At 40.7% G+C, this 130,909-nt stretch overlaps 4 protein-coding genes across 5 annotated transcripts; all 4 read left to right on the top strand.

Moving 5' to 3' along the window:
- The first annotated feature begins 15,536 nt into the window (after positions 1 to 15,536).
- On the top strand, positions 15,537 to 18,833 carry LOC306977709 (uncharacterized protein). The gene is made up of 2 exons (XM_079576137.1): positions 15,537 to 15,623; positions 17,745 to 18,833. The coding sequence occupies exons 1-2, from the start codon at positions 15,621 to 15,623 to the stop codon at positions 18,828 to 18,830; spliced, it is 1,089 nt and encodes a 362-aa protein (XP_079432263.1). The 5' UTR covers positions 15,537 to 15,620; the 3' UTR covers positions 18,831 to 18,833.
- Positions 18,834 to 20,642: 1,809 nt separating this feature from the next.
- LOC306977865 (uncharacterized protein) lies at positions 20,643 to 25,270 on the top strand (the record flags this gene model as incomplete). Its single annotated transcript, XM_079576304.1, has 3 exons — positions 20,643 to 20,832; positions 22,095 to 22,144; positions 24,134 to 25,270. Exons 2-3 carry the CDS (start codon positions 22,142 to 22,144, stop codon positions 25,268 to 25,270), a joined length of 1,140 nt encoding a protein of 379 aa, XP_079432430.1. The 5' UTR covers positions 20,643 to 20,832; positions 22,095 to 22,141.
- A 22,331-nt stretch (positions 25,271 to 47,601) lies between these two features.
- xylb (xylulokinase homolog (H. influenzae)) lies at positions 47,602 to 70,444 on the top strand. 2 transcript variants are annotated; one of them, XM_079576123.1, is made up of 18 exons: positions 47,602 to 47,672; positions 49,699 to 49,781; positions 51,278 to 51,347; positions 52,541 to 52,621; positions 54,731 to 54,835; positions 54,911 to 55,039; positions 55,106 to 55,171; positions 56,412 to 56,484; positions 56,549 to 56,667; positions 56,829 to 56,910; positions 58,944 to 58,984; positions 61,026 to 61,141; positions 62,617 to 62,732; positions 65,003 to 65,076; positions 66,568 to 66,664; positions 66,740 to 66,886; positions 68,739 to 68,833; positions 70,260 to 70,444. In XM_079576123.1, exons 1-18 carry the CDS (start codon positions 47,616 to 47,618, stop codon positions 70,332 to 70,334), a joined length of 1,626 nt encoding a protein of 541 aa, XP_079432249.1. In that variant the 5' UTR covers positions 47,602 to 47,615; the 3' UTR covers positions 70,335 to 70,444. The 2 variants fall into 2 exon arrangements, with proteins under 2 accessions (XP_079432249.1, XP_079432250.1); XM_079576124.1 differs by lacking the exon at positions 51,278 to 51,347 and having other exon boundaries at positions 47,630 to 47,672.
- Positions 70,445 to 81,937: 11,493 nt separating this feature from the next.
- On the top strand, positions 81,938 to 117,608 carry LOC306977701 (activin receptor type-2B-like). The gene is made up of 11 exons (XM_079576126.1): positions 81,938 to 82,356; positions 103,809 to 104,016; positions 106,480 to 106,586; positions 106,652 to 106,800; positions 109,805 to 109,945; positions 110,058 to 110,201; positions 111,926 to 112,071; positions 113,716 to 113,830; positions 113,895 to 114,033; positions 116,606 to 116,736; positions 116,846 to 117,608. The coding sequence occupies exons 1-11, from the start codon at positions 82,278 to 82,280 to the stop codon at positions 117,029 to 117,031; spliced, it is 1,545 nt and encodes a 514-aa protein (XP_079432252.1). The 5' UTR covers positions 81,938 to 82,277; the 3' UTR covers positions 117,032 to 117,608.
- Positions 117,609 to 130,909: the final 13,301 nt, after the last annotated feature.

Below are 130,909 nucleotides of genomic sequence, written 5' to 3'. Positions count from 1 at the left end.
CCGGGGCTTATTTTAGAAACTATAGCAGTAGAAATATTCCCCATGTTAGGAATTTGTCTCATACTGGTGTAAATGAAAACTCACGTGCAGGAAGTAACAAACGGGAACCCGGGCCGAGGGGGACGCTGCGGAGGAGCTGATCCCAGCGTAACTTTGACACAGATTTAGACACTTTTCAAACCTCCTGTGACGATATTTGGAAACAGGGCAACAAATGTTGTGTGACCCTCCAGGGTTTTAATAAAGTCTCCATCGCGTCTTCAAAGCACGTCCAGCTGCTCCGTGTGCAGGTCAGTCCCACGCCTCAAAATAACTCCTCCCATCAGCGCGAGCGTCTCGTCTTCTCTCGGGTCAGTCTCATGATCGATCACAAACACAAACGCTCCGTCTAAACTCGCCTTTTACACGAGATAACAACAAATAATCCGGTCTGCGGTAAAAACGAAACAGAAACCTGCAGTGACACTGATGTCAAAGCTCCGCTAACAGCAACGAAACACTTCCTGTTGTCCCGACAAAATAAAAGGCGTCAATGTTCCAGCCGCTGGGAGAGGGTTTGAAATGTTCATTAATAAATGAACCTAATATTTTAGGTGCAAATGGAACAAATCTCGTTGTTTTTCTTCGTTTCCCTGGTCGTCCGTTTTGTCCAAATAGAAATAAAGGCCTGTCTCTAACTGTGGCCTGGTTCCAATAAAGGCCTGGTCCTAGATGCCCTTGAGTAAATAAAGGCCCGGGTCTATATTAGAGCATTTACGGTATATTCAAAAGTCACTCCTACCTTAAGACAACTTTACATTAATGGTATTGATTTTCAGAATTACAAATGTAACAACAAACATATAAGAAACTGTTTACTTAACTGTCAAACGAGCTCTCTCAAAAGAGATGATATTCTTAAAGACTTTGGAAAGGAGATTGTAAAAACGATTAGATGTAAATACTTAAAATTCCCAGTCCCGCCAAAGATGAAAGAAATTCAGTTTAAAATAATCAATAGGATCGATCCAACTAGTAGTTTAAAACAGAGATTTAAAATGGATGTAGGAAACTGTAGCTTTTGTGAAAGTGAACCAGAAGATCTTTTTTGTTTGTGTGAAGTCGTCCAAAGGTTTTGGCTGGACCTTCAACAATGGATCGTCTCCAAAGGAACTCAGATTATCAATATAACAATGAATGATATAAAATATGGTATTTTTCGCAATAATTATAATGACTTTGGTCTTAACAATATTATTTTGTTAAGCAAACATTGTATACATAAATGTCGTTTTTTAACATTACTCATTGGAGGAATGAGCTGAAATTTTTTATAAATCTTTATTATTGATCAACACCCAAAATGTAGAAAAACTGGCTTCTTTTATAGACAATCTTCTAGAATGAAATGCCCCTTTACTTTATTCTTTTTTTTTTATAATGTGAATTTATACAATATATAACCTGCCCCATGTTCTTTTTTTAAATTCTTTTCTGTCATGGTTCTGTCTATTTGTGTTCTGTCCCCTGTTTTAGTTTGGTTCTGTGTCTAGTCTTTTTTTTTTGTTGTCATGTCTGTTCTGTCCTTGTGGTTTTGCTTTGCTTCCCTTGTGTTGATTACCTGTCCCGCCCTAATGTGTTTCACCTGTTCCCTGTTCCTTCTGTATTTAGACCCCTGTGTTTTCCCTTGTCCTTGTCGGTTCATTTGTATTCTCATGGTGCGTTGTGTGTGTGTCCTGTTCCGTGTTCCTGCTAAGTGAGTTTTGCATTGTTTGTTTGTTCTTGGCCTTTGCCATTAAATTTCCTTTGAACCTGTTTTTGGCTGTTTTTGCTTTTGGGTCGAATCCCCACCTCACACTCGTAACATTTTCTTTAACATGTGCACTGAACATAGTGAGGTCTTTACGCTGTACCTTTTTGTTTGTATTTGAATAATGATTAAAAAAAAAGTCTAAACTGGGACTAAACCAGCTCATCGTAAAGAGGTCACTTTGAAAATGAAATACTTTTAACAAGCTGTAGTGGAGCAGAAAGTACAGATACAGCTCTAACATGTAGTGAAGTAAAAGTGAATAGTTTCCATCATAAAATGTAAAGTAAAAGTGTCAATAATTTAGGACTGTTCAATTAATCGAAATTCGATTACGATTTCGATTACTATACTAAACGATTACTATTACTAATATGATTTTTTTAAATCTTCTTTTTTCACATTTTTTCTTCTATTTATTTTTTTTATTTTTATTGCAAAGCAGACTTGCTTTTCAGGCCGCTGGGATTATTTTCCCTTCTCATTCCACGTGCCATGGCTCATGCTTTTGCCTGACAGAAAAACAAACGGCGCTGTGTGATGATGTCATCAGGCCGCGCTGCTCAGATTACTTGCGCAGGTGTGAGGGCTGGCCAGCAGGGGGCAGGTGTGAGGGCTGGGCAGCAGGGGGCAGTGGTGAGGGCTGGCCAGCAGGGGGCAGGTGTGAGGGCTGGCCAGCAGGGGGCAGGTGTGAGGGCCGGCCAGCAGGGGGCAGGTGTGAGGGCCGGCCAGCAGGGGGCAGGTGTGAGGGCTGACCAGCAGGGGGCAGGTGTGAGGGCTGACCAGCAGGGGGCAGGTGTGAGGGCTGACCAGCAGGGGGCAGGTGTGAGGGCTGACCAGCAGGGGGCAGGTGTGAGGGCCGGCCAGCAGGGGGCAGGTGTGAGGGCAGGTGTGAGGGCTGGCCAGCAGGGGGCAGGTGTGAGGGCAGGTGTGAGGGCTGGCCAGCAGGGGGCAGGTGTGAGGGCAGGTGTGAGGGCTGGCCAGCAGGGGGCAGGTGTGAGGGCTGGCCAGCAGGGGGCAGGTGTGAGGGCCGGCCAGCAGGGGGCAGGTGTGAGGGCCGACCAGCAGGGGGCAGTGGTGAGGGCTGGCCAGCAGGGGGCAGGTGTGAGGGCTGGCCAGCAGGGGGCAGGTGTGAGGGCTGGCCAGCAGGGGGCAGGTGTGAGGGCTGGCCAGCAGGGGGCAGGTGTGAGGGCCGGCCAGCAGGGGGCAGGTGTGAGGGCTGACCAGCAGGGGGCAGGTGTGAGGGCTGGCCAGCAGGGGGCAGGTGTGAGGGCTGACCAGCAGGGGGCAGGTGTGAGGGCTGGCCAGCAGGGGGCAGGTGTGAGGGCTGACCAGCAGGGGGCAGGTGTGAGGGCTGGCCAGCAGGGGGCAGGTGTGAGGGCCGGCCAGCAGGGGGCAGGTGTGAGGGCTGGCCAGCAGGGGGCAGGTGTGAGGGCCGGCCAGCAGGGGGCAGGTGTGAGGGCCGGTCAGCAGGGGGCAGGTGTGAGGGCCGGTCAGCAGGGGGCAGGTGTGAAACAGAGATCTGTCTTTAATCAAGGCAAACATGAAATCATTTGTACTTTTATGACTGTTCAGAAAACAGAAAACATCAGCATTGCTTTTTGATTCACAAATAAATAAAATAAAGATATAATAAAAAAGAAATAATCGTTTGAATAATCGTGATTTCAATTATGACTAAAATAATCATGATTATTATTTTTTTCAATAATCGAGCAGCCCTACTATATTTGTACTTTTTACTTTGTACTTTTTACTTTGTTACTTTCCATAAATCCTTAAATACTCTTGTAACTCAAGTTAATTGAAATGTAATATATTAGTTGCTGAAAAAAGTGATATATTTTTGTAACTGTCGTCCTGCAGCAGCTGGAGAGTAACTTTCTCATTTGGATTTTACTGTTCGTTTGTATTTTATATTTTCTATGAGAGAGAAGCTTCTGCAGCCCTGGCAGTACTGGCTTTTTGGACAGAATTTAGTTTTTTGTGTTTTTTAACTGTGGGGGGCAGCGTTGCGCATTCCCGCGTGTAGCCTGCCGGAAATAACAAGAAGAAGAAGAAGAAGATTCATCAACCGGAAGTTAGAGTTGTAGCTCGCCGTGATGCTTCGTCCTGCGACTAGAGTCTGTTTTCAACTTGTGCGAGTTTAAAGCGTGTTTTTAAAGAGTTTAATTGACTCGTGGCGATGTCTGTCCTGATTCTGTGGCTCCTTTTGTTTAAGACTCTCCACATTCGGGTCCAAACCTGTGACTGAAGTGTAGAAAGTTGTGGAGATAAAAGTGACCGTGTGGCTCATTGTTGTGAACGTGAGGCGCCTTCAGCAGAAACAACACGAGCCTCACTCCTGTTTCCTTCTGTTGTTCCACAGGACACACTTTACTTCAGACGAGGACCACGGGACACACAGGCAGCACAATGGTAAGAACTTTATTATCACCTCAGTCATGTCTTATAGAGATCACTGGAGAACTCAGATAAAGATAATACTCTGTTACATATTTAGACACGAGAGGGATCAACAAAATACTTCGAAATTGTATTATTAGTTGTTTCGTAATAAAGTTGTGCGATTATGGAGCTAAAATCTAATGACTGAGAACTGGAATATTCCCTTGATATTTGGAAACTGTCTTGTAAATACTCTCAAAGTGTAACTTTACGATACAATACGAGATACTTGATCAGCTGCACAATCCAGTCTGAGGAGTCTGCACGGCTTATTCCAACTTCCACCTGCAGCCCAAGGTCTTTACAGGAGGTCACCACCTCGATCTCCTGTCTCAGGCGGAGGAGAGGGGCGGCGCCTCCTAGGCTCAATCCGAAACCATCAAATTGTAGCCTCTAAGCACTAACACTAGCAACAAACTCCTGAACCTTTCATGGGGTCGACTGTTAGACCTCTATGCAGTTAGGGAACTAGAGCTTCAGCTGCATTTGAACAATCCGTCCGTCCTTAAACAGGGGAAAGGGAAGTGACATCACCAACAGCTGCTTTTCTTCTTCTTTAAAGTTATTGGTGGAGTGAAAGCCAAACAAAAGTGCATGTCGCCCCCTAGTGTCCAACAACAACATAGTGTCCAAACAAAGACATTTAAGGAGAAAAATAAATCCAAATGATCCAAACATTTCCCTTTAGTCTTATTTTATTTCAACAGCTGTTTCTTAAAGCTACAGCAGCAAATGATCCATGTGGTTTAAGTTTCTACTAAATGAAAACAAAAGCATTTAATCCGTTTACTGAGTTTCCTCTTTAACACTGACATGTGACTGAGCTGTGGGGACGACAACATGGATTTATCACTTTTATAAAGTTTGGCTTGTGCAGAATCTTAATTTTTAATCTTTTTTTTTTTTATTATTATTAAATGTGCTCCTGTCAATCAACAGTGGTTGCGCATGAATCACTCGAGGGTGGGGGCGAGGGGGGTGGGGGGATTTGGCGCAGTGGCTTATGGGATGGCACATAGCTCCTAATCACTGGTTAGTTAGCATCAGAGGTCCCTATGCTAAAGTGGCTATGCTAGTTAGCATCAGAGGTCCCTATGCTAAAGTGGCTATGATAGTTAGCATCGAGGCTCCTTTTCCTAACTACTTCCTAACTGACTTACCAATTCGGAGGCAACTTGCCATGGCGGACGCTGACGCACATCCGGTTTGGCGTAAGAGCTCTTAGCAATCTGCCCGTTTCGGAAGCAGCCATAGAGTCCAGGACCAACTCCTTTGTCTTTACTAGAACACAGGTGCTCAAAATGAGTGTTGTAAATGATGTATTCAGTTACTCCCCAACACTGTAGCACTAAAACACTCACTCGTTATGCCCGTCCCACATACAGACAGAATGTACAGCGACTGAGAGCCTGTGCCCGTCAGTGACCCAGGATCCTCATCATGAGGCAGTTGAAGTGTCGAATGTTTCGCTTCTCATCCAAAAGGCTTTGTCAGCTAAAGTTCTAATGCTGGGCGTTATAACCCAGGGCTCTGTCATGTTAATGAGGCTGAAACTCAGCCCAGGACAGATCAACAGGCAGGTCATTAGCAGTGATCAGCTGAGATGAGGACCGTTCAGACTCAAACGCAGGTGTGAGGGAGGACTTATTTATTTGTTTATTTTTTTTAGGACTTTTTCAAGCTTTCCATCATGTTATTTTGTCATTCCCTCATTAAAAACATGCCTGAAGTGCTGTCTTGGCACATTCACGTGTTTTTGAGTAATCTGTAAAAACTCTGATGGCGGCCATTTTAGGGATAGGTTTGCCTGAGTCCTCCTAGGAACGCCCCCACCTCCTGGAGACGCCTCCGAGCTTTCGTCACCAGCCGAGTAACCAACCACTGCTCCTCAGCAGAACCCCCTCCCCACTGATGCCACAGACAGCGTGTGGAGGGGGCGTGTCTAAAGGCTCAGAGGTTCTTAAAGAGACAGAGGCCTATTTCAAGACATTCACTACAGCCATTTTGAGAGAGACATTTTATACAAGGCAGTTATTCTAATTTACTGCATTTACAGACCAACAGAAGGTTTGTCATCATTGTAGTGTGATATAGACGGTGCTATGAGACTGAAGAAAGCAGAATACCCCCTCTTTAATGAACATACATGGGTCTCATGCATGTAAACAAGCCACACCGGATTGTAGCCTTGAGCTAAATTCCATCCGTCGTCCCCCATGCGCACTCTCTAACACACTCACATTCATCCTGGCCTATTGTACATGTTTTTAGTGGTAGGGGAAACCGGAGTACCCGGAGGAAACCTACGCAGACACGGAGAGAACATGCTCCACACAGAAAGGCCCCGTCCAGGTGGGAATCGAACCCGGGACCTTCTAGCTGTGAAGCACGAGCGCTAACCTCTGTGCCACCGTGCCTTAGAACTACAAAGACTCTTAAACTACAAACATGTCTACCTCCAAGTGAGAGTAGCGTCAATAGAGGGGCGGGACTTAGCCAAGCGAAACTCCTCCCCCTGGTCTTTATCTGGACTGTGGGCTTTAGTGTCGCCGACGAAGCCTTTTGGATGAAGAGGCGAAACGTTCGACACTTTAACTACAGAGAAGAAAGAGGAAACTTCACTGAAGATCAGCCGATAGAAATGATTTACACAGTTCTAAAAGAAACTAAAAGTCAGACCGTGAGTGTAAACATTACTCACTGGTGTAACTGGATTGTTGTTGTTTACATTTTTGCGGCTGCCGTTGTTGATTTTGTTCTTTTTTTGTTGTTGTTGCCATAATATAGAGTTCATGCGCTGGAAGAGAGGACTCTAAACTCTGTGAACGTGTTTGTTTCATGTGAATCACAAAGAAATAAGCAACAAACTAAGACGAGCGTCCACATGTGTGAATGAAGTGGCCACAGAGTTCATCATTCACTCTTTGGAAATGCAGCAAGTTGACTCTAAATGTAGCTCTTCTTTACTTTAAAAAGATCCAAAACTGAGACACTCAAAGAGAAGTGTTGGTCAAAGGCCTTTATTGCCTCATGGCCTTTAGATTAAAACATTACCTCCGTGTTTCAGCCGTATTAGGCCTCGGTCAGGGCAGTGCTCGAGTATGTGTAAAAACGCAGCTTTTATCACCAGTCGTATCCACTACTGTAATGTCCTGCTCTCTGCTCTTCCTAAAAAGAGGATCTCAGGTTTACAACAGCTCGAGTCCTGAAGACCAGGAGGCGGGACCACATTACACCGGGCTCCCCGTGTGTTTCAGGATCGATTTTAAAGTTCTTTTAGTGGTTTTAAATGTCTTCATGGTCTTGGTCCTTCTAATCTTTCAGAACTGCTTTTACCTTATGAACCTTCACGGCCCCTTCACTCCTCCTCAGGGGCCTCCTAGTTACTCCTAAAGTCAACAAAAAGACTCAATATTACGGCCCTCGCCTCTGGAACCACCTGAGGAGGAGCTCAGGCTGAGGAGGAGCTCAGACCTGAGGAGGAGCTCAGACCTGAGGAGGAGCTCAGGCCTGAGGAGGAGCTCAGACCTGAGGAGGAGCTCAGGGCTGAGGAGGAGCTCGGACCTGAGGTGGAGCTCGGGCCTGAGGAGGAGCTCAGACCTGAGGAGGAGCTCAGGGCTGAGGAGGAGCTCAGGCCTGAGGAGGAGCTCAGGCCTGAGGAGGAGCTCAGGCCTGAGGAGGAGCTCAGGCCTGAGGAGGAGCTCAGGCCTGAGGAGGAGCTCAGGCCTGAGGAGGAGCTCAGGCCTGAGGAGGAGCTCAGGGCTGAGCAGGAGCTCAAGGCTGAGGAGGAGCTCAGACCTGAGGAGGAGCTCAGACCTGAGGAGGAGCTCAGACCTGAGGAGGAGCTCAGACCTGAGGAGGAGCTCAGGGCTGAGGAGGAGCTCAGGGCTGAGGAGGAGCTCAGGGCTGAGGAGGAGCTCAGGGCTGAGGAGGAGCTCAGGACCTGAGGAGGAGCTCAGGCCTGAGGAGGAGCTCAGGGCTGAGCAGGAGCTCAAGGCTGAGGAGGAGCTCAGACCTGAGGAGGAGCTCAGACCTGAGGAGGAGCTCAGGGCTGAGGAGGAGCTCAGGGCTGAGGAGGAGCTCAGGACCTGAGGAGGAGCTCAGACCTGAGGAGGAGCTCAGGGCTGAGGAGGAGCTCAGGGCTGAGGAGGAGCTCAGGGCTGAGGAGGAGCTCAGACCTGAGGAGGAGCTCAGGCCTGAGGAGGAGCTCAGACCTGAGGAGGAGCTCAGACCTGAGGAGGAGCTCAGGACCTGAGGAGGAGCTCAGACCTGAGGAGGAGCTCAGACCTGAGGAGGAGCTCAGACCTGAGGAGGAGCTCAGGACCTGAGGAGGAGCTCAGACCTGAGGAGGAGCTCAGGACCTGAGGAGGAGCTCAGACCTGAGGAGGAGCTCAGGACCTGAGGAGGAGCTCAGGCCTGAGGAGGAGCTCAGGGCTAAGGAGCAGCTCAGGACCTGAGGAGGAGCTCGGGGCTGCATTGAACCACAATGTTTATAAGACTCACCTTTTTAGCTCAGCTTTTAACTGACATCTATTTATTTAATCCTAATATATAAAATATATATATGGGAGGTTGTGCAGGCGTTTGGTTTTAAATGTTCTGTAAAGCACTTTGTGATGCCTTTCAGTATGAAAAGCGCTTTATAAATAAAGTTTGATTGAATGCAGCTTTTAAACTGTATTAAATGGTCACGTCCACCATCAGTCAGCTGATGCTGTACATCCTGTGAGCAGGATTTCAAAATACAAGAACAATATATACAAACATCTTCTATAAACAGAAGCATTAAAGAAAAGGGGCTAAAGTCCAGTCCCCCATTGTTCCCCTGGATGCTCTGTTGCTTTAAGAGTGTAGATCCAGAAGGGCTCCCTCTGCTGGAGACTTTCAGTCTGTCGCCTCCTCTTAAGGACGATGTGATCGATACCAAACGCTTTGAAGGTGTTCAGTCCATGGTCAGAATGTTTAAAATGCAGCGCCATAGAGGATTCTCTGTCCCCATGGCCTGTTTATGTTCTGCCAGTTCTGTTCCAGCCCCTATGGCACATGTGACCACTTACTTTACTTCCAGTTTAAAAGCTGCGTTTTTACACATACTCGAGCACTGCCCTGACCAAGGCCTAATACGGCTGAAACACGGAGGCAATGTTTTCATCTAATGGCCATGAGGCAATAAAGGCCTTTTACCAATACTTCTCTTTGAGTGCCTCAGTTTTGGATCTTTTTAAAGTCAAATGCTGATCCCTGCACTGAAGAGCACCAAAGTTAGATTTTTTGAAAGAACCAGGATATCCACGCAGCGCTCCTGAATGTTTTAGATGCTCTTCTTTACGTTAGTAAAGTATTTAGTATTTCTAAGTCTTTTATTGATGAGATTGTGCATGAATCCCAGCTTCAGATCCACAGCCTGTTCTTTCTGCCCCTCCCTCTGGGCTCCGCGGCGGTAAAACCCTCTCATTATTGCCTCTTGTTTCGAGCAGGAGCTGTGGAGGCGGAGCTTCTGTCCTGGACGAGTCTGACATTTACTCACATGAATAACTTTGTTTTGACAGGAAGACGCCGTCCCCAAAGATGAAGACACTTGTGAAGAGAAACGGCATCGCTGTGAGCAGTGTGGGAAGTCATTCAAACACAAACAAACACTAGCTCTGCACCAGAGGCTCCACACCGGGAGGAACCTGCACCGCTGCCCCCTGTGTGACAGGACGTTTACCACAAAACCGAACCTCACTGTCCACATGAGAATCCACAGTGGAGAGAGGCCGTTTAAATGTGGCCAGTGTGGGGCATCATTTAAACGGATTAATGCACTTAAACAACACTCAGTCATTCACACAGGAAAACGAGACTTCAGCTGCGACGAGTGTGGGAGAAGTTTCACAAGATCGACACAGTTACAAACTCATCAGTTCATTCACACGGGAAGACGAGAAAAGAAGCATCGATGTGACCAGTGTGGAAAAACCTTTGCGCAACAATCTTACCTAAAGCAACACAAACTCAGTCACACTATCAGGAGCTTCCCTTGTGATGAGTGTGGGAAAGTCCTCTCCAATAAATCACGCTTAGAACGTCATACACGGATGCACATCGGGCAGGACGTTTACTGCTGTGAAACATGTGGAAAAGCGTGTTCCTCACTGAGTGTTTTAGAATCGCATGAAGCTTCTCACTCCACAGATCGACGTCACATCTGTGGCCAGTGTGGGAGAGGATTCAAAAGTAAAGGTTCTCTCGTGAGACATGAGCAAGCGTCCCATGAGAACAAAACATTCCAGTGTGAGCAGTGTGAGAAGTCTTTTGCCACTCAGACTTATCTGAAGACTCATCAAAACCGTCATAAAAGGACAGCGGTTTCCTGTGACCAGTGTGGGAAAGAGGTTCTCAACCTGAAGCTTCACCAGCGCACCCACACTGGAGAGAAGCCCTTCACCTGTGACGTCTGTGGAACATCTTTCACTCAGTCAGGAAGTTTGAAAAGACACCAACAGGTGCACACTGGAGAGAAGACACACGTCTGTGATGAGTGTGGGAAAACCTTTGTTCTGTTGGGATATTTGAAACGACATAAACGAACTCATGTGAAGAAGCCTCATAGACTTGCGGTCCAGCTTCGAAACATCACAGAGCTGAGTGTTTTTAAATCACAGTTGAAGACACATTTTTTCAGGAAAGCCTTCGATACATAGCCACCGACTCGACTGCTGTTTTTATGTGTTTTTGTATTTATTGTTGTCTACTGTGATTCTTGTTTTTATCCTGGAAAGCGCTCTGGGCACCTTCTGGTTGTTGTTGGGCGCTATACAAATAAAATGTGATTGATTGATTGATTGAGATGTGGCCAGTGCACCTTCAAACTCACTCTGAAACAAACTCGCTCTGAAACGGAGGGAAAACAAGCCCAGGGTTTTGTGGGGCCAGTGTGGGAGGGGCTTATAATGTACAAGACTTCAGCGAGTCCAAATGTGTAAACTTCGTAACGTTCATTGTGTCTACTTGTGTTCTAGTATCACTTTTTAGGTTCGTTTTGTCAGACACTAAGGTTAGAGATGTTAAAGATCTTTTACCTTTACATGTTTCAGCGCCATCTGCAGGCCGTCATCAGAAGTATCACCGGCGTGCGGTGACGTGTCACTTATCAGCTGTTCTTCCGAGGCGTGACCAGTCTGACGGTCCCAACAGGAACAGCTGCATAGGGACCTCTGGTGCTAACTATCATAGCCCCTTTAGCATAGCGACCTCTGGTGCTAACTATCATAGCCACTTTAGCATAGCGACCTCTGGTGCTAAGCCACTGCGCCAAACCCCCCCCCACCCCCCTCGCCCCCACCCTCCAGCGCAACCACTGTTGATTGACAGGAGCACATGTAATAATAAAAATAATAATAATAATTAAAAAATAAGATTGTGCACAAGCCAAACTTTATAAAGTGATAAATCCATGTTGTCGTCCCCACAGCTCAGTCACATGTCAGTGTTAAAGAGGAAACTCAGGAAACGGATTAAATGCTTTTGTTTTCATTTAGTAGAAACTTAAGCCACATGGATCATTTGCTGCTGTAGCTTTAAGAAACAGCTGTTGAAATAAAATAACACTAAAGGGAAATGTTTGGATCATTTGGATTTATTTTTCTCCTTAAATGTCTTTGTTTGGACACTATGTTGTTGTTGGACACTAGGGGGCGACATGCACTTTTGTTTGGCCTGCACTCCACCAATAACTTTAAAGAAGAAGAAAAACAGCTGTTGGTGATGTCACTTCCCTTTCCCCTGTTTAAGGACGGACGGATTGTTCAAATGCAGCTGAAGCTCTAGTTCCCGAACTGCACAGATCTAACAGTCGACCCCATGAAAGGTTAAGGAGTTAGATGCTGGTGTTAGTGCTTAGAGGCTACAATTTGATGGTTTCGGATTGAGCCCCAGTCTCACAGTGGCTTAGTGGTTAGTGGTTCTCACACACGGGGGCGGGGCCTGAATTAAGGTCATTATGTTCCCCTGCTGCACAGTGGAACTGTTTTTGACCATTAATGGATTCTCTCTTCATCGAATAGCCGCGGGACGCTACTGTAGGGCCCCCGTGTGGATTTTTGCTTAGGGCCCCAGAAGGGCCAGCACTGGCTCTGTGTATATCCTTAACCTCTTACCACCCGCCCAAACCAAATCCATTCTCTCCTCTGTGCCATTGTCCTCACTTTTTATTTCCCTTTTGTGTTTTTTGTCACTTTTTTATTACTTTTTTTGCCGCTCTTTTGTCACTATTTTGCTGGATTTGTGTCTTTTTTGTCGCTTTTTTTGGTCACTTTTTAGCTTTTTTGTTGCGTTTACATCTTCATTTCTTCTTCTCGTTTTTTGCCTCTGTTTTGAAGAAGATTTGGAGAATTTGGAGAAAACATGTTCAGGTGGGAGTTAAGAGGTTAAACATGCCTCGGTGGCGATGAAACAAACCAACGGCACAGACATATTTTCCGTGTCACAACCACAGTTTATATTCTGGCTACAGCACCGAGATTACAAAGATAAGGCACTAATAAAAGTCAATCAAGAAATGATAAACATAAATGTCATATATCAATAAAGATCAAAAATGAAGTGCTACGATGGATAAATAGGTTGATAAATAAATAAAGAATTGGATAGATTTGTAAAAAGGTGAGTCTTGAGCCTTAAAACAGCGGCCGAACCCTCAGACCAGGTTGGACTGGGAAGTCTCTTTTTTCATTTCATTTTGTTATTTCATTAGAGCAGTGTTTTTCAACCTTTTTTGAGCCAAGGCACATATTATTCATTGAAAAAAAATCACAAGGCAAACCACCACCAGCAGCAGAAAATGTAAAAACAAATGTAACTGTAGCCTATATTCAGTCATTCTCATCAAAGTGTCTTGAATAGTAACACCGTGTAGTCTCGCTCGCCACAATGCCATAGATCCTGGGGAGACAGAGCCTTCTCCATCGCCGCCCCCACACTCTGGAACTCACTGCCCCCACCGCTCCGTGCCTGTTCTGACCCCCCCACCTACAAGAGAGAACTCAAAACCCACCTCTTTAAAAAAGCTTTTAATATTGAATAACTGCCCTCTATTTTAATGTGCTCATTTTATGTGTGATTTTATTCTGTTGTTTTCTGTAAAGCGTCTTTGAGTGTCTTGAAAAGCGCTATACAAATAAAATGTATTAGTATTAGTATTAGTATTGGTATTATTAGTATTATTATTATTATTATTATCATCACAAATAAGCTCCCTGCAGCCACTTACTGATGTGGAAGAGTATTACATGGTTACTCGATCACTAGAGGGCACAGACATTTGAAAACTGTAAATTATTTGCGGATAATAATGAACAATAACGAATGGGAAGTTATGCAATTTCATAACTAAGTGAAATTGCATAACTTCCCAAGGCACATCAGAAAATATCTCACGGCATTAGAGGAACTATATTTAGCATTTTCTAATCACGTGAGCATTTAAAACGTCCTTCTGTTTTCGGTCACGTGGCAACAGTCCCGCCTCCTCCCCTGCCTCACGAACAGGGAGGGGACCAGTGTTCATTTCGTCGACTAAATTATTTAGTCTTAATTTTAGTCAAAGTGATATTTTTGTGACTAAAATTGGACTAAAACTAAATTAAAAGTTTCTCATGAGACTAAAACTGTGACTAAAATGTCCAGATGTTTTAGTCGACTAAAATAAGACTAAATAAAAATGAAAGGGAGAGACTAAAATCATCCAAACGTCTATTGAGCGTCTGAAAGAGCCTCAGATCATGTTTAAAGGAGCAGCTCTGAGCTTTGTTCATGTGGAGCAGAAACATGAAGCAGAGGAACAAGATTAAATATGATTAAAATGAAGATTTTCAATGCAAAGTCCACAAAATTAGTCTTAAATTTAGTCGACTAAATTTAAGACATTTTTTGTCGACTAAAACTAGACTAAAATTTAAAGTTTTTTTTTTTTAACTAAATCTCGACAAAAATGAAATTACATTTTAGTCAAAAGACTAAGACTAAAATAAAATATGGTGGGGACATGATTAGGGATATTTCTTTCTTTTTCTTTTTTTCTTTTTTTTTACATCGTACTCTCGTTGTTTGGGTTCTTTGTGCGCGATGCCGCTCCAGTCCGACAGATGGCGCAGTATCGAACATTCATCAACAGGAAGCTGCAGCTGTGGCTCGCGGTGGCTGCTCCGCGCTGCTACTGACCGTTTATCAACAAACACTGGATTAAAGCTGATTATTGTGACTTTATTCAAACCAGGGGAGACTCGTGCGTCACGGGTGAGTTTAAACAGAACTGCTTTTACCTTACGAACCTTCACGGCCCCGTCGCTCCTCCGGCAGGGCCTCCGAGTTACTCCTAAAGTCAAGGAGGAGCTCAGGGCTGAGGAGAACCACAATGTTTATAAGACCCACCTTTTTAGCTCAGCTTTTAGCCTAATATATAAAAGGTATGGGAGGTTGTGCCAGGCGTATTGTTTTAACCTCTTAACTCCCGCCTGAACCGAGAGGATCTTTTTCCTCACGTCATCAGATTTTTTTCCCATCATTTTTTTGTTGGGTATTCAACTCATTTTTGTCACATTTTTGTCATTTTTTCTTCCATTTTTTGTCATTTTTGGTGACATTTTTGTAACTTTTTTGTCACATTTTGTCGTATTTTGGTCATTTTTTTCCTCATTTTTCACATTTTTTTCACATTTTTGTCAAATTTGTGTCAATTTTTTGTCTTTTTTTTTTCATTTGACAAATTTGTCACTTTTCGTCAATTTTTTATCAAATTTTTGTCACATTTTGTTGAATTTTTGTCGTTTTTGTTTTGTTTACATTTTTTGTCAATTTTATGTAATTTGTCAAATTTTTATCACATTTTTCAATTTTTTGTACATTTTTTTGTCATTTTTTTGCCACTTTTTCATCAATTTTTCGTCACTTTTTTGTCAATTTTTTCTCACTTTTTTGTCACATTTCCATCATTGTTTTCGTCTCAGTTTTGTTGCTTTTTTCACAGCTTTTTTCCAGAAGCTTTTGGATTGGGGTAAAGCCAAACTGGAGAAAATGCTCTCGGTTCAGGTGGGAGTTAAGGGGTTAAATGTTGTGATCTGTAAAGGACTTTGTGATGTCTTTCTGTATGAAAAGCGCTTTATAAATAAAGTTTGACTGATTGAGACTTGCGGCCGCTTTATCGATGTGTCCTTAATGTGAGTGTTTAACGACAGTCAGGCTCCATCAAAGTCATGTGTTTGAAAGTCTTAAAAAAGGGTCATGGGGCAAAAGGTTTTACTCGCCCTCCGTCAACAACACGAGCCTCACTCCTGTTTCCTTCTGTTGTTCCACAGGACACACTTTACTTCAGACGAGGACCACGGGACACACAGGCAGCACAATGGTAAGGACTTTATTATCACTGCTGGACACGAGCGCTTTCACAGCAGTCATGTCTGATAGAGATCACATCACATTTCTCATGGTTGGATCTTAACCCCTTAACTTCCACCTGAACTGAGCACATTTTCTCCAGTTTGGTTTTACCCCAATCCAAAAGCTTCTGGAAAAAAGGTGTGAAAATAGCAACAAAACTGAGACGAAAACAATGATGGAAATGTGACAAAAAAATGACAAAATGTGACAAAAAAATGACCAAAAAAAGTACAAAAAATTGAAAAATGGGACAAAAATGTGATAAAAATTTGACAAATTACATAAAATTGACAAAAAATGTAAAAAAAAAAGACAAAAAACGACAAAAATTCAACAAAATGTGACAAAAATTTGATAAAAAATTGACGAAAAATGACAATAATGTGACAAAAAAAATCATAAATTTGACATAAAATGACAAAAAATTGACAAAAAGTGACAAATTTGTCAAATGAAAAAAAAAGACAAAAAATTGACACAAATTTGAAAAAAATTTGAAAAAAATTTGAAAAATGAGAAAAAAAATGACCAAAATACGACAAAATGTGACAAAAAAGTTACAAAAATGTCACCAAAAATGACAAAAATTGGACAAAAAATTTATAAAAAATGACAGAAATTTGACAAAAAATTACATAAAATTGACAAAAAATGTCAACAACAAAAAATGACCAAAAAACGACAAAAATTTGACTAAATGTGACAAAAAAAATTTTGACCAAGTTACAAAAATGAGTTGAATACCCAACAAAAAAATGCTGGAAACAAAATCTGATGACGTGAGGAAAAAGATCCTCTCGGTGGATCAAATGTTTTGAGTAAAGCTTTTACTGAAAACAAAAACCAGTGCAGAGGTGGGACGCAGAGTGAGACAGTCATTTAGATTTTGAGTCATCGTCTGTACTCTGTAGTTGCACTAGGAGAGCATGAATGAGTGACTGATTCCTTTCTGTAAAGCGCTATATAAGTGGAGTCCATTTACCATTTACAGGAAGTGGGTCCATATCTCAATAGCAGCTTAAAAAAAAGATTATTTTACACCTTGTGGCAGTTTGATCTCACGAGATTCCAACCCGTCTCTTCTCTGTTTGTTCTGACAGGAAGACGCTGACGCCGTCCTCATTCAGTCGATAATTGAGTAATTATTCAATCTCAATATTCTTATTATGGGATAAGGTTGTTCACCCCTTAACTCCCACCTGAACCGAGCACATTTTCTCCAGTTTGGCTTTACCCCAATCCAAAAGCTTCTGGAAAAAAGCTGTGAAAATGGCAACAAAACTGAGACGAAAACATTGATGAAAAAGTCACGAAAAACTGACAAAAATTTGACAAAATGTGACAAAAAAATGATAAAAATTTGACGGAGAAAAAAAAGGGGAAAAAAAAGACCGAAAAAATTACAAAAAATTGTCAAAAAATTACAAAAACGTTACAAAAACTAGACAAACATTTGATAAAAAATGTGACAAAAATGCGACAAAAAAAGGACAAAAAATTGATAAAAAAGGACAAAAAAGTGACAGAAATTTGCCAAAAAAATACTAAAAATTTACAAAAAAAATGACAAAATGTGACAAAAAATGGACGAAAAAATGACAGAAATTTGACAAAAAACTTACAAAAAATTGACAAAAAATTACAAAAAAATTACAAAAAAAATTACAAAAATGAGTTGAATACCCAACAAAAAAATGCTGGAAACAAAATCTGATGACGTGAGGAAAAAGATCCTCTGTTCAGGCGGGAGTTAAGAGGTTAATTAGTTTTCAAATAAGCAACAAGAAGAACAATGAGTGAGACGACCAAATGTTTTGAGTAAAGCTTTCACTGAAAACAAAAGCCAGTGCTGAGGTGGGAGCAGAGTGGGACAGTCATTTAGATCTTGAGTCATCGTCTGTACTCTGTAGTTGCACTAGGAGAGCATGAATGGGTGACTGATTCCTTTCTGTAAAGCGCTATATAAGTGGAGTCCATTCACCATTTACAGGAAGTCCATATCTCAATAGCAGTTTATAAAAAAGATTATTTTACACCTTGACAACCTGGTGGCCGTTTGATCTCATCCCTTCTCTGTTTGTTCTGACAGGAAGACGCTGACCCTGCCCCCAAAGATAAAGACACTTGTGGAAAGAAACGGCACCGCTGTGAGCAGTGTGGGAAGTCCTTCAGCCTCAAGATAACACTAACGCAGCACCAGAGACTCCACACGGGGAAGAACCTGCTCTCCTGCCCCTTCTGTGACAAGAAGCTGACGACAAAGCAGCAGCTCACTCTCCACATCAGAGTCCACACCGAAGAGAAGCCCTTTAAGTGTGACCAGTGCGGGACATCCTTTAAACACAGGAGCACACTGATACAGCACTCCGTCATTCACACGGGAAAACGAGACTTCAGGTGCGACGAGTGCGGGAGGAGCTTTGGACAATTATCAAATCTACGAGAACATCAACTCACGCACGCGGGAGAAAAGAAGCATCGCTGTGAGCAGTGCGGGAAGGCCTTTCTGACTCAGAGTAACTTAAAGCGACACAAAGTAACTCACAGTAAAAGGAGCTTCCCGTGTGATGAGTGCGGGAAAGAACTCTCCAGTAAATCGGGCTTAAACCTTCACAGGCGGATGCACATCGGGCAGGACGTGTACTGCTGCGAGACGTGCGGGAAAGCGTGTCCCAAACTGAGTCTTTTAGAGCGACACGAAGCCTCTCACTCCACAGAGCGGCGTCACGTCTGCGGCCAGTGTGGGAAAACGTTCAAGTGGAAGCACGCTCTCAGTAAACATGAGCAAGTGTCTCACGGGAATCAGAGGTTCCAGTGTGAGCAGTGTGACAAGTCTTTCACCTGCAAGATGTATCTGAAAGCTCATCAGAACCTTCACACGGGGACAGTGTTCTCCTGTGACCGGTGTGAGAAGGAGTATTTTGATCAGAAGAACCTGAGGCTTCACCAGCGCGTCCACACGGGAGAGAAGCCCTTCGCCTGCGACCTCTGTGGGAAGTCTTTCTCTCAGTCCGGACATTTGAGGACTCACCGCCTGGTTCACACGGGAGAGAAGAAGCACGTGTGTGACGTGTGCGGGAAAGCCTTCAGTCAACTGGGAACCATGAAAAGACATAAACAAACTCACGTGGAGAAGCCTCACGGGTGTGATCAGTCAACTTCAAACTCGCTTTGAGACGGTGACGGTAAAAACAATGTCATTCTGTGGGAGTGGCTTAGAAAGTACAAGGCACAACGAGCAGAAGCACCAGAGCGTTCGGAATCAATCACAGCATTTATTATGTTCTGGTAAAATGTTCAAGTGTGAAATGTTAAACTGTTCAGGTTGTGAATGAAGCTAACTGTGGATATAATACTGTATATTAATCGCTGTGTATTGTTGTGTACCTGCTGTGCTCCCAGGGGGCGCTGTGAGCGTGTGGGAGAGTGTGCTCTGAGAGAAGGAGGTCACTGTTCTTGATGTTCCATTTTGAGCTTGAACTGTTGTAACCATAAATAAAAGATCTTGAAGTTCCACAGGCGCTGGTTTCTTACGTTACAATATAAACACGAGCCAATCTTTCACTGATGAAGTTGTTTTAACATGAGCTGATTTGGATGAATGTTCGAGGATCGTGTGAATCGGGAACTTTACATCGTTCTTCACCTCGTGCCATCCGCCAAAACCAAATGCATTCTCTTCTCTTTGCCATTGTCGTCACTTTTTATTTCCCTTATGTGTTTTTGTCACTTTTTTATGGCACTTTTGTAATTTTTAGCTGGATTTTTGTCTTTTTTTTTTTTGCTGGATTTTTGTCTTTTTTTTACTGGATTTTTGTCACTTTTTTCTGGATTTTTGAAATTTTTCTGCTGGATTTTTGTCATTTTTCTGCTGGATTTTTGTCACTTTTTTGCTGGATTTTTGTCACTTTTTTTGCTGGATTTTTGTCACTTTTTTGCTGAATTTTTGTCATTTTCTGCTGGATTTTTGTCATTTTTTTGCTGGATTTTTGTCATTTTTTGCTGGATTTTTGTCATTTTTTTGCTGGATTTTGGTAATTTTTTTGCTGGATTTTTGTTACTTTTTTTGCTGGATTTTTGTCACTTTTGCTGGATTTTTGTCACTTTTTGCTGGATTTTTGCCATTTTTTTTGCTGAACTTTTGTCACTTTTTTGCTGGATTTTTGTCACTTTTTTGCTGGATTTTTGCCTTTTTTTGCTGGATTTTTGTTACTTTTTTAGCTGGATTTTTGTCACTTTTTCCCTGTATTTTTGTCACTTTTTTGCTGGATTTTTGTCACTTTTTGCTGGATTTTTGCCATTTTTTTTGCTGAACTTTTGTCACTTTTTTGCTGGATTTTTGTCATTTTTTTGCTGGATTTTTGCCTTTTTTTGCTGGATTTTTGTCATTTTTTTGCTGGATTTTTGTCTTTTTTTGCTGGATTTTTGCCTTTTTTTTGCTGGATTTTGTTTTGGTTTTTTTGCTGGATTTTTGCCTTTTTTTGCTGGATTTTTGCCTTTTTTGCTGGATTTTTGCCTTTTTTTTTGCTGGATTTTTGTCAATTTTTGCTGGATTTTTGTCTTTTTTTTGCTGGATTTTTGCCTTTTTTTGCTGGATTTTTGTCTTTTTTTGCTGGATTTTTGTCTTTTTTTGCTGGATTTTTGTCTTTTTTTGCTGGATTTTTGCCTTTTTTTTGCTGGATTTTGTTTTGGTTTTTTTGCTGGATTTTTGCCTTTTTTTGCTGGATTTTTGCCTTTTTTGCTGGATTTTTGCCTTTTTTTTTGCTGGATTTTTGTCAATTTTTGCTGGATTTTTGTCTTTTTTTTAATGTATTTTTGTCATTTTTTTGCTGTTTTTTTGTCATTTTTTTGCTGGATTTTTGTCTTTTTTGTCAATTTACATCCTCATTTTCTCTCGTTTTTTGTCACCATTTTGAAGAAGCTTTTAGATTTGGAGAATTTGGAGAAAACATGTTCAGGTGGGAGTTAAGAGGTTATGGTTCTTTCCGCGCGATACCGCTCCAGTCCGACAGATGGCGCAGTATCAAACTTTCATCAACCGGAAGCTAAAGTTGCAGCTAGCATTGGCTGCTTCGTGCAGCTACAGACCGTTTTTCTGGAGTCTGTTTTCAACAAACACTGGATTAAAGGCGATTATTGTGTTTTTATTCAAACCAGAGGAGACTTGTGCGTCACGGGTGAGTTTAAAGCTCGTTTTTAAAGAGTTTAAAGCAGAACTACGTCGCTTGTTTACCTTAGTACATCCTTTTCGTCGTCCCTCTGGGGGTAAAACAAGTGTTATGGGATGATTGGGGGGGTTTTCATCTCCCCCTGGTGTCTCTGGATAGAAAACCATAATTAAAACTTGTCTGTCACCGGACCAGAGCAACAAATACACACTCATGGAATTAAGAAGAAGAAGCTAACAGGCTAACGGGCAAAGCTAACTGAGCTAGCACCGCTTTAAACAGTATTTACAGCCAAGTTTGAGTGAAAAAATGATCTCTATTGTGTAACTGGATGAACAATATCCCTTTGTCTTTTCTGTCAGTGAAGTATTGACTCTCACGGACAATTAATAAGTTAAAAAAATCGCAACTCGCTACGACACCTGCAGTGGCGCTTATGGCCTCTAGGGGGAAGAGTTACTCAGTACTGCTTTAACCTCTTAACTCCCGCCTGAACCGAGAGGATCTTTTTCCTCACGTCATCAGATTTGTTTCCATCATTCTTTTGTTGGGTATTCAACTCATTTATGTAACTTTTTGTCATTTTTTGTCAATTTTTTGTTATTTTTTTTGTCAAATTTTTATCACATTTTGTCACATTTTTGTCATTTTTTTGTAATTTTTTTTGTAGCATTTTTTGTCAATTTTTTGTCACATTTTTGTCAATTTTTTGTCACATTTTTGTCATTTTTTTGTAATATTTTTGTCATTTTTCTGTCAATTTTTTGTCACATTTTTGGTCAATTTTTTGTCACATTTTTGTCAATTTTTTTGTCACATTTTTGTCATTTTTTGGTCGATTTTTTGTCACATTTTTGTCATTTTTTTGTCACATTTTTGTCATTTTTTTGTCAATTTTTTATTACATTTTTGTCATTTTTTCATCAATATTTCGTCACTTTTTTGTCACATTTCCATCATTGTTTTCGTCTCAGTTTTGTTGCTATTTTCACAGCTTTTTCCCCGAAGCTTTTGGATTGGGGTAAAGCCAAACTGGAGAAAATGCTCTCGGTTCAGGCGGGAGTTAAGGGGTGAATTGACTCGTGGCGATGTCTGTTCTGATTCTGTGGCTCCTTTTGTTTAAGACTCTCCACATTCGGGTCCAAACCTGTGACTGAAGTGTAGAAAGTTGTGGAGATAAAAGTGACCGTGTGGCTCATTGTTGTGAACGTGAGGCGCCTTCAGCAGAAACAACACGAGCCTCACTCCTGTTTCCTTCTGTTGTTCCACAGGACACACTTTACTGCAGACGAGGACCACGGGACACACAGGCAGCACAATGGTAAGGACTTTATTATCACTGCTAAAAACATGTACAATAGGCCAGGATGAATGAGAGTGCGCATGGGGGACAAAGGATGGAAATGGCAAAAAGTGTAAACAGTGAATAATAAAGTAAACAGAAGTATAGTCAGTGTTAGCAGTGCAGGTTTACATCACGGTTAGCCTGGCCTGAGCCGTCCATAAACTCCGCTCATCATTTCCCTACATGCACGTCTGGGTCTGATCTCCGTGGCCGCGTTACATCGGTTGGATTTCAACCTGCCAATCAGCGAGCGGGGGAGGCGGGGCTTGTAGGTGACGTCGAGCATTTGCGCCGCATTTGCTGGTTGTAGTTTGGCAATGGCGGCGGATACGAAAGTAAAGGAAGCTCTTCAATCTGTTCTGGCTCGGCTCCAGATATCCAGAAATTAAAACTGAAGCCTTGGAATGTGCAAGGTGTCCCCAAGAGTTATGATAGAGTCATGATGTAAGGCCCTGAAGGTGCTTATTTTCCTGATAATGACCAGCGTTCTATAGAGTTCGGGAATGTCCACAGTTACCATGGAGATCCGCCATCTTTGCAGCTGTTAGCATACATTTCCATTAGCTAACATTAGCTAAAAACAGCATAAAAAGTGGAGAAAAAAAACAGTGGAACGACTCCGTTAGCTGCTGAGTTTCTGATGGTAAAAACATCTAACTCACTGTGGTCTCCAAGTGTTTTAATGTGAACAATAACTCCAGTATTTTAACTTTTAAAATCTCCATTAGTTTACAATGGCTGCTAATCCCATAATGCTTAGCGATATGATGTCACATTCACAAACTCTATACATTATCGCGCTTATTACACGGCCATTTGCCAACTAAACACACACAACATAAACTTCGTACACTTTTATGAAGGCTGAAAGGTTTATTTAATGACTTCTGCGACAAATAGTTTGGCTAGGCTAGAAGCAGCGAGGCTAGCAGTTAGCCTAGCTACTTAGCTGAAGGCGCAGTTGGAGGAATGTGGTGAATCTCTGGGTAAGTTGAAAGTCAGACTCACGCTAACTTCACGAGTGATTCCCCGACTTCTCTCTCAGTGACGGGACAGATAGTGTCGCTACTACGTACGCGCGGAGTGATATGAAGGCACCAACTCATTATTTTTTTCAGAGGTGCTTTATCAGAAAATAATGACCGGTAGAACGTTGGGAAATCCCATTCAAATCAACGGAGCTTCTACTTACGTTGTGAAGAGCCGTATAATAAAGAGTTATAATATCTGCCTCACTCACTGAAAATCACAACGAAAATCAGAACGCTTCAAAGGAGTTCACCTCCCACCTGATAACGGAGCTCAATAGGTAGCGTTCACGTGACGTCACAACTTTCTAAAGAGCCATAGTTTAACATTGAGGTGGAGGTCAACTGACGGTAACTATGGTAACGGTGGTAACTGACAAAATGCATATTTTTATGTCTTTGTTTTTTGGCTCATATCTCAGTCATGACTGGAGGAATCCACATGAAACACAAACTGTCACAAAGTTCATCGTCTCCTCTGTCACATATGAACTAATGTACAACTATTATCTCTAAAAAATGTCAAAAAGTGGTGACAATACGCAAAAACATGACCATAATGTTGTCCAATAGAAAAGACTTTCAGACATAAAAACAATATCACAGGTTTCTTCCAAAAACTGCATTTCTCCCATAGAGTTGTATTGGCCCTGCCCTCCATCTGACATCATCACATTCTAAATCGTGAACGCTACTTATTGTGAAGGTCCAGACCTTTGTACGAAACACAATGAGTCCGAGGGCCTGTAAAACACCCGGCTTTAGACCCAAACAGAACTTTCTCTCACCTGCTGTGATGAGCTTTTTGCTGGTCTTCTTTCCATCGATGCTGCCAATGTGGAGGCTCCTGTAAATGTGTGATCGTCATGTTGCTGCTGCTGTTATGTTTTATTTCTTCTTCTTACATTTACTCACATGAATCACTCTGTTTTGACAGGAAGACGCTGACGCCGTCCCTAAACACGGAGACACTTGTGGAGAGAAACGGCACCGCTGTGAGCAGTGTGGGAAGTCTTTCAAACAGAAACACACACTAACACAGCATCAGAGACTCCACACGGGTATAAACCTGCTCTGCTGCCCCTTCTGTGACAAGACCTTTATCACAAACTCCAGGCTCACTGAGCACATGCGAGTCCACACTGGAGAGAAGCCGTTCACGTGTGACCAGTGCGGGGCGTCGTTCAGAGACAAGACGACAGTGAGACGGCACTCAGTCGTTCACACAAGAAAACGGGACTTCAGCTGCGACGAGTGCGGGAGGAGTTTTGGACGATTATCAACTTTACAAACGCATCAGCTCATTCACACGGGGGAGAAGAAGCATCCCTGTGAGCAGTGTGGGAAGGCCTTTCTCAGACTGGATCAGTTAAAAGAACACCAGCTCACACACAGTAACAGTAAGAGGAGCTTCTCTTGTGAGGAGTGTGGGAAAACCTTCTCTAAGCATTACGTGTTAGAATGTCACAAGCGGATGCACATCGGGGAGGACGTGTACTGCTGTGAGACGTGTGGGAAAGTCTGGCCCACGCTGAGTCTTCTAGAAAAACACGAGATCTCCCACTCCACAGATCGACGACACATCTGTGGCCAGTGCGGGAAACGATTCAAAACGAGCGGCGCTCTCAGGAGACACGAGCAAGTCTCACACGAGCACAGAAGGTTCCAGTGTGAGCAGTGTGACAAGTCCTTCATCTGTCACACTTACCTGAAAGCTCATCAGAGCCTTCACACGGGGGCGGCGCTCTCCTGTGACCAGTGCGAGAAGGTGTTTATCGATCAGAAACAGCTGACGAGTCACCGGCGCGTCCACACCGGAGAGAAGCCCTTCGCCTGCGACCTGTGTGGGAGGTCGTTTTCTCAGTCAGGGACTATGAAGAGACACCGCCTGGTGCACACGGGGAAGAAGAAGAAGCACGTGTGTGAGGAGTGCGGGAAAGGCTTCGGGCAGTTGGAGAAATTGAAACGACATAAACAAAGTCATGTGGTCAGTGCTCGTCCTGAGGAGATAAAAAGTGAACAATTCCCGATCCATTCTCCACAGGCAGCATCTACTCATCTGCTCAACTGCTGAACCGGATCCTTATTTAAACGGATTTGGTTTGAACAATTAAAGTTAAATTCCTGTAAAATGATGTTTTTTATCTTGAATAAAGTTTTAAGTTTTTTCTATGTGATATTTCATGCACATGGTCAATGTTTGCTTAACCTCTTACCACCCGCCTAAACCAAATGCCTTCTGTCCTCTTTGGCTATAGGCCTGTGTAACACCTCATTTGAAAGACCCACAAAACTGATCTTTTTCCTCGTCTTGTTGCTGTGTTGTGTCACCTTTTTATGTTTTTTTTTTTCTTTTGTTGAATTTTTGTCACATTTTTGTTGAATTTTTGTTGAATTTTTTGTTGAATTTTTGTCACATTTTTTTTGAATTTTTGTCACATTTTGTTGAATTTTTGTAACCTGGCTAACACCAGGCTGCTGTGTGCGCTCGAATTATTTCGAACTGCACAACAGCCTGGGGACCATGGCCGAAATCTCCGGTGGATTTGGGAACCAATCACAGAGCGAGGAGGGACGGCTATTCGATATACGGGAGCTTGTAGTTTATTTACGGATAATAAAAAAAAAGTTTATTTACGGATCCAACGTGACAGCAGCAGACACGATGGTATTTTTTTATCAAGCTTTAGACCTTGTTCTTAATAATTTAGCTCAAAAGTTTACAGCGGATGCGTCATACGTCATCTCATACGATGATACGATTGGCTGTGGCTACGTGCAGACGCATGAGACTTTTTTTTTTTTTTTTTCGTGTCGCCCAATTAACGAGTATGGACGATCGTAAACCACACCTCTCCTACGAGAAAATGAATTGGTGGTCCCCAGACTAAATATCACTTGTGATTTTAGTCTGGTGTTAGCCAGGCTAGAATTTTTGTTGAATTTTTGTTGAATTTTTGTTGAATTTTTTTGTCACATTTTTGTTGAATTTTTTTGTCACTTTTTTTTTGAATTTTTGTCAATTTTTTGTTGAATTTTTGTCAATTTTTTGTTGAATTTTTGTCACATTTTTGTTGAATTTTTGTCACATTTGTTGCGTTTACATCCTTGTTTTCTTCTCATTTTTTGTGGCTGTTTTGGTGTTTTTTCCCAAGAAGCTTTTTGATTTGGGTAAAGCCAAACTGGAGAAAATGGGATCCGTTCAGGTGGGAGTTAAGAGGTTAACCCCCGAACCACGGCCCTAACATGGCGGGTTTCTATGGTAACTATTCGGGACTGTATCGACGGACTAATATTGGGGATTACAGGACTGCATTAGGATTTTGGAATTCTTCATCCGCTCAACACATCGAATCCGGACACAAAAACAGTTCAGGAATTTAATGATGTTTCGATCTTTCTCCAGCTTAACCAGGACAAAACTGAAATGTTAATCATCGGCCCTGAGAGAGAGACTTTTACCCAAACTACAGTCACTGTCGGTTAATCCTTCCTCACAGGTGAAGAACCTGGGTGTGATCTTTGACTCTGAGCTGGCGTTTATTCCACACATTAAGAACATCACAAAGACAGGTTTTTATCATCTAAAGAACATAGCCAGAGTCGCCCCATTCTCTCTCGGGCCAACACGGAGACGCTAATGCATGCTTTTATCACCAGTCGTATCCACTACTGTAATGCCCTGCTTTCTGCTCTTCCTAAAAAGAGGATCTCAGGTTTACAGCAGCTCGAGTCCTGACCAAGACCAGGAGGCGGGACCACATTACACCGGTTTGAGAATCGCTGCATTGGCCCCGTGTGTTTCAGGATCGATTTTAAAGTTCTTTTAGTGGTTTTTAAATGTCTTAATGGTCTTGGTCCTTCTTATCTTTCAGAACTGCTTTTACCTTATGAACCTTCGCGGCCCCTTCGCTCCTCCGGCAGGGGCCTCCTAGTTATTCCTAAAGTCAACAAAAAGACTCATGGTGAGGCGTCTTTCCAATATTACAGCCCTCGCCTTAGGAACCACCTGAGGAGGAGCTCAGGGCTGAGGAGGAGCTCAGACCTGAGGAGGAGCTCAGGCCTGAGGAGGAGCTCAGGCCTGAGGAGGAGCTCAGACCTGAGGAGGAGCTCAGGGCTGAGGAGGAGCTCAGACCTGAGGAGGAGCTCAGACCTGAGGAGGAGCTCAGGGCTGAGGAGAACGTTCATGTTTTTAAGAGCAGCTCAAGACCCACCTTTTTAGCTTAGCTTTTAACTGACTAATCTATTTATTTAATCCTAATATATAAAGTATATATTTTGGAGGGTTATGCGAGGCGTATTGTCTTAAATGTTGTAATCTGTAAAGCACTTTGTGATGCCTTTCGGTGTGAAAATCGCTCTATAAATAAAGTTTGATTGAAGTTTGATTGAACATTAATATTGGTAAGAATGAGTCTTATAGAAAACTCTTTTAAAAGAATGGATTCCTGACCTTGAGTTTCCAGAATGGTGGTTTAAGGAAATGAACAAAAGTAAAGCTGAGGAAAAAATGACCAGAAACTTAGACTTATATAGTTCGTATTCTTTGTATTAAAGTAAATAAGGTCGGGGACTTTACTCGACACATTCACAGAGTGACATAAACTATGCAACATTTTCATGAAATAAAAACTGCTTTAAGTGATAAACAACTGATGTTTTTTTATTTGACCTTTATTTAACCAGAAGAATCTCTTTTTCAGGGAAGTCCTGGCCCCAGATGGGAAAACCTGTTGTACATCCGTCCATTTTCTTCAATCGTGAATCACAAGATCATTAATGTCCCGCCTCTAAATGACGGATGTTTGGTTTCATGTTGTTGATATATTAGTAGATACGAGATAGTTTTCAGGAGAGGAGAGGGAGGACTGAAGGAGAGAGGAGAGGACAGAGAGAAGAGGATGTAGGAGAGAGAGAGGAGGAAGAGGGAGAGAGAGAGAGGGGAGAGAAGAGAGAAAGAGTAGGGAAACCAAGAGTAGATAGAAAAGAGAGATAGATCCATCCTCCTCAGACCTCGTGAGAGATCTGTTCACTCAGACCTCGTGAGAGAGATCTGTCCTCCTCAGACCTCGAGAGAGAGATCTGTTCCCTCAGACCTCGTGAGAGATCTGTTCCCTCAGACCTCGTGATAGAGATCTGTTCCCTCAGACCTCGAGAGAGATCTGTTCTCTCAGACCTCGAGAGAGAGATCTGTTCCCTCAGACCTCGTGAGAGAGATCTGTTCCCTCAGACCTCGTGAGAGAGATCTGTTCCCTCAGACCTCGTGAGATCTGTTCCCTCAGACCTCGAGAGAGATCTGTTCCCTCAGACCTCGTGAGAGATCTGTTCCCTCAGACCTCGAGAGAGATCTGTTCCCTCAGACCTCGTGAGAGAGATCTGTTCCCTCAGACCTCGTGAGATCTGTTCCCTCAGACCTCGAGAGAGATCTGTTCCCTCAGACCTCGTGAGAGATCTGTTCCCTCAGACCTCGAGAGAGATCTGTTCCCTCAGACCTCGTGAGAGAGATCTGTTCCCTCAGACCTCGTGAGATCTGTTCCCTCAGACCTCGAGAGAGATCTGTTCCCTCAGACCTCGAGAGAGAGATCTGTCCTCCTCAGACCTCGAGAGAGAGATCTGTTCCCTCAGGCCCAGTGACCGTTTCTCCTCTGACCCTGCTCCTCCTAGCGTCTCCTGTTGAAGCCATTTTGCCTCCACCGGCCTTGAGCGTTGGGCGTGTTCTGGTCTGAATCGTTCCTCTGCTCGTTCTGTCTCCGGTTCCTGATGTCTTGTGAGGCGTAGTTGTTGGTTGCCCGTGTGTCCTGAGGTTCTGAGCTCCTCTCTGGCTCCACGGTTTTCAGCAGATCTGGTGGTTTCTCGTCCGTCTCCTGCTGTGCGGCTGCTGCCTTCGCTGCCTTCTCATAAGCGATGTTTTGGCGTAAAAGGCTAATGTTGTCTTTCCGAAGTGCCTCTATGTCGTCCTTCATTTCCACATAGACGTTGGCGGCGTGTTCCAGATTCGCATAAATGACCTTGTTATTTATCTGGAGAACCCGAGCTTCTTCCCTCAACTTGTCCGCCTCTTCCACGGCCTTATCACGGTCCGCCTTCATTTCTAATTTCTCCTCTTCGAGTTTCTTAAGGATCAGGTCGGTTTCCATATTCGGCTGCAGCTGCTGTTGGAAGTTCTTTGCTTTATCCAGCTCCGTCTTGGCCTCCTGGAGCTGGGTTTCCAGCTGTAATATGGTCCCAGATGTTTGTGCTTTCGACGTCTTTAGCTCTTCTGAGAGGACGCATTTTTCAGACACAAGCGACTTGTTTATTTCTTCAAAGTGACTGATTATTTTATCTTTGTCCTGAATATCTAACTGTAGTCGTTCTCTGGCAGCTGCAGAAGAGTTCAAATTCTCGTGCAGTTTCTCCACTTGTCCACGGAGAACGCTTGCTTCTTGCCTAAACCTGTCTGTTTCTTGGTTAGCCTTGTCACAGTCCGTCTTCATGGCTAATTTCTCTTGTTGAAATGTCTCGAACAGACGATGAGACTCTTGGAGAGCGTGGAGTCTGTCTCTCACACTCTCCTCCAGGTTGTCGTATTGTTTAGTGACTTCATCTTGGAGCACAAGGTTCTTTTGTTGCTCCTCCATCAGTTTTTGACTTGTCTGATGGACCTGGTCTTGTATCTTCTTGCAGGAGACCGTTTTTTTGTCCAGGGTCAGCTGCAGAGTCTGGTTCGCTCTCTGCTGTGAGTCCAGATCTTTATTGAGGACTTCAACCTCTTTCCTCAAGGCAGAAATGGTCTCCTTGGCTTCCTCTGCTGAGGTTTTATGGGCCTCCTTCATGGACAGCTGCTCCTGTTGAAGTGTCTTCATTTCCTCCTCCATCTGGTGGACGTCCTGGTTCAGGGCGGCGTGTTTCATCTCAAGCAGCATAAACTGTTCAAGCTTGAGACGATTCTCCGCCAGCTCCTCGTCCTGCCGCTGTAGCAAAAGCGATTTGTGTCCGACCTGGTTCTCCAGGTCTTTAATCTTCTGACGAAGACTCGCGTCTGCTACTTTTAACTGTCCGTAGTTTGTCTTCAGGGCGTTGATAACCAGCTTCATACTGTCTGTCTGGTTATCATTTTCCTGTTGAAGGAGGAGGATTTGAGCGTCCCGGTCCGACACGGAGGCTCGAAGCCGGTCGTTCTCCTCGTTCAGACCCTGGTTTTGGGCGTTTAGAGCCTGGACGTCGGCTCTAATCGCCGTCAGAGTCTCAGTGTTGACGTTCAGCGCGTCTTGGAGACTCTGTGAGAACAGAGTTTTCTCGTGGAGAGCCTTCGCTAACGCGGCTTTATCCAGACGCTCGCTTTGCAGCTGCTGTTCGGCCGAACAGAGCGCGAGGCGGAGCTCCTGGACGACCGCGGCGTCGGACCAACGCTTCTTTCCAAACAGCTTCATGGCTTTTTTCACAAATGCGTCAGTGAAAAAAGCGAGAAAATGCGTTAAAACACGACAAACTGTGTGGGAGAATGTGGCAGATGAGCTGAAATGCTACAAAATGCAGTTCAATGCGTCGAAAACCGTCAAAATGCGTGGAGATACGTCAAAGTGTGTCTAAAGGCTCGTGGGGGTGTGAAGGAATGACTGTCTGAGGTATGAGGTCATACGGAGGTGATGACATCATCACATTTAGAACAGCTGTCATAGAACTCTAGGGGCGTTGCCATGGTAATCCATTGGAGCCCATATAGATACAGTAATACAGTATCCACCTTATTCCGGACGTTCGCGTGGGCGCCGCCATGAATTGTGCCCGCCCCTTTTCTCCTATGTGTTAACATGGGGCTGGAGAAATCCACATAAAATCAGTCACTACACGAAAACAAAGCCGTTTTCAGGCCGCACAGAGAAACGCTGCAGTGTCGACATGTCGGTGCAAATGAACATCGGACATTTTACACAAATCAATCGACTAAACATCAGATTTGAGCGGAGAATATTTTCCCTCGTTCTCCGTTAAAATGAACGGGCTTCGCGCCCGACCGGAAGTGTCAGGAAAAAGAGGCGCCGAGACAACGCAAAAAGTGGCAAAAGTGGGCGGGGCGGAATAAGGTGAATAGACACAGACGGCATCTCTGGAATCGCCCATATATGGTCATGTTTGAAAACTGTTAAGGGGGAAAATCTAAACTTTCTCTAATTATTCACAAAATATATAGTTTTCTACTAAAGAAAGAAACAAAGACCTGGGGAGGAGCAAAGTGGTTCAACAGCCCATAAAACGGAGAATGCTAACTTGATGCTACATGTTAGCATCGGGCTAATGCTAACGGTTAGCTAGCGCTAGCTACAACTGACGTTTTTTCACTTCTACTGAACAATCTGCTGTGAGAAAATATCCATATGGGCCTGATTTACACCTGACTTTATGTATGTCAGGGGTGGCCAACCAGTCAGAGACCAAGAGCCGAAATTTTCAACCTTGATCCTGTGAAGAGCCACAAAGGCACCGACCATTAGCGAGATCCCGGGGCGGTACTTTATTGTGATTAAATAGAATGTGACCGTTATATTTAATCACAATAAACTATAACTTTATGCCTTTTTCTTTCTTTTTTTTTTTAAATAATTGTGTTAGATTGAATGGTTTTACTCCTCAACAAGATTGAAATACATGTATATTAAATGACATTTTGTGCTTTCAGCTCTGACTGAGACAGAATTAGATTATTATTATTATTTATTTATTTTTAATGCTGGGGTGTGTTTGTATGTGGGGCCCTGCCCACTGAGCCCCCTTCTCTGATTCGCCCCTGGCCTGTGCGCTCAGTGCCTGCAGCTTCGTCCTGACTGGACTGTGCAGAGAACGCACTCTAGGCTGCACAAAGTTCATGAACTTTAACCAGGAGCCTCTGGAGGATATGAGAGTCTGTTTTAAGTTGCATTTATTACAGTTTCAGTAACATGTGAAAGAAAAGTCATGACTTTGCGTATTTCCGCGTTACGATGTCGCGCTTCGCATCATACGCTTAATAAGAGCTCCGCTTTTTTCCATTTCCTAATTTTGATCTTTTTCTGTGAATATGTGGCCAAATTACATCAAATAAAGAGTAGCTGATCAGAAATCTGAAAAGCACAGAAGCTGATCCCAGAGCCACGATCTGCCTGCCTGTTGTTCAACCTACATCCCGCTGTGAGTGAGGCTGCACGGGCTCCTTTTACACACCGCCTCGAAAAGGAGAGAGATACAGACTCTCATTCATGTAGAGATGGAAACAGGGTCTGTAGGACTATGGTTGGATCTTTGGTTAAAGACAGTTACAGTTTATGGGAAATATTTAACAATTATTTTGCAAAGAGCCGCATTGTATTAAACATCTCCAATCATGCAAAGAGCCGCACTCTGATTGGCCAAGAGCCGCATGCGGCTCGAGAGCCGCGGGTTGGCCACCCCTGATGTATGTGATAAATAAGTTCATATTCCACCAGAAAATGGCTAAAAAGAGTGAAAAATTGTGTTTCTCTAAAGATTCTATTTTCCCCCTCGGTCAATTTTTTGTAATTTTTTAGTCAAATTTGTGTTTTGGGTTTTTTTTCAAATTTTTGTCATTTTATCGTCAATTTTTGATACAAATTTTGTAATATTTTTGTCAAATTTTTTATCACATTATTGTCACATTTTTGTCATTTTTTGGTCAATTCTTGGTAAATTTCTTGTGAATTTTTGCCACTTTTTCGTAAATTTTTCGTCAATTTTTATCACATTTTTTTCTCATTTTTTGTCATTTTTTTGATCATTTTTTTAATCACTTTTTTGTCACATTTCCATCATTGTTTTCGTCTCAGTTTTCTTGTATTTTCACAGCTTTTTTCCAGAAGCTTTTGGATTGGGGTAAAGCCAAACTGGAGAAAACGTGCTCGGTTCAGGTGGGAGTTAAGGGGTTAAACATGTGAATATGTGTCTACATGTACACACGTGCCTCTGCAGTGCTTTTATTTTGTAATCACATCTCTGTTAAATGAAAAAAAAAAAAAAGAAAAAACACGCCCAGTCTGTGACGTCATCTGCAGACGGAGCTTCTTCCTCTCGCTGGGACCGAACAGGACGGACGCTTCTGCAAAATGGTGAGATTCTTTTTCGGTCATTTATCCGTATTATTCTCGGTTTCACAGTCAGATTCGTCCTCAGATATTTGACGTTAGTTTAAATGAAGTGAAGAGACAGAAGCGCGTGCAGGTCGTGTCTGTCGAGATCAGGAAAAACCGAACTGTTTGATGGTTATCAGATATTCCACATTAGCTGCTTCCTTCTTCCCACGTGCAGAGACACGAACAAGCCCTATGAGCAGTGTGGGCCGGGATTTCAAAAGGATGTGGGAAAAACAGAGTGTAAAGAAAACCCAGCTCAGGGTTTGTGAAATACATGCAAGAAAACAAAACATTTCACACAAAAATGACTAAAAAGCTGGGGATGAATGTAAGAAAATGTAAAAGTAAGTCTAATACTAAAGGCTGTGAATGAATTGTCAACACATTTAATGAATTATCTGTAGATCTTGGCCTGAATCTGAACTATAATTGTGGGATAAAAGAAACAAAGCAGTTGTTTCTCAAACCTGATGAGGTCATGAGATAAAAGGAGACTTTGTTCAAGAGTTTAATAATAAAACAGATTATTATGACGCAGATGAAGACTTTATAAAGTGTGATTGTAAGTGTCTCTAAACCGTTCACACGTCTGCGTTGGAGCCGTTTCCTGTTAATGTGAAAGAACCTAAAGTTCAGGGCAGGAGATAAACATCTCTTCAGTTTCCTTTTACCACAATTCTCTGCAAACTGAGACAAGGTTTTACACTCTAGACTCGACCTGAGCAAAGCATTCGACACAATGAATTATAATGTGTTCATTAATAATAATAATAATAAATGTTATTTATATTGCACTTTACATTTCAGCGAAACCTCAAAGTGCTCATTAACCTCTTCACTCCCGCCTGAACCGAGAGAAGCTTTTTCCTCACGGCATCACATTTTTTTTCCATCCTTTTTTTGTTGGATATTCAACTCATTTTTGTAACTTTTTTGTCTTTTTTTTTAGTCAATTTTTTGTCATTTTTTTAATCAATTTTTTTTTAATCAAATTGTTGTCACATTTTTTCACATTTTTGTCATTTTTTGTCATTTTTTGTCATATTTTTGTCATATTTTTGTCAAATGTTGATCAAATTGTTGTCCTTAATTTTGTCAATTTTTATCACATTTTTGTCTTTTTTTTGGTCATTTTTGGTCATTTTTTCTTTATTTTTTAATCAAATTTTTATCAAATTTGTATCACATTTTTGTCATTTTTTGTCACATTTTTGTATTTTTTTTTGTCAAATTTTGATCAAATTGTCTTTAATTTCGTCAATTTTTTATCACATTTTTTCACATTTTTGTCATTTTTTTTGTCATTTTTTTCTTAATTTTTTTAATCACATCTTTGTCACATTTTTGTCTTTTTTTTAATCAATTTTTTGTCATTTTTTGGTCAAATTTTTGTTTGTTTTTTGTCAAATTTTGATCAAATTGTCCTTAATTTTGTCAATTTTTATCACATTTTTGTCACATTTTATCAAATTTTTTATCACATTTTTGTCATTTTTTCGTCCATTTTTCGTCACTTTTTTGTCAATGTTTTCTCACTTTTTTCTCACATTTCCATCATTGTTTTCGTCTCAGTTTTGTTGCTATTTTCCCACCTTTTTTCCAGAAGCTTTTGGATTGGGGTAAAGCTGGAGAAAATGTGCTCGGTTCAGGCGGGAGTTAAGGGGTTAAAGAGATAACGCAGCTCTGCAGTCGTTTAGATAATAGAGATAATAGAAAACAATGTGCGATCGGGGGATTTCCAGTCGTGTAGATTCGGTTTGTGGTTTTTACCTCAGCTCCTTCTGCAGCTCTGCCGTTTCTGCTGCTTCTTTGTTTCTTTGTTCTTTGCTTTGTTCCTTTTTTTACATTGTGCTTTTGTGAAATGAAAATGTTTCTTATATAGAGTTTAGGGCTGTTAGAGTTTCATGAGCCTCTTTCATCGGCCCCTCCTCCTGAGCAGAACATTAAACTGATCAAATTAAACTGATCAAATAAACTGATCAAATAAAGTGACTCTGAAGCTTTAAGAGAAAACTGAGCGGCGGAAACGACAGAGGAAGTGAAGGGGAGGGGAGTGGGGGGGAGTGGGGAGGGGAGTGAGGGGGAGTGAAGTGTTATTAACTGCATATAGGGCAGGGGTAGGCAACGTCAGGCTCGTGGGCCAAATCCGGCCCTCCAGCACAGAACCTCTGGCCCCCAAGATGATTATGTGAAACGTTATTGTGCAAACAAGAGATAAAACACCTGTTTAAGGACTGTCCTGTCAGAACGTCCCGCCTGGTCATATATATAATGATAATCAGTGATTGTCGACTGGTGGGTCGAGACCCTAAAGTGGGTCGCGAGTCTACAGGGAACTTTTATTCAATATTTTCCTTCTGAAACTGCACGGAAACATTAACTGTGTCCGTTAAAATGAATGTTTTTGGGTTGTTTTGATCATAGTTCAGTCTCAAAGGGAAATCTACAGCTTGTTCAAAAACTTGTGTGGAAAATACAATATTTTATACGATGTATGACTGAAGTACAGTTTTATTTGGGTCCTCGGCTCGTCATCCGAGGGTAATGGTGAGTCCCAAAGCCCTGACACTTCAGAACCGCTGATGAAAACATTGGCATTTGCAGTAAATAGTTCTTACTTTAGGTACAGTGTTGAGGTTCGGCCCTTGGGTGTTTAGGCTTTTTTTTTTCAGCCTTTGTTGAGCCAAGGCACATTTTTTTAAATTGAAATGATCACGAGGCTCCACCAGCAGAAAATGTTCTCATCAAAGTGTCTTGACTCGGAACACGTATAGTCTCACTCGCCACAAAGCCTCAATGCATCACTAAATCTCCTGTCTCAAAGAAATTAACTCCCTGATATGGAAGAGTATTATATGATTACTCTGCCGATCACTAGACAGCACAGACACTCGAAAACATTACATTATTTGTGGATAATGATGCATTTGTTTAAAAAAAAAAAACTAGCAGAGACTGGATAATTTCCCACGGCACACCAGACAATATCTCACGGCTCACACAGTGGTTGAAAAACACTAGTTTAGGCAATGATGAAACACAGACTTGCCTCTCCCTGATGTAGGGGATGATTGTGTTAAACCGTCCCCACCCCCGTCAGCCTCTGTATCAGCAGGATGGTTTGAGACTATCAGGGGAAACGTGCGTCACATTTTGCTTCAGAAACTACAGTGTGATCTAATCTAAACCATATGGTTTCATGTACAATAGTATAAGCTCTAATACTAATATAGTCTTGGTCAAAACTGTGCTTTCTTACCTCAGAATCATTGTTTCTCTATAGAATCTGCATGAACTTCTTAAGAACCTGGATAATCAGCATGTGGGATCAGGGAGGAAGTGGTGAAGCCCTGATAAGATCATGTGACTCCTGCCTCAGCCTGACTGGTGGAGCCGGTGTTGCTACAGCAACAACCATGTTCCAAACAGACCCTCTCCCTGTTCCACTGAAGTCAGTGGCGCAGTGGCTTATGGGACGGCACATACTGTAGCTCAGGGGGAGGCAACGTCAGGCCCGTGGGCCAAATCCGGCCCTCCAGCACGGAACCTCTGGCCCCCAAGATGATTTTGAGAAATATTACTATGTAGATACAGGCTCAAATACCTGTTAACCTCTTCACTCCCGCCTGAACCGAGAGCATTTTCTCCAGTTCAGCTTTACCCAAATCCTGCAGGCCAGTGTAACACCTGATTTGAAAGCTAAGATCATTTTTTGGGGTATTCAACTAATTTTAGTAACTTTGTTGTAATTTTTTGGTCAAATAGTAAATTTTTTGTCACTTTTTGTCACATGTTCATCATTTTTTCATCATTTTTTGGTCATTTTTTGTAATTTTTTTGGTCCTTTTTTTTAATCAATTTTTTGTGACATTTTTGCCACTTTTTCATAATTTTTGGTAAATTTTTGGTAAATTTTTGGTAAATTTTTGTCTAAGTTTTCTCAGTTTTTTTTTCACATCTTCATCATTGTTTTCGTCTCAGTTCTGTCACTGTTTTCTCACCTTTTTTCCAGAAGCTTTTAGATTGGGGTAAAGCCAAACTGGAGAAAATGTGCTCGGTTCAGGTGGGAGTTAAGGGGTTAAAGTACTCGAGAAATAGTGTCTTCTTATAGTGTATTTTTTAAATGTCTTTGCAGAACATCCCACTTGATCATATATTATGTAAAACAGTGATTCTCAACTGGTGGGTCGGGGACTCAAAAGTGGGTCGTGAGCCTATAGGGAACTTTTTTTCAATATTTTCCATCTGAAACTACACGGAAACACACAAATTAGTATTATTGGGTTGTTTTGATCATAATTTCAGTCTTAAAAGCTCCCCCTGCTGTAGCTCCGCTGGTGAAGAACCTCCAGGTCCATAAAGGAGATGTGAGAGTCAAACCACTGCTCTCTTTTATTAGTGAATCAGGTCGAATCTCGGTGATGTTTCTCATGATAATAAAATAATAATGAATTAAATGTGTGTCGTGAACAGAACGTGACTTTAACCCCTTAACTCCCACCTGAACCGAGCACATTTTCTCCAGTTTGGCTTTACCCCAATCCAAAAGCTTCTGGAAAAAAGGTGTGAAAATAGCAACGAAACTGAGACGAAAACAATGATGGAAATGTGACAAAAAAGTGAGAAAACATTGATGAAAAAGAGGCAAAAATGTCAGAAGAAATTGACAAAAAATGACCAAAGAAATGACAAAAATGTGATAAAAATTGACGAAAAAATTGACGAAAAAATTACAAAAAATTACAAAAATGCGATAAAAAATGGACAAAAAATTGATTAAAAATTTACAAAAAAAATGACAATAATTTGATGAAAAAATGACGAAAAAACTCCAAAAATGGACAAAAAAAGGATGAAAAAGAGGCACAAATGTAACAAGAAATTGACAAAAAATGACCACAAAAATGACACAAATGTAACAAAAAAATGACAAAAATTTGACAAAAAATTACAAAAAAATTGAAAAAAAAATGACTAAAAAATGACAAAAATTTGATGAAAAATGGACGAAAATTTGACAAAAAATTACTAAAAAATTACAAAAAATGTAACAAAAAAATGACAAAAATTTGATAAAAAAAATGACGAAAAAACTACAAAAATTGACAAAAAAAAGGATGAAAAAGAGGCAAAAATTTAACAAGAAATTGACAAAAAATGACCAAAAAAATGACACAAATGTAACTAAAAAATGACAAAAATTGGATGAAAAATGGACGAAAATGTGATAAAAATTTGACAAAAAATTACAAAAATTTGATAAAACATGACGAAAAAATTACAAAAATTTACAAAAAAATTCAAAAAAATGTAACAAAAAAATGACAAAAATTTGATGAAAAAATGACCCAAAAAATTACAAAAATTGACAAAAAAATGGATGAAAAAATGACAAAAATGTGATGGAAAAAAAATGTGATGACGTGAGGGAAAAGATCCTCTCGGTTCAGGCGGGAGTGAAGAGGTTAATGAAAAAACACAGTGGTTCCACTGAGCTGCTGAAATGGGCTGATGTGTGTGATGTGTGTGATGTGTGTTTTGTGTGTTTTGTGTGTTGTGTGTGTTTTGTGTGTTTTGTGCGGCCTGTGGAGCAAGATCTGTGTGGAGGCGGAGCTTCTCTCCTGCAGTCGCTCCTGCTCCAGCCTGGACGACTCTGACATTTCCTCACATGAATCCCTCTGTTTGTTCTGACAGGAAGACGCTGACGCCGCCCCCAAACATAAAGCCTCTCCTGGAAAGAAAAGGCATCTCTGTGACCAGTGCGGGAAGTCATACATCAGCAAAGCCACACTCACACAACACAAGAGAACCCACGCGGGTAAAAAACTGCACTCCTGCCCCCACTGTGACAAGAAGTTCACTGTAAAGCATTACGTCACTCAGCACATGAGAGTCCACACTGACGAGAGGCCGTTCACCTGCGACCAGTGCGGGACGTCCTTCAAACGCAGGAATGCCCTACAACAGCACTACATCGTTCACACGGGGAAACGCGACTACAGCTGCGAGGAGTGTGGGAAAAGCTTTGGAATATTAGCCGTGCTGCGAGCTCATCAGCTGATCCACAAAGGAGAAAAGAAGCACAGCTGTGACCAATGTGGGAAGGCCTTTCTCTTCAAAGATCTGTTAAGACGACACAAAGTCAGTCACAGTATCCGTCCAAAGAGCCTCTCGTGCGATGAGTGCGGGAAACGCTTCTCCAGTAAACACGGCTTATCGCATCATAAGCGCAGACACACCGGGCAGGACGTTTACTGCTGCGAGACATGTGGGAGAGTCTGTTCCTCACTCAGCGCTTTAGAATTGCACGAAACCTGCCACTCCACAGAGAAACGTCACATCTGTGGCCAGTGCGGGAGAAGTTTCAAGTGGAAGCGGTACGTCACGTATCACGTACAGGTCTGCCATGAGAACAGACGGTTCCAGTGTGAGCAGTGTGACAAGTCCTTCACCACCAAATCCTGTCTGAAAGCTCATCAGGACCGTCATGCGGGGACGGTGTTCTCCTGTGAGCAGTGCGGGAAGACATTCAAGTGGAATGAGTCTCTCAAAAAGCACAGGCGAGTCTCCCATGAAAACAAAAAGCACCAGTGTGAGCAGTGTGACAGGTGTTTTACGAGCCGGGTGTCTCTGAGAATCCATCAGAACCGTCACACGGGGACGGTCTTCCCCTGCGACCAGTGCGGGAAAGAGATGTTTGATAAGAAGAGCCTGAAGCGGCACCAGCTCATCCACTCTGGAGAGAAGCCCTTCAGCTGCGACGTCTGCGGGAAATCCTTCTCTCGGGCTCGGGTTTTGAAAAGTCACCAGGTGGTTCACACGGGAGAGAAGAAGCACGTGTGTGAGGAGTGCGGGAAAGGCTACAGTCGGTCGGAATATTTGAAACGGCATAAGCAGGAGCCGTGTGGAAGAAGCTCCGAGGATGTGGTCAGTGCAGAAGAGCCTTTGCCCGTCCAGAAGAGCTGAAAACTCACTGTTCATTGTGTCAGATCAGCTTTACCCCAGTCCAAAAGCTTCTGGAAAAAAGGTGTGAAAATAGCAACAAAACTGAGACGAAAACAATGATGGAAATGTGACAAAAAAATGAGAAAAATTACACAATTTTGACCAAAAAAATGTCACAAGAAATGTTTAAAAAAATGAAGAAAAAATGACAAAAATGTGATAAGAATTTGACAAAAAGGACGAAAAAATGACAAAAAATGGACAAAAAAAAAAAAGACAAAAATGTGTCAAAAAAAGAAAAAAAAATCACACAAAAAATCACCAAAAAACCCCAAAAAAAGACAAAAAAATACGAAAAATGACAAAAAAGTGACAAAAAATTGACGGAAAAATAACCTAAAAAAAAGACAAAAAATGACAAAAATTTGATAAAAATTTGACAAAAAAAACGACAAAAAAATGACAAAAAAACGACAAAAAGAACGAAAAAATTGACGGAAAAACGACAAAAAAACGACAAAAAAATGACAAAAAAACGACAAAAAAACGACAAAAAAATGACAAAAAAACGACCAAAAAATGACCAAAAAATGACCAAAAAACGACAAAAAAATGACAAAAAAATGACAAAATAGTGACAAATATTTACAAAAAATGACAAAAATGACCCAAAAAATGACAAAAAATGGACAGAAAAATGACAACAACAAAACAAAAAAATGACAAAAATGTGTCAAAAATAAAAAAAATCACACAAAAAATCACACAAAAAAACCCAAAATAGGACAAAAAAAGACAAAAAAAATTACGAATAAATTATGAAAAAATGACAATAAAGTGACAAAAAATTGACGGAAAAATAATCCAAAAAAAAGGACAAAAAAATTTGATAAAAATGTGACAAAAAATGACAAAAAGTTACAAAAATGAGTTGAATACCCAAAAAAATGATGTGCTCTCTGAGAATCCATCAGAACCGTCACACGGGGACGGTCTTCCCCTGCGACCAGTGCGGGAAAGAGTTGTTTGATAAGAAGAGCCTGAAGCGGCACCAGCTCATCCACTCTGGAGAGAAGCCCTTCAGCTGCGACGTCTGCGGGAAATCCTTCTCTCGGGCTCGGGTTTTGAAAAGTCACCAGGTGGTTCACACGGGAGAGAAGAAGCACGTGTGTGAGGAGTGCGGGAAAGGCTACAGTCGGTCGGAATATTTGAAACGTCATAAGCAGGAGCCGTGTGGGAGAAGCTCCGAGGATGTGGTCAGTGCAGAGGAGCCTTTGCCCGTCCAGAAGAGCTGAAAACTCACCTTCAAACTCTGTTCATTGTGTCAGATCAGCTTTACCCCAGTCCAAAAGCTTCTGGAAAAAAGGTGTGAAAATAGCAACAAAACTGAGACGAAAACAATGATGGAAATGTGACAAAAAAATGAGAAAAATTACACAATTTTGACCCAAAAAATGTCACAAGAAATGTTTAAAAAAATGAAGAAAAAATGACAAAAATGTGATAAGAATTTGACAAAAAGGACGAAAAAATGACCACAAAAAAAGACTAAAATGTGTCAAAAAAATAAAAAAATACACATAAAAAATCACAAAAAAACCCCCAAAAAAGACAAAAAATTGACGGAAAAATAACAAAAAAAAAGACAAAAAATGACAAAAATGTGATTAAAAAATTGACAAAAATAACCAAAAAATTGAAGAAAAAATGACAAAAAAATGACAAAAAAAGAACGGAAAAATTGACGGAAAAACCACAAAAAAATGACAAAACGACAAAAAAACGACCAAAAAATGACCAAAAAACGACAAAAAAATTACAAAAAAAATGACAAAATAGTGACAAATATTTACAAAAAATGACAAAAATGACCAAAAAAATGACAAAAAATTGACAGAAAAATGACAACAACAAAACAAAAAAAATGACAAAAATGTGTCAAAAATAAAAAAAATCACCAAAAAAATCACACAAAAATCCCCAAAATAGGACAAAAAAAGACAAAAAAATTACGAATAAATTACGAAAAAATGACAATAAAGTGACAAAAAATTGACGGAAAAATAATCAAAAAAAAGGACAAAAAAAATTGATAAAAATGTGACAAAAAATGACAAAAAAGTTACAAAAATGAGTTGAATGCCCAAAAAAGTTATGTGGTCTCTGAGAATCCATCAGAACCGTCACACGGGGACGGTCTTCCCCCGCGACCAGTGCGGGAAAGAGTTGTTTGATAAGAAGAGCCTGAAGCGGCACCAGCTCATCCACTCTGGAGAGAAGCCCTTCAGCTGCGACGTCTGCGGGAAATCCTTCTCTCGGGCTCGGGTTTTGAAAAGTCACCAGGTGGTTCACACGGGAGAGAAGAAGCACGTGTGTGAGGAGTGCGGGAAAGGCTACAGTCGGTCGGAATATTTGAAACGGCATAAGCAGGAGCCGTGTGGGAGAAGCTCCGAGGATGTGGTCAGTGCAGAGGAGCCCGTCCAGAACAGCTAAAAACTCACCTTCAAACTCTCTGTTCATTGTGTCAGATCAGCTTTACCCCAGTCCAAAAGCTTCTGGAAAAAAGGTGTGAAAATAGCAACAAAACTGAGACGAAAACAAGGATGGAAATGACACAATTTTGACCCAAAAAAATGTCACAAAAAATGTTTAAAAAATTGAAGGAAAAATGACAAAAATGTGATAAAAATTACGAAAAGACAAAAAAAAGACAAAACAATGACAAAAAAAGGACAAAAAATTGACAGAAAAATGAAAAAAAAATAAAAAGACTAAAAAATGACAAAAAAATTATAATAAAAAAAGACCAAAAAAGACAAAAAGTCACACAAAAAATTACAAAAAAAAATGTGACGAAAAAATGACAAAACATTTACAAAAAATGACAAAAATGACAAAAAAAGACAATAAATCACAAAAAATCACAAAAAAGACTAAAAAAAAGCCAAAAAATGACGAAAACATGTCAAAAAAATGACAAAACTTTACAAAAAATGACAAAAAATTGACGGAAAAATGACCCAAAAATGTGACAAAAAATGGCAAAAAAAGACAAAAAAAATGACAAAAATGTGACCAAAAAAATCACAAAAAATCACAAAAAAATCACACACAATAATAAATAAAAGACAAAAAATGACGAAAAACTGACAAAACATTTACAAAAAATGACAAAAAATAGACGGAAAAATAACCCCAAAAAAATGACAAAAAATGACAAAAATTTGATAAAAATTTGACAAAAAATTACAAAGAATGGATGGAAAAATGACACACAAAAATGACAAAAATGTGACAAAAAGTGAAAAAAAAAATGGAAAAAAATGTGACAAAAAGTGAAAAAAAAATGACAAAAATGAGTTGGAAAAAAAAATGATGGGAAAAAAATCCGATAACGTGAGGAAAAAGATCCATCTAGATGAGTTTTGTAGATCTTAGCTTTCAAATGAGGCGTTACACTGGCCTACAGGATTTTGGTAAAGCTGAACTGGAGTTAAGAGGTTAAATGGTAAACGGTCTCAGCTGGCAAAGGCCCAAAGCGTTTTACACATTCACTCTTCAATCATGAGACTGTACCATCTTTACCACTGTCGCCACTGAGGTGATTTCCAGTCGTTTCTCCTGGATATTTAAGAGCGAGATGAATCCGGGACCGTCTTTCCAATGATGATCCTGACGGCACAAAGGACACAGACGAGGCTTCACAATTCAGGAAATGGAAAAAAGCCACTCTATTGTATATTCACTTTGTAAATAAGCTGCAGTACTTGCTTTACATATGAGCCTCTATTATAACAATCACTTCATGTCCTCGATGTTAATGAGCCGCTATGTCTCTGCTGTTAATGATGACGTCAAGAGTTAGAGTGAATTATTACATGAGGACGTGAGACAGGCCTCGACTCAGACCAAATACCAGTGTTTCATCTGCACTCTTTGTCTTTACTGTGATTAACCTCTGAACTCCCGCCTGAACCGAGGGGATCTTCTTCCTCACGTCATCACATTTTTTTTCCATCATTTTTTTGTTGGGTATTCAACTCATTTTTGTAACTTTTTTGTCTTTTTTTCGTCAATTTTTTGTCTTTTTGTTGTCATTTTTTTGTCATTTTTTTGGTCAAATTTTTCGTCACTTTTTTGTCACATTTCCATCATTGTTTTCATCTCAGTTTTGTTGCTTTTTCACCGTTTTTTTCCAGGTTCAGGTGGGAGTTAAGGGGTTAATGAATGACATTGTATATTGATGTTTTATGGATTGATTTGATCTGCTTTGTAATTATATATAACTGTGAAGCACATTGAAAACTTGCCATAAATATGCCTCTAAATGTCATTCTGAAGACAGACGAGTTTAAACAATGTATAAAGTCTACTTTAAAAACAAACCTCTTGTTATATTTACTTTCATATATTGATGTTATTTTGTGTAAGTTTTTCAAATATGTTTGTGATGTTTTACCAACAATCCCAGGGGTTTGTAAATTATTAGTATTAGTATTTTGAAAATAAAGATTAAAAAAAATGTTGCTTTGTTTGTGAACTCTGCTCTGTTTCCTCTGTTTTCACAAACAAGAGGCCCAGAGGCGGAGCTAAGCAGCTGCCTGGGCCCCCCAACAGTCCGGGGCCCCCATGAACCAGCCCGTTATTCAGGAGCCTGCAGTGAACACTGGACACAGGTTTCCTCAGGATTTTGGTGATGCAGTTACCTCATCTCTCCACCACTGCTCCGTGGCGCTGTTTCTCCCCGTCCTGCTGCTGCTTTAGTGAGTCTGGTTGAGTCGGGGAAGCTTCAGACCCGGAGCCGAGACAGAAACACCGTGAAGCGAATCCACCGTGACAGTGCGCCCTCTGCTGGTAAAGACGCATATACGACGGGATTTAGTTCATGTTTTGGGATTATTTTGTGTAATTTAGTGTTGACAGGTAACTTAGTTTACATGTACTATTATTTGAGTTATTTTATGAAATTAAAACAGTTTGTTTCACTCCTTTCATTGTATTTTTTAGGACAGAGCCTTCATTTGTTCAACAAGGGACAGAGACAATATTTTGGAACAAAATAAAATGTTTATTGTGGTGACGGCCATTGCTGTAATCAGTAAAGAAAGGAGAGAAATCATCGGGTTAATAATGTTGCAGATACTATAGCAAAGTAAAACATAACATTTGTACCGTCAGGGTTTTCCCTGTTTCCTAAATTCAGCAGCAAAACAAAAGATCAAACTGATGTCATTAATGTGGAAAAATCAAATGTTTTAATTCTGGGCTAATAATGATAATAATGATATTACTACAGTCAAAACTAGTCTGGAATGACATATACATGTAATAATGTGCCATTAGTAATGGTGTATGAATGAGAGCATGAATGGGTGAGTGGATCTGTAGGAGCCATAATTAAAGTAAGGGCGCTGTCACTATGACTGGGTTGTGACGTGTGGGGTTCGAGGTCACGTGTTCACGGGCGGAGTTTTCTTAAGGCGCTCACCTCTTTTTGTGAATGAAACCAGTAGTAGAGAGAGGGGGGCCGGGGTCGCCGTAGTTTTTGTTGACCGTTCGTTCGTTTGTTTAACACATTATTTCACCTGGATTACATGCAATACGTGCGCACTGTTACATCTGCTTTGTATGTAAATCAGAGTCACTCTTTTAATTAAATGCAACCCAAACGCATTAGGTGTAAGTCTGTGCTTCTGTGCTACCCGAGCAGCGCGTCATACAACTAGACCGAACCCAAGGTTTTCCCTCTCCAGCGACAATAGGACTTTGAGTCGCGACAGGATCCTTGCTGTAAAGCGCTTTGAGTGCCTAATGTAGGTGGAAAAGCACATATACCAAGTTACCAAGTGGCCACAGAGCCCCCGGAGCCCGAGTCAAAGGGCGGTTTTGATTGGGGGCCGAGTTAAGTAAGGGATAATGTATAGAACGCTGGTCATTATCGGGAAAATAAGCACCTTCAGGGCGAACCGGACCCCGACGCGAAGCGGAGGGGTCTTGTTTCGCCCTGAAGGTGCTTATTTTCCCGATAATGACCAGCGTTCTATACATTCTCCCGCTTATTATACGGCCATTTGCCAACTGAACACACACAACATAAACTTCGTACGCTTTTATGAAGGTCGAAAGGTTTATTTAATGACTTCCGCGACAAATAGTTCCCAAAAGTTTGCGCGTTGCGCTGCAGCGTTTGGCTAGGCTAGAAGCAGCAAGGCTAGCAGCTAGCCTAGCTACTTAGCTGAAGGTGCAGTTGGAGAAATGGTGGTGAATCTTTGGGTAAATTGAAAGTCAGATTCACGCTAACTTCACGAGCGATTCCCCCAACTTCTCTCTCAGTGACGGGACAGATAGTGTCGCTGCTACGTACGTGTGGAGTGATATGAAAGCACAAACTCCGTTGCCATGGGCAGCGGTCATTATTTTTTTCAGAGGTCCTTTATCAGAAAATAATGACCGGTAGAACGTTGGGAAATCCCATTCAAATCAACGGAGCTTCTACTTATGTTGTGAAGAGCCGTATAATAAAGCGAGATGTTGACCACACTGGTTTAGATCAAGAGCCTGATCTACTGAAGGACATGATCGTAGAGAGACAGAAGTCGTGCGTAAAACTGATTAGATCAAACATATTTGTTCGTGTCTCTCCAGCACTTTTCATTAGACCTTTGCTGACTTGAGATGAAAGTGAATGTGTTCCTCCCCTTATTAGGCCATTGATGACAGAGAGAATCCTGTGCTCTTCGGTTCACACCAGCGCCTCCCTGTGCACAGAGACCCCAGACTCCGGCCTTGTATAAAGATTGTTTTTATTGCCATCATTCCTGTTATAGTATCTACAAGGCGGATGTTTTTGCACAAACTGCACCTTCATATAAGAGGCGTTTATATTCAGCGCTCTTGGAGCACAAATATAACAACTTCCGGTTACATAAGCGAAAATTGGGTTGTTTTTCGTTTTCGTCTTAATTTGTTTTTTGTTTATTAAATATACAGTGAAAACATGAAAATCAGCTTAATCTTTAAAAACAACTTTTCTTTCCTTTGAATAATTGCTGTTTTTTTTTTTCATTTTTCGTTTTTTGATTTGCAAACCAAAATTGAAAAACAACTTGTTTTTCCATTTTTTATTTTCATTCCAATGAAGAAAATCCAAATACCCACAAGTACGCTGACCTACACTGACCTTAAAGTCTCACGTTCGTTGAGTTCACTGATGCTAACTTACGATGAGCAGAGGACAGACTTTTTCAGTAAAGTAAAAACTGCGCTCGGTTAAGGCGGGGGTTTAGAGGTTACGCAGGACGTGCAGGGCGGTTTTCTGCGTCACTGTCTCTTTAAGCCTTTAACCCCTCGCGCGCCGCCTCGCTCAGAGACATGGCGGCGGTGCACGAGCGGGACGTGTTCCTGGGGTTCGACTTCAGCACGCAGCAGGTAACTCACCTCTTATTCACCTGCCGTGCACCTGACGCACGCGGGGCCACTGCGCACGCGCGGAACGACACACGGCGCGGGTTGTTTTTGTTTTTATCCGGAAGGAGCGCGTGATGATGTGAATGTACAGAAGTAGAGTGAACTTTGGACTTTCTCAACAGCGCGAGCCGCAAACCAGCCTAAAACATCCACAACAGCAGCTCTTAGCAAATCAAAGACGTAAATGTGATTATGTTTCACTCTGACCCCCACCTGAACCCAGTCTGGCTTTACCCAAATCAAAAGGTTTCTTGAAATGAGGTGTTGCTCTGGCTGTAAACTCTCCAGCCGAGAAGCTTTACCCAAATCTTGACTAGAGTTTACAGCCTGTAGACCTGTCTGATGCCTGATTTGAAAGCTAAGACCTAGGCCCTATAAAACGGATTTATTTTGTTATGTTGTTGCGGTTTTTTGTCCAATTTTTGTCTTGTTTTTGTCTCTTTCTTTGTTGCTTTTTTCTTTACTTTTTATGCTTTTTGTGTCGTGTTTTCATCACATTTTTGTCACATTTTATTTGTGTTTTTAGCCTTTTTTTCTAGCTTTTTCATCACGTTTTAATCAGGATTTTTTCCGCTTGTTTCTTGTGTTGTTGTTCTTTTGTTGTATTTTCATCCTCATTTTCGTCGCTATTTTGACGCTTTGTTCAAGAAGCTTTTAGATTTGGGTAAAGCCAAAACTGGAGAAAGTCAGTGTTCATTTCGTCGACTAAAATATTTAGTCTTAATTTTAGTCAAAGTGATATTTTTGTGACTAAAATTGGACTAAAACTAAATTAAAAGTTTCTCATGAGACTAAAACTGTGACTAAAATGTCCAGATATTTTAGTCGACTAAAATAAGACTAAATAAAAATGAAAAGGAGAGACTAAAATCATCCAAACTTGTATTGAGCGTCTGAAAGAGCCTCAGATCATGTAAATTCTCTGTCAAAGGATCAGCTCTGAGCTTTGTTCATGTGGAGCAGCTCCATGAAGCAGAGGAACAAGATTACATATGATTATAATGAATATTATAAATATAGTCGACTAAATTTACTTGCAATTTGAGTCGACTAAAACTAGACTGAAATTGAACGTTTTTTTTAGACTAAATCTCGACTAAAATTAAATTACATTTTAGTTTTTTTTTTGTGATCAATTTTTTTTATTGAAGTGTAACATTACATTGGCATTTTGCACCTTTTTGCATGTGTTACACTTTCATTTTATAGCCCTTTCTTTTTTACCCACATCCCATTTCCCTTATGATGGGCAGAGAGGCTCAAAACTGCGTAAAAAGCAGTTCCCCAAAAATGAGAAAAAATGAGAAAAAAAAAAATAAAAATAGACAAATAAATAAAATTACATTTTAGTTAAAAGACTTAAACTAAAATAAAATATGTTGTCAGAATTAACACTGGAGGAATTGTGCTCGGGTTCAGGTGGGGGTTAAGAGGTTAAACAAGTTACCCATTAATTATGTAGGCTATTTGAGATGCACCAAGAAAAGAATCGTCACTTTAAACCTACTTTCTGCTTAATTCTCTTCCTTGAACGACCCGGATGTTAAAATGTGAAACAGAAAAGACAAACCTGTTGTTTGGATAAGCCCCGCCCCTTTGTTCAGCACTGTTCCGGGCGGCACACAGCTAGAAGGTCCCGGGTTCGATTCCCACCTGGACGGGCCTTTCTGTGTGGAGTTTGCATGTTCTCCCCGTGTCTGCGTAGGTTTCCTCCGGGCACTCCGGTTTCCCCTACCACTAAAAACATGTACAATAGGCCAGGATGAATGATGTGAGAGTGAATGTGTGGTGGTGTCAGAGGGTCCGTTGGCGCAGACGTGTGTAGTCGCGAAAGCGCCTCTGTCAGTCTCCCCCAGGAGGAGCTGAAGCTACAAACCTAGTTTACCACCACTGAGTATGGAGTGAATGTACAAGTGTCTCATGTAAAGCGCTTTGTGACCATGTCTGTGAAATAGATAAAGATCTTCTTCTTCTTCTTCTTCCGCAGCTGAAGGCCGTGGCCGTGGACGCTGAGCTGAAGGTGGTTCTGGAGGATCATGTTCACTTCGACTCAGACCTCCCGGAGTTCAGGTAAAGGATCGTTATCAGAGTAATCAGTAATCAGAGCAGCCCCAATATTTACCCCAGTAAGAGTAAATTAAAAGTATTGGGGGAAAATTAGGGCTGGGCGATTTTGAAAAAAAAAAAATCACGATTTTTTTTGGTTTAAAAGAAAAAAAACAATAAATGTGGTCTTTCCTGGAACGAACTGAAAACTGCAACAAACAAAGCGATGATAGTTTTCCTCTTAAAGGTAAACTCTTCATCCCCGTGTGAGTCCTGGTCTGAGGCTCCTCACGTCTTTCTGTTTTGCCTTTTAGACGAGTTTTAGCTTTTTTTTACACGTCAAATCACCAGCTCTTCTTGGTGCCGCATGTGTCATCCTGTGCTTCCTGTTTGTTTGGGCCGAGTGTTTCCCTGGGATTGTCCTGTCAGGCGCTGCAGCTGCGCCGTCCATGTTTTTTTCCAGAATGCGACAGGACCGGCCAATTCTCCTGGATTAAAACGCACAACGAGATTATCGTGATCGACCTTTATTAACCTCTTAACTCCCACCTGAACATGTTTTAACCTGTTCTCCAAATTCTCCAAATCTAAAAGCTTCTTCAAAATAGCATCAAAAAACGAGAAGAAAATGAGGATGTAAATTGACAAAAATGGCAAAAATCCAGCAAAAAATGACAAAAATCCAGCAAAAAAATGGCAAAAATGCAGCAAAAAGTGACAAAAATCCAGCAAAAAATTACAAAAATCCAGCAAAAAAAAAAAAAAAGACAAAAATCCAGCAAAAAAGTGACAAAAAACAGACAAAAAAAAAGACAAAAAACAGACAAAAAAATTACAAAAATCCAGCAAAAAAAAGACAAAAATCCAGCAAGAAAGTAACAAAAGTGCCATAAAAAAAGTGACAAAAACACATAAGGGAAATAAAGTGACGACAATGACAAAGAGTAGAGAATGCATTTGGTTTTGGCGGATGGTAAGAGGTTAAAGCCACGATTAGATTAAACTGAGATGAATTGCCCCGCCCTGGGCAAACTCTGACGTGAGTCCTGTGAGTAACTGAGCGTAAGTCTGTCTCAGTAGTGATAGAACTGGGTGAGATTGACAAAAAATAATATTTCAGTATTTTTGTGACTTTCTCTGGGATATCGACGATTAAACCATGACACCAAAGGATGATTGACCGTCCACATTTTTCCTTATTTTCCCCAGTTCTTTCCACTTTTCCCCACACTTGCTTACAAATCAAACAGTGATTTTGTGATGCTCCTGTAATGAAACTGTAATACTTTCAAAGAAAATACAACAAAAACATGTGAAGTGGAATTATCATGAAGAATAAGGTAAACGAACACACAAAATACATGTTTTACCATCACTAAAATAGTTCCTCACAGTGGCACAAGTTACTATGTTTTACTCAAGAAACAGACACTTCACTTTATGTAGAACCTCTGTTATTGTTTCCTGTAGTTGAAAGTCTTGTTACTGTTTAATAATATTAACGCTGGTTTGTTGTGCAGGACTCAGGGGGGAGTGCACATGCACCCGGACCGCCTCACAGTCACCTCCCCCACGCTCATGTGGGTCAAGGTCAGAGCGTTTGTCAAACTTTAAAAGCACATTTAAAGAGGGGGTGTTCTGCTTTTCTCAGTCCCATAGCACCAGTCTATATCACACTACAATGATGACAAACCTTCTGTTGGTCTGTAAATGCAGTAAATTAGAATAACTGCCTTGTATAAAATGTCTCTCTCAAAATGGCTGTAGTGAATGTCTTGAAATAGGCCTCTGTCTCTTTAACCCCTTAACTCCCGCCTGAACCGAGCACATTTTCTCCAGTTTGGCTTTACCCCAATCCAAAAGCTTCTGGAAAAAAGTGAGAAAATAGCAACAAAACTGAGATGAAAACAATGATGGAAATGTGACAAAAAAGTGAGAAAACATTGACAAAAAAGTGACGAAAAATGTATGAAAAAGTGGCAAAAATGTCACAAAAAGTCACAAGAAATGGACAAAAAATGGCCAAAAAAATGACAAAATGTGACAATAAAATTACACAAATTTGATAAAAATGTGACAAAAAAATGACAAAAATGTGATAAAAAAAATTGACGAAAAAATGACAAAAATGTGACAAAAAATGAGTTGATGACGTGAGGAAAAAGATCCTTTCGGTTCAGGCGGGAGTTAAGGGGTTAAGAACCTCTGAGCCTTTAGACACGCCCCCTCCACACGCTGTCTTTGGCATCAGTGGGGAGGGGGTTCTGCTGAGGAGCAGTGGTCGGTTACTCGGCTGGTGACGAAAGCTCGGAGGCGTCTCCAGGAGGTGGGGGCGTTCCTAGGAGGACTCAGGCAAACCTATCCCTAAAATGGCCGCCATCAGAGTTTTCACAGATTACTCAGAAATACGTGAATGTGCCAAGGCAACACTTCAGGCATGTTTTTAATGAGGGAATGACATAATAACATGATGGAAAGCTTGAAAAAGTCCATTTTGCATAATACCCCCCCTTTAAGTTCATGTGGAGGGTTATTTCTGCGTCCGGACACTAGAGGGCAGCAGAGGATGCAGTAAATGAGCGCAGATCCTAGACAGAGGTTCATTCATTGCTGTGATTCGAGCGTAACCTAAACAAAAATCCCACTTTGGTCCATTTTTCTTGACACTGGAGCTAAACTTGATATTGTAAAAGTGTGAATCTTCCCAACATCAACATCGGAAATGACCTTGATTTCTCTTTACTGTGTTTTTCTCCGTGCTTGTTTTGACCTCTCGCTCTCAGGCCTTGGACAGACTGTTGGACAAAATGGCGGCTTCTGGGTTTGACTTCTCCAGAGTGAGGGCTCTCTCCGGCAGCGGACAGGTACAGGAACATGTTAATACTCAGGTACAGGAACATGTTAATACTCAGGTACAGGAACATGTTAATACTCAGGTACAGGAACATGTTAATACTCAGGTACAGGAACATGTTAATGCTCAGGAACATGTTAATACTCAGGTACAGGAACATGTTAATGCTCAGGTACAGGAACATGTTAATACTCAGGTACAGGAACATGTTAATACTCAGGTACAGGAACATGTTAATACACAGGTACAGGAACATGTTAATACTCAGGTACAGGAACATGTTAATACTCAGGTACAGGAACATGTTAATACTCAGGTACAGGAACATGTTAATACTCAGGTACAGGAACATGTTAATGCTCAGGTACAGGAACATGTTAATACTCAGGTACAGGAACATGTTAATACTCAGGTACAGGAACATGTTAATACTCAGGAACATGTTAATACTCAGGTACAGGAACATGTTAATACACAGGTACAGGAACATGTTAATACTCAGGTACAGGAACATGTTAATACCGTAAATTCTCTAATACTGGCCTGTATTCCATTAGCGGCCGGGTCTCTAACAGAGGCCGGGTCTCTGACAGAGGCCGGGTCTCTGACAGAGGCCGGGTTCGCGGCTGGCGGAGGCAACTTAAAGCCGGTCTCTAAAACAGGCCGGGGCTTTTATTAGAAACTATAGCAGTAGAAATATTCCCCATGTTAGGAATTTGTCTCATACTGGTGTAAATGAAAACTCACGTGCAGGAAGTAAACAAACGGGAACCCGGGCCGAGGGGGACGCTGCGGAGGAGCTGATCCGAGCGTAACTTTGACACAGATTTAGCCACTTTTCAAACCTCCTGTGACGATATTTGGAAACAGGGCAACAAATGTTGTGTGACCCTCCAGGGTTTTAATAAAGTCTCCATCGCGTCTTCAAAGCACGTCCAGCTGCTCCGTGTGCAGGTCAGTCCCACGCCTCAAAATAACTCCTCCCATCAGCGGGAGCGTCTCGTCTTCTCTCGGGTCAGTCTCATGATCGATCACAAACACAAACGCTCCGTCTAAACTCGCCTTTTACACGAGATAACAACAAATAATCCGGTCCAAGGTAAAAACGAAACAGAAACCTGCAGTGACACTGATGTCAAAGCTCCGCTAACAGCAACGAAACACTTCCTGTTGTCCCGACAAAATAAAAGGCGTCAATGTTCCAGCCGCTGGGAGAGGGTTTGAAATGTTCATTAATAAATGAACCTAATAGGGTTATGCACAGTTTCCCCACGTGACGTCTTCCTGGACAGTCAGCCAGACGCAGCACTTCCTGTCGCTGGTCGTTTACGTTCACAATTAGCAGGTTCTCACACAAAAATAGCGATAGCTCAGGATCTGGTTAAGGACAACGAGTTACTGATGGAGTCACAGCAACGCATTACAAACGTCATGTTCGCTGTGAATCTGCCCCAAAGAAAACGCCAGCGCTCGTAAGGGGCGGAGCTTTTATCTTAGAGCTAAAGGTGTTGAAAAATGATAATATAACATGTAAACAAGTAAATATTATTTAAAATACTAACAGGACGATTCTTTTTTGCGCAGGCTCGTTCTAAACTTTGCGCTAGTTTTATTTTTTATTTTGTGTTAGCCGCGTTAGCCTCAAGACAAAAACATCCACGTTATGAACACGGACGTTTCCTCCAATGAAGTCGTTACGTCTCACGTAATATTTTCTAACCTGCTCCAGCCACATCCGAACTTTTACTCTCTGTCCTTTACCAAATCTTAAGCTATTGCTTCATTTCTGTGGGACCTGCTAATTTTTAATGGGAAGAGAAAACGGACAGGAAGGACAGCGTCTGGCTGACTGTCCAGGCGGAAACACGTGGGGTCACTGTGCATATGGCCCATATTTTAGGTGCAAATGGACACAAATCTCGTTTTTCTGTTTTGCTCAAATAGAAATAAAGGCCTGTCTCTAATTGTGGCCTGGTTCCAATAAAGGCCTGATCCCAGATGCCCTTGAGTAAATAAAGGCCCGGGCCTATATTAGAGCATTTACGGTAGTCAGGGACAGGAACATGTTAATACTCAGGAACAGGAACATGTTTATACTCACGTGTGTGTCCCTCTGTAGCAACATGGCAGCGTGTTCTGGCGGACGGGAGCGTCTCGGACCCTCCGGACGCTGCACTCGGACCAGGACCAGGACCAGGACCGGGACCTGCAGCAGATCCTCCAGGTCTCCGCGCCGGCTCTCACACTGACCTGAAGCTTCCTGAGCTCACGTTTGTCCGTCTGTCCTTCTGTGGTCCAGGACTGCTTCTCTGTGAGCGACAGCCCGGTGTGGATGGACTCCAGCTCCACCGCGCAGTGCCACGCCCTGGAGCGGGCCGCAGGGGGCGCTCTCAGCCTGGCCCGGATCACCGGCTCCAAGGCCTACGAGGCGAGACGCTTTGACCGGACCAGGTCCTGTCGCTGGTTCTTCTGATGCTTTGTTTTCTGCCCACAGCGTTTTACAGGAAACCAGATCTCCAAGATGCTCCAGACTCGCCCCGAGGAGTTTCATCAAACCGAGGTTCACAAGCTCTTCAGCAGCTCTCAGTCCTCCAGGAGCTGCCCATTGTAGAGGGTTTTGTTTAGTGTATTTACAGTAGAGCTGGGCGATATCGACACAAATTATTCACTTTTCTTACTTTTTTTTCTCAATTTTAGTTTATTTTTTTATTTTCCTTATGTTTTTCCACTTTGTTTCCTCACAATTTTTCTTAATTTATTTCTCCACATTTTTATCTTTATTTTTTCTTCAATTTTTTTCAAGCTTTTTTTTCTCGCATTTTTTCTTAAAATTGTTGTTCAGATTTTTCCACATTTCTTGACATTGGAGATGAACTCAGTATATTATTATTTTAAATTTGCATATCTTCCAAACAGCGATTTCATACGACCTTGTAGACAGTCATTCCCAAAGTGGGGTCCGGGGATCCCTGGGGGGCTTCAGAGGTACTGCAGAGGTTGACCGCACATCACTGACATGATTAACCCCTTAACTCCCACCTGAACCGAGCACATTTTCTCCAGTTTGGCTTTACCCCAATCCAAAAGCTTCTGGGAAAAAGCTGTGAAAATAGCAACAAAACTGAGACGAAAACAATGATGAAGATGTGACAAAAAAGTGAGGAAAAATTGATGAAAAAGTGGCAAAAATGTCACAAGAAATTGACAAAAAATGTACGAAAAAATGACAAAAAAAATTACAAAAAATTACAAAAAATGTGACAATAATGTGATAAAAAATGGACAGAAAAAGGACAACAACAAAAAAGTGACAAAAAATTAAAAAAATCTGACCAAAAAATCACAAACATTTGACAAAAAATTACAAAGAAATTGACAATATTGTGATAAAAAATTGACGAAAGAATGACAAAAAAAATGTCAAAAATGTGACAAAAAAGTGACAAAAATGAGTTGAATACCCAACAAAAAAATTATGGAAAAAAAATCTGATGACGTGAGGAAAAAGAGCCTCTCGGTTCAGGCGGGAGTTAAGAGATTAAAGGGAAAACATACACATATATTATATACATCTCAGTACAGGTCTACAGTCCTCATGCAGGTGGTGATAAAGTGACACATACAGAGATGATCACACATGAGTGACTATAGAAGTGACCGCAGTGGGATGAAGGACCTGCAGCAGCTCCTCTCTGCACTGAGGGTCTTATTCTGCCACTGAAGGATCTTTGTTTTCATCAGGGAGTTGTAGACGATATCTCTCCCTCCTCTACTTTAACCACAGTCCCCGTCTGTTCCAGAGGGTGTCGCTGGTGAGCAGCTTCGCCGCGTCCCTGTTCCTCGGAGACTACGCTCCCATCGACTTCAGCGACGGTGGGTTTGAAAGTCTCCTCTGAATCCTCCTCTTCCATTCTCTAACGTCTCCCCCTGGTGGCAGGCTCCGGGATGAACCTGCTGGACCTCTCGCTCTGGGACTGGTCTGACCTCTGCCTGAACGCCTGTGCCCCGGGACTGCGCCCCCTGCTGGCCGCCCCCGTGCCCTCCTCCACTGTCCTGGTACGGCAGTCAGTCCCTCACAACTTTCCCCCAACTAGAGAGACATTTAAATCCATACTGATATTTAATGTGCAGATATAATCACAAAATGTCCTGGATGTACTGCATTGTTCTACTACTATTACTGCGGATGTTCTTCTGATGCGCGGTGTTGCCTTCAGGGCCCCGTCTGCCTGTATTTTGTGCGTCGTTTTGGATTCTCGCCGGACTGCAGCGTCGTGGCCTTCACTGGAGACAACCCTGGTAAGAAATCGCCCTCACACACGAGTCATTAAAGCAGGGTCTCAAACTCATTTGGACCTGGGGCCAAAAGTGTGAACCCAGTGTTGGTCGGGGGCAACTGACGAAGCCTTTTATATTAAGTCAATTATGATTTAGCAACTTTTTATTGTTATAACTTAAAATGGACTGTACATTACCTGCATTATCTGCACATGTTTAAGCTTCTAGAGGTTTCCAATCAGCCAAACATTTGCTGAGCTTCTAAATTTGAAATGACAGACTTAGACAATTCGTTTTTTTGTAATTAATCCCATTTTGGTTCAGGGCATCAGTGATGTTTCAGGAGTCAGGGCCAGTTTCTGTCTGTGAGCCTGTTAAAGAAATGCAACATGTAAAACAAATGTCATTTTAATTTAGTGTAAAAAAGCCCGACCAGGGACTGGAGCTGATCATGAGCACCAGCTTCAAACTTGTTTTGTTCTGTGTTCATTTTCTATGACCCGGTCAGATAATAAATACATCAATGACACTTTTCCAGACTCTGGAGTGTCTGAGATCAGCTCAGATTCACCTCATGTAAATAATGTGGAGTCTTTGACCTCTGACCTCAGGCCTGTGTGTGACCGACAGTTAGAACTGATGGGACATATGTTTTTACTGTCTGTAATTATTTGCAGTATTTTAATACATTTCCATATTCTCTATTTTTAATTTAACTATGGATCATGTGTTTGCACATGTGTCCTTAAAGGAATAGGCCACCGTTTTTACGTACTGAGATATGTTCCTAACCTTAGACGAGTTAATATATCCCCGTCTGGTCTTTGTCCGTGCGCTCTGTCAGGCAAACGGACACATACGCAGCCTCTCCCACATGTCACATAGCTCCAAAAAAGCTCACGATAGAAGCTACCAAGCTCTTCCACGTGTTCCCTATTTAAATAAAGTTACGTGAAGTGTTTTCATGCGAAGTATATTTACACAGAAATGTAGCATGTCGATTTTCTAAGCAGATAAAAAGGGGGACTATATTGTGAGGCGTAATGATACGAGGAGCAAAACGTCCGCGCAGTAACTCCTAAAGACTTCCCCCGCTCACTTCCGTCAATAACCTTTAGGAGTTAAGTATTAAATTCATTGACCTGATAATGTAGCTCTGAGAGAAAAGGCTCCTCCCTTTACTGTTGTGACGCTTTTAAACACTAACACAATGTCTTCACTTTGCAAAGTCATAAAGGTTAATCTGGTAAAGGTGCTTTTTGTCATTCTGCTGCTGTAACTTTTCCAGCACGTTCAGCTGAACTGAAGTTTCTCCTCATGTTCTGAGTCTCCACCTGTTTCAGAAGCTCCTCTCTCTCAGTCTTTAGTCTGTTTCTCTGTTGAAAAAAGTTGATAAGTCGTCTGCAGAAGCGCTGCATCTCCTTCCCCTCTGATGTTGACATTCTCGCGTCCGCAGCAGCATTGGCACTACCGCGCGGTGCCTCATGGGAAATGTAGTTCTAACGTGTTTAATGCAATTTACTGGCGGGCCGCATATAATACAAATAAGTAATTATCTCATGGGCCGCAAAAAATACCTCGCGGGCCGCATTTGGCCCCCAGGCCGCATGTCTTAGGCGCCCGCACTAAAGGAACGGGGCCAAAACAAAGGCCTGAAACATCATTAAAAAGCCCTCAGTCTGATTCAAAGGCATTAAATCTACGTTTGTTGTAAATTATCGACATTTCTCAACCATTTTCACTGCAGTAGTTTGTGTGAAACAAGGCAAAGCACATGTATAGAAAGAGCTGGCCTTGAAGGGAAAGTGTTGACGGCGTTGTAAATAAATCTTGTGGACATCGATGGATAATGTTGATGAAGTAATGAAAGTAACTCCTATAATTTACCTGTGTTTTAAATCTATTGTGTTTCCAAAGCCCTGTTTTAAACGCCGCTGCAGTTTGTTTTGTCACCACTGAGCGGCGCTGATGTCCTGGTAGCTTTTGTTTTTATGTTTCTCATTTTCTTCCTTCCGTTTGACCTCCTGAGTTTTGTTTTCCGTTTGTTTCTGCAGCGTCTCTGGCCGGGATGCGGCTGCAGCCCGGAGACATCGCGGTCAGTCCTTTGCTAATCTCCAGTCTTCACAAAAACATGTTCAATTATTCACTGGTTCAATGTTTCGCCTTATATTTATTTGGAAACTTGTCATTTCAAGGGAGAATTCCTGCCAGATTTATTTGAGCTTGAAGAAATGTTTAACAAAATACATTTAAACCTGGCTCTGTCCATTATTCTTATTTTCCCACCAAAAATATACGCACGTTGAATGTTATTAACCGAGCACATTTTCTCCAGTTTAATAATAATAATAATAAATTTTATTTATAATGCACTTTACATTTGACACCAAATCTCAAAGTGCTACAATGGACAGCATAGTTAAAAACAAAACATTCTAAAATACAACACAACATATATTAAAAGACAGGACTAAAAAACGAAAGCATTAGCTGTTAAAATAAGCTTTAGTAAAAAGGTGGGTTTTAAGTCCTTTTTTAAATGTGTCCACCGTCTGTGGGGCCCTGAGGTGGTCTGGGAGGGCGTTCCACAGGCAGGGAGCAGCGGCTTCAAAGGCCCTGTCGCCCATGGTTTTGAGCCGTGTCCTGGGCATGACCAGACGGTGCTGTTGGCCTGACCGGGTCCTGGTTGAGGTGTGTGGTGTGAGCAGTTCGGTGAGGTAAGTGGGGGCCACACCGTGCAGACAGTGATGGGTGTGCAGGAGTTTGGCTTTACCCCAGTCGAAAAGCTTCTGGAAAAAAGCTGTGAAAATAGCAACAAAACTGAGACGAAAACAATGATGGAAATGTGACAAAAAAGCGAGAAAACATTGACAAAAAGTGATGAAAAATTGATGAAAAAGTAGCAAAAATGTCTCAAACAATTGACCCAAAAAAAATGACAAAAATATGATAAAAATTTGACTAAAAGATTACAAAAATGTGCCAAAAAATTACAAAAATGTGATAAAAAATTGACACAAAAAATACAAAAAATTGACACAAAAAATACAAAAAAATGACCAAAAAATGGCAAAAATGTGACAAAAAATGGCAAAAATGTGACAAAAAAGATTAAAAATTACAACATCTGTAACCTCTTAACTCCCGCCTGAACCGAGAGCATTTTCTCCAGTTCAGCTTTACCCAAATCCTGTAGGCCAGTGTAACACCTCATTTGAAAGCTAAGATCTACAAAACTCATCTAAATGGATCTTTTTCCTCACGTCATCAGATTATTTTCCATCTTTTTTTGGGGGGGATTTCAACTCTTTTTGTAACTTTCTTGTTGTCATTTTTTTAAATAAATGTTTTGTCATTTTTTCGTCACTTTTTGTCAAAGTTTTCTCACCTTTTTGTAATTTTTTTTTCTTATTTTTTTTCTTTTTTTGCCTTTTTTTGTTTTGTTTTTTTGTCATTTTTTGTCATTTTTTGGTCGGTTTTTTTGTCTTTTTTTGTCATTTTTTTGTTTTGTTTTTTTGTCATTTTTTGTCTTTTTTAGTCATTTTTTGTCATTTTTTGGTCTTTTTTGTCATTTTTTGTCTTTTTTAGTCTTTTTTTGTCATTTTTGTGTCTTTTTTTGTCCTTATTTTGTCCTTTTTTGTCTTTTTTTGTTTAGTTTTTTGTCATTTTTGTGTCTTTTTTTGTCCTTATTTTGTCCTTTTTTGTCTTTTTTTGTTTTGTTTTTTGTCATTTTTGTCATTTTTTTTGTGGTTTTTTGTCTTTTTTTTGTCTTTTTTTGTCACTTTTTTGTCATTTTTTTGTCATTTTTTTGTCATTTTTTGTCATTTTTTTTCAATTTTTCGTCACTTTTTTGTCTCATTTCCATCATTGTTTTCGTCTCAGTTTTGTTGCTATTTTCACACCTTTTTTCCAGAAGCTTTTGGACTGGGGTAAAGCCAAACTGGAGAAAATGTGCTCGGTTCAGGTGGGAGTTAAGGGGTTAAACTGTAGTCTAAAGTTCCTCTTAATACTTAAGTCAACATTTTCGCCTAAACCAGTTTAACAATTACATTTAGGCTATTAATTTATTATCATTATCAGCACGTAAATATCATTAAAATCACCAAAACTGAAGTGTCTCGTCCTTTTTCCTGCAGGTGAGCCTCGGCACCAGTGACACGGTGTTCCTGTGGCTGCAGTTCCCCCGCCCCGCACTAGAGGGCCACGTCTTCATCAACCCCGTGGATCCGCAGCAGCACATGGCCCTGCTCTGGTATGAACAGAGGGAATATTAATGTGAGCTCAGCGGGAGGGCCTTAGGAAAACATGAGTCTCATCTGGGAACTCGCAAACTTCCTCTCGCTCCAAGACTTTGCTCTGAAGTCGAGACGGCGCCGGTGAAAACGCTGATGTTTCACATGTTTAGGTCTTTAACTAGTTTTCTTCTTTAACCTCTTAACTCCCGCCTGAACCGAGAGGATCTTTTTCCTCACGTCATCACATTTGTTTTCTGTCATTTTTTTGTTGGGTATTCAACTCATTTTTGTAACTTTTTTGTCATTTTTTTGTCATTTTTTCGTCAATTTTTTGTCATTTTTTTGTCATTTTTTGTCACATTTTTGTCATTTTTTTGTCAGATTTTTAGCACATTTTTGTCACATTTTTGTCTTTTTTTCATCCATTTTTTATCAAATGTTTGTCATTTTTTTGTCACATTTTTGTCATTTTCTTGTCATTTTTTTGTCACATTTTTGTCATTTTTCGTCAATTTTTTATCACATTTTTTGTCACATTTTTGTCATTTTTTCGTGACGTTTTTTATCAATTTTTGTCACATTTTTCTCATTTTTTTGTCATATTTTATCACATTTTTGTCATTTGTTCGTCAATTTTTTGTCACATTTTTGTCCTTTTTTTGTCAGATTTTTAGCACATTTTTGTCTTTTTTTCATCAATTTTTTATCAAATTTTTGTCATTTTTTTGTCAATTTTTAGTCATTTTTTGGTCAGATTTTTAGCACATTTTTGTCACATTTTTGTCTTTTTTTCATCAATTTTTTATCAAATTTTTGTCATTTTTTTGTCAATTTTTAGTCATTTTTTGGTCAGATTTTTAGCACATTTTTGTCACATTTTTGTCTTTTTTTCATCAATTTTTTATCAAATTTTTGTCATTTTTTTGTCACATTTTTGTCTTTTTTCGTCAATTTTTTGTCACATTTTTTGTCACATTTTTGTCATTTTTTCGTGACGTTTTTTATCAATTTTTGTCACATTTTTGTCATTTTTTTGTCATATTTTATCACATTTTTGTCCGTCAATTTTTTATCACATTTTTGTCACATTTTTGTCTTTTTTTCATCATTTTTTTTATAAATTTTTTGTCATATTTTTGTCACATTTTCGTCATTTTTTCGTCCATTTTTTATCAAATATTTGTCATTTTTTGTCACGTTTTTGTCATTTTTTCTTCCATTTTTTGTCATTTTCTTGTGACATTTTTGCCACTTTTTCATAAATTTTTCGTCACTTTTCTGTCACATTTCCGTCATTGTTTTCGTCTCAGTTCTGTCGCTATTTTCACAACTTTTTTCCAGAAGCTTTTGGATTGGGGTAAAGCCAAACTGGAGAAAACGTGCTCGGTTCAGGTGGGTTTAACGTCTTCACCCCGCCTGAACCGACCCTCTTCTCATGTGATGAAAAGTGTCAGACCTTTGCAGACCTTTGTGTTTGTGTTTGTGCTGTGAGTTTTAAGAACGGCTCTCTGGTGCGGGAGCGGCTCCGTGACGCGGCGCCCGGCGGCTCCTGGGACGGTTTCTCCTCCGCGCTGACGCAGACGCCGCTGGGAAACGACGGCAACATCGGTACGACACGTTTACACTGACGCCAAATAATGACCAAATAATTCATCAACATGGCTGCCCAATATTCACACTGATTATCTCAACATTTATATAGACTTTCCATAACGATGATGAAGCGACGTCTTTGCAAAGCGTCAGAATTATGCAAAACTGTGCTGGCAACAATCCCCACAGCTTTTCCCATTCTTTCCTCAATTTTCACTAATCCTTCCCTTTTTTTCCCCTAATGTTTTCTCCATTTATTCCCAATTTTTTCCCATTCTTTACCCAATTTCGCCCCAATTGTTTCTTTTCTTTCCCCACATTTTTTCCAAATTCTTTCCCCATTTCCCCACATTTTTCTCCTCTATTTAAAAGTATATATATTTTCTATTTTTTCACCCACATTATTTACCAATTTATTCCTATTTTTCCCCCTATTTGTTTTTTTTTTTATTCATCCCCATTTTTCTTTTTTCACAATTTTTTCCACACTTTTTGACATTGGAGATAAACTTGATATTGTAAATTTGCATTTCTTTCAAACATCTATTTCTATATGATCTCATCAAGGCCTTCAGCTGCCTGGGGCCCCCAACAGTGAAGGGCCCCCATGAACCAACCTGTTACTCAGGAGCCTGCAGTAAACGCCTGCTTTAGTGAGTCCCGGTTCTCTAATGTTAACTTATAATGAGCAGTGACAGACTTTTTTATTCTACCAGATTATTATTTCTAAAGTGAACCCAGTTGATTGTAACACTTCATGACCTAAAGAACCTCAGCTTCTGTTCTGAGGGAAACTTATACAGAGAACTGCATTATGGGAGTTATCAGGTGACCCGCTCCTGCTGTCGTTCACGGTTCCACAAACACCATCAAAGATAATACATACAAGATTACGGACTAAAACTGACCAAATACTTCATCAATATGGCTGCCCAATATTCACATTGATTATTTCAATATTTATGTGGGTTTCTCAATAACGATGATGAAGCAACATCTTTACAAAGCGTCAGAATTATGCAAAACTAAAATCACTATTTCGTTCCTTGTTTTCTCCAAATATTTTTCTAATTCTTTCCCCATTTATTCCCAATTTTCTACCAATTTTTTCCTTTCTTTCCCCACATTTTTTCCAAATTCTTTCCCCATTTCCCCCTATTTTTTCCCATTTTAAATTACTTCCACCATTTAAAAAAATATAGGTTTTTTTTCTCAATTTATCCCCATTTTTTCCACACTTTTTAACATTGGTGATAAAGTGATATTGTACATTTCTAAACATGGTAAACATCTATTTCTATATGATCTTATCAAGACCTCCAGCTGCCTGGGGCCCCCAACAGTCAAGGGCCCCCATAAACCAACCTGTTATTCAGGAGCCTGCAGTAAACGCTCCATATACACAGTCCTCCTAATGAATTTGGTGATGCAGTTACACCATCTCTCCACCGGTGCTCCGTGGCGCTGTTTATCCTCCTCCTTACTTAACTCAGACTTGGGGCCCCTCGGTTTGTAAATCAACCAACAAATGTCCGAGTTTGAGAAAAATCCTTAAATTATCGATAAAAATGTTGGAAAAAAAGCCTGAACTCCACGATGACATTTGTGCTCGTGTTTGTTTCATGTGAATGGACCCAAAATGCTTTAACCTCTTAACTCCCACCTGAGCGGATCCCATTTTCTCCAGTTTGGCTTTGCCCTAATCAAAAAGCTTCTTGGGAAAAAAAGCACCAGAACAGCCACAAAAAATGAGAAGAAAACAAGGATGTAAACGCAACAAAAAAAGAGACAAAAAATCAGTAAAAATGTGACAAAAATTCAACCATTTTTTTTTTAATTCAACAAAAATGTGACAAAAATTCAACAAAAATTCAACAAAAAAATGACAAAAATTCAACATTTTTTTTTTTAAATTCAACTCAAATTCAACAAAAATGTGACAAAAACTCAACAAAAAATGACAAAAATTCAACATTTTTTTTTTTAAATTCAACTCAAATTCAACAAAAATGTGACAAAAACTCAACAAAAAAATTACAAAAATTCAACAAATTTCAACATTTGTTTTTTGAAATTCAACTCAAATTCAACAAAAATGTGACAAAAACTCAAGAAAAGTGACCAAAATAAAAAAAAAACACAAAAAAGGTGACACAACATAGCAACAACGCGAGGAAAAAGATCAGTTTTGTGGGTCTTAGCTTTCAAATGCGGGCCTATATAATAGAGGACAGAATGCATTTGGTTTAGGCGGGTGGTAAGAGGTTAAAAGTGTTTCTTTCCAGGTTTTTACTTCGACGTGGTGGAGATCCTCCCTGCGGCCGTGGGCGTGCACCGCTTCGACGCTCTCGACAACAAGGTCAGTAAAAAACTCTCTCGTATGAACTCAGAATTAGGGCTGGGCACCGAAACATTTGTCTCTAGAACTAGAAAGCGGAACTGTTGTATTGGGTTCACCTCCAATGTCAAGAAATGTGTGAAAAGGGTTGAATAATTTGGGGAAAATTGGGCAAAAATAGGGAGAAAAAGGGGAATAAATTGAAGGAGAAGAAGAAGTAGAAAAATATTAGTGTTAAAAAATGTGCAATAATGAGGGAATGTGAGAAAAACTTTGGACTGAAAAAATAAATAAAGAAAGATAAATAAAATTGGGCAAAAATGTAGGAAAACATGGGGAATAAATAGGGAAAATATTAGTAATGAAAATGAGGGGAAAAAATAGTGAAACGAGAAAAGATTGGTGCAAACATAAGGCAAAAATGGGGAAACATTGGCATCAGCATCAACACTACGATCTATAGTTATGAGATTTGCTTTAACCCCTTCACCCCCACCTGAACCGAGCACATTTTCTCCAGTTTGGCTTTAACCCAGTCCAAAAGCTTCTGGAAAAAAGCTGTGAAAATAGCAACAAAACTGAGACGAAAACAATGATGGAAATGTGACAAAAAAGTGAGAAAAATTCAACAAAAAATGTGACAAAAAATTGACCAAAAAAACGACAAAAAATTACCAAAAAAATTGACCAAAAAATGAAGAAAAAAATGACAAAAAAAAGACAAAAAATGTGACAAAAAAGGACAAAAAAGAGAAAAAAGGACAAAAAAGGACAAAAAAAATTGACAAAAAAACGACAAAAAATTACAAAAATTTTTTTTTTTTCAAAAAATGACAAAAAATTAAAAAAAGACACAAAAAATACAAAAAATGTGACAAAAAATGACAAAAAAAGAGAAAAATGGACAAAAAAATGACCAAAAATTGACCAAAAAATTACAAACAAATTACAAACAAATTACAAACAATTTACAAACAAATTAAAAAAAATTACCAAACAATTAAAAAAGAAAAGAAAAAAAGGACAAAAAAGGACAAAAAAAGAGAAAAAATGACTAAAAATCGACAAAAAAATGACCAAAAATTGACCAAAAAAATGGACCAAAAAATGACAAAAAATTACAAAAAATTTAAAAAAGAAAAGAAAAAAATGACAAAAAATGTGACAAAAAATGACAAAAAAATGACAAAAAATCGACAAAAAAATTACCAAAAAAAAGTGACAAAAAAAGACAAAAAAATGACAATAAATTTACAAAAATGTGTTGAAACCCCCCCCCAAAAAAAATCTGATGACATGAGGAAAAAGATCCATTTAGATGAGTTTTGTAGATCTTAGCTTTCAAATGAGGTGTTACACTGGCCTACAGGATTTGGGTAAAGCTGAACTGGAGAAAATGCTCTCGGTTCAGGCGGGAGTTAAGAGGTTAAACCTAACCCTTTCCGGTGCCCAGCCCTCCTGGTAATAAACAGGTCCCGTCAGTGTGAGTGCAGTTCCTCTGCTGTCCTGCAGGTGTCCTCGTTCCCCGCACACACTGAGGTCCGGGCGCTCGTCGAGGGACAGTTTTTATCCAAGAGGCTTCACGCAGAGAGACTGGGCTACGCCATCAGTGACTACGCTTTCACTTTACATCATCTGAGGAAACAGAAAACATCCTCACAATAATCTTTATCTTTGTCTCCAGTTCCCGGGACGCGAGTCTTGGCCACGGGCGGCGCCTCCTCCAACGCTCAGATCCTCCAGGTTTTATCCGACGTGTTTAACGCTCCCGTGTTCACCATCGACAGCTCCAACTCCGCCTGCCTGGGCTCGGCCTACAGAGCGCTGCACGGTGACCACATCTGCACCCACATCTGCACCAGCATCTGCATCTGCACCCACATCTGCATCTGCACCAGCATCTGCACCCACATCTACTTAGAGAGACTTTTTAGGAGCCTCTGAAGATTTGAATGAACCGAGTGTATTTTCTCCTTTACCCAAATCTAAAAGCTTTTCGACTGGAGAGCAGTTTGAAAGCTTCGATCTACAAAGTGATCATAACTTTTGTAGGTCTTTTTGTCATTTTTTGTCACATTTTTGTCACATTTTTGTCATTTTTTAGTCATTTTTTTGTCATTTTTTTGTCACATTTTTGTGATTTTTTTTGTCACATTTTTGTCATTTTTTCGTCACATTTTTATCACATTTTTGTCATTTTTTCGTCACATTTTTATCACATTTTTGTCATTTTTTTGTCATTTTTTTGTCATTTTTTTGTCACTTTTTAATCAAATTTTTGTCACTTTTTTGTTATTTTTTTGTCACATTTTTATCACATTTTTGTCCTTTTTTTGTTACATTTTTGTCACTTTTTTATGATTTTTTTTGTCACTTTTTTGTGATTTTTTTGTCACATTTTTGTCATTTTTTTGTCACATTTTTGTCACATTTTTGTGATTTTTTTTGTCACTTTTTTGTGTGTTTTTTTGTCACTTTTTTGTCATTTTTTTGTCACTTTTTAATCAATTTTTTGTCCTTTTTTCGTCACATTTTTATCACATTTTTGTCATTTTTTTGTCATTTTTTGTCTTTTTTTGTCACATTTTTGTCATTTTTTTGTCACTTTTTTGTGATTTTTTTTGTCACATTTTTGTCTTTTTTGGTCATTTTTCTGTCACATTTTTATCACATTTTTGTCATTTTTTGGTCACATTTTTGTCATTTTTTTGTCACTTTTTTGTCATTTTTTTGTCACATTTTTATCACATTTTTGTCCTTTTTTTGTCACATTTTTGTCACTTTTTTTAGCTCATGATTTATTCAAAACTACATTTACACATTTTTGCTAGAAACTAATTTTCTTTTCCTCTTTTTTTTATTTCACTTTAGGTTATAGTTTGGCCCTGGTTTAGCTCTGGTTTAGCCCTGGTTTAGTCCTGGTTTAGCCCTGGTTTAGTCCTGGTTTAGCCCTGGTTTAGCCCTGTTTTAGTCCTGGTTTAGTCCCGGTTTAGTCCTGGTTTAGCCCTGGTTTAGCTCATCTTTAGCCCTGGTTTAGCCCTGGTTTAGCTCATCTTTAGCCCTGGTTTAGTCCTGGTTTAGCCCTGGTTTAGCCCTGTTTTAGTCCTGGTTTAGTCCCGGTTTAGTCCTGGTTTAGCCCTGGTTTAGCTCATCTTTAGCCCTGGTTTAGCCCTGGTTTAGCTCATCTTTAGCCCTGGTTTAGCTCTGTTTTAGCCCTGGTTTAGCCCTGGTTTAGCCCTGGTTTAGTCCTGGTTTAGCCCTGGTTTAGCCCTGGTTTAGCCCTGGTTTAGCTCTGGTTTAGTCCTGGTTTAGTCCTGGTTTAGTCCCGGTTTAGTCCTGGTTTAGCCCTGGTTTAGCTCATCTTTAGCCCTGGTTTAGCCCTGGTTTAGCTCATCTTTAGCCCTGGTTTAGCTCTGTTTTAGCCCTGGTTTAGCCCTGGTTTAGCTCTGGTTTAGTCCTGGTTTAGTCCTGGTTTAGTCCCGGTTTAGTCCTGGTTTAGCCCTGGTTTAGCCCTGGTTTAGCTCATCTTTAGCCCTGGTTTAGCTCTGTTTTAGCCCTGGTTTAGCCCTGGTTTAGCCCTGGTTTAGTCCTGGTTTAGTCCTGGTTTAGTCCCGGTTTAGCCCTGGTTTAGTCCTGGTTTAGTCCCGGTTTAGTCCTGTCTGATGAACCCTCTTGTGCTGCAGGGCTCGTAGCTGACAGCGGCGTCTCGTTTTCCGATGTGGTGAAAAAGGCGTCTGAACCTAAACTCGTGGCGACTCCGGACGCTCGAGCCAAACAGGTGAAGGAGGTTTTGTTTTTGTTTTGTTTCTGCAGCACACGCGTGTTCCTCTGCGTGTTTCAGACTCGTCCATGTTTCATGTTCTGAACAGACAGAATATTTATACAGACTCAGCGTGAGGTCGTTACGGAAACATGAAGCTGCTCCATCTTTATTCAGATCAGATTTAAACATTTACATTAGAGCGACTCGTGACGACCGAGCGGCTCTTTAACCCCTTAACTCCCACCTGAACCAGTTTGGCTTTACCCCAATCCAAAAGCTTCTGGAAAAAAGCTGTGAAAATAGCAACAAAACTGAGACAAAAACAATGATGGACATGTGAGAAAAAAGTGATGAAAAATTTATGAAAAAGTGGCAAAAATGTCACAAGAAATTGACAAAAAATTGACGACAAATGACAAAAATGTGACAAAAAAATGACAAAAATACGATAAAAAATTCGATAAAAAATTGACAAAATGTTGCAAAAAAAATACAAAAATTTGACCAAAAATGTGATAAGAAATTGACAAAAAATTGATAGAAAATTGACGCAAAAAAAGACAAAAATGTGATTAAAAATTGATGAAAAATCTACAAAAAATTGACTAAAAATATGTGAAAAAATTCGAGAAAAAATTGACAAAAAAATGTGACAAAATGTTGCAAAAAAATACAAAAAATTGACAAAAATTTGATAAAAAATTGACGCAAAAAATGACAAAATGTTGCAAAAAAAACACAAAAATATGATTAAAAGTTTACCAAAAAAATGACAAAAATGTGATGAAAATTTGACCAAAAAAATAACAAAAATTTGACTAAAAATGTTACTCAAAAATGATAAAAAATTGACGAAAAAACAAACAAAAATGTGACAAAAAATGACAAAATGTTGCAAAAAAAATACAAAAAATGTGATGTGACAAAAATGTGATATAAAATGACCAAAAAAATGATAAAAAATTTACAAAAATGAGTTGAATGCCCAACAAAAAAAATGATGGAAAAAAAATCTGATGACGTGAGGAAAAAGATCCTCTCGGTTCAGGCGGGAGTTCAGAGGTTAAATATTTATGGGCTGTTGAACCACCGTGTCTTTGTATTTTTAGTAGAAAAATATATTCATAATTTAACATTTGTTAAAATAATGGATTGAGAAATGGGAGAAAGTTATTTCTTTTCTTTGTTTTCCCTCTGGCTTCAAACAGGTGCTCGTCGTATAATTAGAACATCATGAAAAAGTGCATTTACTTCTGTTGTTCAACTTAAACTGTGAAACCATAGATATAAAATAATAAAGACGAGAAATACAATAATGTATAAGAAAAACTATAATGAAGAGTAAAGTAACAAAAACTCTAACATCTGTTTAATTTCTCACATGGAGCTTTTGTTTTAATTCGGTGAAACGTTGAAACTCTGGATCCTGTTTTTGTTCCAGATTTACGACGACATGCTGAAGCGCTTCGGCCGATTGGAGGAGAGAGTCCTGCAGGAGTCCCGCCCCCAGGACTGAGCCGGCCAATCACAGTGACCCGCAGACACTGATAACCAGGGCATTAACGGGTCTGACCAGGCCAGACGCTGCAGGAGGAAACGGGAACTCTAATAACTAGTTTAACCTCTGACCCTCTGCAGTAACAAGCACATCTCCAGTTCGGCTTTACCTAAACCGCGATAAAAACGGTGAAAACCAGACAAAAATGCGGCTTTTAGATTTGGGTAAAGCTGAACTGTAGAGAATGCGCTCAGTTCAGGCGGAGGGTCAGAGGTTAACGCGATCCAAAATGAGCCGGTCTTTGAAAAATAAAACCACACATTTAAACCTGGCTCTGTCCATGACTTAGATTTCTGAAAATATCGGCTAAAGAGTCTTATTTCCAGACAGAATGAAGCAGCTCAGAGACCTCGAAGCTTTATTGATTTACTGTTAGGAAAGGCTTAAACTCTTAACTCCCACCTGAACGGATCCCATTTTCTCCAGTTTGGCTTTACCCCAATCAAAAAGCTTCTTGGGGAAAAAACAGCAAAACAGCTACAAAAAAATTAGGAGAAAACAAGGATGTAAACGCAACAAACTCTACAAAAATGTGACAAAAATGTGACAAAAATGTGACAAAAATTCGACAAAAATGTGACAAAAATTCAACAAAAATTCAACAAAAATTCAACAAAAATTCAACAAAAATGTGACAAAAATGTGACAAAAATGTGACAAAAATTCTACAAAAATTTGACAAAAATTTGACAAAAATGTGACAAAAAATTGACAAAAAATTGACAAAAAATGGACAAAAAATTGACAAAAAATGGACAAAAATGTGACAAAAATTCAACAAAAATGTGACAAAAAAGAAAAAAAAAGAAAAGGTGACTCAACACAGCAACAACGCGAGGAAAAGATCAGTTTTGTGGGTCTTAGCTTTCAAATGAGGTGTTACACAGGCCTATATAATGGCCAAAGAGGACAGAATGCGGGTGGTAAGAGGTTAAAGTGTTACGAGGCTTCACTCGCCCGTCACTACTGATGATCTATTCACTATAAAAAAATCAGAGCATGTGCTTCATGAAATATATATCTGAAGTAAATGTACGACCACAGGGCTCTTTCACCTTCTGTTCCACAGTTATGTCCAAAGATCTGCCATGTTGTAAAAGGCGGGAGTAAAGGGTTCAATTCACCTCCCCCTCCAGCAGATGGCGCCCTCATAGACCGCCTGCTTATTTTTACATGAGAACATAAAACGTGCAACACATTTCCATATTTATGTCTTTACTTTTAAGATTATTTCTCATTGACCTGCAGCGTCTCGCCCTAAAACACATTACATTTGTCTCTAGTTTGCCTTAACCCCTTAACTCCCACCTGAACCGAGCACATTTTCTCCAGTTTGGCTTTACCCCAATCCAAAAGCTTCTGGAAAAAAGCTGTGAAAATAGAGACAGAACTGAGACGAAAACAATGATGGAAATGTGACAAAAATTTACGAAAAAATTACAAAAATATGACCAAAAAATTACCAAAATTTGATTAATAAAAATACAAAAAAATTACTAAAAAATTACAAAAATGTGACAAAAATGTGATATAAATTTGACCAAAAAATTGCAAAAATGTGACAAAAAAATTACAAAAATATGACCAAAAAATTACCCAAATTTGATTAAAAAAAATACAAAAAAATTACAAAAATAAGACAAAAATGTGATATAAATTTGACCAAAAAATTGCAAAAATGTGACAAAAAAATTACAAAAAAATTACAAAAATAAGACAAAAATGTGATATAAATTTGACCAAAAAATTGCAAAAATGTGACAAAAAAATTACAAAAAATTGATTAAAAAAATACTAAAAAATGACCAAAAAAAATGACAAAAAAGTTACAAAAATGAGTTGAATACCCAACAAAAAAATGCTGGGAAAAAAATCTGATGACGTGAGGAAAAAGATCCTCTCGGTTCAGGCGGGAGTTAAGAGGTTAAAAAAAGATATAAAATAAAATGGCCGACAGCACATTCAGCTTTCGCTCATGTTTCTGTAAGTCGATTTTGCACAAATGTTTAATCTAAACTTTCCAAATGTGTGACGTTTGCTGATCTTCATAAAAGCTTCGATTGAAACCCTGACGTGATGTTATGTAACGTTAAAGCCCTGATGTGTTCTTCTCCTGTTTGTTTTTGTAGATTATTAATAAACTCGCTGATCTTTGCCGCGTTTCAGTTTCTCTCCAGCCGAGGCTTTGATGCTCTCGTTAAAACCTTCCCTCACACGGAGACGTTTGTTCTGATCAGAGCGAGGAGGAGGAGGGAGGAGGGAGGAAGCATGTTAGGAGCGAGGAGGCGAGCGAGGAGACGAGGAGAGGGGGAGGAGGCGACCTGAGGTGAACCTGATCCACAGAGAAGGTTATTTCAGGGCCAGAGCGAGATATCGGCCGATACAAAGGCCGATACAAAGGCCGATATTTCCGAGTTGACCCGTACCTGTCTGGTGTTTGTGCCCGTGGAAGAGCGTGGAAGCTTCCGACTTCACCCCCGTTTGGAGCCATAGGAATACATTGGGAGAGGCCAAAGGCTAACAACATCTTCGGTTGTTTTGCGTGGCTGCTTCAACTGGTCTAAGCTCAGGTAAGAACGTGTCTCAGTACAAACGGTGAACTATTTCTTTAACCCCTTAACTCCCGCCTGAACCGAGCACCTTATACTCCAGTTTGGCTTTACCCCAATCCAAAAGCTTCTGGGAAAAAGGTGTGAAAATAGAGACAGGACTGAGACGAAAACAATGATGGAAATGTGACAAAAAAGTGAGAAAACTGTGACAAAAAAGTGACGAAAATTGATGAAAAAGAGGCAAAAATGTCACAAAAATGTCACAAAAAATTGACGAAAAAATGACAAAAAAGTGACAAAATGTGACAAAAATGTGACAAAAAAGACGAAAAAACAATAAAAAATTGATGAAAAAATTACAAAAATGTGACAAAAAAAATTACAAAAGTGTGACAAAAAATGACCAAAAAAATGACAAAAATGTGACAAAAATTTGACAAACAAGACAAAAAAAATGATAAAAAATTGATGAAAAAATTGACTAAAAAATTGACAAAAAAGACAAAAAAATGTGAGAAAAAAATGACAAAAAATTGATAAAAATTGGACAAAAAAGTGACAAAAATGTGACAAAAAAGACAAAAAAATGATAAAAAATTGACGAAAAAATTACAAAAGAAATGACAAAAAAATCACAAAAAATAGCCAAAAAATGGACAAAAAAATGATTTAAAAAATTGACTAAAAAATGACAAAAATTGGACAAAAAAGTGACAAAAATGTGACAAAAAAGACAAAAAAAATTACGAAAAATTGGCGAAAAAATGACCAAAAAAGTGACAAAAATGTAACATAAAAAAACAAAAAAATGACCAAAAAATTGACAAAAAAAATGACAAAAAAGTTACAAAAATTAGTTGAATACCCAACAAAAAAATGATGGAAAAAAAATCTGATGACGTGAGGAAAAAGATCCTCTCTGTTCAGGCGGGAGTTAAGAGGTTCAGACATGCTTTGCCTTAATACAGCTTTACTTTTTGCTCCTTTTTTATGTATATATTGAATATGTGCTTTCCAGTTTATTTTTCCGTCTATAATGACGCCTAAGGATTTTATCTCTTTAACACGTTCTATATTTACCCCCTGTATATGTAACTGTACCTGTGCATCATCTTTAGAATTCCCAAATAACACTATCTTTGTTTTTGTCAAATTTAGTGATCGTTTGTTGATATCAAACCAAGTCTTTAGCTTAATAATTTTGCTCTTTCGTTTCGTTCGTGGGAGTCTGGGGGAACTGAACTGATCTGTCTCTTTTCACAGCTGATCTGGTTTGAACCGTGAGAAGCCGCTCGGTCACATGACTAAACCGATTTTTTAATGAAAATGGACAACAAAAGGAGAAAATCATCGTGTAATTTTTTTTTCACTTTTTGTCACATTTTTGTCCAATTTTAGTCAATTTTTGCTTTGTTTTTTTGTAATTTCTTTGTAATTTTTTTGTAATTTTTTTGTAATTTTTTTGTCATTTTTTTTGTAATTTTTTGTCAAATTTTTATAATTTTTTCTTCATTTTTTTGTCATTTTTTTCCTTCTCTTTCAGAAAAAGTGAGAAAATAAAGTGAGTAAACATTGGCAAAAAAGTGACGAAAAATGTATGAAAAAGTGGCAAAAATGTCACAAGAAATTAACAAAAAAATTACAAAAAAATTACAAAAAAATTACAACTTTGCTAAAAATGTGACAAAAATTGATAAAGAATTGATAAAAAAAAAATGACGAAAAAAAATACTAAAATGTGACCAAAAAAAACAAAAAAATGATAAAAAAAATTACGAAAAAATTACAAAAATGTGACAAAAAAAGACAAAAAAAAATATTTAAAAAAAGATAAAAAATTGACCAAAAAAGTGACAAAAAAGTAACAAAAATGTGACAAAAAATTGACAAAAAAAAATACAAAAATGTGACAAAAAAAGACAAAAAAATTATTACAAATTGACAAAAAAATTTATGAAAAAATGACAAAAATGTGATAAAAAATGACCAAAAAATGACAAAGAAGTTACAAAAAAGAGTTGAATAACCAACAAAAAAAGATGAAAAAGATCTGTCTCTTTTCACAGCTGATCTGGTTTGAACCGTGAGAAGCCGCTCGGTCACATGACTAAACTGATTTTTATAATGAAAATCGCCAACAAAAGGAGAAAAGCATCGTGTCGTCTGATTCCACTGTCTTTACCAAACCGGGGGGAGGAGGGGGAGGGGGGGGTGACTCACAGCTGTCCTCACACGGCCTACGATTCCCATAATCCCCCGGGACTGAACCAGCGCTAAACCGAGCGCTAAAACCGGGACTAAACTGGGGGCTAATCCTCCGCAGCTGTCCTCACACGGCCTACATTTCCCACAATCCCCCGGGGCTGAGCTGCACACGACGACTATGTTCCCAAACATGAGTCGTATTTTTGTGACTAAAGTCCAAAGTGTTTCTCCTGTAGCCGTTAGCATTAGCCTCTGAATTATCTTTAACCCAGTGCATTTTCTCCAGTTCGTTCATTTAATGTTGATGTTTATGGAATGAAAAAAATCCAACAGAAAAATAACAAAAATCCAGCAAAAAAATGACAAAAATCCAGCAAAAAAAGACAAAAATCCAGCTAAAAAATGACAAAAATCCAGCAAAAAAAGACAAAAATCCAGCAAAAAAATGACAAAAATTCAGCAAAAAAAGACAAAAATCCAGCAAAAAAATGTCAAAAATCCAGAAAAAAAATGTCAAAAATCCAGCTAAAAAATGACAAAAATACAGTAAAAAAAAAGACAAAAATCCAACAAAAATGACAAAAATCCAACAGAAATATGACCAAACTCCAGCAGAAAAATTACAAAAGAGCAGCAAAAAAGTGACAAAAATCCAGCAGAAAAATGACAAAAATCCAACAGAAAAATTACAAAAATCCAGCAAAAAAAGACAAAAATCCAACAGAAAAATAACAAAAATCCAGCAAAAAAGTGACAAAAATCCAGCAAAAAAATGACAAAAATCCAGCAAAACAAATGACAAAAATCCAACAGAAAAATGACAAAAATCCAGAAAAAAAGTGACAAAAATCCAGCAGAAAAAATGTCAAAAATCCAGAAAAAAAATGTCAAAAATCCAGCAAAAAAGTGACAAAAATCCAGCAGAAAAATAACAAAAATCCAGCAAAAAAAATGACAAAAATCCAGCAAAAAAATGTCAAAAATACAGTAAAAAAAAGTGACAAAAATCCAACAAAAAAAGGACAAAAATCTAAATCTAAATTACTGCAACGTGATCTGGTGCAACACATTCCCCAGCTTCCTTTTGAAATTACAAGCCCTTCAAAAGAAAGCCATTCGAGCCATCTCTTGGGCTGACTCTTTTTCTATAAATATAAGCTGCTCAAACTCACGGAGTGCAACTTCTTTTCAAAATGCATGTATAATGTATACTGTCATGTTTAGACCTAAGGACAGACTGGCTCAGCTCATCCCAACCTCTACACCTGCTCATGATCACAACACGAGACATAAAACCCTCTTAAAGGGAAAAACGAGGACATTCAAGTGTACAAGTCTTAGTGTGGCGTAAAGGCCCAGAAATTTGGAACAATCTGAACACATTAAAACTGCAACATCTTTGGCCATTTTTAAAAAGAAATTAAAAATTGAGCTTCTAGGAAAATACAATCAACCCTAGCTGGACCTCTTGTGTCTAATGGTGTTATGTTCTAATGTGTGTGAGCATATAGTGTGCACCCTTTTTAAATTGATACTTTCCTAAGGTAGTAAAAGTAAGCAAAGGTAGTTTTAGATTAGAGTAGGTTAGGTTAGTTAGGTTAGGTAGGAAATAGGTACCAAAGGTTATGTTTCCTAGGTTACTAATGTATTAATGTATGTTTGTGTTTTTAATATTGTGTCTTATCTTGGGCCCCATATATAAGCTAACTGTTATTATTCCATGAACGAATGTGTACATGTTTTTACTGTGTATTCATAATAAACTAAACTGAAACTGAAACTGAAACTTGTGGTGTTTAGTCTGGTGATGTCCAGGCTCCTCCTCCCCCGACAAGTTTGATCTGCACATGTTTTAGTCGACTCACTCTCCAACATCTGGCCCTGTTTCAGCTCGTCATCGTCAACGTCATCGTCCTGAAAAGAGTCACAGCAAAATGATGGAAGAAACCAGGTGTTTTTGAGTTTGTAGCGTGTGGATCTGAGTGGGATGAAGACTGGAGTGAGTGGTGTTTCAGGAGACATGCAGCTGCTGATGGAGTGAGTGGTGTTTCAGGAGACATGCAGCTGCTGATGGAGTGAGTGGTGTTTCAGCTGGTGATGGAGTGAGTGGTGTTTCAGCTGCTGATGGAGTGAGTGGTGTTTCAGCTGGTGATGGAGTGAGTGGTGTTTCAGCTGCTGATGGAGTGAGTGGTGTTTCAGCTGGTGATGGAGTGAGTGGTGTTTCAGGAGACATGCAGCTGCTGATGGAGTGAGTGGTGTTTCAGCTGCTGATGGAGTGAGTGGTGCAGGTCTGAGGCTGATGTGGAGGTTCACATGAGGAGAGCGTGTCCCTGAGTCACTCCTGTCATAAGACCCGCCCCCATCGCCGTCTCTCCTCATGAATAACCTGCTGCTCCAGGGAAACCACACACACGCACACACACACACACACACACACGCGCGCACACACACACACACACACACACACACACACACACACACACACACACACACACACACACACACACACTCAGTCCAGAGGAAGGTCATGAAGCTCCTCCACTGTCACCACATTCCCGTCTCTCCTCATGAAGCGACACATGAAACAAACCTGTATCTCAGAGCCTGAGTGTTAAAGGAACAGGCCGCCGTTTTTCCATACTGAGATATGTTCTTACCTGAGCTTTGACGAGTTCTTTAGGACCTGTCTGATCTTCAGTCACGTAAACACAGCGCAGACGGCGTTAGCATTTAGCCTCTCCCTCTCTCCTCTATAGCTCCAAAACAGGTCAAGATAGAAGCTACCAAGCTCTTCCACGTTTTCCCTATTTAAATATGGTTACGTGAAGTGTTCCACTACAAAGTATAATTACACAAAATGAAACAATGTGGATTTTCTAAGCGGATAAAAGGGGGAACTATATTGTAAGGCGTAATAATACCCGGAGTAGTTCAAAATCCGCACAGTAATCTTCACTTTACTGTGCGGATGCCAAACTATAGAGTTCGAGTTGGGATTAGCCGCCATTGTAAACTAATGGAGATTTTAAAAGTTAAAATACTGGAGTTATTGTTCACATTAAAACACTTGGAGACCACAGTGTGTTAGATGTTTTTACCAGCAGTAACTCAGAAGCTAACAGAGTTGTTCCACGGCTATTTTCTCCACTTTTTATACTGTTTTTAGCTAATGTTAGTCTATGGAAATGTATGCTAACAGCTGCAAAGATGGCGGATCTCCATGGTAACTGTGGACATTCCCGAACTCTATTACGAGGATCTCAGTCAGGCTCAACGACACAACATCAGCACAGAATCACAACACAACAGGACTAACCCGGAAACACTTTTCCCTGGAAGGAAACACCGATATGCGGCACTCGTGGGCAGGAGTTATTTTATTAATTTTTTTTTATAACAAGAGAATGATCGAGAATTTAATGATAAAGGAAACCTTCAGACTGAGAAAACAAGACAATGGAGACAATAACCATCACAATAAAGGTTTTGCATTTTGGTGTAAACTAAGTAATAACAAATATATATTATTTTTTGTAAAGTCCCTCCTTCCCAGATCTCGGCGACTAATCAGAGTCCAGCATCCTCCTGCGTCGACCAATGAGACGAGCTTTTCCCGTGAACCAGCCAAACTTACAGACTGTCACTTTAAGCATGAGATGAATGTGATGAATGATTCCGGTGAGATCTACAAAACTCATCTAAATGGATCTTTTTCCTCACGTCATCTGATTTTTTTCCCCATCATTTATTGGGGGGGTTTTCAACTCATTTTTGTAACTTTTTTGTCAAATAGTAAATTTTTTGTCACTTTTTGTCACATGTTCATTTTTTCATCTTTTTTCATCATTTTTTTCATCATTTTTTGTCATTTTTTGTAAAAAAAAAAAATGTCTTTTTTTTTTATTTTTTGTCCTTTTTTGTGACATTTTTGCTACTTTTTTCGTCAATTTTTTGTCACATTTTTGTCAGTTTTTTTTGACAATTTTTGTGACATTTTCGCCACTTTTTCATCATTTTTTTTTGTCAAATTTTTTTCAATTTTTTTTCAGTTTTTTGTCAGTTTTGTGTCTAAGTTTTCTCGCGTTTTTTTGTCACATTTCCATTATTGTTTTCGTCTCAGTTTTGTTGCTATTTCCCTGGATTTGATTATTATTATTATTTTGGATTACTAGCATTGGACATGCTAAGGGCGCAGCGAGTCATGCTGGCTTCATTTCATTTTAGAACCTGCGATAGTTAAAGTAACAAGAGAATGTTTGAGAATGTAATGATAAAGGAAAACTTCAGACTGAGAAAACAACAAGACAATGGAGATAATAACCATCACAATAAAGGTTTTGCATTTTGGTGTAAACTAAGTAATAACAAATATATATTATTTTTTGTAAAGTCCCTCCTTCCCAGATCTCGGCGACTAATCAGAGTCCAGCATCCTCCTGCGTCGACCAATGAGACGAGCTTCTCCCGTGAACCAGCCAAACTTACAGACTGTCACTTTAAGCAGCGTTCATCACATTCATCTGATGCTCAAAGTCCTCATTCTGGATCTCGTCTCCGGAGACAGTCACGTGACCTGAGAGAAGATGCTGAGCTTTGGGACCGTTTTTGTTTCATGTGGATCCAGAAACATCAGCGTTTCCACCGTCACCGCACAGTGAATGATACTGATGTATGAGAGTCTGGAGCTGCAGGAGTTCTTTCATCAAACCCTGGATCCAGGTCAGACTCAGGAGGAGCCGCGGCGGAAAAGCCTGGTCCCGGGTCTGGTCCCGGGTCTGGTCCCGGGTCTGGTCCCGGGTCCGGTCCCGGGTCCGGTCCCGGGTCTGATTTGTCTCGGTTTGGTTCTGGTGCATTTGTTTCTGGAGCCATTTTGGACTCGGTTCAGCTCCGGCTCCAGCTCCTCGTCCTCGTGAAGGTGCGGCGTCGCAGCACCAGCACTTCCTCTTCACCCGCCAAAATAAAAGACTCTGGTCCAGGCCGGGGTTAAAGGACCTGAGGTCCTGACGAGGGCGAGGTCATCGCTAGAGACGTCAACCTCCTCCTCCTCCTGCTCCTCCTCCTGCTGCTGCTCCTCCTCCTCCTCCTCTGTCAAAATAGCAACGAAAACGAGGCAAAAGAGCAACAAAAATGTGCCGGAAAAGCAACAACAACATCATCAAACAGCAGCAAAAACATGACAATAAAGTGTGATGAAAAGCAACATAAAAGTCACAAAGGAGCGACAAAAAAGTTCCAAAAATGCAATGAAAAAAGAGATTAATAAGCAGCAAAAAACTACAAAAACTCAGCTCAGAGACGCCGTGAGTTACGATCAGTGTTGCAGGACTTTCAAATGAGGCTCTCCAGTCGAGAAGCTTTACTCAAATCTAAAAGCTGCAAAGCAATAGTGTAGTGCCTCATTTGAAAGCAAAAGCCTGCAAAACTAATTGTAGCTTTTTGTCATGTTTTGAAGTTTTTTTGTGGGTTTTTGAAAGTATTTTTGCCCTGTTTTCTCGTCACTTTTTTATCGCTCTTTAGTCACTTTTTTGTCGTGTTATTGTTGCTTTTCTGGCATGTTTTTGTGTTTCGGTGCCATTTTGATGCTTTCTTTTCAAATGACCATATTTGGATTACAGTCGCAGCCTCTCGTGATACACGTGGAAACCAAACAGGTCAGTGTTTGTGAGTGAATAAGCGTGGGAATCTCGGAGAATAAACATCGCACTAACCTCATGTATTCACTGTGGGGATAAAATCAGGAACAGGAGCTTTAACCTCTTAACTCCCGCCTGAACCGAGAGGATCTTTTTCCTCACGTCATCAGGTTTTTTCCATAATTGTTTTGTTGTGTATTCAACTCATTTTAGTAACTTTTTTGTCATTTTTTTTAGTCACTTTTTTTTTTTTTTTTTTTTTTTTCGTCAATTTTTAGTCACATTTTAGTAATTTTGTTTGTAAATTTTTTATCAAATTTTTGTAATTTTTTTTGTCATTTTTTGTCAATATTTTGCAATTTTTTGTAATTTTTTCATAATTTTTTTCATAATTTTTTTCATAATGTTTTTTGTTATTTTTTGTCAATTTTTTATCACATTTTTGTCCATTTTTTGTCATTTTTTGGTCAATTTTTCATAAATTTTTTGTCATGTTTGTCATTTTTTGTCAATTTTTTTGGTCTTTTTTTTGTCGTTTTTTTTGTTATTTTTTGTCACATTTTTGTAATTTTTTTTGTAATTTTTTGTAATTTTTTGTCACATTTTTGTAATTTTTTCGTAAATTTTTCATCAAATTTTTTATTTTTTTGTCACATTTTTATCACATTTTTGTCATTTTTTGTCAAATTTTTGTCATTTTTTTGTCATTTTTTTGGTCATTTTTTGTCACATTTTTGTGAAATTTTTGTCATTTTTTTGTCATTTTTTTGTCATTTTTTTCGTCAAATTTTATCACATTTTTGTCACATTTTTTGTCATTTTTTTGTCTTTTTTGTAATTTTTTTGTCAAATTTAATCACATTTTTGTCATTTTTTCGTCCATTTTTCACCAAATTTTTGTCACATTTCCATCATTGTTTTCGTCTCAGTTTTGTTGCTATTTTCTCATCTTTTTTCCAGAAGCTTTTGGATTGGGGTAAAGCCAAACTGGAGAAAATGTGCTCGGCTCAGGTGGGAGTTAAGGGGTTAAGTCTTGTTTTAATTGAAGAAATGACTTAATGATCCTAAAACGTCCCGTCTCTGCGCATCTGTCCCGCTCGCTCTGAGAGGGTGTTTGGCTTTTATTGTGTAAACCGGACGCGCGAGTGCTGCGCGCGCGCCTTGACGCACGAGTCTCGTGTCCCCAGCAGCCCCTCGCGCCTCACGGAGAGACGAGAGAGAGGCACGAGCCCGCGAGGGAAGCAGTAGGGATTGAACCTGGGACCGTCATCCGCCGCCGAGGGGCCAGGACCGCGGGACAGTCACGCCGCGCTGCCCGCCGCTGCAGCCTCCTCCACGGGCCGCGCGTCATGGGGCTCCGGGGCTGAAGGAAGGAGAGGGACACTACAGCGGGACCTGCGCTTGGATTACACGGGCAGAGCTGCACACAAAGCCCGGAGAGGAGGAGGAGGAGACAGCGGGAGCCTGGTCCATGCAGACAGCGGGACGCGGAGGGCAGCACTAGCGGAAACATGAGGCTGTATCCCGGGATCACCTGCTCCGCGCTCCCGCCGCTGCTGCTGCCGCTGCTGCTGGGCGCTTTGTGTTCAGGTGAGCGGGGTTTTCTAGGGATATGGGGGTGATCCGAGGTGTGTGGGTGAGCACCTGTCCTCACAGCCGCGTAGGCCCCTGTCCCATCGCCGTGGATCGCACTGAGCGGACATGAGCGCTGTCTCGGAGGGTTTTTTGTTGTCGCTTTATTATTATTTTGGCTCCTGCAGGTTTGGGACGCGTTGCCCCAATCGCGCTGCAGCCTAAATTTAGACGAGAGTAAATGAGGTATTTTGGGCTGTGCTGGTGCTGCTGGAGGGGGAGGGGGGGGTACGTGAGCCCCGTCAGGCCGAGCTCAGCTGCAGCTCGCGGGGGTGAGGTGAGGATCGCGGCCGTGTCCTCATTTCGCTTCTCAAACGCAGGCCGCCGCCGCCGCCGCCTCCTCGCGCTTCTCCTCCACCGCCGTCCCTGATCCGCGCGCGTGCATGCCTACGTGCGGGCGCGTTCATTGTCGGCAGGCGCGCGTGCTGGTGTGTCCTCCTGGCCGTGCGCGCGCGTTACTACGGCTCCACGGCGCGCGGAGGGATGAATGGAGCCGCCGCTGCGCGCGCTCTGGCCCCGGTCTGACCCCGCGGCTCTGGCCCCGGGGCCGCGGCTCCTCCTGTGGTCATGATAATAACTGCTCTGACCAGAGGGACCACCAGAGGGACCACCAGAGGGACCACCAGAGGGACCACCACAGGGACCACCAGAGGGACCACCAGAGGGACCACCACAGGGACCACCAGAGGGACCACCAGAGGGACCACCACAGGGACCACCAGAGGGACCACCAGAGGGACCATCACAGGGACCACCAGAGGGACGGGGGGGTCAATCCTGGACAAAGTAAACACTGTAATGTCAGAACAAGCAGCTGCTTTTGGACCAGACCTTTGTGACCGTCGTGAGTTTATGGCCTGATTAAGAAACTAGATTTAATGCTTATTTTAAACAACTTAATGCTTTTCAAAGACATTTCCTTTAATGTCATTCCTTTGGTTTGGATGATTTGTTATTGTTTTTACACCGCCATCACTGAGCGCATTTTCTCCAGCTCAGTTTTACCCAAATCTAAAATCTTTGTGAGTGGAGTTTACAGCCTGGAGGCCAGAGTAACGCCTCATTTGAAAGCTAAGCTTCTCTAATCACATTTCTGACGTGTTTCTGACGTGTTTCTGACGTGTTTCTGACGTGTTTCTGACGTGTTTTTGACGTGTTTTTGACGTGTTTTTGACGTGTTTTTGACGTGTTTCTGACGTGTTTTTGACGTGTTTTTGACGTGTTTCTGACGTGTTTCTGACGTGTTTTTCTCTCAGTTCTCTCATGTGTTTGTTGCTTTTTTGATGCTGTGGAGTTTTTGTTGTGTTTTCATTTTGATTTTGTCGAGGTTCTGAGGTTCGGGGGTTCTGAGGTTCTGAGGTTCGGGGGTTCTGAGGTTCTGAGGTTCGGGGGTTCTGAGGTTCTGAGGTTCTGAGCTGGGACGGGGACAAAAGTGTAGACTTTTTATGGCGTCATTTAAAATATTACATTTTCACAGTTACTCGAGTAGCATTCTCCCGGAGTACTAAGTACTTTTACTTGAGTAAAATGATTTCAAAGTAACTCTTACTTGAGTAAATACCTTTGACTGAGGTCGAGTCGCCAAAATACAATAAGTCAAAAGTAGTGACTCAAAGTACTCGAGTAAGAGTAAAAACTGTTTGAGTAAAAGTCTGATTTTGTTTCAGTTTTGACATAAATGATGAGAAACTAAACCTGGAATAAAGAGAAAATCCTAAACACATTAAACATGTATATGTAAGTATCTAATACTTCAGAATAAAGTACATTAAACATGTATATGTAAGTATCTAATACTTCAGAATAAAGTACATTAAACATGTATATGTAAGTATCTAATACTTCAGAATAAAGTACATTAAACATGTATATGTAAGTATCTAATACTTCAGAATAAAGTACATTAAACATGTATATGTAAGTATCTAATACTTCAGAATAAAGTACATTAAACATGTATATGTAAGTATCTAATACTTCAGAATAAAGTACATTAAACATGTATATGTAAGTATCTAATACTTCAGAATAAAGTACATTAAACATGTATATGTAAGTATCTAATACTTCAGAATAAAGTACATTAAACATGTATATGTAAGTATCTAATACTTCAGAATAAAGTACATTAAACATGTATATGTAAGTATCTAATACTTCAGAATAAAGTACATTAAACATGTATATGTAAGTATCTAATACTTCAGAATAAAGTACATTAAACATGTATATGTAAGTATCTAATACTTCAGAATAAAGTACATTAAACATGTATATGTAAGTATCTAATACTTCAGAATAAAGTACATTAAACATGTATATGTAAGTATCTAATACTTCAGAATAAAGTACATTAAACATGTATATGTAAGTATCTAATACTTCAGAATAAAGTACATTAAACATGTATATGTAAGTATCTAATACTTCAGAATAAAGTACATTAAACATGTATATGTAAGTATCTAATACTTCAGAATAAAGTACATTAAACATGTATATGTAAGTATCTAATACTTCAGAATAAAGTACATTAAACATGTATATGTAAGTATCTAATACTTCAGAATAAAGTACATTAAACATGTATATGTAAGTATCTAATACTTCAGAATAAAGTACATTAAACATGTATATGTAAGTATCTAATACTTCAGAATAAAGTACATTAAACATGTATATGTAAGTATCTAATATTTGTGAAGAAACAAAAATGACGTTTATTTCAGGTCGACCTGAAGCTTTTGTCACTTTAACATTGACTCACAGAGGCACAAGTAACTATTACTTTTACTTCAGTAAGAGTAAAGATACTTCATTATAATATTACTCAAGCACAAGCCAAAAGTAGTGTCTTAAAAAGTACTCGAGTACTTGTACTTGTCTGAAACAGGCGTGTGATGACATCGTCCTCGTGTTGTGTTCAGGGACCTGCCAGTTCTCAGTTAGAGAGAGACTTCTGCAGGTCCAAGTCTCAGAGCAAAGTCCGTCCTCAGGGTGAGGCCTCGTGTGAAACCCAAACCCAAACCGAACCCAAACCGAACCCCGAGTCCCGGATCGGGGGCGGCCCCGTCACTACACACTTTAATACTTCATTCATAAAACTAAGTGTCTTATAAAGTACAGTTTACACAGTTTAGTAAATATTAATAAGCATCTAAACCAGGGCTGTCCAAACCGTTTTATGGAGAGCCTGTTATCGGGCCTGGGGTCAGAGGTCAATACGTTCAGCAGAGTTTTTTAACCTGAGCCCGACACCTTTATTAAGACTCCAAACCTTTAAACCAGTTCTTTCTCACAATGTAAAGTGAGTTCTCGTGGATGTAATCAAAGTAAGAACGACCTCCCCTGCTCATTGGGCCGCTCCCCTGCTCAGTTAAACTCTGCATCAGGGCGGAGTCAGAGTCAATAATCACGGGAAACTTCGAGTCTTTGTCGCAGAACTTCAGTCCCAGACGGCGCCCCAAACCTCCCCCCCCCCCCCCCCCCCCCCTCCTGGACCCGCTGACCCCCATCAATCACCGCCACGTGCACGCCCCCCACGTGCACGCCCCCCACGTGCACGCTCACATAGTGTTTTCAAATGACGCCACAAAGAGCCGCTCTCCTCCTCACTGCAGACGTCCTGTGACTCTGGGGGGGGGGGGGGGGGGGAAGTGGAGGTTACTTTGTGAACTAATATAAATCTGCATGAGAGTCTGACCGGCTTCTCTGTATCGGCCTGGTCTCAGTCGGTTAAAGGTGTGATGGTGTTTTATCACTGCTCTGTCAAAGGTCAAAGGTTTTCTCATCTCAGGAACTCGGGCATCAACGGTTTTTCCCGGTTTCCCAGTGGAGAATACGAGAGGCGGCGTTCATGTGCAATTTGCTACTCGACGAGTGGATTTACGATAATTACGAGAACACATGTGCTTAATTTGATCCCCTGTTCGGGAGGACACATTCCCCCAATTCTCAGTTTTTCAGGGTAAAGGATCCGGCATAAAGTTGATCTGATATAATAGTGTTTATACCATGGTCTGGGTGAATACTGGATTCTGATTGGCTGGTGCATTATTTTGGTATAACCGCACACGTAGTCCGGTAGTTAAATCACTGGGATATCACTCCGCTGTGGCATCGCCATAGCAACGCATGACACAGCTGAATCAGATAAAGGCGTAATTAGTGACTGACAGGAACGTATGAGATGGATTTTGTTTAATTTCAACGTTTTTGGCCAAAACCAAACGTTTGCTAAATGTTTGTAGAGGAGAGTGAGCAGCTAGGTTAGCTACTGTTGAGCTAGCTAGCTAGCTTCAGGTTAAACCTTGTAAAAGGTAAATAACTCCTGCCCACGAGTGCCGCATATCGGTGTTTCCTTCCAGGGAAAAGTGTTTCCGGGTTAGTCCTGTTGTGTTGTGATTCTGTGCTGATGTTGTGTCGTTGAGCCTGACTGAGATCCTCGTAATAGCTGCGGAGAATGACTCGCTCTGAGACCAGCCTTCAGTGACCGGCTAATAACCCACACAAAATAGTCCCGTAGTCTGGCAGATTTAGTGAGTTTAGTCAATGAAAAAAACATTTATTATAAATGTTACGTTTGTGGGACCCTGGTATAAGTGGATTAAACAACGAGGAGCCGCGTTAGACGTTATAATGGAGGAGGAACAACACTGTGTCGGGCGTTAGAACCGACTAATGCGGCTCCTCGTTGTTTAATCCTTACTTAATAAGACGGTTCCGGCAGATGTTCTGGCCCCGAATCCATCACATCAGACCTAGTGTTCCTGAAAACACTCATTTACAAATTAAGCTCTGGGGGAGGAACGCGCTTCTCTTTGGTCCTCATGGCGGGAGCTGACATTGCTGTAATACCAACCCCTGGTGGCCAGGGGTGACTTTTAAAAAAAAAATTAATTAACTTTTATTTATTTCATTCATTTAAAAATGCAACAACAGCATTTAGCATGAATGAAAAGGAGCAGAAATAAGTAAACACTTATAATGTCTGCCCCTTATCAACACAAAATTCCAGTTCATTTAAATGTTAAACTGTCTCATGTCTTTCTTTTTTTCCTTTTTTTTTTTTCCATGACATCAAAACACAAAACACATAAAGTTGATCTGCTCCTCCGCAGTGTCATGTTTTTGTAACATTGATAATTTGACATATTTCTTAAACACATCAATGGAATTAGATTTTTTCACTTTACAATCAGGACTGTTCCACAGAGCGAGAAACATCTTTCCTTTGCTGCCTTTGTAAAAACCTCAGTACCTTTTAGTTCATATCTGCTTTTTCTCTGGTTGAATCTGCTTTGTAAATTATTTGGTAAACTTTCCAGATGAGCTTTATACATGGTTTTTAAAAGGTTAAACTCTACTAATTCACACAATGTCAGTGTTTTTAGTTGTATGAATAAAGGATTGGTCTGGTCTCTGTATCCACGTCCACTGGCGACTCTAATCGCTCTTTTCTGTAACAGAAACATGTAATTAATGTATGTTTTGCAGGCACTTCCCCACACTTCAATGCAATAGGTCAGATATGGAACAATCAATGAGTTATACAACAAAAACAATGCATTCTTATTGAGAGAATCTTTGAGCTTTTATTTGGGACACCTTTACTTTGACATGATCAATATGAGATTTCCATGTGTTCATCAATCATGATACCGAGAAACTTAATCTCATGTGCCCTTTCAGTTTCTAATCCGCTGATAAACAATGACGCTTCGACATATTTCCTTTTACTACAAAAGATCATAAACTTGGTTTTGCTAATATTTAGGGACAATTTATTGGCATTGAACCATTTTCTGGAATTCATTCTCTACAATTTGCGGGACATCTTTAATATTTTTTCCTGAATGAAATAAAGTGGTGTGACTCTAAAAGACATTTGGTAAACAGGGTTCTTATGAGCACTTTGACCTTAAAAGTGTGGCTCCAAAGAGTTTTGCTTTTCCTAAAATTCGCTCTGACCCGTTTGACCCTGGGCTGGAGACAGAGCAGCCGTGTTAGTTTCACAGACCACTGAATGAAGCTCCACTGATCTCTTTTTATTAACCTGTTACCTCCCGTAGGGTTAGGGTTAGTTAACCCTAATCAGGATGTAAATAGGTTAACCCCTTAACTCCCACCTGAACCGAGCACATTTTCTCCAGTTTGCCTTTACCCCATATTGACAAAAAAGTGACGAAAAATTGATGAAAAAGTGGCAAAAATTTGACATAAAAATGACCAAAAAATGACAAAAACGTGACAAAATATGACAAAAAAATGACAAAAATTTGATTAAAAAATTGACACAAAAAATGACCAAAAAATGACCAAAAAATGACAAAAATGTGACAAAAAATGACAAAAAAATGACAAAAATGTGATTAAAATCCGACAAATAAAATTACAAAATTTGACCAAAAAAAAGAAAAAAATGTGAGAAAAAAAGACGAAAAATGACAAAAAAGTTACAAAAATGAGTTGAATACCCAACAAAAAAATGATGGAAAAAAATCTGCTGACGTGAGGAAAAAGATCCTCTCGGTTCAGGCGGGAGTTAAGAGGTAAAAATGAACGAATCCTTGATCATCTCAGGCCTGGTTCACACGGGAAGATTTAAAAAGTCAACACGGACACAAACCGATGAGACTCAGGAACATTCCCAGGTCAGACGGGAAATCTCACAAAACCTCTTGAGATCCAACATGACTTCAGAGCAAACAAACATGGAGGACGCGGCAGAGGCAGAGTTTGTAGTTTGTTTTTAACTTTCCGGTGCGCCATGATAACTGTTGCTGACATGTAGCCTCTCCCAGTAAAGGTATCGCTCCAAATGGCGTTGATATTTGTGGAATTTGATATAATTTTTTTGGTATTTGGAAGATTAATGTTAGTTACAAGATGGCTGCGATAAAACAAGGCAGTGAAGTCATTCCAACCCTCAGGGAGAAGACTCTGTGCCCCACCTCGAAACAAAACAGCTGTAGCTCCCAGCGTGCAAGTGGGATGTTCCTTTTTCCGTTTTATTTCCACTGAGATCGGCGTATATCACCACCGTAAGAGCTAAAACATATATTACAGTGCCTCAGTTTTTAGGTTCATCTTCAGATTTTTTTTCCATCATTTTTTTGTTGGGTATTCAACTCATTTTTGTAACTTTTTCGTCAATTTTTTTTAATTTTTTCGTCACATTTTTGTAATTTTTTGGTCAAATTTGTATCACATTTTTTTCATCAATTTTTTGGTCATTTTTTGGTCACATTTTTATCACATTTTTATCACATTTTTGTATTTTTTTTGTCACATTTTTGTCATTTTTTTGTCACATTTGTATCACATTTTTTTCATTTTTTTCATCAATTGTTTTTAACAAATTACTGTCTTTTTTTGTCAATTTTTTTCATTTTTTTGTCATTTTTTGTCACATTTTTGTCATTTTTTTGTCATTTTTTTGTCATTTTTTTGTCATTTTTTTGTCAAATTTTTATCACATTTTTGTATTTTTTTTGTCACATTTTTGTCAATTTTTTCTTGAATTTTTTGTCAATTTCTTGTGACATTTTTGTGAAATTTTTGCCACTTTTTCATCAATTTTTCGTCATTTTTTTGTCACATTTTTGTCAATTTCTTGTGACATTTTTGCCTCTTTTTCATCAATGTTTTCTCACTTTTTTGTCACATTTCCATCATTGTTTTCGTCTCAGTTTTGTTGCTATTTTCTCACCTTTTTTCCAGAAGCTTTTGGACTGGGGTAAAGCCAAACTGGAGAAAGGAACATATGTTGTTACCTGAGCTTAGACGAGTTGATGCGTACCTGCCTGCTCATCGTGCGTGCGCTCAGTCACACAAATGTTGACATGTGGCCTCTCCCAGTAAAGGCATCGCTCCAAATGGCGTTGATATTTGTGGAATTTGATATCATTTTTTAGGTATTTGGAAGATTAATGTTAGTCTCTTCGATGACAGCTCATATTGTTTATTGACTTGGATCGTGTAACTTTTCATGTAACTGTATTTAAATTGGGAAAAGGTGGAACTTCACCCCTGTTTGGAGGAGGAGTGTGACAATTTATCGAATTTTTTGATGACATCATGCATATTAACCCCTTAACTCCCACCTGAACCAAGCACATTTTCTCCAGTTTGGCTTTACCCCAATCCAAAAGCTTCTGGAAAAAAGGTGTGAAAATAGCAACAAAACTGAGACGAAAAAAATGATGGAAATGTGACAAAAAAGTGAGAAAACATTGACAAAAAAGTGACGAAAAATTGATGAAGTGGCAAAAATGTTGCAAGAAATTGACAAAAAATTCAAGAAAAATGTGACAAAAAATGACAAAAAAATGACAAAAAAATAACAAAAATGTGAAAAAATGTGAAAAAAGACAAAAAAAAGACAAAAAAAAGACAATAATTTGATAAAAAAAAATTATGAAAAAATGTAAAAAAAAAAGTGACAAAAAATTACAAAAAATTTACCAAAAAATGACAAAAATGTGACAAAAAATTGACAAAACAATTGACAAAAAAGGACAAAAAAATGACAGAAAGTGACAAAAAAAAATGATGAAAAATGTACAACAAATTGACGAAAAAATAACAAAAAAGTGGCAAAAAATTGACCAAAAAATGATGTAAAAGTGGTAAAAATGTGACAAAAATGTGAGAAAAATGTGATAAAAATTTGACAAAAATTTGACAAAAAAAATTACCAAAAAGTTACTGAAATGAGTTGAAAACCCCCCAAAAAAATGATGGAAAAAAAATCTTTTGACGTGAGATCCATTCAGATGAGTTTGTAGGTCTTGGCTTTCAAATGAGGTGTTACACTGGCCTACAGGATTTGGGTGAAGCTGAACTGGAGAAATTGCTCTCGGTTCAGGCGGGAGTTAAGAGGTTAAGCCTAGAACACTCTCGCCGTGTGTTTTTCACATGTGTGATGTTCCTGATCTGAGTTTGTCTGAGTGTCCTGGGTCTCTGAGCTTCAGCTTTGTCCTGGACTTCTCTGATGGCCTGGGTGTTTCTCCTACAGGCTCATGAAGGCCGGGGAGGGTTAGTGCATTTATTCATTTATTTCTTTGCTCGTGTGTCTGGCCTCACAGTGAGTGAGGAACACACTGCTTTAGTATCAGGCCTCTCGCTTCTCGCTAACATTCACAAACAGATGGTCTGAGTGAGAATGAGACTTGGGGGCAGTCGGGGGGCATTAGGGGTATTTACTGTGTGTGCAGGGGGAGGGGCGGGTATCGCGGGGCAGATGCCGTCTGCACTCACAGCTGTGGGCTGGTTTGGAGAGATCAGGAGTAAAACCCACAACCGCTGACTGAGAGGATCACACTGCTGCAGCCGGAAACGAGAAAACAACACAATAATCACAAAATGTGCCCGAAATCAGCCTGAAACTGAATGAAATGACTGTTCGGTTGATCTGCTCTGTTGTTGTTAGCACTGATTAGCCTGAGCCGCTAACTGTAAAACTCTTTAACACATGCCGATTTGCACCGATCAGCAGTTCCGGCTCTCTGTGGATGTGAATTCGGACGTTCTAAGCGGCGCTGTGATCAAAATATGACGTGTTTGTCCAGCTCACTTCCTGTTGCTGCATATACTGCATTCAGACCGAACAAGATGGAGACTTTTCTGTTCTGTTTTATTGCCTTAATGGTTTGGTGCAGCCCTGTGAGGCGACTCCTGTTGTGATATTGGGCTTTACAAAACCACTGATTGATTTAGACGTCAGGGGCGAGTGATTTTAAATGTGTTCTGAAGGAAGGAGCTCTTGACTGAAAAATAACTGCTGTTTTGGGGCTAAATAGTCCCTCTTTGTCCTGCCATGTCCTCTGGATCTTTAACTATAGCTATACCCATGGTCTACGCCAGGATCTCCCCAGTATTTAAGCTCATATCCAGCCCATATGTCTGAGTAAAGGATCATTATTTGTGCCAGTGGACAATGGTGATTGTTACAATCGCCCACAGCTCATTGTTGATGAAACGTCCACAATAAACCACAAATGCATCAGGCCTGGCTCAGTGTGTGATCATCTCAAAGCTGCTTTATATAGCTACTGCTTTATTGACGTTATTAGTGCATCATACTTGTTTTCACCAGATCTAAGCAGCTAGTTGGCCCTGGGAAAGCGGTTAGCAGCTCGACTACGGACTTGATTTGTGACATGGCTGATGTTCTCACGTTGAAAACACAGACGTGATGAAGTTGTGTTGGGCAGAGAGATAATCAGAGGCAGCAGCTGTTTGTGGGACGCCTGTGAGATGATGCAGCTCCTGTTTGAAAGATCCTGTTTCTCTCTGAAGGCTCCTGTCCTCCATGTTGGAGTAGTCGTACACGGCAGTATTCCATCCAAAGTGCAAGTCTGCAAAACCTGATCCATTTTCATGATAAAGGAAGAAAAGAAGCATTCATGACGAAACTGACACATGGAGATCAGCTGAGGTCAGGGGCGGACTGGCCACATGTCCATTCTAGACGAGCACAGAAGGGCCACTGGCTCCTGGGCCACCGGTCCCGCCTTAACCGAGCTTTACCCAAATCTAATAGCTTAACCCCTTAACTCCCACCTGAATCGAGCACATTTTCTCCAGCTTTACCCCAATTCAAAAGCTTCTGGAAAAGAGGTGTGAAAATAGCAACAAAACTGAGACGAAAACAAGGATGAAAATGTGAAAAAAGTGAGGAAAAATGGACGAAAAAGTGAGAAAAAAGTGATAAGAATTTGACGAAAAAGTGAAAAAAAAGTCACAAAAGTTTGCCAAAAGTGAGACGACTGCCCAACAAAAAAAGTGATGAAAATAAATCTGATGACGTGAGGAAAAAGATCCATTTAGTTTTTGTTCAGCTTTCAAATGAGGCGCTACACTGGCCTACAGGATTTGGGTAAAGCTGAACTGGAGAAAATGCTCTTGGTTCAGGCGCAGTGTTAATTTTAATGCACATTTTAATTTAGTTTTAGTCTTAGTCTTTTGACGAAAATGTAATTCGATTTTAGTCTAGTTTTAGTCAAAAAAATCTTTTCAATTTTAGTCTAGTTTTAGTCGACTAAATTGCATGTCAATTTAGTCGACAAAATTTAAGACTAATTTAGTGGACTTTGCATTGATAATATTGATTATAATCATATTTAATCTTGTTCCTCTGCTTCATGGAGCTGCTTCACATGAACAAAGCTCAGAGCTGATCCTTTAGCAGAGACTTTACATGATCTGAGGCTCTTTCAGACGCTCAATAGAAGTTTGGATGATTTTAGTCTCTCCTTTTCATTTTTATTTAGTCTTATTTTAGTCAACTAAAATATCTGGACAGTTTTAGTCTCATGAGAAACTTTTAATTTAGTTTTAGTCCAATTTTAGTCACAAAAATATCACTTTGACTAAAATTAAGACTAAATATTTTAGTCGACGAAATTAACACTGTTCAGGCGGGAGTTAAGAGGTTAAAAGAAAAGCATCCAAAAACAAAAATGTGCTGGAAAAGCCACAAAAAAGTGACAAAAACACAACAAAATGTGACGAAAACGTGACGACAAAGCGATGAAAAAACAACAATAACATGAAAAAAAAACCGAAAAACAAGAGACAAAAACACAACGAAAAAGTGACAAAAAAGTGATGAAAAAGCAACAAAAACATGACAAAAATGCAGTGACAACGTGTCAAAAAGTTACCATCACTTTTCTAGATTTTATCTTTCAAATGAGGCGTTACAGTGTTGCTCTCCAGTCGAGGAGCTTTTAGATTTGGGCAAAGCCGAACTGGAGAAAATGTATTTGTGGAAGTGTCACATCAGAGTCCAGGGCTGTTTTTTAGTCCCAGTCCGGCCCTGCTGAGCTTCATTTCTATAAAAACTCTCACAGATTATAAAAGATCAGCTTCCTTTAGATGTGACGTGTTATCGTGAGACAACCTTAAACTCTTGGTGTTTTCTTCCTCAGTATGTCTTGACTCAGAAAGTCGTCGTGGCTTAAGGAGTTCGGGAACATTTCAGTTTTGATCATTTATTTGCGTGTGTAACTTGGACAAAGCGCCGCTCGGACAATGGCGTCTGGGGCGAATCAGAAAAGATGTAAATCCAGTTAAAGTTTGCGACTGAAGCAGCAGCTGCGTCGGCGCTGGTCGTAATGATGTGGCTGATTTCTGCATATTTCCTCGCCGCTGCTTTACATCTTTCTGTGTTGTGTGAAAAGGCCAGACTCCAGATGCAGCCCCCCCTTCACATGTGCGTATTAACATGTCTATGAGCGACCTCTGACCCCTGACCCCGCAGACGTGTGTGAAATGCAAATGAGCCGAGAGGGAGGTCAAGGGTCGTCCAACACAGACGTTAAGAGTTTCAAGGAATCTATAGAGTCTTCATGAGGACGAGGCGGGACGTTTCCTCCCTGACGAGTCTGGGGGTTGTTCTGGACGGTGACTTTAAATCTGACAAATAAGTTCAATCGTCAGAAATCACTTTTTTCAGCTGCGTTTACTCAAGTCAAACCCGACTCGCCTCATGCCGACCTGGAGTGCGTTGTTCATGCTTTTACTACACGTTTCTTTCTCCAGTTTGGCTTTACCCTAAATCAAAAAGCTTCTTGGGAAAAAGCACCAAAACAGCCACAAAAAATTTGAAGAAACCAAGGATGTAAACGCAACAAAAAAGGGACAAAAATGTGACAAAAATGTGACAAAAATGTGACAAAAATTCAACAAAAAATTGACAAAAATGTGACAAAAACTCAACCAAAAAGTGACAAAAATGTGACAAAAAAGTGACAAAAATGTGACAAAAATGTGACAAAAACTCAACCAAAAAGTGACAAAAATGTGACAAAAATGTGACAAAAACTCAACCAAAAAGTGACAAAAATGTGACAAAAAAGTGGCAAAAATGTGACAAAAATGTGACAAAAATTCAATAAAAATGTGACAAAAATGTGACAAAAATGTGACAAAAAATCATCAAAAATGTGACAAAAAAGTGACAAAAAGTGACAAAAATGTGACAAAAATTCAATTCATACTTCTGTCACATTAGTGCAAAATGAACAAACTATTTCTTTACTATGTTGGAGCAAAGAAAGCACAGGGTTCAGCACATGAAATCTAAACTTACAATTGTAAAAATTAATGTTTGGACCAATATTATTTAAATGAGTTAGATTTGAATCTGAGAATCTGAGAGCAGAGGCAGGTTTGGTCGTCCTGTGTCGGCCTCTGCACTGGTTTCAGCTTTAGGGTTCACTTTAAGACACTGTTGATAGTTTTTAACCTCTTAACTCCCGCCTGAACCGAGAGGAGCTTTTTCCTCACGTCATCAGATTTTTTTTTCATTTTTTGTTGGGTATTCAACTCATTTTTGTAACTTTTTTGTCATTTTTTTGGTCTTTTTTTATTTTTTTTTGTCATTTTTTCGTCATTTTTTAATCAATTTTTTGTCACATTTTTATCGCATTTTTGTCCATTTTTTGTCACATTTTTGTCACATTTTGGTAATTTTTTTGTCCATTTTTTTTCATTTTTCGTCCATTTTCTGTAATTTTTTGGGGGGTCAAATTTTTATCATATTTTTGTCATTTTTTCATCAATTTTTTTGTCATTTTTTCGTCAATTTTTTGTCAATTTCTTGTGACATTTTTTCCACTTTTTCATCAATTTTTCGGCACTTTTTTGTCACATCATTGTTTTCGTCTCATTTTTGTAACTTTTTAGTCATTTTTTAGTCATTTTTTGTCAATTTTCTTTTATTTTTGTCACTTTTTCGTACATTTTTTTATCAAATTTTTGTCATTTTTTTGTCATTTTTTTGTCATATTTTTTATCAATTTTTTGTCACATTTTTATCACATTTTTGTAATTTTTTTGTCACATTTTTGTCATTTTTTCATACATTTTTTGTCAATTTCTTGTGACATTTTCATCACTTTTCATCAATGTTTTCGTCTCAGTTTTGTCACTATTTTCACAGCTTTTTTCCAGAAGCTTTTGGATTGGGGTAAAGCTAAACTGTAGAAAAATGTGCTCGGTTCAGGTGGAAGTTAAGGGGTTAAACGTCTGAACGGTTTGGCTGCACCGTTCACAGCTCCGGTCGATCCGTGATCCAGCTCGAACATCGAGATTTTCCGCTGAAATGACTCTGGAGGAGCCGGACTCGCAGCTGAAAACTAAACTTTAACCACATCTGCATTCTGATTCCTGCTAAAGCGCCCTCTCTGACCAGCAGGTGGCGCTGTGCAGGCGAGCAGCGGAACCCCACCGGCCTCGCTCCCGTCTTTCCGCCGCCCTGAACTTCACCGAATCTCTCCGGACTCTTTCTTTAAATTGAGAAATGTGTAAATGTCAGGCTCAGGCCGGAGTTCGTTAGGTCTGAGCGTCTCCACGGAAACGGAATCCGCCTCCCGCATACTAATGAGGCTCATGAATATGAACGAGGCACGACCTAAACACCGAGAGCGGGTCTGGGGGCGCGGAGCGGAGACGGCGAGGTCGCGGGGTTCAGGCCGGGCCGGGACTTCAGACCGGATCCATTTTGGAACTTTTGTTGGAGGTCACGGACGTTCAGCACGAGGAGACCGCGTGTTTTCATCAGAATATCAGACATTTATGTGTAAAAACAGACACAAGTGCACATGTTCTCAAAGTCAGCCTGGCCCCTTGAATCCCTCTCATGGGAATCACAACTTTTCACTCTTTTTATCTGTTTCCTGGTGGACTTTAAACATATTCAACTCTCCAATAAAGTCAGACAGAACCAGGTCCATGTGGAGGGTTTTTCACAGCACATTGTTCACTCGTAGCTAACGTTAGCATAGCATGGTGTCTGTCGAGCCACCACTAATACAAAAGAAGAAGAAGTTAAGGCGGCAGCTCAGTGTTGTTTAGGCGCCGCCTTAACTGGAAAGTGCTGCAGTGTTGGGGGGTCACATATTACAATACGTTAATACAGTAATATATTAGTCATTACCATTTAAAGCAGAACTCAGTAACTCATGCCCCCTAGAGGCCATAAGCGTCACTGCAGGTGTCGTAGCATATTGTGTTTTTTTACTCATTAACCTCTTAACTCCCGCCTGAACCGAGAGGATCTTTTTCCTCACGTCATCAGATTGTTTTTCCATCATTTTTATAACTTTTTTGTCATTTTTTGTCACATTTTAGTGATTTTTTAGTGATTTTTTAGTCAAATTTTTATAACATTTTTTTTTATTTTGTCACATTTTTGTCATTTTTTGTCAATTTTTTGTAATTTTTTTTTCAAATTTTTGTAATTTTTTTTGTAATTTTTTTGTCGAATTTTTGTCATTTTTTCGTCCATTTTCTGTCACATTATTGTCATTTTTTTGTCATTTTTTGTCAATTTTTTTTAATTTTTTTGGGTCAAATTTTTATCACATTTTTGTCATTTTTTTGTCCATTTTTTGTCTTTTTTTCGTAATTTTTTTGTCAATTCCTTGTGACATTTTTGCCACTTTTTCATCAATTTTTCATCACTTCTTTGTCACATCATTGTTTTCGTCTCAGTTTTGTTGCTATTTTCTCACCTTTTTTCCAGAAGCTTTTGGATTGGGGTAAAGCCAAACTGAGAATTTGTGCTCTGTTCAGGCGGGAGTTAAGGGGTTAATTCCCCCTGAGAGTAAATACTACGCTGACAGAAAAGACAAAGGGACAGAGGGATATTGTTCATCCAGTTTCACAATGGAGATCATTTTTTTCACTCAAACTTGGCTGTAAATACTGTTTAAGCGGCGCTAGCCCGCAGTTAGCTTTGCCCGCTAGCCTCTTCTTCATGATTCCATTATTGTGACTCCGACCCGGTGGCAATGAAGTTGCAATTGTGGTTTTCTGGCTGGAGACACCAGGGGGAGACCCCCAATCATCCCATAAACACTTTTATTTATTAAGGTAATCACGTGACTTAGTCCTGCTTTAAGTTACTTAAGTTACAATAGCATTTAAATGGATTGCATTGTTGTACAAACAAAAATTCATCCATCCATTTTCTTCCGCTTTATCCGGGGCCGGGTCGCGGGGGCAGCAGTCTCAGCAGAGATGCCCAAACTTCCCGATCCACACACACCTCCTCCAGCTGTTCTGACCCCGAGGCCACACCAGGCCAGCTCGGAGACATAGTCCCACCAGCGTGTCCTGGGTCCACGAGGCCTTGTCCCACTAGGACATGCCTGGAACACCTCCCGCGGGAGGCGACCAGGAGGCATCCGGAACAGATGCCCGAGCCACCTCAGCTGGCTCCTTTCGACGTGAAGGAGCAGCGACTCTACTCCGAGCTCCTCCCGGGTAACTGAGCTCCTCACCCCCAGCCACCCTGCGAAGGAAACTCATTTCGGCCGCTTGTATTCGCGATCTCGTCCTTTCGGTCATGACCCAAATCTCATGACCATAGGTGAGGGCGGGAACGTAGATCGATCGGTAAATCGAGAGCTTTGCCCCGACTCAGCTCCCTCTTCACCACGACAGACCGATACAGCGACCGCATCACTGCTGACGCCGCACCGATCCGTCTGTCCATCTCACGCTCCATCACAAAAAAACAAAACAAAAAATCTACCCCCAAATAAAATGCACCAAATCCAGTTGGACAAGATCTGCATTTACGTCTTAGCTTTGAAACGTCACACTGGCCCGTGGGCTGGAACATTTTAGATTTGGGTGAAGCTTAACTGGGGAAAATGCACTTGGTTAAGGCGGGGCTAAGAGGTTAAAGCTGTTCTAATATAAATGAAAATATATTACAATTTTAAAGTCACCCTGCACTGCCTGTATCGACCGATATATCGCCTGGCCGATATCTCTGAAAGTGACAGAGACTTCCTCAGCCTCAGGCGCTGAGAAACATCCTGGCTCCAAATGTCAGTATCGGCCGCCTTGACTATTTTTATTTCTAGTTATTTCAGTCTATTTCTTTGTTTCCTCCTCTGTTAAAACACAAAGTAAACTCCTCTCCGTCCTCTGAACGTCCCTCTGGTTCTTGTTCCTCCTCTGTTGAAAACGTGACCTCCTCTCTGTCCTCTGAACTTCCTTCTGGTTCTTGTTCCTCCTCTGTTAAAACATGACCTCCTCTCCGTCCTCTGAACTTCCCTCTGGTTCTTGTTCCTCCTCCTTTGTTGAAAACGTGAGCTCCTCTCCGTCCTCTGAACGTCCCTCTGGTTCTTGTTCCTCCTCTGTTGAAAACGTGACCTCCTCTCCGTCCTCTGAACGTCCCTCTGGTTCTTGTTCCTCCTCTGTTGAAAACGTGACCTCCTCTCCGTCCTCTGAACGTCTCTCTGGTTCTTGTTCCTCCTCTGTTAAAACGTGAGCTCCTCTTCGTCCTCTGAACTTCTCTCTGGTTCTTGTTCCTCCTCCTCTGTTGAAAACGTGGCCTCCTCTCCGTCCTCTGAACTTCTCTCTGGTTCTTGTTCCTCCTCCTCTGTTAAAACGTGACCTCCTCTCCGTCCTCTGAACTTCTCTCTGGTTCTTGTTCCTCCTCTGTTGAAAACGTGACCTCCTCTCCATCCTCTGAACTTCTCTCTGGTTCTTGTTCCTCCTCTGTTGAAAACGTGGCCTCCTCTCCGTCCTCTGAACGTCCCTCTGGTTCTTGTTCCTCCTCCTCTGTTGAAAACGTGACCTCCTCTCCGTCCTCTGAACTTCCCTCTGGTTCTTGTTCCTCCTCTGTTGAAAGCGTGACCTCCTCTCCGTCCTCTGAACTTCTCTCTGGTTCTTGTTCCTCCTCCTCTGTTAAAACGTGACCTCCTCTCCGTCCTCTGAACCTCCCTCTGGTTCTTGTTCCTCCTCTGTTGAAAGCGTGACCTCCTCTCCGTCCTCTGAACTTCTCTCTGGTTCTTGTTCCTCCTCCTCTGTTAAAACGTGACCTCCTCTCCGTCCTCTGAACTTCTCTCTGGTTCTTGTTCCTCCTCCTCTGTTAAAACGTGAGCTCCTCTCCGTCCTCTGAACTTCTCTCTGGTTCTTGTTCCTCCTCCTCTGTTGAAAACGTGGCCTCCTCTCCGTCCTCTGAACTTCTCTCTGGTTCTTGTTCCTCCTCCTCTGTTAAAACGTGACCTCCTCTCCGTCCTCTGAACGTCCCTCTGGTTCTTGTTCCTCCTCTGTTGAAAACGTGACCTCCTCTCCATCCTCTGAACTTCTCTCTGGTTCTTGTTCCTCCTCTGTTGAAAACGTGGCCTCCTCTCCGTCCTCTGAACGTCCCTCTGGTTCTTGTTCCTCCTCCTCTGTTGAAAACGTGACCTCCTCTCCGTCCTCTGAACTTCCCTCTGGTTCTTGTTCCTCCTCCTCTGTTGAAAACGTGACCTCCTCTCCGTCCTCTGAACTTCTCTCTGGTTCTTGTTCCTCCTCCTCTGTTGAAAACGTGAGCTCCTCTCCGTCCTCTGAACTTCTCTCTGGTTCTTGTTCCTCCTCTGTTGAAAACGTGACCTCCTCTCCGTCCTCTGAACCTCCCTCTGGTTCTTGTTCCTCCTCCTCTGTTGAAAACGTGACCTCTTCGTCCTCTGAACGTCTCTCTGGTTCTTGTTCCTCCTCCTCTGTTGAAAACGTGGCCTCCTCTCCGTCCTCTGAACTTCCCTCTGGTTCTTGTTCCTCCTCCTCTGTTGAAAACACAAACTAAACTCCTCTCCGTCCTCTGAACTTCTCTCTGCTTCTTGTTCCTCCTCTGTTGAAAACGTGACCTCCTCTTCGTCCTCTGAACGTCCCTCTGGTTCTTGTTCCTCCTCTGTTGAAAACGTGACCTCCTCTCCGTCCTCTGAACGTCTCTCTGGTTCTTGTTCCTCCTCCTCTGTTGAAAACGTGACCTCCTCTTCGTCCTCTGAACATCTCTCTGGTTCTTGTTCCTCCTCCTCTGTTGAAAACGTGACCTCCTCTCCGTCCTCTGAACTTCCCTCTGGTTCTTGTTCCTCCTCCTCTGTTGAAAACGTGACCTCCTCTCCGTCCTCTGAACTTCCCTCTGGTTCTTGTTCCTCCTCTGTTGAAAACGTGACCTCCTCTCCGTCCTCTGAACTTCTCTCTGGTTCTTGTTCCTCCTCCTCTGTTAAAACGTGACCTCCTCTCCGTCCTCTGAACTTCCCTCTGGTTCTTGTTCCTCCTCTGTTGAAAACGTGGCCTCCTCTCCGTCCTCTGAACTTCTCTCTGGTTCTTGTTCCTCCTCCTCTGTTGAAAACGTGGCCTCCTCTCCGTCCTCTGAACGTCCCTCTGCTTCTTGTTCCTCCTCTGTTAAAACGTGACCTCCTCTCCGTCCTCTGAACTTCCCTCTGCTTCTTGTTCCTCCTCCTCTGTTGAAAACGTGGCCTCCTCTCCGTCCTCTGAACTTCTCTCTGGTTCTTGTTCCTCCTCTGTTGAAAACGTGACCTCCTCTCCATCCTCTGAACTTCTCTCTGGTTCTTGTTCCTCCTCTGTTGAAAACGTGGCCTCCTCTCCGTCCTCTGAACGTCCCTCTGGTTCTTGTTCCTCCTCCTCTGTTGAAAACGTGACCTCCTCTCCGTCCTCTGAACTTCCCTCTGGTTCTTGTTCCTCCTCCTCTGTTGAAAACGTGACCTCCTCTCCGTCCTCTGAACTTCTCTCTGGTTCTTGTTCCTCCTCCTCTGTTGAAAACGTGAGCTCCTCTCCGTCCTCTGAACTTCTCTCTGGTTCTTGTTCCTCCTCTGTTGAAAACGTGACCTCCTCTCCGTCCTCTGAACCTCCCTCTGGTTCTTGTTCCTCCTCCTCTGTTGAAAACGTGACCTCTTCGTCCTCTGAACGTCTCTCTGGTTCTTGTTCCTCCTCCTCTGTTGAAAACGTGGCCTCCTCTCCGTCCTCTGAACTTCCCTCTGGTTCTTGTTCCTCCTCCTCTGTTGAAAACACAAACTAAACTCCTCTCCGTCCTCTGAACTTCTCTCTGCTTCTTGTTCCTCCTCTGTTGAAAACGTGACCTCCTCTTCGTCCTCTGAACGTCCCTCTGGTTCTTGTTCCTCCTCTGTTGAAAACGTGACCTCCTCTCCGTCCTCTGAACGTCTCTCTGGTTCTTGTTCCTCCTCCTCTGTTGAAAACGTGACCTCCTCTTCGTCCTCTGAACATCTCTCTGGTTCTTGTTCCTCCTCCTCTGTTGAAAACGTGACCTCCTCTCCGTCCTCTGAACTTCCCTCTGGTTCTTGTTCCTCCTCCTCTGTTGAAAACGTGACCTCCTCTCCGTCCTCTGAACTTCCCTCTGGTTCTTGTTCCTCCTCTGTTGAAAACGTGACCTCCTCTCCGTCCTCTGATTGTCCCTCTGGTTCTTGTTCCTCCTCTGTTGAAAACGTGACCTCCTCTCCGTCCTCTGAACTTCCCTCTGATTCTTGTTCCTCCTCTGTTGAAAGCGTGACCTCCTCTCCGTCCTCTGAACGTCTCTCTGGTTCTTGTTCCTCCTCTGTTGAAAACGTGACCTCCTCTCCGTCCTCTGAACGTCTCTCTGGTTCTTGTTCCTCCTCCTCTGTTAAAACGTGACCTCCTCTCCGTCCTCTGAACTTCTCTCTGGTTCTTGTTCCTCCTCCTCTGTTGAAAACGTGACCTCCTCTCCATCCTCTGAACGTCTCTCTGGTTCTTGTTCCTCCTCTGTTGAAAACGTGACCTCCTCTCCGTCCTCTGAACTTCCCTCTGATTCTTGTTCCTCCTCTGTTGAAAGCGTGACCTCCTCTCCGTCCTCTGAACGTCTCTCTGGTTCTTGTTCCTCCTCCTCTGTTAAAACGTGACCTCCTCTCCGTCCTCTGAACTTCTCTCTGGTTCTTGTTCCTCCTCCTCTGTTGAAAACGTGACCTCCTCTCCGTCCTCTGAACTTCTCTCTGGTTCTTGTTCCTCCTCCTCTGTTGAAAACGTGACCTCCTCTCCGTCCTCTGAACGTCTCTCTGGTTCTTGTTCCTCCTCCTCTGTTGAAAACGTGAGCTCCTCTCTGTCCTCTGAACGTCCCTCTGGTTCTTGTTCCTCCTCTGTTGAAAACGTGACCTCCTCTCCGTCCTCTGAACGTCTCTCTGGTTCTTGTTCCTCCTCCTCTGTTGAAAACGTGAGCTCCTCTCTGTCCTCTGAACGTCCCTCTGGTTCTTGTTCCTCCTCTGTTAAAACGTGGCCTCCTCTCCGTCCTCTGAACGTCCCTCTGGTTCTTGTTCCTCCTCTGTTAAAACGTGACCTCCTCTCCGTCCTCTGAACGTCTCTCTGGTTCTTGTTCCTCCTCCTCTGTTGAAAACGTGACCTCCTCTTCGTCCTCTGAACGTCCCTCTGGTTCTTGTTCCTCCTCTGTTGAAAACGTGACCTCCTCTCCGTCCTCTGAACTTCCCTCTGGTTCTTGTTCCTCCTCTGTTGAAAACGTGACCTCCTCTCCGTCCTCTGAACTTCCCTCTGGTTCTTGTTCCTCCTCTGTTAAAACGTGACCTCCTCTCCGTCCTCTGAACGTTCCTCTGCTTCTTGTTCCTCCTCCTCAGGGCTGAGCGACGGCGAGGGCGGGACCCGCGAGTGCGTTTACTACAACGTGAACTTCGAGCTGGAGAAGACGAACCAGAGCGGCGTGGAGCGCTGCGAGGGCGAGGCCGACAAGCGCTCGCACTGCTACGCCTCGTGGAGGAACAACTCAGGAACCATCGAGCTCGTCAAGAAGGGCTGCTGGCTCGACGACTTCAACTGCTACGACCGGTGAGGAGGAGCTCAGGGTTTAACCTCGGGGCGCAGGGGTCACTTCTCAACTTTAGTCACAGTTTTAGGTAGATTTTTGCTGACTCGGTTAATAATTAAAGATTGGCTTGTTTTCTTCCTCATCAGCTTTAACGAGTTAATTCAAAAACTAGATCAGATCCAAAATCCCTCTGAGCAGATCTTATATGTCAACAAAACAAAATGAATGAAAACTCTGGCTCTGTTCATTATTTAGATTTTGTTCCTGAAAATATCGGCAATCATTTGATCTTTCTTCCCTCCTCTTCACCTGCAGTGTCTTAATGAGACTGAAACTAGTGATGCAACGATCTGATACTGGTATCGGAGCCGATACTAGAAGAAAATCATAGACTGTAAACAATAATAAACACTGTCTGCTCACTGCCATCCGTTTACCGTAAACAGGCTCCTCCTCCCCCGCTCTGATGGAGCATGTTCCTAATAAGGATGTATCGATACCAAACGGCTACTTTTTAAGTATCGATATTGGGCAAAAAGTATCGATACTAATTTGCATATTTAAAAGGGGGCATATTATTCTGGTTTAGGTTCTGTTTGTCATTTAAGTATTAATTTTAAATGTTGTTTATGTATTTAATTTCACATTAGTATTGTTTAATTAACCAGTTAAAGTAATCTAATTTTAATGGACCATTTAATTATATAAAATAACCAGTTTTCATTCACCCATAGGAAATGACCGGCATCGGTATCGGTATCGGTATCGACAAAAAAGACCCCAAAAGTATCGGTATCGTATCGATTCCAAAAAATGTGGTATCGCCCATCCCTACTTCCTAAAAAGGGCATAAGGGCGGGATCTTCAGCACCATTAGCTCTAATGCTAACGGCCTGTCAATCAAAGGCCTTCATTAGTGCGAGAAAACCCGCCTGGTTTCTTTAATAGTAACTGACCCAGCGTTATCACAGGAAAATATCTAACTGTAGAAAGTTAAAAACGATTAGAATCCAGGCTTTACAGTTGCTTAGAACGTGCGTAAAGTGCAATGCTTTCTAAACTAGCTTGTTTTGCCGCCCATATATGGAGGTACCGGAGCAATACGTTTGTTAAGTGGTGATGCCACAGCTCTACTTCCAGGTTTGCAGATGTGCGAGAAACTAAAAAAACTCTGCTAACGGCGCAGTAGCTGCACTAACCCTGGAAGTACCGACTTTAGTAAATATTACTTGTTTAGCAGCAGGTGCGGCATTAGAAATAAGTCGGTTCAGTAACTCTCTGTGGAGTTTCACAAATATTGATGGTTGTTTTTAAGAGTTTTTTTTTTCTTTTTTTTCTAGCATTAGCCGGTATGCTAGGACCCGGAAGTCGTGACGCCATATTTACCCCTTAACTTCCACCTGAACCTGAGCACATTTTCTCCAGCTTTACCCCAGTCCAAAAGCTTCTGGAAAAAAGGTGTGAAAATAGCAACAAAACTGAGACGAAAACAATGATGGAAATGTGACAAAAGTGAGAAAAAATGGGCGAAAAAGTGACAAAAAATTTACAAAAAATTGACAAAAATTGACAAAAATTGACAAAAAATTGACAAAAAAGTGAGAAAAATTTGACGAAAAATGGAGAAAAAAATGGACACAAAAAATTTGAAAAAGTGACAAAAAATTTACAAAAAAAATGACAAAAAATGACAAAAAATGACAAAAAATGACAAAAAATGACAAAAATTGACAAAAAAGTGACAAAAAAGTCACGAAAATTGGACATAAATGAGACGACTGCCCAACAAAAAAAAGTGATGAAAAAAAATCTGATGATGTGAGGAAAAAGATCAATTTAGTTTTGTAGGTCTTAGCTTTCAAATGAGGTGGAGGATTCAATCACTGAGTTAGTTCAAACTTATTGCAGTTTGCTAAACTTTATTTATTTATTTATTTGACAGGGACATTGCACAGACCAGAGTCTGCTCATGTTCACCTGGGCAGAAGCAGCAGGTTTAGGTTTATCTTCTGACTGAAGAGGCCGTTCACAAAATAAAACACAGATAAAGGATAATCTCAGCAAACAATATTTGAGCATTTACAATCACAGCTCATCAAAGCTGGGACAGAAATCATGAATAAAGCTGAATCACGAGCACAAACTTATTAGTATCAGTGTAAAGTACAGAGTCATGCAGAGGACGTCAGTGCAGAAAAGTATATGATATAAATAAATATTAGACTTTATTGATCTGACACTGGAGAAAAGAGGATCATTCACTCAAACCTGAGTATCGGTATCACAAAATCTGTCCCGGTGCATCTCCTGAAACTGTGGCTTAAAGCTGCAGATATTTGGGTCTAAAAGCCCGACCTTCAGAGACAGTTTACAGCACGTTCAGGCCAGAGCAGGTCTGTGGTTCCTCCATGAGCAGAACATGAAGCTCTTTAATCATGTGGATGTAAAGGTTGTGAGTATCATCTCTGCGTGGTCTGTTTCAGTAACGAGTGCGTGGCCACAGAAGAGTCTCCTCAGGTTTTCTTCTGCTGCTGTGAAGGAAACTTCTGCAACGAGAGGTTCACGCACCTCCCGGACGTCACCGGCCCACGTGAGTCCACCGGCTCCTCCTCCTCTTCGTAACTGCAGGCCTGACGCTGGTCTTGTGTTCTTTAGTAATCAAAGCCCCGCCTCACGCTCTGGGCGTCCTGAACCTCCTGATCTACTGCCTGCTGCCCGGGCTGCTGCTGTGCCTGGCTCTGCTCGCCGCCGTGTGGATGTACCGCCACAGGAAGCCGCCGTACGGACACGTGGACATCCTGGAGGTCAGACTTCTCTTCTTCACCGTCTTTAACGTCAGAGGAAAGACACAAACCAAACTCTCTTCACGGGGTTTAGTTGATGAGCTTCAGTAGAGGGGCTGGGAACTGTTAAAGTTTAGGTTCTACTGAAGGACCAAAGATAATGTTATATAATGTTAATAGGTTCAAGGTTCAACTTTATTAATGTCCCGAAGGAAATGATTATGCAGCAGGAGTCCACACATAATAAAGCAAAAACAAACAAAAAAAAACACAGTGAGACAACAACTGTGTTTGGGACAAAGATCACACAGTCACAGCATCATCAGTCCGGCTCTGGAGCTGAGAGACCATCAGCAGAAGATCAAATAAAGCCTCATTTGCAGCAGCTTCACTGAGAAACATATGATCATTTACCTTCGCAACAGCCTCTGGAATAAAAGAGGCCCGACCAGTTCCAGTACAGGGCATTCTGAGCCTGCGTCCGGAGGGGAGGAGGTTAAACTCCTTAAAAAGCGGATGGTCCGGACACTCCATAATATATTGGGCTTTACGTACAACCCTTTGGCTGTAAAGGTCATGTAAAGGTCATGTAAAGGTCATGTAAAGGTCATGTAAAGGTCATGTAGCTGAGTCTGCTGTGCACCAATGATTTTTCCTGCTACTCTGACCAACTTCATCAAACAATTATTGTTGGTCACAGAAAGAGCCCCAAACCAAGATACAAAACAAAATGTTAAAACTGACTCAATAAAAGAGGTAAAAGATAGTAAAATGAGGACGTTACAAACTCTAAATGAATTCATTTTTCTTAAAGGAATAGGCCACCGTTTTTACATACTGAGATATGTTCTTACCTGAGCTTTGACGAGTTCTTTAGGACCTGTCTGATCTTCAGTCACGTAAACACAGCGCAGACGGCGTTAGCATTTAGCCTCTCCCTCTCTCCTCTATAGCTCCAAAACAGGTCAAGATAGAAGCTACCAAGCTCTTCCACGTTTTCCCTATTTAAATATGGTTACGTGAAGTGTTCCACTACAAACTATAATTACACAAAATTAAACAATGTGGATTTTCTAAGCGGATAAAAGGGGGGACTATATTGTAAGGCGTAATAATACCAGGAGTAGTTCGAAAACTGCGCAGTAATCTTCACTTTACTGTGCGGATGCCATGTAAGAACATACCTCAGTATGGAAAAACGGTGGCCTATTCCTTTAAAAAGAAGGCAAGGCAGGTTTATTTGTAGAGCACAATTCATACAGTTGCATAAATATAAGAAAACAAATACAATCAATAAAAACACCAACATAGAATTAATCAATTACAGTAAAAGGCAAGAGTGCAGATAAAACACTTTCAGTCATATTAACGGGCAAAAAGAACTGTTTTCAGCCCGGATTTGAACATTGTCAGAGTTGAGGCCTGTCTCACATCCTCGTGAAGACTGTTCCAGATTTTAGCTGCATGAAACTGAAACGCAGCCTCGCCGTGTTTTCTTAAAAAGAAGAGTCTTTGCTGCACCTTTTTGCAGATGGCGTCAGTGTTAGACTCAGTGTTAGTCCTTGTCAATAATAGTCCCGAGGTACTTGTATTCGGAGACTCCTTCAAGCGGTTTTCCCTGGATCACAGTGTTGGTGCCACTAGGGGGCAACATGTCCTTGGTCTTTGACACATTGATAGACAAATGAAACTGTTCACACCAATCAATAAAATCCTCAGTGTTTGTTAAAAGACTCACAATGATTCACATCTGCACATTTCAGAAGATGCCTGTTCCCATACGCACTTCTGCAGTCGTTGGTGTATAAAATAAAAAGCAAAGACGATAAGACGCAGCCTTGAGGAGATCCAGTGGAGGAGAGCATTTTGGAGGACACAACCCCATTCACTCTTACACACTGTGATCTGAGGGACAGGAAGTTCACAATGCAGCCAACAAGATTAAAATCCAAATTAAAAAGAGAAATCAGGGCTGGATTGTGTTGAAGGCCGAGGAACAGCAGTCGAGCGTGGCTTTTGGGGCTTCCAGATGCTGCACTAAAAGATTTAACAAAGTCAGTGTGGCATCCTCCACTCCTCTGTTTGCCCTGTAAGCAAATGTTACAGCTGCATGTTACATTTTGTGAACGAAGCTCTAGTTCTGAGTGTAAGTGGCGCCTCCGTGTGGCCATCTGGAGTTACTACAAAGCCTTATAATGATGTGGAAATAGAAAGGAATTTCATATTATTAACCTCTTAACTCCCACCTGAACGAGTCCCATTTTCTCCAGTTTGGCTTTACCCTAATCAAAAAGCTTCTTGGGAAAAAACACCAAAACAGCCACAAAAAATAAGAAGAAAGCAAGGATGTAAACGCAACAAAAATGTGACAAAAATGTGACAAAAATGTGACAAAAATGTGACAAAAAAAGACAAAAATGAAACAAAAAAGTGACACAAATTTTTAAAAAAATTCAACAAAAAAGTGACACAAATTAAACAAAAAAGTGACAAAAATTCAACAAAAAATTGACAAAAATTCAACAAAAAAGTGACAAAATTTCAACAAAATAGTGACAAAAATTCAACAAAAAATCAACAAAAATGACAAAAAAATCAACCAAAAAATGACAGAAATTCAACAAAAAAATGACAAAAAAAGACAAAAAAAGACAAAAAAAGACAAAAATTCAACAAAAGTGACCAAAATTTAAAAAAAAAACACACAAAATAAGGCAACAACGCGAGAAAAAAGATCTGTTTTGTGGGTCTTAGCTTTCAAATGAGGTGTTACACAGGCCTATATAATAGCCAAAGAGGACAGAATGCATTTGGTTCAGGCGGGTGGTAAGAGGTTAATGTGAGTGTAATCTGAGTGTAAGTGGCGCCTCCGTGTGGCCATCTGGAGTTACTACAAAGCCTTATAATGAAGTGGAAATGGAAAAGAATTTCATAATCTTAATCAGAGTCATGTATTTGTGATTAAAATGAGACTAAAGATAATAAAGTGATTCATGAGCTTTGGTGGATCCACATGTTCCTGCAGGACCCGCCCCCCCCGGCCTCCCCTCCGCTCGGACTGAAGCCGCTGCAGCTGCTGGAGGTCAAAGCCAGGGGGCGCTTCGGCTGCGTGTGGAAGGGTCAGGTGATCAGCGAGTACGTGGCCGTGAAGATCTTCCCCATCCAGGTGCGTGAACTCTGACTCCGCCTCCTCTCTGATCATGTGACCTGCTGGTGGTTCATAATGCGACACATGAACGGCTCGAAGGTGAACTTATTTAACTTCCTGTTTGTTTCAGAACAAGGCGTCGTGGGAGAACGAGCACCAGATCTTCCTGACGCCGGGGCTGAGGCACGAGAACATCCTGAGGTTCATCGGGGCCGAGCGCAGAGGGAACCACCTGGAGGCCGAGCTGTGGCTCATCACGGAGTTCCACGAGCGGGTACGAGAGCGGACGCGCCTCAGTCACACTTTAAACAGGAACTACAGCAGCCAGTTTGTGTCATTACTGGGAAACAGCTCCCCCTGGTGGCCGCGTGTCAGCACTGTGTGACTTCTTGCTCAACATTAGGCCTCACTGATGGAATCACGAAGAAGAAGCTAACGGGCAAAGCTAACTGTGGGCTAGCACCACTTAAACCATTGTGTAACTGGATGAACAATATCCCTCTGTCCCTTTGTCTTTGTCTACGACACCTGCAGTGGCGCTTATGGCCTCTAGGGGCATGAGTTACTTAGTGCTGCTTTAACCCCACCTGAACTCCCTGAACGGAGCACATTTTCTCCAGTTTGGCTTTACCCCAATCCAAAAGCTTCTGGAAAAAAGCTGTGAAAATAGCAGCAAAACTGAGACGAAAACAATGATGGAAATGTGGCAAAAAAGTGACGAAAAAAAGGAATGAAAAAGTGGCAAAAATGTCACAAGAAATTGACAAAAAAATTACAAAAATGACAAAAAAAATGATAAAAATGTGACAAAATGTGATTAAAAAAAATGACAAAAAAATGACAAAAAAGTTACAAATATGAGTTGAAAACCCAACAAAAAATGATGGAAAAAAAATCTGATAACGTGAGGAAAAAGATCCTCTCGGTTCAGGCGGGAGTTAAGAGGTTAATCCTATGGACCAGGATTATGTGTCCTTAATAAAGCTTGAATGAATGGAATGAATGAATAATGTAAATTTAGCTGGAGTGTAGCTCCAATGAAAAATATGATACAAACTGGATAAAATGGCAAAATAGATAAAAAAGAAAAAAAAAAATTATTATGTGATATTGGGAAAATGATGGTTAACCCCTTAACCTTATCCCGTTCTCCCGGGGGTTGAGGGGTTAAAAAAAAATGAGGTAAAAAAAAAATTTAAAATAAAAAAAAAATGGGGGAAAATGGTAAAATGTGTGGGAAAAAATTAGATGAACCTCTTAGCTCCCGCCTGAACCGAGAGGATCTTTTTCCTCACGTCATCAGATTTTTTTTTTCATCGTTTTTTTGTTGGGTGTTCAACTCATTTTTGTGACTTTTTTGTAATTTTTTTGTAATTTTATATTCATTTTTTTGTTTGTTTTTTTTCAATTTTTTGTCACATTTTTTTTTCATTTTTTTGTCATTTTATTGTCATTTTTTTGTCTTTTTTTGTCACATTTTTTTTATTTTTGTCATTTTTTCATCGATTTTTTGTCAATTTCTTGTGACATTTTTGTGACATTTTTGCCTCTTTTTCATCAATTTTTCGTCACTTTTTTGTCAATGTTTTCTCGCTTTTTTGTCACATTTCCATCATTGTTTCCGTCTCAGTTTTGCTGCTATTTTCACACCTTTTTTCCAGAAGCTTTTGGATTGGGGTAAAGCCAAACTGGAGAAAATGTGCTCGGTTCAGGTGGGAGTTAAGGGGTTAAAAAAATGGCAAATGTGTGGAGAAAAGAATATATAATAATAATATGGGGTAAAAAAAATGTTGTGAACGTTTTTTGCATGTTTCTGATGCTGAAATGTCGCCTCTTCATTGTCATCGAGAAAGATCATTCCTGTAAATATCGCTCAGCTCTGCCTCACAATCCAGAAAACTCCATGGTGATTTAATATCAGTCTAAAGCTGGTTCTTGATTAAAGCGACTGATGTGAGGATGGCCCTGAGCTCAGGTTAAAGCGTCCTCTCTTTCCAGGGCTCGCTGTGTGACTTCCTGAAGGGGAACGTGGTCAGCTGGAGCGAGCTGTGCCTCATCTCCGAGTCCATGTGCCGCGGCCTGGCCTTCCTGCACGAGGACCTGCCCCGGGGCAAAGAGGGCGCCAAGCCGGCCATCGCTCACAGGTCAGAGAAGATGGAGACGCTTCCGTCGCTTAGTAACGAAAATACAAATGTGAAAAATGTCCTCCAACATGTCTGCTCTTTCCCACGCTCATTCATTCACAAATACTGACAGGTTTGGTATCCACGTGTAGCAGGAAAGGCTGTGGCTGAGATGACGCTGTAATCCAAATATGGGCATTTCCTGTGTGGGAGACAGCAGCGGCTAAAGACGGGAGGAACATACACAGGGCGTATGTGCAGACAAAGAGACTAAACTTTAGGGCCGTTTTCATTCCACTCTTTAACCGAGCCTCACGCCTCATTTGAAAGACCTACAAAACTGATCGTAGCTTTTTTGTCGCCCCGTTTACGTCACATTTTTGACACTTTTTTGTTGGGTTTTTTGGTCGTTTTTTGTTGCTTTTTTCACATCTTTTTTTGCGGCTTTTGTCGTGTTTTCATCCTCATTTTCGTCGCCATTTAGGTTTTTAGGTTCTGGGTAAATGTGCTTGGTTCAACATCTCATACAGGCTCCCACTCAACTACATTTGGAAGATTTTTAAAGGGGGGGGTATTCTGCAAAATGGACTTTTTCAAGCTTTACATCATGTTATTCTGTCACTCCCTCATTAAAAACATGGCTGAAGTGTTGCCTTGGCAAATTCACGTATTTCTGAGTAATCTGTAAAAACTCTGATGGCGGCCATTTTAGGGATAGGTTTGCCTGAGTCCTCCTAGGAACGCCCCCACCTCCTGGAGACGCCTCCGAGCTTTCGTCACCAGCCGAGTAACCAATCACTGGACTTAAAGACATCGCTTTTCACTAAAACACAATTAATACAATTATACTGAAGATTTTTCCCTAAATTCTCCCCGGTTTTCATTAGTGTGACATTTATAGTGATGTTTACGTTTCACTTCCTTATTGGACACTGACAGGAAGTGACATAGGTGGAGGTAAAGAATTGTTTTTATAGAATTTTGGATAAATGACGACGTTTTTGGAACCAAAGTGACTCATTTTAAATGTGTTTTAATTTAGTGGTTTGTTTGGTTGGGACACTGCATGTTCATTAACACAGCCTTGGGCCAGTTTGTATCCAAAACATTTGGGAGCTGAAATCAGTGTAGTAATACCACCCCCTAGTGGCCAGGGGCGGCTCTACCAGCATTCCTGTGTGTCTTTTCACCTCCCAAACACTTCTTAACCTCTTAACTCCCACCTGAACCGAGAGGATCTTTTTCCTCACGTCATCAGATTTTTTTTCCAAACATTTTTTGTTTCATTTTTTGGTCAAATTTTTCGTCTGCTCCTCAGCAGAACCCCCTCCCCACTGATGCCACAGACAGCGTGTGGAGGGGGCGTGTCTAAAGGCTCAGAGGTTCTTAAAGAGACAGAGGCCTATTTCAAGACATTCACTACAGCCATTTTGAGAGAGACATTTTATACAAGGCAGTTATTCTAATTTACTGCATTTACAGACCAACAGAAGGTTTGTCATCATTGTAGTGTGATATAAACTGGTGCTATGTGACTGAAAAAAGCAGAATACCCCGTCTTTAAACACAAGGATTATTACAGATCTAATTTAATCCAGCACACATTTAAACCTGTCCGTTATCGTCGCTGATGCTTCGGTTTGACGCTGAGTGTTTGTGTTTCAGGGACTTTAAGAGTAAGAACGTGATGCTGCGCTCGGACCTCACGGCCGTCCTCGGGGACTTCGGCCTCGCCGTTCGCTTCGAGCCCGGGACCCCTCCTGGAGAGACCCACGGACAGGTGACGCACCCGCACGAACATTCACCCTCCGTGTGGCGGCGCGCTGACCCTCTGGCGTTCGCAGGTGGGGACGCGGCGCTACATGGCCCCCGAGGTGCTGGAGGGGGCCATCAACTTCCAGAGAGACTCGTTCCTCAGAATTGACATGTACGCGCTGGGCCTGGTGCTGTGGGAGCTCGTGTCCCGCTGCAAAGCCGCCGACGGTGAGTTTCCCTGTCCGGAAGTCTGTACTCACACTGGGCACACTGGTCACACTCAGTTTTCATTAGTGTGACATTTATAGTGATGTTTACGTGTCACTTCCTTATTGGACACTGACAGGAAGTGACATCGGTAGAGGTAAAGAATTTTGAACTGTTGCCATGCTTGCCATTTTTTTATACAGTTTTGGATTAATGTTGCATGTTCATTAACACAGCCTTGGGCCAGTTTGTATCCAAAACATTTGGGAGCTGAAATCAGTGTAATACCACCCCCTAGTGGCCAGGGGCGGCTCTACCAGCATTCCTGTGTGTCTTTTCACCTCCCAAGCACTTCTTAACCCCTTAACTCCCGCCTGAACCGAGAGGATCTTTTTCCTCACGTCATCAGATTTTTTTTTCCATCATTTTTTTGTTGGGTATTCAACTCATATTTGTAACTTTTTTGTCATTTTTTCGTCAATTTTTGTATCAAATGTTTGTCACATTTTTGTCATTTTTTTTGTCTTTTTTCTGTCTTTTTTTTCACATTTTTGTCAAATTTTTTTCACATTTTGTCAAATTTTTGTCATTTTTTTGTCAAATTTTTATCACATTTTTGTCACATTTTTGTCATTTTTTTGTCTTTTTTTTCACATTTTTGTCATTTTTTTGTCAAATTTTTATCACATTTTTGTCATTTTTTTTTGTCTTTTTTTCACATTTTTGTCATTTTTTTGTCATTTTTTCATCAATTTTTGTCAATTTCTTGTGACATTTTTGTGACATTTTTGCCACTTTTTCATCACTTTTTTGTCACATTTCCATCATTGTTTTCGTCTCAGTTTTGTCGCTATTTCCACAGCTTTTTTCCAGGAGCTTTTGGATTGGGGTAAAGCCAAACTGGAGAAAATGCTCTCGGTTCAGGCGGGAGTTAAGGGGTTAAAGGACCAGGCCACCGTTCTTCCACACTGATCTGTTCTTACCTGAGCTTAGACGAGTTGATCCGTACCCGTCTGGTCTTTGTGCCTGTGGAAGAGCTCGGTCACTTCTAACGTCACCCCCGTTTCGAAATATATGAATATGCTGGGAGAGGCCAAATACTAACAACATCTTTGGTCGTTTTGCGTGACTCAGCGCACACACAAAGACCAGACAGGTACACATCAACTCGTCTAAGCTCAGGTAAGAATATCTCAGTATGGAAGAACGGTGGCCTGTTCCTTTAAAGCCTGGCTCCAAAGAGTTCCTTTTATTCTAAAAATGGTTCTGACCCGTGTGACAACGGTGGGCTGGAATCACAGAAAATCTAAATGCTCACCAGCTGCGTGTGAGCTCACCGCAGTGACACTTTTAATTCTATTCTCTTCAGCTTTCTGTTATTTTGTTACCAGTCGACGTGCGTGTTTTCACCTAAAAACAATGCTGGGCTGGGTTATATTTTGAACCTCGCTGGTTTTTGCATCAGAAGTAAAAAGTTGAAGTCTTTGATTGACCGGTTTATCTCTGTGGAGGCTCAGGTCCTTCGAGGAACAGAGATTGAGCAGCCACGTTTATTTGACAGACAAATGGGCTCATTAAAGCAGCACTAAGTAACTCATGCCCCCAGAGGCCATAAGCGCCACTGCAGGTGTCGTACATGTTGTGTCTTTTTACTCATTAATTATCCGTGAGAGTAACTTTAGAGCTTGAGAGCTTAACCCCTTAACTCCCACCTGAACCGAGCACATTTTCTCCAGTTTGGCTTTACCCCAGTCCAAAAGCTTCTGGAAAAAAGGTGAGAAAATAGAGACAGAACTGAGACGAAAACAATGATGGAAATGGGACAAAAAAGTGGGAAAACATTGACAAAAAAATGACAAAAAATTGATAAAAATTTGACCAAAAAAATGACAAAAATATGACCAAAAAATGACAAAGAATTGATAAAAAATTGTGACAAAAATGTGACAAAATGTGATAAAAAAAAATGACCAAAAAATGACCAAAAAAATGACAAAAATGTGATAAATATTTGACAAAAAAATGACAAAAAGTTGATAAAAAATATGACAAAAAAATGACAAAAATGTGACAAAAAATGACATAAAAAAATGACACAAATGTGACAAAATGCTACAAAAAATGTCAAAAAAGTGACAAAACATTGACAAAAAATGACAAAAAAATTATAAAAAATGGACGAAAAAATTACAAAAATATGACAAAAATATGACTGAAAAATGACAAAAAATTGCTAAAAAAATGACCAAAAAATCACAAAAATGTGATAAAAATTTGACAAAAAATGAAAAAAACAAACTAAAAAAATGATTAAAAAAATGGACGAAAAAACGACAAAAATGTGACCAAAAATGACCCAAAAAAATGACACAAATGTGACAAAATGCTACAAAAAATGTGATAAAAATTTTACAAAAAAATAACAAAAAAAATGGACGAAAAAATGACAAAAATGAGTTGAATACCCAACAAAAAAATGATGGAAAAAGATCTGATGACGTGAGGAAAAAGATCCTCTCGGCTCAGGCGGGAGTTAAGAGGTTAAAGAGACTTTTACCACATGACTCTGACTGTCCCGCTGTGTTTGGTGCAGGCCCGGTGGACGAGTACCTGCTCCCCTTCGAGGAGGAGGTGGGGCAGCACCCGTCGCTGGAGGACCTTCAGGAGGTGGTGGTCCACAAGAAGCTGAGGCCGGTCTTCAAAGAGCAGTGGCTCAAGCACACGGTAAAAACTCAACACAGGGCTGGAGGAACCTCACTTCCTCACTGAACAACTTTGATTTAAACGTAGTGACGTCACTCTCACCCCCCCTCCCCCCCCCCCTCGCCCCCAGGGCCTGTCCCAGCTGTGCGAGACGGTGGAGGAATGCTGGGACCACGACGCCGAGGCCCGACTCTCCGCCGGCTGCGTCGAGGAGCGAATCTGTCAGCTCCGCCTCACCTCCAGCTCGGACCACGCCCCCCTGCTCGTCTCCACGGTGACCAACAACGACCTCCCGCCCAAAGAGTCCAGTATATGACGCGGACGAGATTAAAACCACCATTTTAACCCACGTCCTTTTTCTTTTTTTTTTTTGTTACTTTGATCACCTGCCACAGCGGCTTCATCGTCCTCAGAGGATATTAGCACATTTTACTCACGCTAACGAAGCATTCCAGCCAAAACGCACACTGAAATATAAACTCATTTAGCTTTTATTTAACGACCAGTGAACAGATAAGCTACAACTCCTGAGAACTCCTCCAAAACTCCGCCCACACAACAGTAAACAAGACTTCTATTTAGCAAGATTAGCCTAAATGTAGCTAAAGTCGCGCGAATAGTGAGCTAAGTGCTAAAAAAGCTAAAGCTAACCTGATTCGTCCTGGCATATATTTGTAAATTCATTTTGCAAAGCGTTTAATTTATATCGAAGTAGATTCTAGATGTGTATTTCTAACGGCGCTGCTAAGTGTTAGCGCGTTAGCGTGTTAGCGCGCTAGCGTGTTAGCGATAACCTGAACGAGCTCCTGCGCGTGTGGCCGGTGCCTTAACGCCCAAAACCTGTGCCAAGTTTTTTATTTTTACAAATTCTAAAGACGTTTGCGCCGAATTAAAAATGTAAATAAAGAGTTTAGTTAAAGCTTGAAGCTGCTGGACCGACTTCCCTTTACAAACACAAAAACACTTTAAACTGTTTGAACATGAAGCTTCTCTTACCGTGTTTAGTTATGAGCCGGAGATTTAACCAGGAAGTGACTCCAACATTTTGTAACAGTTTGAAAATTTTTCTGAGAAAATGATGGAGTCAAAAGTGCAAAAGTTTGATTAAGTTTGCAAAGTATTTGAAACCTTTTGAAAATTCGGGAAGTTTGAAAAATGTTGGACATTTACGGAAATTTTGGGGAGAATTTTGGGAAATTTTGGCCTTTTTTTTTTATTTTGGGAAAATTTAGAAGAAAAAAAAATGTTTTTTTTATTTTTGGGGAAATTTTTGTAGTTTTGTTTGGACATCTTTGAAGAAGATTTTAGGAAAATTTTGGGGAAAAAATTAACATTTTGTAACAGTAGGAAAGTTTGGAAAAAAAATATATACATATTTTTTTTATTTGGGGAAATTTGGGGAATTTGGTTTTGAAATTTGTTTAAATTTTGGGAAATTTTAGGAACATTTTGGGAAATTTTAGGGAAATTTGGGGAAATTTTAGGAAAATTTTGGGAAAATTTTGGGAAAATTTGGGGAAAATTTGGGAAAATTTGGGGGAAATTCTGGGAAATTTTTGGAAAATTTTGGGAGAATTTGGGAAAATTTTAGGAAAATTTTGGGAAAATTTTAGGAAAATTTTGGGAAAATTTTAGGAAAATTTTGGGAAAATTTTAGGAAAATTTTAGGAAAATTTTGGGAAAATTTGGGAAATTTTAGGAAAATGTTGGGAAAGTTTTGAAACGTTGGAAATTTTGGAAGTTTGAAAAATGTCGGACATTTATGGAAATTTTGGGGAATTTTTTTGGTGGGGGATATGGGGAAAAAATTTGGGTATTTTTTTGGAAATTTTGGGGATATTTGGGGAATTTTCTTTAGAAATCTTTGGGAGAATTTGGGGAATTTTTTTTTTTCTTTTAAAAGTTTGGAAAATGTTGGAACAGTTAAAAATATATAAAACATGGCCGTGTCGTTCCCGGGTCTTTGCCGCGCTTATTCCTTCCCAAATACTGACACGTTTGGCATCCACGTGATGCACGGAATCCCCCCGACAACACTTTGTAATCCAGATAAATGATCATTTCCTTTGTGGAAGACGCTGCATGCACATCTGCAGTGATTAACACATGTCTCAAAATAAAACCAAGTCGGGAACAGCAGCTTCAAACAGGCTGAGATTAAAGATATTTGTAATAAGCGTGTAATAAGCGTGTAATAAGCGTGTAATAAGCGTGTTATAGCGTGTTACAGAGTGTGCCTTTTGGTTGGATTTCTGCGGCGCGTTCGAAAGCCGTCAAAGCTGCTATTTTCTCTTCAAAGACTCCTCGTTTTTTTGTATTTTTATTCCTACGTGTCGAGACTTTTTGTTGTTGTTTTTTCGAGCTCATGTTTTTTTGTTTTTGTTTTTTTTTAAACAAACTTTGTCACATGCAGCAAACGACAGGAACCTTCAGGTGTCACCCTCAGTACCTCAGCGAGACTCGCAAACCCACAACTGGAAACAAACATCGGATGATTCTCCTTTTCCCGCTCATTCCGTTCCTTTCACGACGATGCTGCAGATCCTTGGGAAGACTGTTACGTGTGGGAGTTTGAATCGAGGCGGGTTTTGGGGAGTTTGGCGTAAAAAACCCTTTTGCACCGACTTTTCCCCCGCTGGGAAATACAGGAGGTCACTTTTCACTCAGACGTGTTGATCCACTCAAGTTCTGCTCAAAACTACATTTCAAAACATGAAAGGTACAATGACTCAGATTCAGTATGTTTTACTTAAAATGAGAAAATACATCTCGATTTACTTGAAATAGGACGTTATTTCTTATGAAGTGCAAAAATACTGTCTTTTCCGGACATGATCTTTGTGGTCATACTCACGACGGTGTGTTAGGGCCGTCTCCTGATGAAATATAAAAAATAATTTGAGTTTAGACATGCAAATTCATGAGAAGAAAGGAGCAAATCTACCAGAACCAGAATGACGTTAGCCTGCTGTGTCGGCCTTCAAAATAAAAGCAGCTGAAGTGTAGACTGTAATTAGAGCAGTGAAACTACAGAATATCCTGCCTTGTTCATGTTAAAATGTGATTTATTTGACCGGGAACATGAGCATCATCATAAACATGAGAGAACAGACTGGTTTGACTTAAAGAGGGGGTATTCTGCTTTCTTCACTCCCATAGCACCAGTCTATATCACACTACAATGATGACCAAACCTTCTGTTGGTCTGTAAATGCAGTAAATTAGAATAACTGCCTTGTATAAAATGTCTCTCTCAAAATGGCTGTAGGGAATGTCTTGAAATAGGCCTCTGTCTCTTTAAGAACCTCTGAGCCTTTAGACACGCCCCCTCCACACGCTGTCTGTGGCATCAGTGGGGAGGGGGCTCTGCTGAGGAGCAGTGGTTGGTTACTCGGCTCGGAGGCGTCTCCAGGAGGTGGGGGCGTTCCTAGGAGGACTCAGGCAAACCTATCCCTAAAATGGCCGCCATCAGAGTTTTTACAGATTACTCAAGAATACGTGAATGTGCCAAGGCAACACTTCAGCCATGTTTTTAATGAGGGAGTGACATAATAACATGATGTAGAGTAATAATACCCCCCCTTTAATACAGATGCTGCAGTTACACGTAAGACCTGAGGTGGCAGTAGTGAGCATAAAATGGCCAACTTGCATCTAGACCAGACCTGGGCAAAACACGGCCCGATGACTCAGTCCGGCCCACAGCTTGTAGGGCATAAATTCATAAGTATGTCAAAAAAAGTAAGTCTCTCGCCCAGAGGTTCTCAATCTCAAGGGGGTCGCAAGACAGATTTGGGGGGTCGCCAGAGCATATAGATAAAAATATATATATTATTATAGTATTGTAGCATGCATGCTATTTTACCAGGGTGCTATTATTTGCTCTAAATTTGATCAATTTTATTTTAGCCATTGTTTTTTCTTTGTTTTTATATAGGTTAATGTCCCTGTTTTTCCCATGGTCTGACCCAGGCGGGGGTCATGATCCTAATGAACTGTTATAATGGGGGTCGCGGCTCCAATAGGTTGAGAACCACTGCTCTAGCCCATTCCTGTGCGGAGTTTTTTATTTTATTACCAGAATTCTCTCTCCAGCCACTAGGGGGCAGCTTAAAAAAGAATAAAAGGGAAGAATTCCTCAGGTGTCCAGCAGAGGGCACTGACATAATAAGAAATCAGGACGTAAACAGTCCTGTCGGGCTCATTATTGTTCATTTATTGAAAAAAAGTCCTGATGCTCATGTTTAGTTTTAGTTTAGTTTATTTCTTGGGCTTATAAGACACAAATGCAGACATCAGAAAAGCATTAAACAAAGAGTGTCCTCTTCCGTGTAAGCGCTAAACAAAAACTTAGACAAATGAAATGGCTTATACTTGAACAAGAACTTAAGCCTTTCCTCATCAGACATTTTAAACAAACGTACAGCAACATCAGACAGTTTACAAAATAACTGCCTTCTCGGTTCATGATACAAAGGACAATAAAACACAAAATGTAATTCATTTTCAATATCATTTAACTGACACAAACAACAGGTCCGCTCCTCCTCTGGGACCGAGTGGAATCCTCCCGTCTCCAGTGCCAGGGCCAGAGTCCCGGACCTCAGCTGAGCACAGACTGACCTCTGACCTCTGGATAGGTTCAGGGTCACATAGGGCTCAGGACCAAAATTATCTTTAATCAAAATATAAGTTCTCAACTTTGGCTTACACAAGACATAATTTAACCATTGAAGTTTATACTGTTCAAAGTAGACTTATTTAATTTCTCCAACATCTCAACTTGTTTCTAAAAATAAACTGGAGATCAGCATCAACAACAAAGTTCTCCATCTGCTCACTCCAAATGTATCTACAGACAGGTCCCATTAAAGATGTGTTTGGACAGTCGTGTGTCGGACATGTTGATAAACCTGTTCCATAACCGTGTCACAAACATGCCTCACTTCACATGGTTCCCAACCCATGGTCCCCGTACAGAGCGAGCTTAGGGGGGTTTTGTGAACGCTAGAAAGTCCCTTAGAGCTCTGTCTGCACTGAACTTTTTTCAATGTTCGCCGTCAAATAAACCACATTTTAACACGAACCAGGCAGGATGTTTTGCAGTTTCACCGCTTTAATCAAAGTCTGCACTTCAGCTGCTTTTATTTTGGAGCCGACACAGCAGGTTCTTCTTCTTCATCTCAAATCCAGACTACATTAGGAGTGGATGATGCTCAGAGTGACCGTAACGGTGCACAGGGGTTAAAGTCACGTCCTTCCTCCGTGACCACCCCAAACCCCGCCTCCCTGACACTTCGGTTAAAGTCCGTGTTTGGGGAAACAGGAAGTGAGCGCCTGGCCCGTGGTGATCCGATTGGCCGAGCCCCCGTCCGGCCGCAGCGCCTGATTGGCTGAAAAAGAAGCATCAGAAACAAACATGCATTAACTTTCTCAGGTAAAAAAAAAAGAAAAATTACAGAAGAAGAAGGCGGGGCTTATCCGAGGGCGCTCGCGGCCGATTGGCTACTGTCCGGAAAGCTCTTAATAAGCTGCGGGTGTGTGACGAGGGCGGAGTCTGGAGACGCAGAGGGCGGAGTCTCGAGACACAGAGGGCGGAGTCGGGGAGACACAGAGGGCGGAGTCTGGGAGACACAGAGGGCGGAGTCGGGGAGACACAGAGGGCGGAGTCTGGAGACGCAGAGGGCGGAGTCTGGAGACACAGAGGGCGGAGTCTGGAGACACAGAGGGCGGAGTCGGGGAGACACAGAGGGCGGAGTCTGGAGACACAGAGGGCGGAGTCTGGAGACACAGAGGGCGGAGTCGGGGAGACACAGAGGGCGGAGTCTGGAGACACAGAGGGCGGAGTCTGGAGACGCAGAGTCACACCAGTGTTCATTTTGACAACATGTTTTAATTTAGTTTCAGTCTTTTGACTAAAATGTAATGTCATTTTAGTCAAGATTTAGTCGAAAAAATCTTTTCAATTTTAGTCTAGTTTAACCCCTTAACTCCCACCTGAACCGAGCACATTTTCTCCAGTTTGGCTTTACCCCAATCCAAAAGCTTCTGGAAAAAAGGTGAGAAAAAGCAACAAAACTGAGACGAAAACAATGATGGAAATGTGACCAAAAAGTGAGAAAACCTTGACAAAAAAGTGACGAAAAATTGATGAAAAAGTGGCAAAAATGTCACAAGAAATTGACAAAACATTTACAAAAAAATTACAAAAAATGTAACAAAAAATGATAGAAATTTGATAAAAAATTGACGAAAAAATGACAAAAATCTGATAAAAAAATGATAAAAATCTGATAAAAAATTGACGAAAAAAAGGCCAAAAATTGACGAAAAAATGACGAAAAAATGACAAAAAAATGACAAAAAAATGACAAAAAAATGACAAAAAAATGACAAAAAAATAGACGGGAAAAAAAATACAAAAATTTGACAAAAAAAGAGTTGAATATCCAACAAAGAAATGATGGACAAAAAATCTGAAAAAGATCCTCTCGGTTCAGGCGGGGGTTAAGAGGTTTAGTCGACTAAAATTGCATGTCAATTTAGTCGACTAAATTTAAGACTAATTTAGTCGACTTTGCATTGATAATATTGATTATAATCATGTTTAATCTTGTTCCTCTGATTCATGTTTCTGCTCCACATGAACAAAGCTCAGAGCTGATCCTTTGGCAGAGAATTTACATGATCTGAGGCTCTTTCAGACGCTCAATAGAAGTTTGGATGATTTTAGTCTCTCCTTTTCATTTTTATTTAGTCTTATTTTAGTCGACTAAAATTAAGACTAAATATTTTAGTTGACGAAATAACACTGCTCACCACCTCAGCTGCTCCTTTCGATGTGAAGCAGCAGCGACTCTACTCCGAGCTCCTCCCGGGAAACTTGACTCTCCAAAAATAATGAGATTGATTAATGACGGGTAAAAATATCTCTCGTTGAGTTTCCTCGTGTACGAAACGCGCGGTGTATTTTCTGGCTGAAACCTGAGTCCTCGTCGATGATCCTCTTTGTTCAATTCAAACCTGTTTCCACTTCATCACCACTAAATTCTCAGCTCTTTCAGGACCTGAGAGGAAGAATGAAGGAAACCGGCTCCTCTTAGAGAACTCTGAGTCTCCGTCCTCGTCACACCCCCCTCGTCACACTTTAAACCGTGATTATTATTGATGATGTGGATTCTGTTTTATTTATATTTCCAACAAAAGGAAAAGAACCGGGCCTCCTGTTATGTGGTCACGGTTCTTTCCCTCTGGCTCGGACCAAACTCCCCTCGACTCCAGCGTTGTTGTTTTGTGGGTTTTGTCCCCTCCGTGTTGCCATAACCTGTATCTGAATGTCTCGTGTGCTGCTGCTGATCCACAGGAGGAAGTGAAGAGGATTTTACGTCACTTTTGGTTCTTTTTCCTGTGACTTTTTCGATGCATCTTGTTGATTTTTGGTGCATTCCGACCCTTCCATGCGAGCGGTCCACGCCGCGCCGACCTCAGACAGCGATACCTCAGAGTTTTCTACGTTTTTTGGTCAAGTCATGTTTCATTTTTGGAGATTTTTCTACTTTTCCTTTTTTTATTTCAAGCATAAAACGTTAAAAAAGAAAAAAAAGAAGAAAAAAAAAAGGTTTTAAAAGACGGACTTCCCACTCGAATGAACGACGCCTCGGAAACCGGAGCTGGGCCGGAGGTGAGACCCGGCCGAGGCCCAAAGGAGCGGCCGGAGGCGGGGTCACAGCAGACGGGACTAAACAGGGACCAAAACAGGACCAAAACAGGACTAAACCAGGACTAAACCAGGAGTAAACTACGACTAAACCAGGACTAAACCAGGACCTGGGCCGGAGGTGAGACCCGGCCGAGGCCCAAAGGAGCGGCCGGAGGCGGGGTCAGAGCAGACGGGACTAAACAGGGACCAAAACCAGGACTAAACCAGGACTAAACCAGGACTAAACCAGGACTAAACTAGGACTAAACTAGGACTAAACCAGGACTAAACCAGGACTAAACTACGACTAAACCAGGACTAAACTACGACTAAACCAGGACTAAACCAGTACCTGGGCCAGAGGTGATACCCGGCCGAGGCCCAAAGGAGCGGCCGGAGGCGGGCTCACAGCAGACAGGACTAAACAGGGACCAAATACGGACTAAACCAGGACTAAACCCGGACTAAACAGGGACCAAAACCCGGACTAAACCAGGACTAAACCTAGACCAAACTAGGACTAAACCAGGACCAAACTACAACTAAACCAGGACTAAACCAGGACCAAAACCTGGACTAAACCTGGACCAAACTACAACTAAACCAGGACTAAACCAGGACTAAACCAGGACCAAACTACGACTAAACCTGGACTAAACCTGGACTAAACCAGGACTAAACCTGGACCAAACCAGGACTAAACCAGGACTAAACCAGGACCAAACCAGGACTAAACCAGGACTAAACCAGGACTAAACCTGGAGCAAACCAGGACTAAACCAGGACTAAACCTGGAGCAAACCAGGACTAAACCTGGAGCAAACCTGGACTAAACCAGGACTAAACCAGGACTAAACCTGGACTAAACCTGGACTAAACCAGGACTAAACCTGGAGCAAACCAGGACTAAACCAGGACTAAACCTGGACTAAACCAGGACTAAACCAGGACTAAACCTGGAGCAAACCGGGACCATTCCAGGACCAAACCTGGACCAAACCTGGACTAAACCTGGACTAAACCTGGACCAAACCTGGACTAAACCTGGACCAAACCTGGACTAAACCAGGACTAAACCAGGACCAAACCTGGACCAAATCAGGACCAAACTACGACTAAACCTGGACTAAACCTGGAGCAAACCAGGACTAAACCAGGACTAAACCAGGACCAAACCAGGACTAAACCAGGACTAAACCAGGACCAAACCAGGACTAAACCAGGACTTTTATGGGGCAACTTACTGCATAATGCGTCATGTGACGTCTTCGGAGTCACGTGACCCCCAGGACGCCATATGACTCCGAGGACGTCATGTGACTCGTTACTCGGACGTCACGTGACTCCGAAGACGTCACATGACGCAGTATGCAGTCACGTGACTCCGGGCCCGCGCTGGCTCCTCCCTCCAGCTCCAGGCCGGGCGTGTTCCCAGGTGTTTCTCCAGGTAAATCCAGGACTTTCCAGGTGTTGCCACATTACCTCATCGTGAGCCGTGTTTGGGACCGGAGTCTGTAAATGTGTAGAGACCAGACAAACGTGTAAAGAAAATGACTCTTTTTCTGTTTTACTGTCGGGGAAACGTTTAAAGATGTGATCCACGCAGCTTCAGGGGAGCGAGGAGGAAACGGGACTGAGAAAACAAAACAACCCAAGAATGACATTCCTGCTCAAGAACGGATGGAGAAGAGTTGCTCTAACTTGCATTATTGTGTTCAGATAACTCATAATGTATCAGTGTCTGAACGTCGTCCTTTCACCTTTAAATATTTAAGCTGTGCCAATTTCAGAAAACAAGTTGTGCCAACAAAAGGAACTGCGTTCAGAAACAGACAAGTTCTGAATTACTGAACAAAATAAGGCAAGTTAGAGCAAACTTTTGACTAGTTCTAATGTTTCAGTTTGTGTGAGTCACGTGACAAAAACGAAAAGAAAGAAACGTTTTTGAGTTTTCAACGACTTAAACCTTTTGAGTATTCGACGACTTAAACCTTTTGAGTTTTCGACGACTTAAACCTTTTGAGTATTCGACAATTTTATTGAATGAAACAAAATGGCCGCCTTCAGATCCGTAAATAAGCTGTGCCAATTTAAGAAAACAAGTTGTGCCAACAAAAGGAACTGCCTTCAGAAACAGACAAGTTCTGAATTACTGAACAAAATAAGGCAAGTTAGAGCAAACTTTTGACTAGTTCTCCAGCTAAGGTTTCAGTTTGTGTGAGTCACGTGACAAAAACGAAAAGAAAGAAGAAAAGAAAAGTAAATAAATTCTGTTGTTGGGATTATCACCTGCAACATCAACAAAAGAAAGTCGTATTTCTCACGTCAATCTTTTAAAATGCTTCTTTTCCACATTTATCCTCCTGTTATTTGTTTATTAAAGACTAAAACCACTAAAACTAGACTAGAACAGAGGCATGCTGGGTAATCGGGAGACTTAAACCTTTTGAGTATTCGACGACTTAAACTTTTTGAGTATTCGACGACTTAAACCTTTTGAGTATTCGACGACTTAAACTTTTTTGAGTATTCGACGACTTAAACCTTTTGAGTATTCGACGACTTAAACCTTTTGAGTATTCGACGACTTAAACCTTTTGAGTATTCGACGACTTAAACTTTTTTGAGTATTCGACGACTTAAACCTTTTGAGTATTCGACGACTTAAACTTTTTTGAGTATTCGACACTTAAACCTTTTGAGTATTCGACGACTTAAACCTTTTGGGTTTTCGATGACTTAAACTTTTTTGAGTTTTCGACGACTTAAACCTTTTGAGTATTCGACGACTTAAACCTTTTGAGTTTTCGACGACTTAAACCTTTTTGAGTATTCGACGACTTAAACTTTTTTGAGTATTCGACGACTTAAACTTTTTGAGTATTCGACGACTTAAACTTTTTGAGTATTCGACGACTTAAACCTTTTGAGTATTCGACGACTTAAACTTTTTGAGTATTCGACGACTTAAACCTTTTGAGTATTCGACGACTTAAACTTTTTTGAGTATTCGACGACTTAAACCTTTTGAGTATTCGACGACTTAAACCTTTTGAGTATTCGACGACTTAAACTTTTTTGAGTATTCGACACTTAAACCTTTTGAGTATTCGACGACTTAAACTTTTTTGAGTATTCGACGACTTAAACCTTTTGAGTATTCGACGACTTAAACCTTTTGAGTATTCGACGACTTAAACCTTTTGAGTATTCGACGACTTAAACTTTTTTGAGTATTCGACGACTTAAACCTTTTGAGTATTCGACGACTTAAACTTTTTTGAGTATTCGACACTTAAACCTTTTGAGTATTCGACGACTTAAACCTTTTGGGTTTTCGATGACTTAAACTTTTTTGAGTTTTCGACGACTTAAACCTTTTGAGTATTCGACGACTTAAACCTTTTGAGTTTTCGACGACTTAAACTTTTTTGAGTATTCGACGACTTAAACTTTTTTGAGTATTCGACGACTTAAACCTTTTGAGTATTCGACGACTTAAACCTTTTGGGTTTTCGACGACTTAAACTTTTTTGAGTTTTCGACGACTTAAACCTTTTGAGTATTCGACGACTTAAACCTTTTTGAGTATTCGACGACTTAAACTTTTTGAGTATTCGACGACTTAAACCTTTTGAGTATTCGACGACTTAAACTTTTTGAGTATTCGACGACTTAAACCTTTTTGAGTATTCGACGACTTAAACCTTTTGAGTATTCGACGACTTAAACCTTTTGAGTATTCGACGACTTAAACCTTTTGAGTATTCGACGACTTAAACCTTTTGAGTTTTTGACGACTTAAACCTTTTGAGTATTCGTCGACTTAAACCTTTTGAGTATTCGACGACTTAAACCTTTTTGAGTATTCGTCGACTTAAACCTTTTTGAGTATTCGACGACTTAAACCTTTTGAGTATTCGACGACTTAAACCTTTTGAGTATTCGACGACTTAAACCTTTTGAGTATTCGACGACTTAAACTTTTTGAGTTTTTGACGACTTAAACTTTTTGAGTATTCGTCGACTTAAACTTTTTGAGTATTCGACGACTTAAACTTTTTGAGTATTCGACGACTTAAACCTTTTGAGTATTTGACGACTTAAACCTTTTGAGTATTCGACGACTTACACCTTTTGAGTATTCGACGACTTAAACCTTTTGAGTATTCGACGACTTAAACTTTTTGAGTATTCGACGACTTAAACTTTTTGAGTATTCGACGACTTAAACTTTTTTGAGTATTCGACGACTTAAACCTTTTGAGTATTCAACAACTTAAACCTTTTGAGTTTTTGACGACTTAAACCTTTTGAGTATTCGTCACTTAAACCTTTTTGAGTATTCGACGACTTAAACCTTTTGAGTATTCGACGACTTAAACTTTTTGAGTATTCGACGACTTAAACTTTTTTGAGTATTCGACGACTTAAACTTTTTATTGAATGAAACAAAATGGCCGCCTTTAGGTCAGTTTCCTCCTCAAATGGAGTCACCTCTGCAGCCGGTGTTTTTTTTTTTTATGAAACAAAATGGCCGCCTTTAGGTCAGTTTCCTCCTCAGATGGAGTCGCCCCAGCAGCCAGTGTTTTTTTTTAATGAAACAAAATGGCCGCCTTCAGATCCGTTCGCTCTGGTCAGTTTCCTCCTCAGATGGAGTCGCCTCTGCAGCCGGTGTTTTTACTGAATGAAACAAAATGGCCGCCTTCAGATCCGTTCGCTCTGGCTGTTTTCCTCCTCAGATGGAGTCGCCCCTGCAGCCGGTGTTTTTTTTTTTTATGAAACAAAATGGCCGCCTTTAGATCCGTTCGCTCTGGTCAGTTTCCTCCTCAGATGGAGTCACCTCTGCAGCCGGTGTTTTTTTTTAATGAAACAAAATGGCCGCCTTTAGATCAGTTTCCTCCTCAGATGGAGTCACCCCTGCAGCCGGTGTTTTTATTGAATGAAACAAAATGGCCGCCTTCAGATCCGTTCGCTCTGGTCAGTTTCCTCCTCAGGCTGGAGTCACCCCTGCAGCCGGTGTTTTTTTTAAATGAAACAAAATGGCCGCCTTTAGGTCAGTTTCCTCCTCAGGCCGGAGTGGCCCCTGCAGCTGCGTGGACTCCTCCCGACTCCTCCTGAAGCGTGGGAGATGTTTCCGGAGACGTTTTGGGGCGAAGTCTGGGCTGTATCATAGAGTTCCGTGGTGCTTTGTTAGACAGATGTAGAGTAGTCAGTGCGTGTGTGCGTTTGGCGCCCCCTATCGCCTCCCTCTGGTAAATACTGTGCAGTGTCTGATGATGATGGGGCTCGACTTTAGCGCTCGAGAGGAACGTCTGAACTAAACATTTCGTCCAAACCTTTGTGACACGAGCCGCAGATTTGGGTAAAGCCCTAAATGCGGCCCCCGGGGTGGTTAAAGTCGGGCCCTCGTGTTGAATGTACGTGGTGCTCGTTACCGCGGGCGACGCACACACGCCTCACGAAAAAAACCACTGTAGAAAATAAAACTTTGATTTATCTTTTTGTAAATGAAGAAATAATAAAGAACGTGAAAAGGATTTTACATGGAAACAAACTCGTCTGATCTGATTCTTTCACAAACCTCAAACAATTCACTTTAGTGTTTTATTTCTGCAGAGTCTGACACAAATGTTTACAGCATTTATGAAAACACAAAGTAAACGGTAAGTCTTTCATTTCAAGTAAAGACAGGAAGTAGGGCTTATGTGGAAAACAGAAAAGACAGAAGAATTATTCAGTATTTTAAAGCCTTATCACAATTTCTTGTCAGGATTCTCTGGAGTACATGGAAAATACCCGTATGTTAGATAATGTAACAGTGTGTAGTTCCAGCGACTGTTTGTGTTTTCCCTTAACCTCGTACCACCCGCCAAAACCAAATGCATTCTCTCCTCTTTGCCATTGTCGTCACTTTTTATTTCCCTTATGTGTTTTTGTCACTTATTGTGCTTTGTCACTTTATTACTTTTTTGCTGCTCTTTTGTCACGTTTTTGTTGGATTTTTTTTACATTTTTCTGCTGGATTTTTGTCTTTTTTTTTTTTTGCTCTTTTGTCACTTTTTTGTTGAATTTTGTCACTTTTTGGGGGATTTTTTGACATTTTTTCTGCTGGATTTTTGTCATTTTTTTGTTGGATTTTTGTCAATTTTTGTTGGATTTTTGTCCATTTTTGTTGCTCTTCTGTCACTTTTTTGTTGGATTTTTTGTCTTTTTTTCTGCTGGATTTTTGTCTTTTTTCTACTGTTTTTTTTTCCTTTTTTGCTGGATTTTTGTCACTTTTTTGTTGAGTTTTTGTCATTTTTGGGTCACTTTTAAGCGTTTTTTGTTGTGTTTACATCCTCATTTCCTTCTTGTTTTTTATTGCTGTTTTGTAGAAGCTTTTGGAGAATTTGGAGAAAACATGTTCAGGTGGGAGTTAAGAGGTTAAAGGGATATTTCAGGATGTTTGACACAGGGCCTCATTTCCTCGTTATCCAGAGTGTTGCTGATTTA

This window comes from Gobius niger (genome assembly GCF_951799975.1).
Source record: "Gobius niger genome assembly, chromosome: 18".
NCBI lineage: Eukaryota > Metazoa > Chordata > Actinopteri > Gobiiformes > Gobiidae > Gobius > Gobius niger.
This window is presented reverse-complemented; position numbering and strand designations above follow the sequence as displayed.

Coding starts and splice junctions, on each gene's coding strand:
- LOC306977701 (XM_079576126.1), top strand. CDS start 82,278: ATGAGGCTGTATCCCGGGATCACCTGCTCCGCGCTCCCGCCGCTGCTG. Junction 82,357..103,808: donor GCTGGGCGCTTTGTGTTCAG/GTGAGCGGGGTT, acceptor CCTCCTCCTCAG/GGCTGAGCGACGGCGAGGGC. Junction 116,737..116,845: donor AGCAGTGGCTCAAGCACACG/GTAAAAACTCAA, acceptor CCTCGCCCCCAG/GGCCTGTCCCAGCTGTGCGA.
- xylb (XM_079576123.1), top strand. CDS start 47,616: ATGGCGGCGGTGCACGAGCGGGACGTGTTCCTGGGGTTCGACTTCAGC. Junction 55,040..55,105: donor CCGGCTCCAAGGCCTACGAG/GCGAGACGCTTT, acceptor TTCTGCCCACAG/CGTTTTACAGGAAACCAGAT. Junction 68,834..70,259: donor CGGACGCTCGAGCCAAACAG/GTGAAGGAGGTT, acceptor TTTTTGTTCCAG/ATTTACGACGACATGCTGAA.